Source organism: Podarcis pityusensis (genome assembly GCF_964106645.2).
Source record: "Podarcis pityusensis genome assembly, chromosome: 7".
NCBI lineage: Eukaryota > Metazoa > Chordata > Lepidosauria > Squamata > Lacertidae > Podarcis > Podarcis pityusensis.
In genome coordinates, this window is record NC_138031.1 from 87,458,466 (window position 1) to 87,602,644 (window position 144,179).

The 144,179-nt window shown below is 44.6% G+C and overlaps 1 protein-coding gene, 2 long non-coding RNA genes and 1 pseudogene across 10 annotated transcripts; 1 reads left to right on the forward strand and 3 right to left on the reverse strand.

Annotated features, from left to right (window-relative positions):
• Positions 1 to 12,480: 12,480 nt before the first annotated feature.
• CXXC5 (CXXC finger protein 5) lies at positions 12,481 to 78,652 on the reverse strand. Of its 5 annotated transcripts, none has more exons than XM_081015230.1 (5): positions 78,536 to 78,652; positions 41,781 to 41,879; positions 28,251 to 28,380; positions 22,546 to 23,509; positions 12,481 to 13,424 (listed from the first exon to the last, which is right to left on the reverse strand). In XM_081015230.1, the coding sequence occupies exons 4-5, from the start codon at positions 23,323 to 23,325 to the stop codon at positions 13,380 to 13,382; spliced, it is 825 nt and encodes a 274-aa protein (XP_080871356.1). In that variant the 5' UTR covers positions 23,326 to 23,509; positions 28,251 to 28,380; positions 41,781 to 41,879; positions 78,536 to 78,652; the 3' UTR covers positions 12,481 to 13,379. The 5 variants fall into 5 exon arrangements, with proteins under 5 accessions (XP_080871356.1, XP_080871354.1, XP_080871355.1 ...); XM_081015228.1 differs by lacking the exon at positions 78,536 to 78,652 and adding an exon at positions 77,166 to 77,942; XM_081015229.1 differs by lacking the exon at positions 78,536 to 78,652 and adding an exon at positions 76,661 to 76,709.
• A 3,225-nt stretch (positions 78,653 to 81,877) lies between these two features.
• Positions 81,878 to 117,983, reverse strand: LOC308482269. 2 transcript variants are annotated; one of them, XR_013989172.1, is made up of 4 exons: positions 117,040 to 117,983; positions 115,144 to 115,252; positions 104,670 to 104,825; positions 81,878 to 84,494 (listed from the first exon to the last, which is right to left on the reverse strand). It is a non-coding gene; the product is annotated as an uncharacterized lncRNA (long non-coding RNA). The 2 variants fall into 2 exon arrangements; XR_013989173.1 differs by lacking the exons at positions 115,144 to 115,252; positions 117,040 to 117,983 and adding an exon at positions 113,334 to 113,388.
• LOC308482255 (small ribosomal subunit protein uS12 pseudogene) lies at positions 95,135 to 95,627 on the forward strand (annotated as a pseudogene). The gene has a single exon. The product of its transcript is annotated as a small ribosomal subunit protein uS12 pseudogene (transcript).
• A 7,054-nt stretch (positions 117,984 to 125,037) lies between the features above and the next one.
• Positions 125,038 to 142,760, reverse strand: LOC308482267. 2 transcript variants are annotated; one of them, XR_013989169.1, is made up of 4 exons: positions 141,827 to 142,760; positions 135,696 to 135,844; positions 127,337 to 127,503; positions 125,038 to 125,338 (listed from the first exon to the last, which is right to left on the reverse strand). It is a non-coding gene; the product is annotated as an uncharacterized lncRNA (long non-coding RNA). The 2 variants fall into 2 exon arrangements; XR_013989170.1 differs by lacking the exon at positions 141,827 to 142,760 and having other exon boundaries at positions 135,696 to 135,922.
• Between the last annotated feature and the right edge of the window lie 1,419 nt (positions 142,761 to 144,179).

Consider the following 144,179-nt stretch of genomic DNA (forward strand, 5'->3'; position numbering starts at 1 on the left):
TCTCGGCCCTTTTGCATCTTTTAATTCACAATGCTTGGGAGTTGAATCTGGGACGCAAAGCATGTACAGTATTCTACTGCTTGCAATCATGTCTAAAGTGCAAGCATACATTAATTCATCTCTTGCTCCCCTCTTCACATGCAGATTACATATGAATCAGTTTGTCATGCTACTCTGGCAAATATCCTTTGACAACCTCAATTATGGACTCTCAAAGCAAATGTAAAGCAGTTTGTTGGTTTTTTTACAAAGTCAATGCCACAAAGTGCATATTAGGCCCAGCAACAGAAAAGAGACCAATATTATTGATCACAAATATAAGGAAGGGGTTGGAATGAACAACCCCTAACAGGAGTTGTGGGCATAGGAGGCCTTTAATATATGGATATCACAAACCATTATAAATCCTTACTTTCACCCGCTGCCCTTTTCCGGAGAGAGCCGTTTTTCCTGACTGTGCAGAAGGCTTCCTTTGATGAGTTTGGGACTTGAGTTGGCAATTTATGTATATGCTACATTCTACCTCTGACACTTGGATAACTGCAGGGTGCATGTTGAAGAATCAAGGTTTTCGTGCATCCCACGTAATCAGAATATTAATGAGGAGAGGGGAAATGGCTTCTTCCTAGAAGCCACTGGGCTTATCAGGAATTTGTGCCAGTCACACTTTTTCTCTCCGCATGATGATAAAGGAAGAGTCTGGGAGCAAAGCAGGAGCCCTGAGGATGCCGGAGCATCTGCTGCAGCAGCCCTGGTGAGCAGATGAGAAGCCAGAGGGAAGTGGGCAGGCAAAGGGGGGGGGAGGGACACGGCAGCCCTTATCCTGCATGACAATAGCAGTTCCTGAGAAACACTTGGCTCCTCTGTGAAAGTGATGGGTAGTGTTATCTTGAGCAGGAATTATCTTGAGGAATTGTTTCTCTTTCCCCTTCATGTTATTCAGGCACTGGCTCCGATGGGCTGCCCCCTACAAAACAGCAGCAAAAGCAACAATAATCCAGAAATACTTAACACTCTGGAAAGCTAAACAGAAGTCATACAGAGCCTCAATCAAAGGAAACTCAACCAGACTCAAAGCGTAAGTTAGCCTGGTTTGGAATTTGCCATTTGGGGCTGCAAGATCAGGCAAGGGGAGCCACCCCTCAAACAGCTGACCGCCTATTCTGTTTTAACACTTAGAAGATTCAGGTCATAGTTAGAAAATCCAGGGGAAATGGGCATAGGCATTTCTAAGTAAACTGATGGGAAAAACCATAAGTAAAGTCACTGTAAAAGAAAATTAAATATGAAACTGCAAACTGGGCTGAGTAGTGGTCCAGATATTATAGGGAGGAAAATGGCTCCTTTTTACCAGCCATTTGAAGTCACATCATGGATGCAGCTTGATCTGTATCATTTTCCGTCAGAGACTCGTCACTGAGCAACTTTGCATGAGCTCTTATTATGTGTCAGAGATTTAGCGTGTTGGGGAAGCAAGATGGCACCTGCTGACCAGGCCTGCCACGTGTGCCTGTCCCAGGCTGTCAGGTGTCCATGTGGTGGATGTAACATTTGCAAAGATCATGCGTATGGAAAGCCCAATGCAGCAGGGAGATCTGCAGACAGGAGGGGAAGTAATTAAATCCATGTTAATTAGAATGAATCCTCTTGCTGCTTGTTGAACTGAGTAAGCTGGAGCCTTAGTGCCTTTCTCTAAGCAGACAGGACAACATTTAATTTTTATGATTGTAGGGAAGACTCCTTTGCATACAAGAAAAAACCAGGTATCGTCATGTCACAGGTTTGCTGCTCATTGGGAACATTTCCTTGCCCCTTTAACCAGTGCCTAGTGCCTTTACTTCTTCTCTGAGTGGTGGAAGCAGCCATGAGATTATGATTATGATTCATTTCATTTGTATACCACTTTATATTTTTAAGGAAAAAATCTCAAAGCGGTTTACAACCTACATTAAAACATCAAATAAAAACCATCCAGAATGGTCTGTTTCCTTTGGAGGAGATGGCAGTGGCAGTTTTTGATAGCTGCTAATCTGTTTCTTTTTTAAATTATGGTGTTGGAGGAGACTCTTGAGAGTCCCATGGACTGCAAGAAGATCAAACCTCTCCATTCTGAAGGAAATCAGCCCTGAGTGCTCACTGGAAGGACAGATCCTGAAGCTGAGGCTCCAATACTTTGGCCACCTCATGAGAAGAGAAAACTCCCTGGAAAAGACCCTGATATTGGGAAAGATGGAGGGCACAAGTAGAAGGGGGCGACAGAGGACGAGATGGTTGGTCAGTGTTCTTGAAGCTACCAGCATGAGTTTGACTAAACTGCGGGAGGCAGTGGAAGACAGGAGTGCCTGGCGTGCTCTGGTCCAGGGGGTCACGGAGAGTCGAACACGACTAAACGACTAAACAACAACAAGCTCCTCTTGTTGCCCTGCCTCATGTTCAACTAGCATGGGGCAGCTGCACAAACGGCTTGGTAACAAGGAAGGTAACAACTTTTGTTCATCTGAAGAAACATTGTCCATACTGTCCATACTGCCCTTCCCTTTTGTCTTAACAACCTCTCTCATGAGATAGGACGAGAGGACCACTTTTCTTTTGCCCCAGAGTGCAACTAGAGGCAAGAAGAAGACTTGGAGCAAATGAATTGCTGCAAAAATACATATAAATGGAGTGGCAATGTTGATGCCATTTGAAGTTAAAAAATTGTGGACCAGATTCAACTAAGTCTGAGTTGCTAATCTACAGCACTTTCATGTTGTCTTTTCTGATCATTATTTCTCATCCAGCTATCAAAAACCTTCTGATTAAGGTATAAAGACCCCAAACTACTGCTACCAGCTAAGTGTGATATGAAAGTCTTGTGGCATACTAAAGACAAACTGGTTTATTGTGAAATGAGCTTTTATGAATAGATGAGTGCACTCTTTGTCACTGAAGTTTTAGGACATAGTCTCCACTCCACAAAAACATACATTGCAATAAATCAGTTATTCATTAAGGGGGCTACAGAACTTCTTATTTTTGTTGCAATAGGCTAACATGGCTGTTCCTCATGGAAATAAAAGTCAGAATTATAGTTGTACTGAGTTCTATATATCTTCTTATAGAACTTGTAGTATTTTCATCTTGCCTTTGTTTTGCCAGACCAAGTTCAGATAAGGACCCTGATGAGTTTTATTCACGCGTTGGTAAAATGACATATTTAATATTATATATTATATAGGGTTGCCCCTGAATATAGTTCAGAAGCTTCCACTGGCCAAAATGCAGCCACTCAGGTATGTGTTGCAGGAAACCTGTTACACCTCTCCACAGGCTTTTTCTTTGCATCCAGTTACAATTCAATTGGTTCATGATGCTGGTGATGACCTATGAAACCCTAAATGTACTGGATCAATGTGCCTTCCTTTGTATCAGTCTTCACTGCCCATAGTTTTCCAGTCTCTTCTCTTCTCTTCCATGTAATTATGAAGACAAATTGCTTTACTATGTCAAATAATAATCAAAAAAGAAACAAGTAGTATCCTAAGAGCCACAGGTCCAGATGTTGTGGGTGCCACCTTAAATCATCGTCAGCCAACATGGGCAATGGTCAGGAATGATGGAAGCTGTAGTTTATAACATCTGGGGGTGGACATCAAAGGACATCTGCCGCAGCGACTGTGTTGAGGTCACTCCGCTTTTAAAGACAATAATTAGGGAAGAGAGAGTGTGGGAGGGTCTAAGGCAGGGGGTTAAGAAAGTAGAGTTCATTTTAATTTCTCCCTGTCAGAAACAAGCACAAAGGGGGCTGTTTGGGAAGGAATAACCTTCTGATTCAAGGGATGTTGCCGATGCAGCTTCCCAAGCCCAAAGTGCTGGACGCAGCTCTTCCTTTATTGCACGGCTTGGAAGTCTTCACAGTGATTTGTGGCTTTGCGCTCATCTGTCCCCATTGCACTTATTTTTGCAAAGGCTATCATTTTCACTTGCAGCTGCCTCTGGGACCCAAAGGTAGGAGTGCTTGAAATCAACATGGCTACAACTACATCTGGACAAGATGCTTGCAGCTGTATGGCCTACTACATGCTCTCTCAACCCATCTCACCCTGGCTGGTTTGTGCCCGCAGTGGAAGGTTGACTGGGTGAATCCAGGGTGTAGTGAATGGCAGTGGTGTAGCCACTTCTGAAGAAAACACCCTGGAACCAAAGTCTATGCCAGGTACTGCATGCTCACAATACACCTTTTTTTCTTCTTTTTTTTTAGTAAGGTGACTGAGAGTTTGGTGGCAATTCAGCTGCATACACTCTTCAATGAAATTGATGATCTTGACCCATTTCAGTTTGGGGACAGAAACAACCTTTACTGTCCTGATGGATGATCTTCAGGGAGAGGGACAGGGAGAATGTGACCCTGTTGATTCTTCTGGATTGCTCAGTGGTATCATATATTGTTGGCCGTGGTATCCTCCATGACGGTCTCCACCAGCTGTAGATTGATGGCACCATTTTATAGTGGTTTCACTCCTACTTAAGGGGAATGTTCCAGAAAGTAGCATTGGGTTACGGTGCCTTCACCCCCTGACAGTTGATCTGTGGAGTGCCACAGGGCATGATTTTGTCTGAAATAATATTGTATCTATATGAAGCTACTGGGGGCAGGCATTAGCAGATCTGGGGCAAGGTGTCGCCACTACGCTGATGATATCCAGTTTCATCTCTTTGTCATATCTGAAGCAGGACAGGGTGCGCATGTCCTAAACTGGTGTCTGGATGCAGTCATAAACTGGATGAGGGCTAACGAACTGGGATTGGATCTTGAAAATCCTGAAAGGGCAGAGACCCTGTGGATAGGTGGTTCTAATGTCTGGAGATTGGGTTGTGTACCAGCTCAGAAGGAGCAAGTAAGTACTTTGAGGTGCTTCAGGTCCATTGCTGTCACAATAAACCAAAATGATCTCAGCAGTTCAAAATGCCCATTACCCATTTCTGTACAGAGAGAGCCTTGCCATGCTTTGATCACCTACAGTATGCTGTATGTGGGGCTGCCTTTGCACCCATCTCGGAAGCTGCAGATAGTGCAAAAATACAGTTGCTAGGGGGCTGAGTGTATGTCTGAGATTAGATATGCACCCACATCTTGAGGTCACATACGGAGACTATGACTTGGAAAGCTGCCATTTCAGTTGAACTTCCACAAAGCCACTATGCTTAGATAGGCTCTCTAAGAGTCTGCTGTTCAATATTTTCCAGCATTCCACTATTGGCTTGTTAAAAATATTAATATACCACCCTGCTAGATTTCAAGGCAATCTACAAAATAAATATTGAGGCATGGGAAACGGCTTAGTTTAAATTGGATCACCGGAATGTTTGTGTTTGTGTGTGTTGTTGTTGTTTAGTCGCGTCCAACTCTTCGTGACACCATGGACCAGAGCACACCAGGCACCCCTGTCTTCCACTGCCCCCCGTGTTTGGTCAAACTCATGTCAGTAGCTTCGAGAACACTGTCCAACCATCTCGTCCTCTGTCGTCCCCTTCTCCTTGTGCCCTCCATCTTTCCCAACATCAGGGTCTTTTCCAGGGAGTCTTCTCTTCTCATGAGGTGGCCAAAGTATTGGAGCCTAAGCTTTAGGATCTGTCCTTCCAGTGAGCACTCAGGGCTGATTTCCTCCAGAATGGAGAGGTTTGAGCTTCTTGCAGTCCATGGGACTCTCAAGAGTCTCCTCCAGCACCAGAATTCAAAAGCATCAATTATTCGGCGATCAGCCTTCTTGATGGTCCAGCTCTCACTTCCATACATCACTACTGGGAAAACCATAGCTTTAACTATATGGACCTTTGTCGGCAAGGTGATGTCTCTGCTGTTTAAGATGCTGTCTAGGTTTGTCATCACTTTTCTCCCAAGAAGCAGTAGTCTTTTAATTTTGTGACTGTTGTTACCATCTGCAGTGATCATGGAGCCCAAGAAAGTAAAATCTCTCACTGCCTCCATTTCTTCCCCTTCTATTTGCCAGGAGGTGATGGGACCAGTAGCTATGATCTTTGTTTTTTTGATGTTGAGCTTCAGACCATATTTTGCGCTCTCCTCTTTCGCCCTCATTAAGAGGTTCTTTAATTTCTCCTCACTTTCTGCCATCAAAGTTGTGTCATCTGCATATCCGAGGTTGTTGATATTTCTTCCGGCAATCTTAATTCCTGCTTGGGATTCATCCAGGCCAGCCTTTCGCATGATGAATTCTGCATATAAGTTAAATAAGCAGGGAGACAATATACAGCCTTGTCGTACTCCTTTCCCAATTTTGAACCAATCAGTTATTCCATATCCAGTTTTAACTGTAGCTTATTGTCCCACATAGAGATTTCTCAGGAGACAGATGAGGTGATCAGGCACTCCCATTTCTTTAAGAACTTGCCATAGTTTGCTGTGGTCGACACAGTCAAAGGCTTTTGCATAGTCAATGAAGCAGGAGTAGATGTCTTTCTGGAACTCTCTAGCTTTCTCCATAATCCAGTGCATGTTTGCAATTTGGTCTCTGGTTCCTCTGCCCCTTCGAAATCCAGCTTGCACTTCTGCGAGTTCTCGGTCCACATACTGCTTAAGCCAAACTTGATAGCACCTTACAGCATCATCTTTTAAAATTTTAAGTAGTTCAGCTGGAATGTCATCACTTCCACTGGCCTTGTTATTAGGAATAGCACAACCCACCAGTTGTAGCAACTGTGCATGTAGATTTCATTCCTCTCACCCCACTCTTTCCCAAAGCTGCAGAATGAAATAAGGCACTTTATTTTGCCATTAAACTAGTAGTAATACATTCATGATGCTGGGTACTCAAGAGTGTGCTGGCTGGTTGTGAGGAGCAGAAGTGGATAGCCCCTGCGAGGAGAAATCCCTTCCCCAATATGGCAATTTTTTACTCTCTTGGCTAGGCCAGTTTGAGCTGTTTGAGAAAGATAAGAGCACCCATGAAAATCGGCTTGGCTTTGGAATGTCACCTCTGGAATTGTCAACACTTGAGCACATATTGCATTTCATCCCTGAATTGCTGAGAGTACATTACACTTTCATGGACTATGGGGAAATAGCCACTGCTCCCATCATGGCAAGCCACTAGTAGGGACATGGCATATTTTTTATTTTGTTACAGTAGAAGATACTGTCTGATTTCCATGGATTATGCAACAAGAGATTCACTCTGCACCTTCCATACAAATGCCACCACTTGTGCCATCTTTATGATTCCTTGTCTCCATGAGTTTATTGCTCTGTGTAGCACAGCAAAACTGGCCCTGGGACTTGCTTGCAGAATCCCATAGCCAACCTCTCTTTCAAGCAGGAACTGAACACTTTGTTGCAGGGATTCCTCAAGTGCTTGAGTCAAGTAAAGTCCCTAAGTAAGCGTCATAGCCATATAACACCAAATACATTTGTGATTTTAGGGGGCTTGTATGGATGTCTTGTCATTTCAGAATCCCAGCTGCCAGAGGGCTTGCTGGACAGACTGCGTAGGCATTAAGTTACATTAATCAATGAATTAACTAAATGGCAGCCATGCCTGTCAATCATTCCAGAGCCTACGTAAATACTAACAAAGCAGCAACAGCAATAAGCACCCAGTTGAACACCCAGCCCTGCTCTTGGTTCTCCCAAGATGAAAGGGAGAAGCATCAAGCGCCACATTTTTTTGCCAGGGATGTTAACTCTCCATTAACATGCATCCAGGTTTTGAGTAGTGACTAGAGGCTGCAGCTGAATATTACAGCTGCTGCTTTTCATCCAGAAAGTCCTAGGTTCATTCTTCTAGGGCAGAGGTTCCCAAACTTATTTGGCCCCTTTTCCAATTTTTTTTTTTAACTTTGTACCCCCTGGAAATCTACCTTCTTTAAGTGAACAAACAGAAAGATGCTGTGACAAATTTGTATCTCTGTTTCTACCTACATCCTACAACAGAATAAAGAAAATGTTGTTGTAAATATGACACCTTGAAGCTTGGAATTTTAAACTTATTTATTAAAAGCAACCATAGTAACATTTGCATTACACACAGGGTTCACCCAAGCCCAGGAAAACCCCTCGCCTCCAGCAGGACCATCGGATCCAGGGGAGGCCTTGTCGCCGTCCTGTAGCAGCGCCCAACCTGCCAGTCGACGTCATTATACAACAGAGGAATGTGTGTAGGAACGGTTCTTCAAAAATTTCTTTTCTTTTCTTTTCTTCTTTATGCTTCCCCCGCCCCCTTATTTTTATTCAACGCCCCCCAACTAAACCTGAGGCTCCTGCTGCCCCTCTAGATCATTCCAGAGCCCCTCGGGGGGGGGGGCAGTGGCGCCCACTTTGGGAAACACTGATCTAAGGTTACCAGTTAAAAGATTCCGGTAGCCTGTGTCATGAGAGGCCTCTGCCTGAATCCCTGGAGCAATTAGATGAGCAAATAGTCTGAACTGGTGCAAAGCAGGTTTCCAGTGGGGTAAGCATCGGACAAAAATTTAAACACAAATTTAAATGATGATGATAGTAAATTGAAATGTGCTCTTGGGCCGAATTTGCATTAGTTGAGTGTGTAGGCCTAGCACAGGAAGGAAGTGGTGGTATAAACTGTGTCAGCACTGACTTCTGAGTAGGAAACATTTCCCACATAATTGTTTAGCAGAGAACACCATGAGCATTGCCAGCAAATATATTTTGTAAAGATTTATACACTACTCTTCATTACAGATTCCATGGAATATTGCTGAGAAGTCAGCAATTTCTATCTACGACAAATGCTCAATGCAATTTGGAATTCCTTTCCAGCATCATTTTGCATAGTTTTTAAGGGGAGGATTCCTTTTCAGGATGGTGTGGGTATAGAATTGGTAACTGAATTTTAGTCTGCTTTGGAAACCCAAAACGTTGCATCACAAGCATTCTAAACAAGCTGTGGCAACGTCTGTGAAGGCATCACAGAAACGCAACTGTTCTCTCTGTGGCATGAAAAGCTGCTCACACCACTATAGTTTATCTTTTTTTTAAGAATAATTTTTTATTAACTGACCAATCACATCAAATCAAACCAAATTACATAAATTCCAAATTACACAGCCGAATTTTAAATTTTTGTTGGGGGTACCCATATTTCAAGTTCCAAAGGGATCCAATCAACTTCTTGCTTCTTACTGCTGTTTTAATGTCCACAAATCTAACCTTATGATGTTCACAGTACTATCTAGTCCTTTCTTATTATATTTCTACATCTCTTGTTGTTATTTTCATATATTTTTCCTTTCTCTTTGTGACCTCTGATAGTCTCCGCAAGCTGGTTAGAACAGTTTGTAATCCTGCGTGGATATTAATTTTTTTATCCAGTAGCCATATCCAGACGTTTTCCATATAACATCACTTCCATACATCAAAACAGTCTTAGCGTCATTAATCTTCACCAATCTGCCTCCTTTCTCAAAACCTCTGAGGAGATTCACTAGGAATGCAGTCTGAAAACAAATCCGTTCTTCCTCCCGGCTATAAATCCTTTGGCAAGATGGCGACTCCGAATTAATTGCTGCGCCATTCCCAAAAGCTCTTATTGCTTCTCGGTCTCCATAAAGCATACTTTTGGTTAAAGTTTATTTCCACACAGACCTTAATCATCCTGCTTGGGTCAGTTCAACCGACGGTTCTAATGAGGAGGAGTTCTTGGTAAATCACATAGAAGGAAAGTAAAAAAGGTCCCGTCCCCCCCATTCAGCCCCGTTGTCAACATACCCAGCCTTTGGTGTATCTTCATCGTAAAATATTCCTGTTTCTCCAGCCCGTCGTCTTCTTTCGCAGAGGTCACTTAAATTAGCAGACTTCACTCCCCTTCTTCACTTGAAATATGTGCATTTGCTTCTTTTGTAATTATTCCAAATTGCTGCAACTAGTGCGCGATCAGAGACAGCGTCCAGGAGAGCCGATGTCCACACGGGGGCATTCTGCCTAGGGCCCTCACCCCTTTCTTTCAAATTAGGGGGTGTTTTATGGGCACAGCAGGCAAGGGCAGTGTTCCCCATTTCCTTGGGGCAACAAGGGAGGCTGCCTACTCCCATAAGAGCCTCTTAATTACCCCGTGTGGGTTGGAGAGATGGTATTGTCGGCCATATTCCAATGCGCCCCCTAGTGGCCCCCCCCCACACCACTATAGTTTATCTGCTATTAAAACAGAAATCTGTGGGTAGAGGTTTGGCCACCCAGCTGCCTCTGTAATGCCAACAGCCACATTCTACCATCACTCAGAGGCCGCAGTGTTATCTTGCCTATTCTAAGCAGTTGCAGGTCTAGGATTACAGAGATGTCTGCTTGCCCATTGTGTCTGAAAGCTGTGTGCTGTGGTTTTCCCGATTATAGAACATCTCCCTCATCTGCAGCATTCCAGGATGTCCATTGTGTGATCAGAAACGGTGCTTATTTTCTATGACATTGCAAGACCTCTAAAAGAGTACCTATTCCTTTAAAGTATGTGATCCTGATCAACTCTGTACCTAACAGAGCTGTGTGCATTTCTGTGGTAAAAAAATACAAACTACATGCACTAAAAATACGTGCACTTAAGGCACTACAAATTCCGTGTCAAGAAAATGAGAATTCTGAAAGCTGCATGCCTTTGCTACGTAACATATTCTGTCTTTGCTAATCCTAGCACCAGCAGACCCCAGGAAGCAACAGACTTCCAAAAATTCACCACATATTCCTGCTGCCCTCCTCCCCCAATCTCCAGCCAATCTTCATGGCTTTAAGTCCACATTTTATTTTTGAGGTACAGTACTTCCACAGGATGGTGGGATGCCCAGTTGAGTCAAACCAAGTGGTTTGTGGCAAGCAGGGTTGGGAGGAACCTAGTCCATGCTCACCTGGAATTCGGTTTTCCTTGTATTTGCTTATTTTGTGTTGCTAGTAGTAAATTACAACTTGTTTCTCTAAGACCGTGAAGCAAGAGGGAAGTGCAAGTGGTGCTATAGCTCAAAAGTATGGTGTATTCTTGGTGGTCCTGGGATACAGAATTTGCCTTCTTCCATCCTTGTTTCCAAATCAATTTATACTTTTGATTTCCTTGAATTGCATGAATTCACAATATATTTGCAGCGACTGAATGGCAATATCGGAACAAGTTTGCTTCCTTGGTGTAGTCACTTAAGAAATAAAATAAACCCTCTCTTAAGCATTCACCTAATATTTTTATTGACAAAAGTGTTTTTACTGTTTTATGTTAATGAGATTGTCTTGCCTTATGCAAAACAGAGGTAAGCCCAAGATATCAAGGAACTCGGTGACAGCAGCTGTGTGAGAAAGACTATTTCCAAATCCTGCTCCTTGTTTGCAGTAACTGACAGCCCTAAATAAACCAATATTTAATTTCTTCTGGGCTGCATCCAGTTGTGTGTCTTTGTTGACAAAAAACATTTTTGTCCTCTGCACACCCCTTCCCATCTTCTCTGGAGAGGTGGGGGGGCGTGAAAGAGAGAGACACTTTGGAAAAGCATGGGAGGTGGCCTAGGGAGCTGTGGGAGAAAGGGGAATTCAGTGAAAATGCATGGAAGCCTCCAAAGGATCAGTGAGCTTTCCATATATGGAGGGAAACAATTGTGTATAACCCCCTGAAGCTGGGGTAGCCAACACGGTGCACTTCAGATGTTGTAGTACTATAGTTCCCATCAGTTTCTTGACCACTGGCCAAGGTGGCTGGAGCTGATGGGATTGTAGTCCAACACCATCTGACGGGTGCAGTGTTGGCTACCTCTGCTCTAGAGCCACTTGCAGCTCATTTGCTTAAGGCAAAAACAATTCGGTGGCCTAAGACAGATAATATCCCTACAAATTTGGAAACGTGAATGCTATGTTAATTTCTAATCTTTCTGAAAATTGATGACCTTTCAACTTATCAGATGTTTGTTTGGGTTGATAAATAAATCCAGATCCCATACCCATATATTTGTGGAACATGTTCAGCTAGCTAGTAACACAATGCTGCTTGCAAAGGGAAAGGTCTCATTGTTTCATTTCTTTGGGGGGGGGAGTTATTTAAAAAGAAAACATGAACAAACAAGAACCCTTGGTGTGATCTCTAATGTCAGTACTCCTCAGAGAACACCCAATAAAATCAATGGGTCTGCTCTCCATAGGACTTGGGAGATCATACTATCATGTCTGCCTGGAAGCAAATCCTACTGCATTCAATGGAGTTTACTCCCAGCAAGATGAGCGCCGCAACCCCAGAGTCGGTCACGACTGGACCTAATGGTCAGGGGTCCCTTTACCTTTAAAGTAAGGTTAGAGTTGCAGCCTTAAAAATAACCAGCTGCCTTAATTTAAACCACCTGAATGGCAAACACTGGAAAATACTGTGTGTGTGGAGGAAACCCAACATACCTAAAAGAGGCCATTTTTGTTTTGCCTTAGTATTGCCCCCCCCCCCATGGCAATCAAAACATAAACAAACAAAGCCCCCCTGCATGCAACCAAAACAGACAGAATAATGGAAATGTAAACCATGACACAAAACATGCTTTCATTTTTATTCACAAAACAGCCTGAATTGCTAGAACATTACAAACAGCCTTTCAGTTAGTGATGGTCAGAAAGCAGGGAAACAAGGGCTTTGAACAGAAGAAAAAGACTCATATATGTTTCCAACACGGGTTCTGCAATAGCTTTATATCTGAATTCCAGTAATGTTTTTCTAAAAGAGAATAATTGCAGTTAATTCCAGGTTTATTCTAGTGTGCAGTTCTTCTTGGTCTAAACTTAATTATTATTTTGCTTTGCTTTAAAAACTTGCCAGTTTTGCAGTACATTTCCACTTTTTCATACCAAACATTTTGCTGATTAAACCTTAATCTTATGTGTATGTTAGGGAAAGGGAAACTACCTTATTTTAAACATATTCTCATTTATAAACATGAAGTTGAGCGATTCTAGAAACTAGCCACACTATTTTTCTTTAATGATGGAAATTAATCAAACAAAAATATGAATGAATAAACAGCTGTGCTAATTACAGTAGTGCTTATTAGTAACTAGATTTAAAAGGTTACTGTAAATTTACATTCTCTACACAAAAACTGCATCTTCCACACATAAACAACATCAACACCAAAACACAGGAAAATAAATTGATTGTCCATACTCTATAATGTCTTGTTACTTTATGGATTCTTTTAAAAAAATTATTTGAAAAGCAGTTAATGTTTGTTTTTTACTAGTACTCGAAGATGTTAAACAAATGCCAAAAAAATTATAAAAACAGGAATGAAATCTGCGAGAAAATTTTTTTGGTTCTAAAGGAGACACAGGCGCATCCATTCATTTCCGCCCAAAAAAGGCCTTGCCTGAGACAACACAAGCAAGCAGTGACATTGCACTGGATGACAGAGCTTTGGGATTCTTGTTCCTACTGAAACCACCGGAATGCAGCGCCTGTAGGAAGCATCACTTTCTGCAGAGACAGAAGAGAACACAACAGGGACACATGATGAGCAGGGAGGAGAAGAACAAGCCCCGGGCAGAGTCAGCAGCTTTGCGCCTTTTAAGGAAAGTCCAGAACATTACACCACACACAATGCCCTGCCATTCAGCTTCAGCGTGGCTGCTCTTCAATGCTAACCTTACACCATTACATATTTGTAATTCCAATTACGGTGTCCTCCCCTCCCAAACCTATTTTTCCAACTTTCTGGTCCTGCAAAATACATATTTACAACTTCACATCTTCTCCATTAGCAATTCTTCATGGTACCCAGTAGCCTCTTGTGAAACCTTTTGGCCCTTTGGCCGAATGCTTTTGCTGTATACAGCCTAAAGAAGCGGCAAACTGCTCTTTTCATACTTTCAAATGGTACTTTTTGGCAGGGAGTGGGGAGAAAGTGGTCTGAAGTCTCTTTATATGAACACAGAAATAAGTCCTCACTGATCACCGGCCTCATGTCATGCAGAGTCCACTAAGAATAAACTTCGATTCCCTACTGACCATTCCAATAGGACAGCAAATGCATATTGCGATGAAGGGACTCGTGGCTGGCAGTTACACGCTCAGGAGATACTTGTACCTGTTTATTGTGCTTGTTACTTTGTCAGTCCCATGCATACATATCCTTACCCCTATAAGAGAGAGCTTCAGGGATGCACATTAATCTCCCCCAAGGTGGGGCAATAAAGAGTTGCAACTTCACAATCTGGAAGGAAGAGTGGTAGGACAGGACTACCTATCTTTTAAAATTGACTTCACCATGCTGTGGTGTGCAACCTTTCCTGCTACTGTAAACAAGCCAGGAGAGAGAGAGAGAGAGAGAGAGAGAGAGAGAGAGAGAGAGAGAGAAAGAAAGAAAGAAAGAAAGAAAGAAAGAAAGAAAGAAAGAAAGAAAGATCAGAATTTCTTGAACAAAGCTAACAGGAGAATGGGGTCTGCTGAAATGAAAAACTTTGCTCATTTAATTATCAAAGCCTCCAGGAATGTGCTTGGTTGCTGTTGTTGAGGTTTGGTTTCATTGGTTGCTCAGGACGCATCTCAAAGATGGGGCAGGGAGGGAGGGAGGAGGCATTATCTGTGGCTGTTTCACAATGGTATACCGTATTTTTCGCTCTATAACACGCACCCGACCATAGTTTTTAGAGGAGGAAAATCCGTAGGCATGCCACCCATAGGCATTCCCTCCATAACACGCACAGACATTTCCCCTTACTTTCTAGGAGGAAAAAAGTGAGTGTTATGGTGCAAAAAATACGGTAATTCCTTCTCTCTGGCCAAAGCATGAGCATCTTCCAAGGAGCACTGTAATATTTTCTGTTATTAAGATATTTACCTTCCAGCCATTTGGCATGTTAATTTGAAGTGTCCATTTTATGTCTCTGGGTATAAAACTATGGAGGCTAGAGCTATACAGAAACTTTGATAGGCTAGGAATGGCATTGTGTGGAAAGAAGCTCTCCTTCCCAATCCAAGGCTGGCAACACAATTTAGTATTTTATTGGCTCGCTTGTTTTTCAGACACAAAGGAGGTGAAAGCCGAGGAAATTGCCACCAACCTGTCCAGCCATGTGATGGTTTTTAACAGCCTGAGAACTTTAAAAAGCCATAATATAAAGGGACTCATTGTTGACTTTTTAAACACAGCACCATTTCATCCATGACTGATGGCGAAGGGAAGGATTTATCCATCCCTCCTTAAGGCTTCATATTGCTGCTTCAGGTCTTCTTAATATTGCTGGGTGGAAGATTAGGTAGTCCTTCAGTGTCCTCTGACTAAAAAGGTCGTATAGACTAGGCAGTAGAACTCAGAATATGTCTTAGTCCAGAGCGACTTGCAATAAAATAACTTATCATACAAAAATGCTAAAGAAAATACCAACTGGGCTTCCCTTCCCTTTTAATCATCGCCATCTTGCTTTTCTACTTTATAAAAAACACTATCTTTTGAAATAATAAAGACAGAGGAATGAATAAAATACCACTTCCAAAACCGATACACAGTTTTGGAAGTGGCATTTTATTCATTCCTCTGTCTTTATTATTTCAAAAGATAGCAACTGTTTTAGTAACACCTTTAAAATATGTGTTTTATGAATGTTCTTGAAGTGGTAAAACATACCACTTGCACATGCCATTAATGGAGTTTCCGGGAATTGCCGCTTGGAGCAGTGGGCACTGCCTTTATGTGCCATTTCAAAGAATAAAAAATGATGGCGGCAGGCAGTGCAAGTGTAGTGGAAATGGTCTGAACAAGCTTCTGCTGTCCTGAAAAGAAGTGTAGCAAATGTGCCATTGAAAACATTTCTGGCACACATTATGTTTGTCTCTGTCCTGAAAGACTGCCAAAGCAACAGGGAATCAATCATTGATCCATGCAATCAAACATGCAGATATTTCATAACAGCTAGCTTGGGCCTGATAAACTTGTGGCCTGGTCTTATGCATCTGTACTTGGAAGTCATTTCTACTGAATTCATCTGGGACCAAACTCCTAAGTAAACATGTTCTAGATCACAGCCTAAACCTAATATCTATAGCGGAACATTCCTCTTAGGAAACCAATTGTCCCAAAGCCAACATTTTGGTTGCACTTAGTAAAGGTGCCCCTCATCAGAGAAAGACAAGTGATATTTATGAATGATTCAGATTATGAATCAACAGCTTTGCCCCACAATGGTTGCTACTCGAATCCTGCAAGTTGTTGGCATTTACCAGCTGATGAAGGGACAGAAAAGGATGCTTATTTCTCACTAAGATGAGCCATTATGAGTTGTTCAGGAGCAATTCCTGCTGTGAGGAGCTCTTAGGTTCAGTTTGCTGTTTGACAGTGAGCCAGGTTTCCCGTGCCTGCAGGGTTACCCTGACCTGTCACTGAAACACACACACACACACACACACACACACACACACAGACAGTGTGTGTACTGGGAAATAATCACTTTTTAACCTTCACAGGCTTGCCTCACAAATTTGGAGAGTCCATGAGAAAACAGCAAAGCGGGTCTTGGAGAAGGCAATTTCTGAAAGGATATTTAAAATGATCTGGAGCAGGTCCTCTGCCATTGTTCTGTTTGTCCTCTCAGTGTTCCAGATGCAGCACATCTGACTCCCCTGCTCCTTCCGCTGTTCCAGATGTCAGATGCGAATGGGCTGGGCAGCTGTTCCCATGTCTACTGGCAGAGCAGGGCTGATTTCCTTCTTGCTGCCCATGAGCCTGCCCCTAAACCACCCTTGTATATTAATATGGGGGGGGGGCGCCTCAGCTGGAGAGCTGTGGAAATCGGAACAATCACCAAAGCCCACGTCTCCAGGATTAGAAAAGGAGGCAGGAGGAACAGGTGGGGGGGGTACCGGCTAGGCTTCTTCAGCATGGATACAGATGCAAATGCCAAATTTAACTCATAGGGCAGCACACTTTTAATCTTTTTGCATCGTGCTAACTAAACCACAAAGCCTAGGGCTTGCCGATCGGAAGATCGACGGTTTGAATCCCCGCGATTCGAATCCCTGCAACGGGGTGAGCTCCTGTTGCTCGGTCCCTGCTCCTGCCAACCTAGCAGTTCGAAAGCACATCAAAAAAGTGCAAGTAGATAAATAGGTACCGCTCCAGCAGGAAGGTAAACGGTGTTTCCACGTGCTGCTCTGGTTTCGCCAGAAGCGGCTTAGTCATGCTGGCCACATGACCCGGAAAAACTCTCCGTGGACAAACATTGGCTCCCTCGGCCAGTAAAGCGAGATGAGCGTTGCAACCCCAGAGTTGTCTGCAGCTGGACTTAACGGTCAGGGGTCCCTTTACCTTTTAGTCATACTAACACCAATGATCTGTACAGAAACATGCAACATCCCTGCAAGCTGGCTTTTGAAACAGAATATTTACTTGGAAAATGGCTAATAGCCATCCATGAATAGGCATAAATCATAGCCTCCACATACAACTGCAGTGTATCTCTAAGTTAACAGATGTTTTGAGTACCTTTGATGCCCTGCTTGTGGTATTTCAAAGGCATTGGCCTGCATCTTATTCAAAACACTGTTGGGTTCGATGGACCTTGGTCTGATCTAGCAGGGAGGGCGTGTGTTTTGGGGACTGGGAAGCAGGAATTGGAGACATTACATAATTTTAGTTATTTAATTTCTATCCCTTCCTTCCACCCAAAGGAGCCGAGGATTGCAGAAAACCAATCAATTATTGCTCCAGGGCTAATTGTTTAGCAGTGGGGAATTTCACCAGCTCGAGTGGGAGAAGAATATTTTTGCTGCCTGTAGGATAACAAGTTGTGTGGGACTCAGGAAGTCTGCTAAGGTGACAACGACTGAAAGATGGTGAGACATCAGAATGTGTTTGTCACTCATGTTAAGTAAGCAGGGTGGAAATCCTGCAGTGGGCTGCGTGTGAGTGCAGATTACATAATCCTGCACAGATGATATTATTACTACTGAAAGAAGTCTAGACACAATTCTACTATGCCTTTGTTCACAGACCTGTGGACTATTATAGAAAGGGGAAGAGGGCTGTGCAAGGCATTTTAGATAGAACAAACTTTCCAGTTAAATTGGTCTGGCTAAAACAAATGTTGCTTGTTAGTGATCCAGGATTTGTGTGGCAAATGCAGCTCTCGGTGTTGAGTGAGACAGCTAGCGAGATCAGGCTGCAACTGTGTACAGGTCGCTTTCTACCACACAGCCTAAACTACATCACAGGCTTGCTGAGAGGATAAGGGGGGGAGGAGAGACCACCTGCACCAAGATGAGCTCCTCAAGGGAAGTGCAAGAGACAGAAGGGATAAGCGACCCTAGCAAGGCTCAGCTGGTAGAGCATGTGACTCTAAATCTCAGGGTCCTGGGTTTGAGTCCCACATTGGGCAAAAGAGCCCTGCATTGCAGAGGATTGGACTAGATGACCCTCAAGTTCCCTTCCAATGCTAGAATTTTATGAATCAATGAAGTACAGAGATGATCAACAATACCTTTGAAGAAGTTTACAAAACTATGTTGCAGGAGATCCTTAAATGTAAGCCTGCTTTGCCACCTATCTGTATGGTATCTTTCTCAGCATCCAACTGGCCTACGCACCATGTTCCATTATCAAACAGGACAACTGAAATTATTGCGGGACACCCCCCCCTTTCTTTCTTTTTCTTTTCTTTTTTTTTTAAGGATTCTGACAAAATTAACTTCAAATGAAAGTCAAACATTTTATTTCCTATTCACACTAACCATTAATATATATATAAAGCAGTTTCTATCTACTTATGCAGCCTCTTATCTCCTATGCATGCTCTCTCCAACGTCAGTCCCACTGTGTTCACTGGGGCTTGCTCCCAGGAAAGTGTACACAGGATTGCAGCATTAGAGATATCAAAGACTGAGCAGGTTTCTCCTTACATTATTTTCATTTATCTGATATAAACCAGTAGCAATTAATTTTAGCTCAGAATACGCCTGCCACTGCTTGGGAAATGCTAGTCCTAACTCTCCCAAAATTAGAGTAGACTTGCTGTAAATGGAGCAAGTCCCATCATATAATTTGAAAGCGGTTTCATTTATTCCCATTTCCCAGTCAGCAAGAGAACAAAAAAAAGAAAAAACCAATCTATAAAGCCTTCCACAGGTTCGCTGTGTCATTTAACTTCCCCATAACGCAAAGAGAATGAGGGAAAACATAGCAGCCTAATATGCACTGTGGAATCCGTTTTCCCACTTTGGGTCTCTTTAGGAGAGATGGACTTTCCCCTTTCCCCTTTTCCAGATCACTGACTCAGCAAATTAGAACAGGAATATAATTTAGCAATATGGCAGTTTGGGAAAGATACCAGCCCCTCATATCACCACCCCCAGACTGGTCCCCCCACCCACCCTAAGTGATGCTAATTGAAAAACGTTGAATGTGGCTAATAAGAAAGCAAGTTATTACATTCTCTGTGCAATGTACTGCTGTCTTCATTGACAGTGTGATGCCTACAGCCTTCACTAACTTCAGAGAAAATAACTTAAGCAGCATAACCAGGAAAAAAAACTCATTGCCCCACTGCCCAATATCTACATTAAATGGAATTGAAGAGGGTAGGTTCCCCCACCCCAGAAATTGAAGCTTTTCAAAAAATTAGCCAGCTGCCTAACAAGAAAGGGTTGCAACCTGGAGAAGGGGCCTGTACAAAGACCAGCAGCAAAGAGCTGTACAAACATGGATGCCACATGCCTTCTCTCTCCCCCTTCACCACCAAATAAGGAACAAGGGGGAGGTCAAATAGACACAATACTTTGCTTCCCTCCATTCAATAAAGCTAGCTAGCTTAGGCCCAAATGTCAGCAGTGCATATTTTCTGTTTGTGCTTGCAATCATATGGGGCTCAAACCAAGTGGGTCAATCTCTTCAGCTTCCTCCGTTCTTCTTGAGCACTGCTTGGTGATGGGGAGATCAGCTCTGCATCAGCCACAGAACCTAATTTTCAAAGCTACAGGATCCTTCTTTCAGTTGTGACCTGACACCTTTGCAACTCAGGAATAGCAAGGAGTGTCAATAGAATTGATCCATCACCTAAAGCAATTCTCAATCGAGACTGCATTGTTTATATGAAAGAGAATGGCAGAGCTACATGTTACATATGAATAATGATGGCTGCTGCTTTTATCAAAAAGCATTTTGGAAGGGAGCAATTTTGAGCAGAGATGCTTAACCCTTTCCTATGCATGCTACATTTCTCTAGCAATTCCTCTCCCCAGCTATGCTGCTTTTTCTCCCATCAGGTTCCAAATATGTCTTTACATTTTGCAAACAGGCACCAGGAACCCCACAGAAGTGGGCAAGCACTCATGGAAGAGGTGATGAGTGTTTCAGAAGAAAAACAACAAGTATCAGAAAGGTTAAGCATCTCTTCCCACTGCTTCTCCATTCTGGATTACCAGTATCAAGCTTCTCAACAGCACCTGCTTTCCCCCCCTATTGAAGCAGCAAACATCGTGGTTTGGTGCACACATTTGCATGTAACATGTAGTTCGGCCCAAAGGCTACTGCTTCACTACCTTGCCTGGCTTGTATTCAGCACTGAATGTTATCCACACATAATGTCATAAGTCAAGTGGGCAACCTGGCCCACTTGTCAATGTGGCTTGCAGAGAGTTGGCAGCTTTGGGATTTGTGGTCCTTGCCTCAAATCCCCAGTCCCCCAACCTGCTCTAGTGTGAGTAATGAACAGCCCCAAACCTTTCCACATCTGGGAAACTGACCGATTAGCAAAGTAAAATTTATTCTGCATCTTAAGATGCGCTAAACTTTCCTAAGATAATTTTGTTTACTGACAGGGTTGCATCCTTACCTTGATCTGCTTGCATTTCATATGCATCTGATTACTCGTCCTGTTCTTTCATTTGCCATCTTCCATAGCATGCTTGTCATGTTACTTCACTGTGTTTTGCTTTGTTTTCACCAAGAACCCCCTTTCAACTTACAAGGAAGACTGAGAGCTGCTAGGCAGAGGTCTGTAATCTTTACTAAGTCACATCCCGTTGACAAGAAGTGTTTGCACCAACAAAGGCATTGAGTTTTCAAGAATCACAGCTGCTAGGCTAAGTCAAGACAGCCCAACGTCTGTGACAAGACACACTTCACCCCTCCCAAAGGGACTTCCAGGAAATAAAAACCCACTCAACTTGGCATTTTGCAGTTGGTAGTTGGGCTGGGAAAGAAATATGCCCAAGACTTAGAAAGTGACCAATAGTCAAAGTAGGAGGATCTGTACTCAGAAGCTTCATATATTAAACCTATAAAGTCAGAGTTTGTAATTGGCCAGTAGAGGTTTTGGAGAGGCCACAATGTCTTGACTTCACTCAGAGTATTAGCTTAGAAATGTAATTAGAACATTTTGAAATGAAGTTCACCTGCTAGAAGAAACTGCTGTAAATTGGTGATTGGCCAACGGTTAAGAAGAGGAGACATGTTCTCTCCCTATGGTATAAAAGACTTTGGCATTAAGGCCTAGCTCTCACAAACAGCAGCTGAAGTGATAAATCTTTGTCCAAACTGTACCACTTCTGATGTCTATGCTTCCTTACTGAAGTGGGGCAGAGGAACACCCATTTGTACAAAATGAGAACTAATGCTGTGTTGTGGTGAAGGAGCCAGAGCTACAAATCAGGAAGTCCCTGTTACTCAGCCAAGCTACCACCAAGGCAAGCCACTACATATTTCTGAATCAGCCTCCCATTTGAAATATGGAGCCAATAATGCTCATCTACTTATAGTTGTAAGAATTGTGAGACGCAGTGCTTTTTTCGGTCAGTGTACCACCACCTCTACCCCCCCCCAACTATCTCACCGCTGCTGCTCCCCCCCCCCCGCTACTTCCTGTGAAGGTGTCTGACGATTGTAAAAAGGGCATGCCAGAGAAGAGGCACTTTGGCGCAACCCTTATGATCACCTTCCCAGAAGGCGCTTTGTCGATCATAAGGGGTCGCGCCAAAGCATCTCCAGGAGGAAGCAGCAGCAATGGAGGAGCAGGAAGAAGGGGCAAAGGTGGGGGAGCGAGCGGGGGTGGGGTGGGGTGGGGTGGGCATGGTGCATACCGGCACCTATTTTCTTAAGGAAAAAACACTGGTGAGAAGATAACAGAAATGGAAACACTTTGAACAATCGAAAGCATTATGTACATTATTATAATTACATGTAAAGCACCATGTCAACCCCCACACTGTCATGCTAGTTTCAATGTCGGGGATTATTATTATTATTATTATTATTCCCCTGTGGAGGAGTGTTTTAAGTCCTGTGAGATCTCAGATGCAGTCTGAGATAATAGAATCCAGAAACAGATTGAACACACCATCAGCTATTTGTAAGGAGTCTACAGAAGGCCCCAGAGAGCCACTCATATCATCACAGGAATGAGGGCGAATCTGAGAGTTTCTTTCCCAATTACTAATAATAATGGTCTGCATGTGAGAAGACTGAAGCCAAGTGGAATATAAAAGGTAAGAACTGCTAAGAGATTCAAACCCCTGACATTTCCACATCCAGTCCACATAAATTGGCCTTGTGGTTCCACACAGAGCAGCTGAGGGGGAACTATTAAGCTGCCTGACCAAACCCAATTACCTCCAGTGCAGCAGAAGGCTTCTTTTTAAGTTCCTCACATTTTCGGAATTTGCAAATCTGGTGCCCAGTTTTACGGTTCCTACAACTGCTGCACTGCTCGCAATTTATCCGTCTTCTGCAAGGAGGACACATGCCACACCGTTTCCGTTTCTTTTTCCCTGAATTGATGGCAGATGCCAATTCGTTCTGCATTGGGTACTCTGCTAAGCCAGCCATATGGAGTGCGCTCTCTGCCAGAAATACGCCAGCAGGGGTCATAATGAAAAGGCCAGGGTTGATAGGAAAAGCCCCCAGGTAAGGAAAATCAGATGGGCTGTTCATTGTCTCTGCAGCCGAGACGGCTTCCATGTCTGAGATGCCCGTCCCGTGGTCATTAGGCAGGGGAATGTGCTCTTGGACTACTCTTTTGAGCAGCTCTGTCGACTGAGCAAACTGTTGCAAGATGCTCTGTCCTTCTGCAGAAATATCTGATTTGCTCAGCATGTCGGAGATGCTTTTGTGCTTTGAGGTAGAATTGCTTTTATCCATAGTTGCTTCATTGCCGTTGGCTACGGGGGCACCTTTCTCAGAATGTTCACTTAATGAGCTGGTGCTACCAAAAGTGGAGTAGTGGGAGAGTGGTCGAGACTTCTTAAGACTTTTGTTCAAAGGTTCGCTTATTATCCCACTTTTGTTCCTCCTTTCTGAATTGACTGACGGCTGAGAGTCATCTGGGTTCTTGTTTTTTTCCAATAGGCCTGGCTTGGAACTGGCGTCTTGATGAGAGCCAGTTTCGGACATCTTTTTTCTTAACAAAGAGGAGACCAGATAAAGCAGCAAGCCCACTCACGGTGGAAAACAACGCACCGCCACAATACTAACAGTACCAATCACAAATGATGGCGGGGAGGGGGCAAGGTCCGTCTTCAGTGCACTTCCAAGGCCATTACAACACGTCCTGCAGTTTCATATACAACAGGTGCCTCTGAAAGTTAAAAAGGGAAGAGTGAATTAGCGAAGAGTTAGGTGTCTGCTGAAACAATTGCACCGTGTTGTTTTTCACTCAGGCCCTCCCCTCGTGATAAAGTCAGCTCTGTCCTCATCACGCCCATGAACACAACCATATGGAAGACTACAACCACTGCCAAACCACTGGACCTGAAGGTATCCTGGATGGGAATGTGCCACTTCTACAGGTAGCTTACGGATACCTTCCTATGCATGGTATACAACAACATTTTACTCAAATGACTCACTGAAATTAATGGACCTAATTTATTTAATATATTTATATCTCATCTTTCTCCTAAGCTATCCCAGATGGCTTACAACATTTAAAAAAACCCACAGTATAAAATATAAACTAAAAAAATCCAAAGGGGAAAGGTTCAGTCAAAGAGCACATGATTTGCACCAAAAGGACCCCAATATTAATTCTTGGCAGCTCCAGACAGGGCTGGGAAAGAGATGCTACTAGTCAGTGTAGTCCAGGTTTGGCTCATCTGATGTTCTTGGACTCCAGCTCCCACAGCTCCAGAGTCAGCGATAATGGGAGTTGTAGTCTACCAACACCTGGAGGGTCAAAGGTTAGCCAGACTTCATGCAGCTAATACTGAGCTAGCTGGACCTATGGCCTGACCCAGTATAAAGCAGCTGTGTGTTTGCAATACACCCCACTTAGAAAGGCAAAACAAACAGAAGTGTGATCCAAAAAAGCATAAAACAGTACTCTTGCACTGACGGGTACAAGCTCATTGCATACAAAACAGCAGTCCAAATATGGAGCTACAAATATCTGGGTGTTTCCACTCTTGAAACAAAAGCATCAGTCATAAAAGTAGGTTTGAGAGTAGTACTGGATCCATTGGGGGGGGGGGAGGCTGTGCAACCCTTATTCAGACTTGCATTAATTTCTTCTCCTGCCTGGACTTTGAATTGGGAGCCAGATGTGCAATTAGTGGCGCTGTGGGTTAAACCACAGAGCCTAGGACTTGCCGATCAGAAGGTCGGCGGTTCGAATCCCCGTGATGGGGTGAGCTCCCGTTGCTCAGTCCGGGCTCCTGCCAACCTAGCAGTTCGAAAGCACATCAAAGTGCAAGTAGATAAATAGGTACCGCTTCGGCGGGAAGGTAAATGGTGTTTCCGTGTGCTGCTCTGGTTTGCCAGAAGTGGCTTAGTCATGCAACATGACCCGGAAGCTGTACGCTGGCTCCCTTGGCCAGTAAAGATAGGTGAGCGCCGCAACCCCAGAGTCGGTCACGACTGGACCTAATGGTCAGGGGTCCCTTTACCTTTACCTTACATGCCCATGACAACAGTGGTTCAGTCCTAGCTGCTCTCAGGACAGCAGGGAGCCTTTCATGGGCTCTATCTTAAGTAGGAATACACTGAGCAAAAGCTGCATGTGACATACCTTTTGATGCAAGGGACCCACTCCTAGATGCTCAGGCTTGTTACCGATTTAATTATGCAAGCACATCCTATTTAAGTCTATTTGCAGAAACTCTCTTAACATTTTATCTCTCTAGCCACTTGGAGAACTGGTGTCCAAAGGCAGAGTGGCTACCGAGATAATGAAAATTAAAATGGCCACTTCATAGATTTCATTTGCCCTGTGGACAAATGACAGGCGTATGTCTCCTCCCACCCACACTGTTCCTTCTACCCATCAGACACTCAGAAGGCCATAAAACAGGTTGTGAGGCGGGAGAGGGAGGATTTGAGCAAACCTCTGAGGCTGCTTGGCACCTGTGTGGGTCCTGTGATCATGCAGATAATGGTGACTTGGCAAGCTGGCTTCTACAGATGCTTCCTCCATGCAGCTAACTCGCCCACCGCTTGTCTATGCCAATTGCTGGTGCTGCTGGCGCCCTCTGCTCTTGCTCTTAACAAATGACTGATGGCTGAGGTTTGTTTGGATTTTTCCTCTATTTTTCTAACTGAAGAGTGAACCAGAGCTGCTCTCTTAAAGCTGATCTCACAGCCAAGACACAGCGACAGCTACTGATGGTCAGTGGTTTTTTTGTGTTTAGCTTGGAGCTTTCTTCTACCTTCCTGATGAGTATTACTAGCACTCCTCTGTGCCCCTCTCCATGTCCTAGAGTTACAACTAGGAACAGCTATTAGCCTGGCTAGTTGTAACAGCGACAGCTTTTATGGTGAAGGCACAGGGATAAGTCAACACTTCTCAGCATTTTTCTAGTCCACAGATCATGGGTCAGATTGAAACCTACAGATATCAGGAGAGGCCTTCAGAATGGCAACAATGGATAGGGAACAAGCCCAGAACAGGGTGTCTACAGTGTCCTGTTGGGAACTGACTTGACTGAAATCATCCCTTTTCTCTCTTCTGCCTTCTCTCCCCCATCTTCTCAAGACAGTCCAAGACAGCCAGTGGTTCCAGCACAGAGATGCTGCCAAGCCAGATGCTACCAGTATGATCTGAGATACTCAGTAGGATATTACACCGGGAGAATTAATTAAGGAGCAGCATAATTTATTTAAATGTGCACCTATACTTACAAAGTAGCCTATGCAAATGTTACACATATCTGTGTGTATGGGCCTGCGCCCTGGATCTTTTAAGTCCTTAGCAACACCTCTAACAACAACCAACAACAAAACGATGACCAGTGTCCCACACAGGCAGCTCCTTGCCGATCAAGTATTGCTCTGCATTTAGAGAAGGATTAAAACACACCCACATATCATGGCGAGAGAAACACACATTTGGTCACAGAAGACTTGAGAGGGGCTGCCTGAGGGTGTGCTTGGCTTGGAGTCCTCATGACAACATGCTAGGCCATGAGCTGGAATTCAAGGGAAAAGGAAGCACGGGGAGAACAGCTGAAGCCGGGAGAAAATCCATCCGTTATCAGAGCTACCAGAAAAATGGAATCCAGCCACTTCTGTTGGCATAAGACAATTTTTGAGAGTTCCCTCTATGAGCTCAATATATCATTGCACAAACTGGCCAGAGGAAGGGATTCTTATTAAGCTTCCCAAGTTCCATTCACACCTCAGGCAAAAAAACTAAAGTTTAAAAAAACATTTGCCTATACTTTAAAAATTCTGAAGGCCCAACCCTCAAATTTTGCAGCTGGATTGTACAAAGTCTGTAGTTATCATAAAAATTACCTGCAATATTTTGGATAACTTTTGGAGATTTTTGTTCTCCCTCCTTCCCACAGAAACCTCTCTCCAAATCTTCTATGTTGTTAGCAATTTGGAGGGTGAAGAATGAAATGAAGAGGGAAATAATTTTTCAGATTTTTCTCCACAGTCATATGGATTAAGTGGCACCTTCTTCCCGCAGCCCAGAGATTGAGTTTGTCATGATTTTTATCCAAATGGCATTAGAAGTGATGGTGACCATGCCAGGTGGAGCAACTGTTGCAGCTGGATTCTGTGTGTGCCTACACAAAAATAATTCCCACCGAATTTCAACACGACTTACCTTAAGTTAGTGAACATTGCAGCCTTACAAAGCAATCATTGGTGTGTTTATTTTGTATGCATGCACGCACGCACGCGCGCGCGCACACACACACACACACACACACACACACACACACACGTAAGTATGCATTGGGCTGTACCTGTAGTCAATTAATGCTACACACATAATACTCTGTATTAATTCAGTATAGCCACCACAACCTGATTCTGTGCTCTCCATCATTAATTCACTCAAAGAATGCTGACTCCACATGGCCTTGCTAACTGCCTTCGACTATTTACAGGATGCAGCCCAGTCCCCCTTCATTCACTGCTTGTGTGAATGGAGCATCATGCAATACTAAGGAGCAGGGTGGCACTCCTGGCCCTGGTAGCAAGCCTGCTGCCTCGCCCTTGTTTAAACATATGCATGTTCATGTGGTCATCTGCAAAGAAGAAGCCTACACATGGAATAGCTGTTTGTGGACAGGATTTTTCTTTGCAGACCACCATGCTGACATCTAGGGGCAGGGTTGGTTAGCGCTTGTGTGTTATCCCCTTCATGTGACTGGGAGCAGCCGCCGGAACCATATAACACCAGTCCTAAAGGATCTTCATTGACAACCAGTGCGTTTCTGAGCACAATTCAAAGTGTTGGTGCTGACCTTTAAAGCCCTAAAAGGCCTCAGCCCAGTATACCTGAAGAACCATCTCCACCCCCACCGCTCCAGCCTAGACACTAAGGTCCTCCTCCAAGGGTCTTCTGGTGGTTCCCTCACTGCAAAAACCAAGATTACAAGGAACCTCCCATCAGATGGCAAGGAAATAAACAACTACCTGACTTTTAAAAGACATCAAAAGGCAGCCCTGTATCGGGAAGTTTTTAATGTTTGATGTTTTAGTGTGTTCTGGTGTATGCTGTGAGCCGCCCAGAGTGGTAAAATTAATAATAGTAATATTGATGATGGTGATGGTGATAATGTAAAGAGTATTGCATACCCTGTGGGGCTCATCAGAGGCCCCAACACTGCATATTAAAGACAAAACTTCTGCTATACGATCACAGATCTCTCTCAGAATAAGCTTTTCCAAGCTGTTGGATCTTTCTGCATCCACCAGCCTCTGTTTCTGCCCACTGGATGTGTGAATCCACACAAGCCAAGGGGTTTTGATCACAGAATAATCAGTGGTGTAAACTTGTGAAGTGAAAGCTGTCCTCCAGTAGACCACACGTCTGAAATTAGTCCAGTGCCTTATTTAATGAGTCTTTGATCATAGTAATAATCTACCTTAGGATTTCAGCTTGAACAGAAAAGCAGCAGAAAGGTGGATGGTCTGTTCTTCTACGGACCACAGCAGATCGCCACAGGCTAAATTATAATCCACGTGAAAGTCATCAACAAATCCATGGATCTGTCCCTGGAAATTGGAACACAGAAGAAAATGATAATTATGGCAGCAATCATGGAAGGGGGAGGAAATGCTTGTATGAAGCATTTGCTACTTATCTGCAGTGTGCAAAGGGCCAATTCCCTGTTTTTATTATTCACAGGGGCCTCACTCTCAAGGGTTGCCAACTTTTGAAGCATGCAAGTCCTGTAGTTGTCTGTTTCACAGCAGCTTGGTATCCAGACGTTAGTAGGTGATAATGTTTACTGCCATGCTATGAAAAGCTTTACCTGATGACTTCTGCAAATCAAACCTTTGTTTAAATACCCAGGAGCAAACCAGGCTATCTCCTCACCATGATATTTTTTTTGGGGGGGAGTAAGATTGTGTGTTCTTTTTTTCAAATCAGTATCATAATCTCAAACTCAAGAGGAGGAGCATCACTCAATATTCCATGTTAAGGCAGCTACTGCGCCCCCCAAATAAGGCAGAGATCCCACAGTAAAGCAGGCAAATTTTTGATTTGTCCCACAAATAGTGCTGCAGAACCAAATCAAAGACACTGGAACTTGAATGAAGGACAAAATATAGGTTAAACAAAGGTTACTGGTTACCTTTCCATCCAAGAGTGTTTTGCCTCAAAGGAAGCTGGAGACAGCGGAAAGGAGCTGAATGATGGCTGTGGTGGATGGGATGGGGTACAAAAGAGGCCATATGGAGAGTTGAGTGCATAAAGGAAGGGTGGACAGAGAGAAGCAGAGGGAAGGAGTCTGATGAGAGTCACCAGTAAGCTGAAGGTCAGTCTACTGTTCATCACAGAATGACTGCTCAAAACATGGCCTGTTTCCTGGCTCCTCATCACATGAAATGTCTCACACCTCACACCAAGTGATATTAAACTATATACAGCAGCCCTGTGTCCCTCAGTAGACCCTACCTGGACTGCTAGGATGTCACAGTTTAGAGAAAAAACTTAGAGAGGGCCTAGATGCGGAAAGTTTATTTATACAAATTTCTGCAGCTCCCCCCCCCATTTTTCTTCCCTCACAACAATTGTAGGTTTCATCTTAAATTACTAGAAGAAGAAGAAGAAGAAGAGTTTGGATTTGATATGCCGCCTTTCACTCCCTTTAAGGAGTCTCCAAGCGGCTCACAAGCTCCTTTCCCTTCCTCCCCCACAACAAACACTCTGTGAGGTGAGTGGGGCTGAGAGACTTCAAGAAGTGTGACCGGCCCAAGGTCACCCAGCAGCTGCATGTGGAGGAGCGGAGACGCGAACCCGGTTCCCCAGATTACGAGTCCACCGCTCTTAACCACTACACCACACTGGCTCTCAAAGGGGTTGTTGCAAATACCAGACTCCAGAAGCTGAATGATTTTAAAAATATACTAAAAAAAGGAAAGAAGTAAAGTAATAGTTCCTCCCCCCGCTTTAAGAATACACCTAGAGAGCAGAACTGCAGCAATCTTACAGTGCTGATTCCATGCATGTTTACTCAGAAGCAAGTCCACATGGCGCTTGCTCCCAGGACTGCACCCTTGAGATTCTTTGTAGATGCTTTTGCACACAAATTTGGCAACTGGGGTCTAGTTGACTAGGGTTGCAACTGGGCTGCACTTCATTATCGAGTTTGGTAGAAAGCGCAGGTGATGTTGGGGATGAGAGTCATTCATTCCCAGAAACAAGGGTTTCCAAAAGCCGCTTGAAGCTGGTTTGTTTACAACAGGTGCAAGGTCACTCTAAAGAATGTTCCTACATATCTGTTTGAGTGCTGGACACAGAGAGATGTTTAGTCTGAACGCTGCTCTTGTGGTGTGAAGATGTGAGAGCGGGTCTGGCAGCTTTAGGGCTAGATGGAACAGTTTAAACTAAACCTCTATCAGGGAGGATAGATGGTTGTATCCTGTTGTAACTGTTATGCTTAAAGAACAACAGTAAAGAATTCTGTCTGTATTTGAATGTTTCCTGCAATTTATTTCTACGCTCCATGCTAGACCTGGAACTCCTACACGCTTGGAAGCTGCGTGATACTCTGAAGGGGCCTGGTACTTGGAAGTGTACTGGACCCACAGATAAGGAGTCCCAAGAGGTTATGGTTAACCCCATAATTCCAACAAAACACAAGTTTCTATGTATGTCACCCACTCCTTTGAGTGGAGTTGATATGATGGGTGATGCCATATTTCCACACCTACATACTCCAACACGGTTGTGTCACAGCTGGTGTTAGTGGGACTCAAGTCTCTGAGCATAAAAATGAGTCAGTTTCCGCCGTTCTTGCTGCCAGATAGACTGTCTCTGCTACTCTACCATGAGTCAGCTCAGAAGCTGTTGTGCAAAAAAGTTATAGATAGCCACACACCTCACTCACACTTTTCCCTCCACTGCTGTCTGTATTCAGTGAATGACTGCTGTGTTTGTCTGGAGGTTTGAGGCCAAACTAACATATTTCACCATGTAATGGTCACCACCGCATAATAGTCGCATCCCCTCTTTTTTGGACCCTAAAATCAGTCCCCAGAGCGTTCACCACATGATAGTCGCTGGGGTGTAAATGCCTTGCCAGTGGGACATTTTGTTTTGCTCTGGAGTGTTTTGTTGTGCTCAACAGCTTTCCCCCGCTTTTGTACATGAAATGGTTCTGGTGCAGCCATTTCCCAGGCCTGCCTGTGGGACATGCCTCTTGGCAGAGCCGGCCCTCAGCCCATGGAGGATGAGGCAGCCCTGCGCGGGAAGCAAAGGTGGCAGCGGCTGAGGAGGCCTTGCCAGACAGCTGGCGATGGAGGAGAAATGCAGCAGCAGCAAGGTCTTGCCCGGAGGTGGGCAGCTGGGGCTCATGGATGTGCCCAGCGCCCAGTAACTGCCTGCGCAGGGAGTGAGCGGCAGAGGGGCGCATGCCTGAGGCAGGGCCTGTGCAGCAAGCCCCATTTTTCCGAGTGGGGCTCACGGGGCAGGGTTAGAGACCTAGGCTAAACTATGCATTTACTGCATAATAGTTGCACCCCCCTTTTTTTGAAAAGAAAAATCAGCATTAAAAATGCAACCATTACGTGGTGAAATACGGTATTTGGAACAGAGCAGCTACGTTTATATTATCCGCATGCCTGTCATATTCACATATAAAGCAGAGGATGCAATGAAGACAAGAGGAGTCTGCTGGATCAAGTCAACGGCTCCTCTAGCCAGCATCCTGTTCTCACAGTGGCCAACCAGGCGCTCCAGTGGGAAACCCAAAAGCAGGACCTGAAAGCAAGAGGCCTCTCCAGCCCCCCGGGCTTCCAGCAACTGATGCTCTGCAGCACTGCTGCCTCGGACTGTGGAGGCAGAGCTGCACATGGTAAAGAGTGATGCAAAAGCCTCTCCCCCTGCATCTTACCTCACAGCCCTTTATTGTTTCTCAGAGTTTTCTCACAGCCTAGCTCAGCGTTGCTACTGGAGCAGGGCTGAGGGAGAGCACAGGGAGCCAAGGCACAAAGGGCCTTTACCTTCTCTTTCCTCAAATGTTGCTTCCCATTTAAAGAACAGCTCCCACCTCTCCTTTCCCTGTATACGAAGAGGCACATATATGAATGCCCCTTCATGTTGTGGCTGACCGACAAAGTCAAGGAGAAGCCACAGCGCTGCCTCAGTAGGCCTGGGCACACCATCCAGAGCCCCCACGTCCTGTCAACGCAAGGAGGGGAGGAGGGCTGAGGCTGCCTGTCCCGCCACTGACCTCCACATGTTGCCAGGAATGCAAGAAAGAGTTCTCCATGAGGAGATTAGGGCATAGCCTTGTGATGCTGCTCCCCTCCATGTCCTGGCTGAATGCATGAGCTGGCATGTGAGAAGAAGGTTTATAAGCCTATGAGCAAGGCTCTGATAACTGGCTTTTTTCTTTAATCTATCACCTTAAAAACATGTTGAATTATGTCAAACTGGGAACAGAAAAAAAAATCATTTTATTTTATCAGCTTTTGAAAAAAACGAAGGTTATTGTTGCTTTCAGCAACCAGCCATAATGATTCAATTAAAAACAACTAGCCCATATACAGTAAAATCTCCTGTACTATCAACAGCAAAAGACAGACAACCAATTATCTTTATATGCCTATTTCACACACACGTGCTTGGGATGCGTGTCCTTTTTTGCCCCACCCTGGTTAGACTATTAATGCACATTTGCCTTCTTCTTTTGACAATCTCCTGTGGTATCTTCTTTCTCCACTTCCCTTTCTGTCCAGGTTGTTGTTGTTAATTAAATATATATACTGCCCTATACCTGATGACTCGGAAGACGCGGCGGCAGAAGTATCTCCCACAGGATACATTGGGATCGGAAAAGCCAGAAGACTTCTGAGCTAGCCTGATCAAAATGGGCCCATGGGGTTCCACCACCAGGTTTTATCCTGCCTAAGTCATGGTCTTCTGGGATGCCAGGCTCTGCCCAGTTAGGCTTTCCCTAGTCTATCCTAACGCCATCTCCAGGCCCACAATTACCCAACATCCAAGGACATATACTTTTTAAAATCAAAAGTTGTCTCTGCCCTTTAAGACTGATTTCTGCAAGAGAAGGAAGCAGAGGACATAAAGCATGTGTGACAACCCTAGAAAGGCCCATATCGCCAGCTCTAGCTAATACATACATACTTGCTATAGCTACTACTACTACTACTACTACTACTACTACCACCCCACCTTTTTCCCTGACAGGACTCAAGGCAGCTTTTATACAGATAAAACTAGAACCGCTAAAATCATAGGGGAAAAAATCATTGGAAACAATTAAACATGAATAGAATTTAAACTATATGCTTATATAAAATCTGTTTAGAACATTGCAATAAGAACAGGAAAGAACCATCCCTTTCATTAAAAACCGTCAGTTCCCCAAACCCTGTTGGAACAAGGAGGTCTTCAGCTGCCGGCAGAAGGACAAGGAGGGAGCCAGTCTAACTTCTCCAGCGAGAGACTTCCAAATTCTGGGAGTAGCCACTGAGAAGGTCTCCTCCTGTGCCCCTACCAAGCGTGCCTGTGGGGGTGGTGGGACCGAGAGAAAGCCTCGAGGTTCTCAAAACCCAGGCAGGTCCCTATGAGGGGATACAATCTTTCAGATAGCTTCGACCTAAGCCATGTAGGGCTTTATGGGTTATAACCAGCACTTTGGATCACGTCTGATGACCAGCCCCAGCCAGCAATCTGGCCGCAGCAATCAAGCCATTAGGGTGTTTTCTCTCACCATTAACACTCCATTATGTCAGAGCAGTTCCAACCAATGGCAGCAGGGGGTGGGGAATCTGGAGTGGCAGACCTTTTTTAGTACAGTGGTACCTCAGGCTATGCACTTAATTCGATCTGGAGGTCTATTCTTAACCCGAAACTGTTCTTAACCTGAGGCGCGCTTTTGCTAATGGGATCTCCCGCTGTCGCCGTGCAGCCGCGCGATTTCCGTTCTCATCCTGCGGCAAAGTTCTCAAACCGAGGTACTACTTCCGCGTTAGCGGAGTTTGTAACCCAAAGCATTTGTAACCCGAGGTACCACTGTATATTAAATAGATGTAGCTATAGCAAGTATGTATAATTTCTTCCACAAATCCTTGGAACCTCTTCAGCTGTTTTTTCAGAAGTAGAATAGGAAGCAGCCAAGATTTCTATTGCATATTGCATGGAAAAAATTCTTGGGAATATTCTGAGCAGAAATAAAACCACACATAAGCTACATTAGTTTGCCTTTGGACATACCATACCAGAAGGAGCTGACAGAGCTGTTACAGTCTACCGGACCGATAATCCACAAACTAAGATGGATTCATTGTACATGGCAGATTGTAACAGCTCCAAAGAAACCATCACTACCTGCTGCATTTATTCACTTGCTCTTTAAGGGGCCCAAAACATGGGATTTCAAAGATAAGGTGCACTAGTTGTTCTGATCTGCTGCACACATAAACCCTGCCAGGAACGGGGGGGGGGGGGGGGGGACACAGCAATCTCAAGACAAAAATAAGCACTATTACATTTTCAGTGTTCTGCTTCAAGGACTGAAGTTACTATGGATGACCAGAGATGGTGGATGCACCTCTGCTAACTGCAAGGATTTACAGATCCATTTCCGCTGTGATATTACCACACAAAACACATGGGAAGATAAAAAATAATAATTCTACTGATATGGCCAAGTATTTCCACAACTACGGCACAGGCTTCAGTTTGTTCCATCTGGGAAAAAGAAGCATGCTTATTTACTTAAATCAAAAGAATTTGAAACTGGTCTGTTCCATCCAGCACCTTCAAAGTTAGTTTCATCATAGGTCTAAACTCCATTCAGGGTTGTCATCCACCAAAATTAGGTCAAAGGGTTTATTTTGAACACATACCATGCTTTTAAATGTTTATCTTGTTTGTAAAGCTGTCAGGCTCGGGGCAAGCAGCTGCTACAGGTAAAGGATCTTTTAAGGCTGGAACTAGAACAATTGCACAGCCTGCTCATGTCATCTGAAGGTTACAAACTGCCCTAAACCTGGTGAAAATCCACCCTTATAAAGATGTAACATTTATTCTGAATGTAACAAAACATTTATAATGTTTGAATTTAAGGAAACCTCTATGTGGTTTACTGAACTATTTAAAAAAATTAAATTATTGATAAAACTTGTTAGAAATAGGTATTTTAAAATATTCAAAAATGGATTAAAATCAACAGCAGCTAAAATGAAACAGAAGACATGTAGCTTCTGCATGTGTGGATAGACTTGTCAAAACAAAAATGTTTTAAGCAGCTTCTGAAAAGAGCCTAGCGAAGGCTCCTGCCTACTGTCCCTAGATAGCGAGTTCCAACGTGTAGATGCTGAAAGAGTGGTTTCTTACAAGTGCAGAATCAGTATTCTGTGGTACCTGCAAAACTGCCGGTTCCACATGGTCCCTTAGGTAAGCCAGAACCACTCTAGCACACTGCCGCAATTCTCATGCCACAGAGCTGCCGCAGGTTCATGTGAGGTGTTTTCAAGGGAGGCACTCTTAGAACACACCTAAGACAACTCAGAAATAATTCCCACTGCGCTCCATGAGGCTTAAGGTAAAGGCAAAGGTAAAGGCAAAGGACAGTTAAGTCCAGTCACAAACAACTCTGGGGTTGCGGCGCTCATCTCGCTTTACTGGCTGAGGGAGCCGGCGTTTGTCCGCAGACAGTTTTTCCAGGTCATGTGGCCAGCATGACTAAGCAGATTCTGGCGAACCAGAGCAAACGCCATTTACCTTCTCACCAGAGCGGTACCTATTTATCTACTTGCACTTTGACGTGCTTTCGAACTGCTAGGTTGGCAGGAGCAGGGACAGAGCAATGGGAGCTCACCCCGTTGCAGGGATTTGAACTGCCAACCTTCCGATTGGCAAGCCCTAGGCTCTGTGGTTTAGACCACAACGCCAACTGCATCCCTCCATGAGGCTTACTCCCAGGTAAATGCATATAGGATTGCAGTTTTGATTGAAGCCAGTTTGAAAGAAGATTCTTCAGGCTACAGAGGATAAAAACCAGGAAGTACTCTTGGAGGTGGTAAGGTTTGTTGAAAGAACTTATTCCCACAACTGCCAAAGTTTTGCACAGCTCCCTGCGCCAAAGTACATAATTGGGAGTATGTCCTCCAGCTGTAAAGAAGAAGGAACAGCTACTAGGTGAATTAGAATGCCCACTTTCCAATGTGAATATCTCCCAGGAAGGGACCTATTGGAATGCCCCATGAAACAGGATAACCACCACCAGAATAGAATAGGGCATCCTATGCAAGATGTCCATAGGACTTCTGGCCCTGTACACTGTATGCAGATTGGTCCCTCCAACCCACTGAAAGTAAGAGAGCATATATTTGCATTAAATTTGCATATGATTTGCGTCATATGTAGATACATGTCCAAAAGTATCTAACAGACAGAATGTGAACCTGCAAAGCTTCCGTACTCCTAACAAAGGCATGCAAACTCTACAAGCTTAAATGATCACATTTTAGCAATATACTTCCCTGTATCGTAACCCTAACAGAGAGGCCACAGCTCAGTGGTTGAACACATGCCCTGAATGCAGACAGTCCCTGGTTCAACTCAGTATCCCCTGTTGAAGGTTCTCAGGTGTCAGAGCTGGGGAAGACACCTCAGCCTGAGGCCCTGCTGTCAAAGATGGCAGCACTGGGCTAGCTGGACTAACAGCATGATTAAGTAGAAGGCAGCTCTATAGCGTAGCTATTTAATCAAGATGCCACTTGTGCAACGTTACAGAAATTTGTTGGCTATACACAGCAGACTACAAGCCAAAACAAGATACTTATAGGCTAAAAAGAAGATCTCCGCAGTCTTAACCAAACGTTCACCACAGGTGAACAAGCAGCAACAGTGACTGTCACGGCCTGCACACCTGCTGGCTCTCTTGAGTGAACTGCGGCCATGACGATGGAAGCGAAGAGGAGAAGCACCTGCCTGCTCCCTCTGGACCGGTGAGGAGGAGCTATCAAGGAGGGCCCTCAACTTGGCATCAGCTCTGGAGAAGCAGGGAGAGCATGCTGTGCCCCAGCTCTTGCTCTTTGCGCTATCCTGAATGTACAGTGGCTTGTCAGATTTGGGGATGGCAAGCAGAGAGCAACAGGAACTGAATGCCGTTGGTAGACCGGCAAGCTGGTGATGAGCTGCCAGTCAGCATTATGTCTCTTTGGGAAGAGTGTGGGGGCTAAAACGAGTGCCAACAGACTTCATGAATGTGCAGGAAACACAGCTGCCTCTTACTCCACAAACCATTTACTGGCCCTAACCCGTCAATTGTATCAACTTCCCTTACCCTCAGGATCCTGTGGGATATGATCCGATTGCACCCGAAGTGCAGGCATAGTGGACTGTGCCTGAGGGGAAGGGGGAAATAACTGAAAATCTGATCTACCAGACAGGAAGACAACATCTTCTGTGATCTGTTCAGTTGTAATGGGAACAACCTTCAGAGTGGAAAGCCACCTAATGAGGCATCTCAGGGAGTCATGAGAAACACACTTTGGCCTGGTTCACATGTAACGCAAAGCCAAACCATGGCTTTCCATGAACTACTGCGGCCACAGCACACCTCTCGCAACCCTGCTGCTGACCTAGGGTGAAGTGACTGCTGGGTTCAGCTGAAGTACAAACCCAGGCTTGTGATTTGTCTCACACCAGACAAACCATGAGCCTGGGTTCAAAAAACACACTATGCCAAACCATTACTTACTCCCAAGGAGTGCAGTGGCCACGATCTTCACCCTAGGAGCCAAAACCTTTGCACTGAACCATGATTTGGCTCACCATTACATGTGAATACACCTGCAACGTTCGGAAGCCGAAACAACAGATGAGGCAAATTGTTTGTTGGAGGGGGCAGGCTCCCCACCCTTCCTTTTCAGTGCCAGGAGACAGCAGTGGATGTGGGGGTGTCACAGCTAGCACTGCGTAAGTGTGCTGTTGTTGAGTCACCCCAGCTGATTCCAGCGTTTGCCCTCTACAACCATCTATTCAGCAACACGCTGGCTGAGATACTCCCATCTGCAGCCCCGTCTCCCATTGCCAAGAGATGCAAACAGGAAGGACCTTCTCTCCCCCCTCCCCCTCCCCACAGCAGCTGCCTCATCAGTCACAGTTTTCACCTTCTCCTCCTGCCTGCTCTTTTAGCCATTCCTAGGCCATGAAGGTATTTCTCTGCATTTTCAGGCCCTTTAACTAAAGATGCTCCACTCGGACTTTCTGAATCTTTACTCACCCTTCCCCGTTATCGTTAACACCAACACTCCTCTTAGATCTTCCTCCAACAGCCTGCCTTTTCTGACCAAAACACCCAGCCACCCAATATCTAGCCTGTGACTCATTTAAGTCTCCAGGTCCTTGATTTGGCTCTCATCCTAATCTAAATACACTGCAGACAGCGCTCTGTTGTGCTCTCCTCTCCTGAAATGCTAAGATGTGACAATTGACATTCCTGAGTGATGTTTCATTCCATGATCAGGCAAGTGGATAAGACAGCGTTCCTTGGAGCAAACATGTCACAACTGGTAGGAGGATGGAGGTGTGTTGGATAAAGCACATGTGATGCATGCAGAGGTGCCTGTTTCCCCACACCATACATGGTGTGCCCCCATTACCAGCCAGGGCTTCCTACTACATGCCAAGCCATTTCATGGTCCACATGGAAGAGACATCTATTTAGGAAAACTGCCCTTGTCTGAAGCAGCCCCCAAATAGTGACACTTTCTTTTTTCTGACTTTGCCTTTCCAGCAGCTTATTCTGCATTTATACTTTTCAATAACAAATGGAGACAGGACAAAGTTCCAAAGGATAATGCTGATGCCTCGCTCTCCCCTTGTCCTGCTGATACAGAATGTTTTGCCAGCTCTCCTAATGCACTGCAGAGACTCTCGGCTCAGCTGAATAAAGAGACGAGATTCAGCTACAGCAGGAGGTGGGAAGAGGAGGGAGAGAAGGCCCTGCCTCATGAATATTCAACTGAAGCTCCAGGCCCCCCAGCTAATCCTTAAAAATTTTCACTCCAGAGGGATCACAAGAGTTCAAAATAGAAAAGGCCGTATATTGCGGATTAGTAGACAGAACCCATCCCTTCTGCTCGGACAGACAAGGGGCCTCAAGGTGTGGCTTGCTTCTTTATTTTGTTACTCAAATGCTACCATTTGACATCTCTCGCTTCTTCAATATTCTCTATGGACTCAAGTATCCTATTACTGCATATTTTAATTATGGGTGTTTATCTTTTAAAAGTTTTAAACAATTCTATTAATTGTGCACCCTAATTATAGTTGTTTATATTTTAATGCTTGTGTGACATTGGTTTTGACACTTGTAAACTGCTTAGAAGGCTATTTTGGCGTTAAGCAGTATAAATAATAATTCTTACCTATTATTTTTAAGTCTGTTGGTTCACCCACTGAGTGTCATGTAAGTTTGGACTTACAATCATAGTCATACTGGGGCCCAATATCAAATACTGAGTATAATATACAACTTTACTCATGGGAAAAGTTGTGGAAGGAGGATTAAAAATTTACGGATTGTTGTACATTGAAAGAGAACTATATGAAAATGATGTATCGTTGGTATTTGACTCCAGTAAGATTAGCAAAAATGTATAAAAACACTTCCAACTTACATTGGAAGTGTAAGGAAAAAGAAGGCACATTGTACCACATGTGGTGGACATGCAAAATAACAAAATAATTCTGGGAAATGATATATAATGAATTGAAAAAATGTTTAAGATAACCTTTGTCAAAAAGCCAGAAGTTTTCTTATTAGGAACAACAGGTGATGAAATACCAAAGGATTTGAAAAGACTGTTTATGCATGCATCAACAGCCGCAAGAATGCTTTTTTCCCAGAGATGGAAGGAAAAGAAAGTCCCAATCATAGAAGAATGGATAACCTGGATGATGCACTATGCCGAAACAGCAAAAATGACCATGAAGATCAGACACCAAGATGAGAAGAAAATTAGTAAAGAATGGAGGGAAATTATAGAGTACCTTAAAGATCACTGTAGATATTTAAAAACATTAGCAGGATTGTTATAACATTTATAATGTTATAAGGTTAAAGATAAAAAGTGGATATAAAATGAATTTGGAAAATGTAATTAGATGCAGTAGAAAGAATAAACAAATATTTGAAACCGGGGGGGGGGGGGCAGGGAGAAGTCCGAAGATTCAAGTAATCTCAGATGTGTGAAATTTCAAAATGATTTAAATATAAATAATGCTGTTAGAAATGAAAATTTTATTTAAAAAAAACAACCCACCAATCATTTTACTTTGTAAAAATGAGAGCTGAAACTAGGTGTGTTGCTGAAACTAGGTGCGTTGCATTTTTGACAGTTGTCAAAATAAATCCAACTTGGATATTCCTGATTATTTGGGAGCAAGGTCAACCAAACACATGCAATATCCAAAAGTGAGCTTAAATTGGCAAGAACATAAAAAGAGGCTGTTGGATCAGACCACTGGCCCGTCCAGGCCAGCATCCCGGACTAAATGGGACGTACCCATGGGAAATCCGCAGGAGGGACCCAAGTGCAAGGGCACTCTGCCCTACCTCCTGCCGCGTGGTTTCCAGCAACTGGTGTTCAGAAGCATTACTGCCCCTGACAGTGGAAGCAGAGCATGCATATCTTGGCTAGTACCAATTGATGTCCTTAAGGTAAAGGTAAAGGGTCCCCGACCATTAGGTCCAGTCGTAGCCGACTCTGGGGTTGGGGCGCTCATCTCGCTTTATTGGCCGAGGGAGCCGGCGTACAGCTTCCGGGTCATGTGGCCAGCATGACTAAGCCGCTTCTGGCGAACCAGAGCAGCGCACGGAAACGCCATTTACCTTCCCGCCAGAGTTGACGTGCTTTGGAACTGCCAGGTTGGCAGGAATTGATGCCCTTATCCTTCATCAATTTGTCCAATCCTTTTTTAAAGCCATCCAATCTGGCCGAAGCCCACACACATGCACAAAGTTGTGTGCTGGTTTGGGGATGACGCATGAGAACATTTAAATCAGCAGTTCTCAACCTGTGGGTCCCCAGATGTTGTTGGACTACAACTCCCATCATCCCTGAGCTCTGGCCTTGCTAGCTAGGGGTGATGAGACCCACAGGGGACCCACAGGTTGAGAAAGGCTGGTTTAAATGGTTACATGCATTTTAAATAGTGCTTTTGCCGGGTTGGAAGTGAAACTCCATTTTGCAGATTTGACGTTCAGATCGGAGTCTTCACATTTTACATTAAGTGATAATATTCACTGTTAACTTATGATGGCATCTATTTTGTCTAAGTATCAACCATTAAGATGACGTGTTAAACCTTTCCAGTAGGATCTCTGCCAGGAGGCAGTTCTTCATTTTTGGTGGCAAAAATCATTCATGCTGGTTCAGTGCAAAGCGAAACATCAGCATTTAAAACCCAAACAAAACCTTCTAGGATACCCCAAGTGTTAAGGCACAGCGGAAATGCACACGTTGTAGCTTATTTTGGAAGGAATAAACAAAGAGCCATGGAAAAACCGAGTTACAGAAATGAGAACTAACAAGGTAGAAGTTTGGAGTGCAAATTCTGGCCCCTTCTGGAGCCTCAGCCCAGGCCCCTCCTTGCACATCATCTGCCAGCCTGGGTCACTTAGAATGGTGGGCGGCTGCTGTGTGATTCCTAGACCAAGTAATCAGATGGAGCGAAGCTGTTTTGCTAAGCTCCATTATTGATGGGCTGGCAGATGGTAATCAGATTTCCTGACCAAGTGTTCCTTAGTTAGGCTAAAAAGAATTTGAGAGCTCACCTCCCTCCTGTTGAAAGTAGAGGCAAGGATTCCACTGGCTTGAAGCAGAGCCTCACAGAGACCAGTAGGTCCATTCTGCTAATTTGTAACCCACATTACAACAACCAAGACTTAAAAAAAGTTGCCTACCACACTTTGGTCGACTGTTCTTTCTTAACTGAAGATCCTCTTATGCAAGCAATCTGTCTTTGTCTCCTCTCTGTAGTTGCTTACTTGTACAGTGCAGAGCTGAAACAAGGTAACAGATTAGAAATTTAATACATTTCAGATTAAAAATTCTTTAAATTCTGAAATTATGGCTTTGAGGTATATCTTTTTTTTTTTAAGTACAGTGGTACCTTGGTTTAAGAACAGCTTAGTCTATGAACAACTTGGATTAAGAACGCTGCAAACCCGGAAGTAGGTGTTTGTGAACTTTGTCTTAGAATAAGAACATATTTCGCTTCCTGTTGAGTGTGTTCCATTTGGAAATTGAGTCCTCCGCTGCTATGGGAAAGCACACCTTGGTTTAAGAACACTTTGGTTTAAGAACGGACTTCTGGACAGGATTAAGTTCGTAAACCAAGGTACCACTGTAATGTGTTTTAAAATAATGTTTTAAGTATCAACTTGCTGGCTCCTTGCTTCTTCCTAAAATATTCTAGCCCCACAGCATGCTTAACTGCTGATGTTGGGGTAGAAATCAAATTACGAGAATATGCATTTGAATTTCTGCAAGCAAATTAAGAGTTAGGAGATTTTGCTTGAATATCTCCCATGAAAAACTCATTACCACTCTAATGTAAAGTAAACATCATCTCCTTCCAAGGAACTATAATGGCTTCTTCCTGTCTACCACAGAGAAGGCAAGGGCCTTTTCAAGAACAGTCCCCCTGTTTGCTACATTATGCTGTTATGTAATCAGCACTAGCAGCACCACCTACTGCCAGTTTATAAGTATCACAAACATTATGCTACTATAGCAGGCGGGTGTTGGGGCAAGACGCCTTTGTGGAGTTAGACATTTAAAGAAGTCTGCACCCTGGGGCCAGGTAGCCAGGCACAGAAAATTCAATGATAATTTGCCCCTAGTTGCATCACATCACCAAAAGTATTCATGGAATGGATAACTATGCCCAAAAGATCAAGCCTTTAAGGAACAACATGAAGGTGATCAGTTCAGGCAGGTAGGCTGGTGCAAAACAGGCTGGTACTGTGGATAAGATTATTATTGCTTACTCAATGTTATTTCCTGCCCTTCTCCGTTAGATCCCAGGATCCGTTTACCAACTAATTAAAATTCAATATTAAAAACAGTTCAAAACTGTAAGTCACAGGGTTCCTGAAAACACACATTCAGTTGTCAAAGACCAAGGTGAGAGGAATAGGAAGGACACACTAAGAACGGTGCCAGACGCGCTTAGTGATGTGAGACTATTCTCGTGAATGAGAATATTTTTGTGAATGAGAATATTCGAGAATATTTTGTCCTAGAAAGTTCTCCAGAAAATATTCTCCAAACTGTAAATTCTAAGGAAATAACTAGTTTTACAACACACACTTAAAAAATCTAGTAAATAATAAGTCAAGCTGTGATATTGCCAGTGTAAGTAATGAATAATGGGGTTTTTTATCCAGTTACATTACTGGGCATTGTGTCATTCACCATTGGCAGTTCTGAAATGTGAGCTACAGGAAAAAAATTTTTTAGTTTTATACATGCTATTCATTTAATTTGATGAACATTTGAATTCCTATGTATGTCAACCATATGTAATAGCCTTTTTTCTATTTTGGTGTGACCTTATTCTTAGCAATTCTATACCCTTGGCCATACAGTGTGGGGTGTTTTTTTTTCCTTTTCAGAAAGTAGCTTTAATGCATTATACCAGGCATAGGCAAACTCCAGCCCTCCAGATGTTTGGGACTACAATTCCCATCATCCCATCATTAGCTAGGGATGATGGGAATTGTAGTCCCAAACATCTGGAGGGCCTATACAGTACCTGCTTTATACATTTAAAGTACCTAGGCCTATGAAATTATGTGTAACAGCATGTGAGGTGGCCTTGATTTAAAAGGTTGACATTTCTGTATGTAGATATGCTTATTAAAGAACGTACTCATGTAGCGGACCTGAGATTTTTTTATACTGTATTCCTTTTACTTTAAAAGTCATACACACACAACATAATTAGAATTCAAGTCGATGGTAAATATATGGTAAATGGCAGGCTTAGTGATTAACGTGAGTCATTCGTGTTGAATTTTCAATTTCAAGTTTGGTGCAAAAAATCAAAGAATGGAATTCCCGGCATTGCCCCATCGAATAAACATATCTTTACAGTTTTTTGTTTCCATCTGAAAAAGTTCACCCATGAATAAACATGTATATTAACTAATTATATCATTTTCAATGCATTAAAATGAATATTCTCCTATTTTAACTGAAAATTCTCTAATATTCTCATTAATTGAGAATATTCTTGAGAATTTAACATCACTAGACGCACTTCTGTGGGGAGAGAATTGCACAACCCAGGAGCTGGCATGGAGACTGCCCTCTCCCAAACTGCCCAAGGGCACCTCAGAGGATCTGATCCCCCAGGGAGAATGTGGGGAAGGAGGCCATCTTTCAGGTATCTAGCGCCCAGGTCATTTAGGGCTTTAAATACTCGTATGAGCACCTGCTTGCCAGTTCTCTTCTTTTTTTAATTTAATTTTTATTACAGATTTTCTTGTATAGCAAAGGTACATTTAGCATCTCTGTTTTCAATTCATAGTCTTTTTTCACAGTTCAGTTCCATTCTGTGTGAGACACTGCTGTTGCAGACATCATATGCGACCGGGGGGGGGGGGGGAGAGGCAGGGAGAGAGAGCAAGGGAGAAAGAAGGGGAGATACTGATCTTTCATTCTATTGCATAGTGTTTGTGCAGGGTTTCTGTGTCAGGGTCATGTGAGCAGGTCCTTTATTTATTTATTTATTTATTTATTTATTCATTCATTCATTCATTCATTCTTGTTGGCAGTGCAAGAGATTAGAGGGTTGGTACATGGTTGGTACATTCAGTTGGTTGCAGTCTGGTTTGTTTGTATGTGTGAAACGGTGGGGTGGGGTGGGGGATTGGGTCAGATTAGCCATATTGATTTGTACGCTGTTGGAGGGGTCAGGTCATTGTCCTGTTGAGCTGTATATGTGATAAAGGGGAGCCACACTGGTGTGAAGGCATCCTCCTTTGCTTGTGCCTGTGCTAATTTAATTTTGCTGGTTAACTTTTCTAGCAGGGCGGTTTCCCACACAATTTGGTACCAGCCATGCCCACCAGGCAGAGAAAAATACAAAGCAATGCCAGGCTGAATGTATGTATCTGGGGTTGAAGACCAAAGGCAGACTGGCTGGCCTAGCGTTGTTAAAGACGAGGTTGCCAACTGATCAAAAAGAAACTTGCCCGGCCTGCTCTGTAACTCACTTAGGAGGTGGATCTTTGGACGGAGTGAATTTGAGCACTATCATTTGTCAGTGTTTACAGGTGAAGCTTATGTTAAAAACAGAACAACCCTGGCAGGAGTTTGAACTCTGCTACTAAATTTGATTTTATACGTAATTCTATTGTGCTTCTCTCTGATCTTACATTTCTTTCTGAACAAATAATGTTTCTGACTGGTAGCTAAAAATCTTACCCATGATGTTCTGTGACTCTAGCTTAAAGTTATCGGTGAAAAAATAAAATAAAAGCTTTGTCCTTTGCCAGAACACGCTATCACCTTAGACACCTGTATCTTCCTAAGAGTTAAACATTGGTGCTATGAGACTACAACAGTTTAAGTGATGTTTTGGGCCTCATGGAAAAACTGTATCTGTTATCATCTAACAGTGATGGCAGCAGATGGTGAGGTTAAGGAGATTAGGAGTAGGAAGTCTAAAGTACATCACATCCAGCTCTCGGCCTGTCAGACCTCCATTTTGGGAGACAGAGCTAATGGTCATTGAACACTTCCAGGCATTCAAAGATAAACCATCCTGTTTTACTCAACCAGTTTCAACTAAGATGAAAGGGTCATGCCCAGCTCCATATCCCCGACTAGAGGGTCAGATACACAGGTTGTGGAAGGACACACTTTTCAGATGTGACCTCTATATTATGGGATGTGCTCCCTGACCATATGGTCCAGCAGCACATCTCCTACCCAGCATACAGAAAAGCATCCTAGAGACGCCCCGATTTTCTCTTAACAGTAGTGGTCCTTGTGGCTAACATTACAACAACAACAACATCATCATCAGAACTACATCAGAAATAGGAAACCAGCCAAGGAGACTGTTGTAGCACCAGATGACAAATAAGTAAAATAACTACAGAAAGAAAATAGGGAGATTGCAAAGAAACTGGACGAATTATTGGCATTAGTCTTCACAGCAAAAGATACTGATGACATACCGACACATGGATTGCTCTTTCCTGCTAGGACATTGGAAGAATTATACATAGAATAAAAGAAGTAACAAGATGAAGTTCTACAGATAATTTAGAAAAAAGAAAAAAAAAACAGGTATGGATGATATACTCCTGAGAATTTTGAAAGAATTCAGATGTAACATTGTTGATTATCTAACAAAAAATATGCAACCTGTCCGTGGCTTTCATACCATAAGATTGGAAAGTAGCCCATTTCACACCAATATTGAAACAGTGTTCTGGGGAAAGCCAGGAAATCACAGATCCATGCACCTGATGTGCTTCGCAAGTAAATTGGTAGAAAGCACTACTAAAGTTTTTTTTAAAAAAAAAAAAAAACAGTGTTTGAAGAGAAATCAACAGGACTTCTACTATGGGATGTATGGTCCAACCAACATTTTTTAATTGTCTGAAGGGGTTCTCAAGCATGTCCATCAGCTCACCTCTATCTATATAGTCTTGAACTTCTCTAATGTTTTTGATGAGGTTCCTCACCAGAACTTGCTGAATAAACAGGATGACTTATCTTATTGACTGACACTTGATCAAAGAAACAGGAAACAGAGGGTGGAAATAAATGGACAGTTCTTGCAACATAAGCTTTGCAGTCCCCTAGAGTTATACTGGAATTACAGTGGTACCTCGAGTTACAAACGCCTCAGGTTACAAACGCTTCAGGTTACAAACTCTGCTAACCTGGAAGAGTTACCTTGAGTTGAGAACTTTGCCCCAGGATGAGAACGGAAATCGTGTGCCGGCAGCGCAGCGGCAGCAAGAGGCCCCATTAGTGAAAGCACGCCTCTTATTAAGAACAGTTTCAGGTTAAGAACGGACCTCCGGAACGAATTAAGTTTGTAACTAGAGGTACCACTGTACTACACATGTTCTATCAGCTCTGTGAGTTGCCATCATGGAAGGCCTTTGACACTCAAGAGATATATATTTCAGGCAGAGCGAGCCAGGACAATGCAGCTTGTTTGCTCTGCTCAGCTGGGGGTTGGGAAGGCGCCTGCCTCCCAGCTGAGCCTTAAACTGCGCTGGGGATCACTCATCTGGGGGGCAGGAGCAGTTTAAAGAAGCCGAGGGAGGAACAAGCTGTATTGGCCCCGCATTCCAGCCTGCTCCTCCATATGCAGATCACAGGTGAAAGCACTGCTGCTCCAGGGTCCTTCCAGGTTGAAAGCAGGCTTGGCAAACAACTAAATGGCACCATGAGCAAAACCCTAGAGAGGGAGAGAAATTCTGTGTTAGTGAGGATTGGGCCGGAAACTGTCAACAGCTCAGGAATGCAAATACTGTATTAATGGTTTCAGAAATCCATCAAAGCAATGCAGAATCTGTAGACAAAAGTCAAAATACTTTCTTTTCACCAAACCCGTTAATAAGAACAACTGCAGTCAAAGAAAATGAGTTTTGCCTGTGCCTCACATCTTCTACATTGAAAATGACTATTCGTGGTAATCTTAAATGAATTATCACATCGGCAACTTTAAAAGTACTCAGTGCTTTCAAGTAAAATGAAGGGGACATTTTTGTTTATTGTTGACAGATGCCAGATTAACTACCTTTTAACATATTTTAACCACCCCTTTTGTTTTGCAGACAAGGGGGCTGAAGAAGAGAAACAGTGCAGACATTTCCCAATCTTCCAAGGAAAAAACTGCCTAAGAATAAGTTTGCTCTAGAATTTATTTTTTGAGAACACACCAGGTTAAGTACAGGTACCTCGGATTAAGAACTTAATTCGTTCCAGAGGTCTGTTCTTAACCTGAAACTGTTCTTAACCTGAAGCACCACTTTAGCTAATGGGGCCTCCCCCTGCTGCTTCTGCTGCCACACCGCCGCTGTGCGATTTCTGTTCATGTCCTGAAGCAAAGTTCTTAACCTGAGATACTATTTCTTGGTTAGTGGAGTTGGTAACCTGAAGCGTCTGTAACCCGAGGTACCACTGTACTGTCAAACCAAAGACCAGATTCAATAGAATAGAAAGGAGTGAGCAAAATTTCCGCAACCAAGAGTGGGGATATTACTTCAGCCCCTTAACCAGAACTACAGGAAAGCCAGCGACCACTCTTCTAAAGCTGTTTGACACTTGGGGGGGGGGGATAAGCTTTGGGCCAAAATGCAGCGTATAAATGCAGCGCATGACATAACAAAGAATGAGGCAAGGATGATGATAATGAAGCAGGAGCCAGAATTATCTGTGTGGGTTTCTGGCACAGCACTGCGTCCCTCTTCACACTAGGCTGCCATGACTGCCTCTCTAATCCTGAACATTGAGAGGTGGCCGAAAAGGAAAGTCCCCTCCCCTCATTCCACCTGTATCATGCCAGATACAGCAAACTTTTTCAGCAGGGGGCCGGTCCACTGTCCCTCAGACCTTGTGGTGGGGCCGGACTATATGGAGGTGGTGAACGAATTTCCATGCCCACAAATAACCCAGAGATGCATTTTAAATAAAAGCACACATTCTACTCATTCTACTCATGTAAAAACACGCTGATTCCCAGACCGTCCCGGGGCCGGACTGAGAAGGCGAGTGGGCCACATCCGGCCCCCGGCCTACCCATGTGCCAGACCTTAGGCAGCTCTGCCTGAGGGTATCAGGAACTGCAGCAATGCTTTGAGCAAGAAAATGAAAGCCCAATAATATGCAATACCAACAAAACTGATTGTGCACTCGAGTACCTTGAAGAAACGCTGGCATTGGGGAGCCACACACGTGCCACCAGGGTTATGCCAATGTAACCCTGGCAAACCTGGCAAACCTCCATTAGCAGAGGAGCCAGACTTGGGCAGAGCTGGGAAAGGAGGAGGTTGGTAACCTCAACTCCCTCACATAACAGTCCTGTCTCCAGGGACAGCATAACATGACTCCAGCAAGGAAGAGTCACATAAATTATTTCCCTTCAGAGCCCAAAATAACGTCCCCATCGCTTCCCACGCAGCCACGACTGAACTTAAGATTTCATCAAATTATTATTATTATTATATATTTATTTATATCCCACATTTTCCCCAGGTTGGGACTCAAAGAGGCTCACACAAATGAGTGAGAAGCAGTGATAAAATACAAAAAGCTAAAAGCATATAAAAGATAATTGCCAAAAAGTAATTCAACTCTTAATAGAATTAAAACAACATTAAACACAAATCTAGTAAAATACAGATAATAATAAAAACAGCACTAGTAAAGCCCTTTCCTTAATGCAAACTCTGTAGTTGGTCACAGCTCAGCCTGCAATATATAAACCCCAGACAGGTAAACCATATCGCATGTAATCAGTAAATAAACATGTTAAAAAATAGCAAGTGAGACTGTGTTGGGCTACATCACTGGCCTCATGCCTAGAGCGCACAAAGGGGAACTCTGGTGAAAAGGGACTTTGTACAAACAGCCTGGCTTGAGATCAATGTGCTCTTCCAACACTTGTGAACACTGATTTTTCTAAAGCCTGTAAGGCAGGATGGAGAAGCTCCATCCTGTAGACCCAATGACGACCTACATGGGTTGCAATTTGTCCTAAGAAGCTGCTTTCGCCAAACCACACCCACCTGCGCCACACCCAGAGCCCGCCCAATGCAGTTTGGCACCTGAGGCAAAGCACAAAATGGCGTCCTCCTCTCTGCCAGGGAAGGGGTGAGTGAAGATCTACAAGTACGGAATAAAGATCCACACTGGGGTCTGCTGTACCTGTGGTCCTGCCGCATGAGGCAGTTGCCTCACCTTGCCTCATGGGTAGCCAGCCCTGCCCACACCTGCTGATATCCGCTATGAGGCAGGCAAGAACATGGCTTCATAATGGGGCTTGCTAACAAAGCTGTCTGGAGTCAACTGTGAGCTCCACTGAAACTGGCTGCACATCAAGAACTTTCTAGTGCAGCTGAGGAGACAGCACAGCTCTTTCAAGCACCAACATCACCCAGTTGTGAGCAACTGTGCTTTCCAAATACTCTGGAAGCACCTGCAAGGGTTTTAAAAGTACCAACGATCAGCTGATCACCAGTGGTTGCAAAGGGTTGTGCATTTGCCATAAACCATGAGGTTAAAGGAAAATGAGTTGCCTGACGTCATTGTACTGTCAAGTGATTGACAGGTTGATGGTGCTGTCGATCTGTCAAAGTTGGCCCATGGGTGGAGGAGTATACCATCCCCGCTGCAAGGCTTACAGATCTTGAAGTCCTGAGACACAAAACAGTGAACAGGAATGTCCCCAGGACTCCTGCAAACTGGGTGGAAGGACTAGCATTCCACACAGGTAAGGAAGCAGGGAGCATTCAATATGCATAATACACAGGACAGTGACTCAATACTGTACAGTGGTATCATTCTTTAAGAACAGCTTAGTTTATGAACAACTTGGATTAAGTACACTGCAAACCCAGAAGTACAGTGGTACTTCGGGTTAAGAACTTAATTCATTCCAGAGGTCTGTTCTTAACCTGAAACTGTTCTTAACCTGAAACACCACTTTAGCTAATGGGGCCTCCTGCTGCCACCGCACTGCCGAAGCATGATTTCTGTTCTCATCCTGAAGCAAAGTTCTTAACCCGAGGTAATATTTCTGGCTTAGCGGAGTCTGTAACCTGAAGCGTATGTAACCCGAGGTACCACTGTAGGTGTTTTGGTTTGTGAACTTTGCCTTGGAAGCATAACATGTTCCACTTCCTTTTGAGTGTGTTCCATTTGGAAATTGAGTCCCCCGTTGCTATGGGAAAGCACACCTTGGTTTAAGAACGCTTTGGTTTAAGAACGGACTTCCAGAACAGATTAAGCTTGTAAACCAAGGTACTACTGGATACAGAAAAGTGGGAAGGGAGCTGTTGGGCATAAAATATATAACATGCAAGAAAACGACAGACTAGTCACTGAACAGTCATAGAGAACAGCTCATATACACTCCAGTAACTGCAGGGACCATGATCTTTTGAAAACAATGAGCATGTTCAATGTCAACATTCCTGAGAAGCCCAGGGCTGCATTACAGTTACTTGGGCTTAGCCTGAAGTAAAAGAGACGGTCTCCTCTTCAGCGCTCTCCAAGATGGTTCAGGACACTCTCTTTAGAGCACTTAGCTCTCCATTCCATCCATACAGACATCCACATTACAAAGCCACACAAAATTGCATTATTGGTCCAAAGTTGAAGATACCAGCAAGATACCTTTCTGATATTAGTGGACGCAGAATTATCAATGTTATTATTAGCTTTCTCCATTTGCTGCCGATGTGGCAGAATGGGAAGGGTGCAGCTATTTTCATATGGTGGAATTCAATGCCAGTCCTACTCAGAGTACACCCATTGATGGGCATTACTAATTAGGCTCATTAATTTCAACCTCTGTGTAGTAGCTCTTGGCTGAATAAAAACCATCCTGGTAGATTCTGAAGACCTTTCCATTCATGGCACTTTTTATGAACAAATTATTGGATTTTAAGGATGGCTGGCAAGCTGTGAAAGAGCCCAGGGTATGTACATCCTTCTGCCAAACTAGAATCTGTAGTAAATGAAGACAGCAAAAAGTTGGACTACAATGACCAACACTGCAGCAGCATCCCACTGAGAGCTCATACACACCTAAATTTCCAATTCAGAGCTGGCCAGTTGTCATTTTTTTTAAAAAATACTAATATGAGCAGTCTATCATGAAAAGGTTCTTATGAGGATCTGCTGGTGGCGATGCCCAACTTCTGGATAAATTGTTTGTCTGTGGCAGGTCAGAGAGTTTTGTGAAAAGGCTGGCTAGACTGGCCACAGTGTGTGTTAAGTGGTGTCTGCATGTCAAAAGGAGCTCAGGAAGACTGCTTACAGGTCAGAAGCGGCAACTACAGAGAGTCTTCAACAAAATCTTAAGCTCTTCTAAACAGGACTTTGTGCACCCTCCACTCTTCCTTTAATCTTCATCAATGATATGTCTTAGACTATGCCATTGTCCCTGGTGCACTTGTGGGCTATGATGAAAGCAACAAAGGAAAAATAGACTTGCTGCTTTTAGAATAATTTAAACTGAAAAGCAACTTGTCTCTTCAGCAGTGCAAGTGGCTCAAGTGAGAACCTCAAACACCAGAGGAATGGCAAATGCATGGGACCAAAATGGAAAGCTGCTGGGGAACGGTTCAAGTTGTTTCCCCGCTATACGGGTATAGGGTAAGACAATGTGTGGTTCTATTTAAAGATAATTATGAAAAATGCTGGTCTGAAGTGAAAAAAGATTTAGAAACTTGGTCAAATTTGAAGCTTTCACTGCTGGGCCGTATTGCTGCGATAAAAATGAATGTATTGCCTAGAATGTTGTTTTTGTTCCAAACTTTGCAGATTGTGGACAAAATGGATTGTTTCAAGAGGTGGCAGAAAGATATTTCTAAATTTGTCTGGCAGGGCAAGAAGCCCAGAATAAAATTTAAAATTTTAACGGATGCAAAGGAAAGAGGTGGATTTGCCCTGCCAGACCTGAAACTTTACTATGAATCAGCAGCTTTTTGCTGGTTGAAAGAATGGCTACTTCTTGAAAACACTGACATTTTGGACTTGGAAGGTTTCAATAATGTATTTGGATGGCATGCATATTTATGGTATGATAAGGTCAAAGCACATAAAGCGTTTAGAAACCACATTGTCAGGAAAGCGCTATTTAATGTTTGGTTAAGATATAAGGATCTGTTAGAAAACAAAACCCCAAGGTGGCTGTCACCAATGGAAGCGAAAGCCTTGAAAAAGGTCAATATGGAGGTCAAATGGCCGAAATATTGGGAAATTTTGGAACAAGACGGAGATAGACTGAAATTGCAGAGTTTTGAAAAACTAAAAAACAAAGTGCGAGACTGGCTTCATTATTATCAGATAATGGAGGTATTTAAATTGGACAGGAAAATTGGCTTCCAGGTGGAAAGATCAAAATTAGAAACAGAACTGTTAGAACCCAAAACTAAGAATTTGTCAAGAATGTATAACTTGCTGCTGAAATGGAATACTCAGGATGAAACGGTAAAATCGGCTATGATTAAATGGGCACAGGACATTGGACATAATATCATGTTTGCTGACTGGGAACAGTTGTGGACCACAGGTATGAAATTTACGGCATGTAATGCCTTAAGAGAGAATATTATGAAAATGATATACAGGTGGTACATAACCCCAGTCAAGCTTGCAAAAATCTACCATTTGCCCGATAACAAATGTTGGAAATGTAAAGAAACCAAAGGTACATTCTTTCACCTTTGGTGGATGTGCCCAAAGATTAAGGCTTTCTGGGAAATGATATATAATGAATTAAAAAAGGTATTTAAGTATACCTTCCCTAAGAAACCAGAGGCCTTCCTCCTGGGCATAGTCGGCCAAATGGTGGTAAAAAAGGATAGAACTTTCTTTATGTATGCAACAACAGCAGCAAGAATACTTATCGCAAAGTATTGGAAGACACAAGAACTTCCCACGCTGGAGGAATGGCAGATGAAACTTATGGACTATATGGAATTGGCGGAAATGACTGGTAGAATCCGTGACCAGGGAGAAGAGTCAATGGAGGAAGACTGGAAGAAATTCAAAGACTATCTTCAGAAACACTGCAAAATTAAGGAATGTTAGAGCGATGTTGGACTGAAAATAAGTGGTTTCCAGCTGCACAGGTTAAAGTTAATGATAGACTAAGATTAAAGATCAAGATTAAAGATGTTTAGAAATGGAAATTTGATATTAAAAGGGAAAATTTTAACATTATATGATACTAAGATCAAGGATTAGGTTTAAAGAAGTTGAAGTTATATATTTTAATATTTTATTAAATTAAAGATTGGGATTAAAAAAGTGGAAAAGAAACTGCTGGACAAATAATTTGGATTGGAATACAAAAGAGGGAGGTATGAGGAAGTCCAGAAAATAAGTAATCTAAAAATGGAAATGGAAAAGAGAGTTTGTTTTTAATTGTTACGTTTTTTGTTTTTTATTGTTGAGTTTTGTATTGCTTTTTGTGTGTGTTGTTTCTTTGTTGTTTAAAACTTTAATAAAAATTATTTTTTTTAAAAAAAAAAAAGACAATGTGTGGTTCTAAACAACAAAGAAGCCAAAGCAGTGGTTCTCAATGGAAGAAACTTTATAAGCAGTGGTCTACAACCAGATGCCCATACCATCTCTTTTCTTTAAGTTTGGTTGTGTTCATGTGGTTTCCTCCCAAACAAGAATATCCAGATTTGTCTCCCCAGTGATAATCAGAAATAAGACTTGTACAGAAGCAGTGATTGCATTAATTGACTGCTGAGAGGGCACACATTTCTAACAAATCAGAAAGATGTTTTCCAAACGGCATCAGAGCTTCATCAATGGGAATTGCACGTTCCAGAGAAGTATTTTGATGCAGAAAGTCAGTAAGGCTACAACCCTATCCACACTAACCTAAAAGTATTCCCCACTGAAGACATTGGGACTTGCTTCCAAGTAAATGATGGTCAGAAATGTCTTTGCATGCATGGTTATTCAGAGTGTACCCAAATCCTAAGAGCCATCTGAGAGCTAATTGTTTAGAGAGGAGGCAGATGAAGACCAAAATGCAAAGTGTATGTACAGATTGTGTTTACTAAGGACATAGATGTAAGGAACATGATCATTCCTAAGTAGTACAGCAAAAAAATGAGCCAGTGAGCATGTTTATTCTTAATTCAATAAGGAGACGAAAAAGTTGGCACAAGGGTCAGCAACCTTTCTCAGCCGTGGGCCAATCCACTGTCCCTCAGACCACAGGGTGGGCCGGACTCTATTTTTGGGGGGAAATGAATCAATTCCTATGCCCCACAAATAACCCAAAGATGCATTTTAAATAAAAGAACACATTCTACTCATGTAAAAACACGCTGATTCCTGGACTGTCCACAGGCCAGATTGAGAAGGCGATTGGGCCGCATCCGCCCCCAGGCCTTAGGCTGCCTACCCCTGAGTTAGAGCAACTAGCACACAAGGCAATGGAAGCCAACAGACTTTCAAACTATTCAGAGTCTGTAGATAGCCAAAATGTGAAGGAGGATGAAGAGAGCAGAATGGAACAGATGGAGTTATAAAATATAGCACTGATGATTCTCGACACTTAAATCCAGTAAAAACCAAACACTTCTCAATGCTGAATGCCTCTTCTGTATAATGGGTCCAAATATGTTTGTGTTGCTTGGCTGATCTGCAGAACTTCCACTCACTCTACATACTACCATCGTCCTAGTTGACCAGGATACTGAGATGCAACTCATAAGAACATATGCTGGATCAGGCCAATGACGCATCCTGTTCTGAGAGCAGCCAGCCAAAAACCTGTGCGAAACCTGCAAGCAGGACGCAAACTCCAGAGCCCTCTGAACACACAAGGCTCCACCTCTGAGTTTTTTATTTGTGCCTTCAAAATAAGTTCACAAAGGTTACTGGTCTGTCACATTGTTTTACACATAGGCATAAACCCATTAGTCATTTGTGGTCTTTGAAAAACTAGAAAGCAGCTTTTGTGAAAGTAAAAACAAAAACAAAAATGCAACTGGCTACAAAACCACTATTTTTTCACTCCTGGTTTAGAGATCACTGTGAAAGTTGGCTGCTGTTTTTTTTTCTAAATGTGCAGCTCTATAATGTTGCAATGCCTGACATAAAAAATGCTTCAGGGCACATGTTTTGCCTGATTTGCACACCAAGTCACTGAATGCGCACTTTAAAAAGGCAAGACTAATGTAAGACACAACTCATTTTGCAATTGTAACAGAGAGAGAAACAAGTACTGTATAAATAGCAATAGGGAAGAAAACCTTTCCTGAGGAGTCAAACCGTGAGCCTGTATTCGGAATGCTTTGCATACTTTTGGTTATCAGATTACAGCTGAAGAAAGTACAGCAATGACACCCATGGCCGGCAGTTGCAGTCATTCACTGAAGCCACATTTACTAGGTCAAAGGTTTCCAAAAAGAACAGGCACAACAGCGACAGGATGACCACACTCCTAAAAGAAACCCCACCATTCCAGTTCTACAATACTGTGTGGATTCAGCGTAATAGATGGAGTCTGGAACACAACCCTCTCAATCCTGCTGTGTCAATTCAAGGAACAAGCAGCGGATCCTTAGCTGGAATCTACTTGGACCTCCACAGGTGAAAGGCAACAATGACTGAGAGAAGAACAAAAAAGTACTTTCCTACCGTTAGGATGAGAAGCCAAACTAACAAGTTATCCACCTTTGGCTAAACACACTATCTGGGAGAATCCATGTAATTATTAGCAACTTAAGTCAACAGACTACTGATTCAATGGAATTAAGCTAAGTCTGCCTTTTCAATTCTGCAAACACTCATGAAACTTTTGAGTTCAAATTTTTGTTGCTTTGTCAAGCTCCATTCACACTACTGCTTCGGTCCAGGGGAGCTTGCAGCCCTGCTTGACACACAGATCACATGAAGCCTTGAGCATAAACTCATCAGCTTGGGGCAGCTGTGGCTTTTAATTAGCCAATGTTGACTTTTGGCCATGCTTTCATGGGCTGAGGCAGTCATGCAACCACCAACAGGCACACAGAGAATCCTGTTTTGATGTTTAAACACAAGCATTCCAGAAAGGCCATAGCAAATGTCACAACCCAGTCCACATTAACACTGACTGACAGTCATACAGTCGTTGGAGCCTGTGACAGCACAGCAGTAAGGGAAGGCGGGCCGATTAAAACCCATGGCCCACAAATTGCACCATGTGACTGCCTAGCAGAACCAGCCAAAGGCATCCACCATTTTTACTGCCCTCATTCTTCAACAACTGCTCAGGGAAATTTTCCTTTTCTGAAGCTTGTTCTGATCTTTCTCTCTGGAAAGATTCAGGCCAGAGGCATAATTTAAAGTTGACTATCTAAACTGTAAACAATATACCCACCTTCAGCAGGAAACAAAAGTCTACCAATATCCCATCAGAAGTCTGCTCAAAAGAAATGAAATCATACTTTACAGTTGCTGTATCTAGGCCTACCAAATTTGGGAAGCACAAGTTGTCTGATATGCAGTGTTAAAGGTAAAGGGACCCCTGACCATTAGGTCCAGTCATGACTGACTCTGGTTTACACATAGGCACACAAACCCATTTCGCTTTATTGGCCGAGGGAGCCGGCCTTTGTCTGTAGACAGCTTCCGGGTCATGTGGCCAGCATGACTAAGCCGCTTCTGGTGAACCAGAGCAGCGCATGGAAACGCCGTTTACCTTCCCGCCGGAGTGGTACCTATTTATCTACTTGCCCTCTGACGTGCTTTCGAAATGCTAGGTTGGCAGGAGCAAGGACCGAGCAACGGGAGGTCACCCCGCCACGGGCATTCGAACCGCCAACCTTCTGCTCGGCAAGTCCTAGGCTCTGTGGTTTAACCCACAGCGCCACCCGCGTCCAGATATGCAATGTTATGGATATGCAAATTGTGGATTTATGAAGCAGACATCTGGGCAGAGCAATCCTAACCCCTACTCTGTGGTGTAGGGATAGGATGCTGCGGAATGTCCCCTCTAGGGCAGGAATGGCCAAACTTGGCCCTCCAGCTGTTTTGGGACTACAACTCCCATCATCACTAGCTAACATGACCAGTGGTCAGAGATGATGGGAATTGTAGTCCTAAAACAGCTGGAGGGCCAAGTTTGGCCATGCCTGCTCTAGGGGCTCCGCTGGTGGTGTGGACCTTCACTCACTGAAAAGTCTAGTTAACCTAAAGCCCCAAAGAAGAGCATTACACTGCCTAGAATTGGTGTGCTACACACACACATACGCACACACTCCCCTAAAATGCTGGAATAGATTATAGGGCTGCTGTGGAAAATCTGCTATTCCACATCACCCCAGCCCCAGTTAGGATTGCTTCCTTAATTATTAGCATGATGAACTTCCAGTATTTCCAACAGGTGCTTTACCTGTGCAGCAAAAAGAATCAGGACTGCCACCTTCAACAAATACGTCAGAGTGAGCCAGCCAGTCAGCCATTGAACACTCCAGTTTTCGTCCTAAGGGACCGCCAAGGCAGCTTTTTTAAAAATGAAAATACTATACAACCATTTTAAAGGGATTCCTTGCTCCACCCATTAATTTCCTTTGGGAATCTGTTGGGGGAATGAAAGGAGGGAGCTCTTGAGCTTGTCTAAACACACTCACCCCTTGTCTGCTAAGAGATTAGCACTGCGGCAGTGCAGCAGGCATCCCTATTGAATCCCAAGAGACCCGCACTGTGACAGATGCTGGCCGCTGTCACAGAATTAATGTGTCAGAAGATGCTGGGGACCTTAAATGACTCAAATTTATGGGCTTTTCCATCGGCTGGCCATTTTTCTGGGTTGGAAAAGTCAACTAGATCCTGAAACGAACCCCAACATCCTTCTCCAATAGGGCTGCAATGCATGCCATAAAGGAGCTGAACTCTACGCCCCTTGCTACTTGAAGTCCAATTTACTTCAATGTGGAAGTAAGCACATCTTTAATTTTTTTCGTCCCCTTAATTAAAAGTGATTTGGTGAGATCCAGTATTCAACACAGAGAGAAATTCTGCTGAAATCATTGGACCTCTGAATATGACTTAGTACAGTATCACCCATAAATAGTGGCCCATGTATTTTTAAAAAACTGGAATAATACTCTGTCTATACTTCTACACTTCCTTATTTTTTTTACTCTTCAACATTTCTGGAAATTTTACATTTCTAATTATATCCCAAGTGTCAGACTAGTCCTGATGAACAATCCCAAGTCCCTATTTTGCAAGCAGAAATTACTTCAATGTTCTTAGAAGCATTTAAAATAGTCACCCTATTCCCATAATTGCTCTAACAGCAAAATCTGGGAATTCTGGTTACAAACTTGAGGGTCGGGATGAGCAGAGGGATGGAATGAGCAGTGCACTGCCATTTTCAGAGACACAAAGTGAGGGCATGTTTTAAACTTATATTGGTGAAACATGTGCAAGCTTTCACTGTATATGGAACCCTTCAAAGGCAGAACAAACCACCGATTCTCAGCAATACAGAAAACCAACTTTCTTGCATACTTGTTGAAGACAGACAGTCAGCAGTTCACAAAATTTTTACTGTAGCATCAAACTGGCATGGAGGGCAGTAGACACATCTCTAGCAAGAGGGAAAGGACCAAGTTGTCAAAAACTAGTTGTGGCCTCTTAGCAGGGGTTGTGACATGGCAATGGCTGCTAGGGACTTTGCACTGCTGAAAATCAGACCCACAGCAACTTAGCCCTGCCTTGCCTATGAACGCCTAGGCAGATGCTCTTGGTTGGAAAAGTTTATATATCGATAGAGTTGGCATGCCTGTCAATTGACCAGTCAAATACTGTCAAGGGGCATCGATTATAAAATGCAATCAAATATTGTCAAACAGTCAATCTAGTTGCCAGGCTGGAAGCTTCATGCAGAGAGTTCTATGCCACTGCAGGAGCAAGTCTTCCTAACTACTAAGCAATGGGAAAAGTGGATGGACCCAGACTCAGAATATTGACTTGGGGTTTGTTTGCTTGCTTGCTTGCTTAACTTTTTCCATGGATTCACATGGATTGTTTCTGATTTTATTATTTATTTATTTATTGCTCTCTGGATTCATTAAGTAGCTCAACTGAGCTAAAGGGGTTGTGTGAAATATTTGGGGGGGGTGGATGAGGTGGAAATGAGACTTAATGAACCATGTGACACAGAAAATCCGTTTTGCAAGCAAACAAGCCAGGACTTCTCAAGTTGTTGTTTCAGAAATAGAGATGACTCATGTGACTTATAGCCCCCTCCTTACAGTGTAAGTACCACAGAATATGTTCCAAACAAGTTTTCTTAAAATCATGCAATCAGAAGCGTCCCTCCGTTCTGCTGCAGATAAGATCTGGTTTCAGGTATTTGGTTGTGATGTATCAGTCAATGTTTGTTCACTCTTTCATGGCAGAGGTACTATGACATTGTAACATCCACGACAGCCACAAATTCAGGAGATTTGACTTTCCCTATCTGCACGTTGGGAAAAGGCAGTTTCACTTCTGCCTGTTCTGCAGCTGTGAAAGGCACAGGCCCTTTGACAACAAATACAGTAGAAACTCTGGCTGAAATTCCATTCTCAGTATACCTGTGACTTTTATGTGAGTACCCACTTATGCAGCTATTCCCATATTGCCATTTTAAACAAGGGAATGGCTTGTATAACAGGGAAATTGGTCCCCAAGGAATAACCTGAAAGATGACAATTCCACACTGTGGATCAAACTCAATCCTCTGTTAAGTTTCTCTTCAGATCATTGTCGCAAGCCAGCTAACTCTGTTAATACCAGCTACTCCAAACATTTCCATGAAATGCTAGTGTTTGCCATGGCACCAGGCTTCTGGCCTCAAAATCCTTTTATTTGCATAACAACTGTCCACATGCATGGGAGAAAAAGAGCCATTTCCAGCAAGTATCAGGTGGGGGAAGGGGAGCATTCAGAAGATAATTCTTCGGTTGCAAAAGGCAACTATTGTGCTTTTAAATGAAGTTCCACTCTCAAAATGAAAGTGTTTTTAAAAAGAGCAGGAAGATGAATTCACTGCTGAGGCATAGGCAGAAACAGTACGAACCCTTTCTGGAAGCTCTCTTAACCTGTTGTTGTTGTTGTTGTTGTTGTTGCGGTTCAAGATGTAAAACTCAACTTCTCCCCAGACCTCCAACAAAACAAACTATCAACAGAACTGCAACTCTTCTGACTCACCTAGTCTTAACCACAAAACCACATTTTCAGCATAGCCCAGAAAACATTTGGAGGACACAAAGTTGGAAAAGCCTGATCTATTAGAACAAAAACTTGCAGGAGGGATAAAACAATGGGAAATTCCTTAGCAATAAGGCACTAGCAGGAGGCTGCTGTTTGTGGACAAGCCCAGATATCTTAAAAGTTTGTAAGAACCAGGAGGTGGGGGAAGAGAATGAAAGACATGAATGCATACCTTGTGGCAAGTCTCTCCCATTGCAAGGATGCTGCTGCCATGTGCTCAGACTAATTCTACACACACACACACACACACACCACAAAATTTCTTCATTTTCCACACTTCTTGGAAGGCACCAAGTCTTTGCCAGGCTATTTTGTAATCTTTTTTAATCTTTGTAAGTGAACCCCTGTAAGTGCTATATCCTCAATAATGTAAAATTCCCGTATCTTTGTCTGTGGGTCAGCCTATTTCAATGCCCTCTTCCCTCAGGAACAGGAAAATCCAGTTCAGCATTGCAGAGAACCAGTTGGGGCAGAGTGTGGGGAAAGGGTGACAAGTGACTGGGAATGTCCCTTCCCCAGAGCACACAAGTGAAAATAGCTGAACTGGTATGTGTTGCTTCCTGATCACCTAGCCTTCAACCCCAGGAGGCACAACACAGAAAAGGCATTCAGTAGGTACTCCATTCCCAGTTTTCCCACTCTAAATTGTCAAAGAGGGCCAGATTTGAGGAAGTGAACACGTGTGAAGACCGACCAAAGTTGACCTTTTTTTAGGATTGAAGTTGTTTTTTCGATTTTACCCCAAAGTTGTTGAGCTTTCTTTAGGATTTTGCCCCAGAAAATAAACTGCCACAGGGCCCAGATTATACCGACCGGCAGGCCGGATTAAATCCCTGAAACAGACTGGATATGCCTCCTCTAGTGGCTTCCCCCCTTTCTAAACCTATGCTTGTGATATAAAACACGCATTTGAACCCCCACCTTGGAGAGGAAGGGGTGGGTGGGTGAAGAAGAGTTTGGATTTGATATCTCGCTTTATCACTACCCGAAGGAGTCTCAAAGCGGCTCACATTCTCCTTTCCCTTCCTCCCCCACAATAAACACTCTGTAAGGTGAGTGAGACTGAGAGACTTCAGAGAAGTGTGACTGGCCCAAGGTCACCCAGCGGAGGAGGAGCAGAGACGCGAACCCGGTTCCCCAGGTTACGAGTCCACCGCTCTTAACCACTACACCACACTGGGTGTTAATTCTGCATGTCTCAGTGCATTGGATGCCGAAGCGAATAGGGTGGTCTTAGGCCAGCCACACACTCTCCGCTAACCTGCCTCATAAACTTATTGTAAGGCTAAAATGAGATAATAACCATGGGGGGGGGGATGCTGTGCTAATTCTGCTCAGAATACACCCACTGAAATTAATAAACATGACTCATTTCAGCGCATCTTGAGAGGGCTTTGTGGAAGACAACCATATGCGACACTGTGAGTTCCTTGAAGGAAGGGAAATCAATGTAGTGGACACTTGTATATGTAACTTGTGTGCAAAGCATGAGAAAGTTAAGCATGCCCTTCATTTTGACTGGATCCTGTTCACTGATGGGCTGTCAGAAGTGGTCTGCTTCTGAATACCAGGCGCTGGGAATCACAAGTGTTGCACTCAGGCGCTCTTTGCAGGCTCCCCATGGGCATATGGTGGAGAGCAGGAACCTCTGGAGTGATCAAACAGGCAGGCCGTTTTTATGTTCGTATAATAGCAACAAAGCAGCAGGTTCTGCCACTGTTGATTTTCCATGGGCACTGGGGCCAGAAACGAGGAGGAGCAGGGGAGATCCCCCCCCCTCGAAAAGGGGGGGGGGAAATCCACAATCAAACTTCTGTCAGCCCTGGAGCTGGTATACTTAATTATATCCCCCTTTAGTGTCAATGGGAGGGTTTGGAGCGGAAACCATGTTCCCCACCCCATCCTTCCACCCAGCAGAGCTTAGAAAGTGGTGGCTCCTTCACCCCAGAATCCTATCATCACCAGGATTATTTTGCTTGTGAAGTTGGTATGTGGCTGGCATATCAGACAGTATGATGCCCAGCTTTGCCATGGAATGTCTCCATCCTTGTTATCGCCCAGCCCTCTCGATCTGGCAATCAAGGACAGCTGGGGGGGGGGAGGGTTCTGAAATATTATTGTTACTGTTTATAGGTGATGTCCCACATGTTGTTGTTTTTATTAAAATACAATTGTCCCGTTTCCCCATCACTTTTTCAGAATATATGACCGCACACATATTTATTTTGGTTACATCAAAGAAATAAAAAGAAAGAGGGCATCATTTCTCTCCCAAGCTGTGTAGCATGTTCCTTTTCAGGATGGGAGAAAAAATTTTTACTTGACAGGGAGATGTTTACAAGCTTGAATGATGCAGAGATTTCAGTTCATGCTGTATTCCTATAGGGTTCCAAAATCCACCCCAAATGAAAAAGGGTTTACAGAACAGAGACAAATTAGATGTGACTGTATGGTAGGCCCTGATCTAGTTCTCTGTCTGCAACGCCTAATGAAATTGGCCTTACATTATGACATCAAATGGTTTCCCACTCCAGATGATTGGCTGGCAGGGAAGAACAGAGCGTAGTGATGTCATAACATGAAGTCACATATCGACCTCCACCAAAAGACTTTTTTTTATTCCTTGCAGTGCGGGGGTTGGGTGGAGGGGGCTTCAACTCTTCCGTCATGATACTTGTATTTGTGAATCCACCCATCGGTGCACTATTCCTACAAGCATATAACACCTGTAGTGCTACTGTGCTTTTGTGTGGACACAAAACATTGTGATGCAAAGAACCTGGAAGCTGTGAGAGGAAAGAGTTTCATTTGGCTGAGAAAGATATTAACTTTCCACCCACATAATAAAGAATTGCGTTTTTCAGGGAGAAATAATGTGAAGACAGATCTAAAGGGGAAGAGCGCCAGAAGCACCCAACCATCTGAGCCACTTTCCAGGAGTTAAGTCCCCCACAAAAAAACACCTCAGAAGTTGCAGCAGAGGCAGGGGGAGAGAAAGCCTTCAGCATTATATTCTAGTTGAGCAGCAGAGCATGAGTAACTAATGGAGGCTTTTCGTGGTCTGGTGAGTTTAAGCTATGAGCTGAAAGTTTAACTATTAATGAACTTAGGGTGTGTGTGTGTGTACATACGTACATCAAAAGAAAACTCAGCCACGTTTTTCCACTCATGGGATAAGGCTGGTTTACTCCCACCACTGCTATGTTTTAGATAGATCCATATCTAACACAAATTCCAACATTGACTGGTGACCAATTCCTCACCCTTCCTCCTCAGTACTGCAGATAGGCTATTTGGTGTTGTTGGTGTTGTTTTTTAAAACATTGATACAGCTAAAAAACTGTTCAAAAAAATCCCAATCCACTGGACAAAAACTATAACACTGTCTGAAGTTTGTGGCATTTGTGGCATCACAGTCCTCATCCGATGAGCACAGTGCGCAGCCAATGGCTGGAGGGATGAGGCCAATCAGTTTCCCCTGAACTCAGTTCTGAATAGAAATAGGAACAACTTGCCTGGAGGTGGGGGCGCTTTGTGGGGGGTGCATTTCCAGAGCAGATTGTGGTCTTTGCGCGCGTGTGTGTGTGTGTGTGTGTGCGCGCGCGCGCTCAAACCTGGAACTGCTTCTGATTCAAAGGTTTGTAAAAGCAAGCCGTCCATTAGCAAAGGAAAAGGAGCGGAAGCAGGCAGACCAGACCAGGTCACTATAGCTGCCAAGGAACAAAGGAGATCAACTGACCACAGCAGCCTCCGAAGGAGGTGGCTGGCCTGGGAGTTAGGAGGAGGCTGGCTCCAGCTTACTCAGTGTAAGCCTGGATGTGGCGATTAAAGCATGTGATGAAGTGGCAGCCAGACAAAGCGTGGAAACCTACTGCTGACAGGAAATTCAGATTCTTCTCAGCACAGAAGGCATTTGAATAGCAATCGTAGGAGAAAGCTGGAGAGAATCCATTCTAGAGGCCAAAAAAGCAAAAACACAGGGCAATCTTTAAGTCCCAAGTGTGGCTGTCAAGAAGGAGACCGCAGGTCCTCCTGAATAAAGGCAATTTAAGATGCAAATTACTTTTGGTTCTCAAGCACCAGAGTTTGCACCAAAGCAAAGTTATATCCAGGATCATTTATCTTCCTACAAAGTTTGGGTTTTTTGTTTTTTAAAAAAAGGTTAACGGGGGAAACTTGATTAATCTGCACCAAAATTATGCATATCTTCTAACTTTGCAAGAGCTTGCGTAACAGGCATGCTGAGCTGAAATCTAAACTGTCCTCCACTCCACCCTCAGGTCAGACCTGACCTGGGAGCAGAGCTGCAGTGAAGCTCCGGTCGGGTGCAAGGAAGCTGCCTTGGCAACTCCCTTGTGCACGCAGCCCAGGGGTGACTCTCCACTCTGCTCCCCACAAAGCTGAAGCTGGGGGGGAGGAAGCCACTGAGGGCCCTACCCAGGGGTCAGCAAACTTTTTCAGCAGGGGGCCGGTCCACTGTCCCTCAGACCTTGTGGGGGGGCCAGATGAACGAATTCCTATGTCCCACAAATAACCCAGAGATGCATTTTAAATAAAAGCACACATTCTACTCATGTAAAAACATGATGATTCCCGGACCATCCACGGGCCGGATTTAGAAGGTGATTGGGCCGGATCCGGTCCCCGGGCCTTAGGTTGCCTATTCATGGCCTTATCCTTCATGAATTGGTCTCATCCCCTTGGAAAGCCATCCAACTGGTGGCCATCACTGCATCTTGCACTAGCAACTTCCACAGTTTAAATGCCTCCCTATTCACGGTCCAGAATCTTCCAACATTAAACTTTATTGGATGAGCCTGGATTCTAGCACTGTGAAAGGAGAAAAGGCTCACTTTATTTACTTTCTCCCCAACATGCATAATTTTATACATTTCTGTCACGTCTCCTCTTATTCAAAAAGCTGCATGCATTGTAACCTTCCCTCAAAGGGGAGTTGCTCCAGCCCCTCGATCATCTCGCTTGCTCCTTTTCTGCCCACTTTCCAGCTCAGCAATGCCTTTTTTTGTTAGGCGAGGCCACTAGAACCGTGCAGAGTGTTCCATGTTGCACCATAGATGTGCATGGAGGAATGATGATATTGGCAGCTTTATTCTTGGTCCCCTTCCTAACGACTCATTGCATGGAATTCCACCCCCCCACCCCCCAAAAAAATCTTTTGGATTGGCACACTATTTTACACTATGCTTACATTTTCACGGAGCCATTCACTATGATGCCAAGGTCCTTTTGCTGGTCAGGCAACAGCAAGACAGAGGTGCCCATGGGGAAAGGACAAAAACTGGAGCTGTTTGCAGATAATGGCAGAGACCCAGATGAATCAACAGCACAAGAGACGCGGGATTCACCACTTTCCCTGCAGGGACTCCTACCACTGAACCACAAACTTACTTTCTTTTTTTAATACTCTCAAGTTTCAAAAGCAGTTGGACAGTTCAGCACCGCGAGATTTTCCTGCAAAACTAATAGAAAACGGAGCGGCTGTGTATGGATTCCAGGACAGCTAGCATTTTTCAAACACAGTTCTGTTACAACGTGGAATAGAAAGGAGGGCTACAGAAACTGGAACAGAAGTGAACTCACTGTTGACAGGCAAATACAAGATTTACCATCCTCCCTGTGTTCTCAAAGCAAAAAGTGAGGACAAGGAGGGGGCATCTGCAAGGGGGCTTAATCCTCCCCCTGCTGCTTTTCCTGACTGGCAAATCTGATCTCAGGACCAGGCTGCAGACAAAAACCAACCAGGAAGGAGCAGCTCAGTGGCATGAAGGCTAAACAGCCAAAGTGCCCTTCACTTGTAATGCTGGAAGCAAGCGTAGAATTCCCAATCCCAGGTTTGATGCCAAACAACTAGTTCTGTCCTGTGATGACCAGCAAGGGTCCAAAACTTCTGACAGCCAAGCAAAGAATTCTGGTCAAGAGGACCTTGTCCCTGCCTGGCTGCTCATCTTCTGCTGCACTTTTGCATGTTCAGTCCTGGAAAGGGTGCCAATATGTTTGCTGGGCAGCCAAGGGACCCAGAGTACTTTGGCAATGCAAAAACCAAACAACCGCCCGTCTTCTTCCCACTCCCAACCGTGGAGATGAGGAAGACTGCTGGAGTTTGTCATATCTGCCAGAAGGAGAAAGCACACTGTGCATGGCGAGATGAGCGTAAATGCCAGACTGCATGTACAATTTCACACAGAGAAAGGAAATGAAGATTTGCCATCACTGGCCAGCCCTCCAGCCTTGCAAGGTAGCTCACCGACAAATGAGTACAGAGGTCATAGGCTGACAATGTACCCCAGAATCACCTGTGGTGCCACAGAGAACTCTGGCATGTAGTCAGTTCCTGCTTGGTTGTCAGCCACATCAGAACCAATGCATGAGTCATGTGATGACCTTTGTGATGACCTTTGGTTTTAAGCAAATAATGAATCATGGCTCTCACACCACTTCCAGCCTGGCTGCTGCCCATTGCAAGCTTAAAAGTGGCTCCAAGCGTGCTCCCATGAATTCTCCTTCATGTCACTGAATAATCTGGAGCACCCTTTCGGTTCATGTCAGGTGCTGGCTATTCAGCAGCAGCACGCAAGACAGGCCTTCTGGCCTACATAGCATCCTGTGAAATATGACTGTACACCTAAAAACATTTCCCCAGAGATTCCTGTAACATCACCAGTTTTTCTTTGGCCTCCTGCTAAGGCTCTGAAACAATTTTACAAGCAATATGCATGAAGACCAAATAAAGCCGTCCATGTATGCTGAACGTATTGACAGAAAAGCAACATCCCTTCTTTTTTGAGGTTCTGTGGATTTCAAGTCTCATAATTCTTTTTTTACAATCCCTGTTACACACTGAAAGCTTCTGCTACCTAGGAATGACTCCCAAAATTGTTCCCAACTCTTTTATTTTACAAAGCTTGTCTGAAATTTTGCAAATGTCTATGTTCACATGTGAAAGCTGAGAATGCTTTAGCTCAAAAATAATCTTTCTCCCGCTTTTTGAACATACACAGAACAGCAAGAGCTTGCCTATATATGGTTGCAGACATTCACAGGACATTCCTGTGACACCAAATTTCAGAATTTGTAGAGCAAATTTATTTATTGTGCAAATTTCACTTCAAAATAATCCCCAAACTAATAATTTCCTATAGTACCAGAAATAGTATGTACATGTGGTGCTAGAAGCAAAGCAAGATATACTGCCTTTTCCAGTATCCTCTCCTGCAAAGAACATAAATTCTAATGATTAAGTCTAATATTTCCCCCCTAACGTGGCAGCTTTTAAGAGAGCTGCCCATCATTACCACCTCAGAAATACTGCACATGCTTTCAGCTATGCTGTAATAACTCTTTGGTCAGAGTTAGTGATGAAGTAAATGCATGAGGGGCATTAAGGAAACACAAACATCCCCCCCGCCCGCTGTGTGCAGCAGGGGGTCTCCTATACTCATGGAGGTTCCCCACATGGTTAAAAACCCTAAAGTGCAACTGAATCAATCTCAGGCTACTGAACGGTTTGGGAGACAAAAGTAGCCAAATGAAACTGACAACGTAACTCGTCAATGTAAAATCTTTTTTTACAATGCCACAACACTGCAACATACCATGAACCACATCCAAGAGTGCCTTTTGCAGACAGGCCCCTGCTAAATGCCTTTTTGTGGGCTTAACTGGGTGAGGAGCAGAGCTCAGTTGCAGGTGTGGAGCTGATGGTCCTCTGGAGCTCTACCTGCCAGGTACATGGGGTTTTTACTCCCAAGCCCTGGAGGGCATCTCCTCTTTACCAACCGTAGCGACAGTGATGGTTAGGAAAGATGCTTGAGAGTGGGCTGAACTTATCATTGAGAATACAATCCCTCCACCCATTCACAAGTGTGTTCCAATATACAGTGCCACACACGCACACACACACACCCTCACACCTCAGGCACATCACAACCATACTGACCACAGCAGCCCCAGAAGGCAAACCACACACATAGTATCACACCTGCCCAAGCCCACCTTGCCAAAACATCACAAAAATTGACATCCTATATCCTTTTAAACATGTTTATGGGAGGGGGGTTATTAGTTTTTCTTCTTGTTTGTATTATGTAGTTTGTGTCTTTATATTGCATTTTTATGCTGTAAACGGTAAACCTCCTGGAGATCTTCAGATGAAGGGCAGTATACCATTTTAACAATAAATAAATAAAATGCATTAATTAGACATCATTATCACAAGACACACCCTTTAAGAAGTACTGCAAAAAAAACCATCCATATGAACCACCAGTCTTAACTTTGCCACAGCCAAAATTCCATGCCTATCATGCTGTCTAAATAAAACTGACTCCTATAAACATCCCTAGAGATACTATGATGTCATCTGCATTTCCTAACAATCTACTTCAATTTTCCCAACGAAATAGGACTAAATGGCTAAACCTACAAGTAACATTTCCCGTATCTCAAACGCTGAAAGTTTCTGTGGACTTTTAAAATATAGAATATTTTGCGAAAGCAATCTAGTATCCTAAAATTTACACACGGAGATATTACAAACTACAATCCAAATCTCTCCAAGTCAACTTTCAGATATTCCACAAACTCCCCCCATTTTCAAACAAGGGAGCTCTGAAAATCCTTTCAAAATGAAAAGGCATCAGTTCCTCTTGTCTATTACACCACAAAAATAGTATAGGGCATCATCCATACTGTGGCTTGGAGGAACCACAAACCAGCACTTTGTGTCAGTATCTTAAGTGCCCCACTAAGGCTGCATTCCTAAATAAAATAGGGAGCAAGTTCAGGTGAACGCCAATGGGACTTACTTCTCAGCAAACATGGTGAAAAAGATCACCCTGGAGAAGACAAAGCCTTTGGCCGGTGAATGGCCTTAGAGATAAAATCCTGATATTTAAAGATTTTTACAGGATTTTATATAATATTTGGAGCCCAAAGATCTTCATACTGAAGACTCTAGGGACTGCACTGAATTCTGATTTTCACTAGTGACTAAAGTTTGCTGTAACTGAGTATTTTTAGGACCACAACAATAATAAAAAATAAATACATTACAAAGACCACCCTCGGGTGAACTAGAACAATCCAGAACAGATTACCACAAACCTGAAAACATCTGCATAAGCCTTGGGTCCTTCAGAATACAGAAAGCCGCTTTCCCAGGATACACAAGGTAACTTATTCTGATTCAGGACAGATGACAAAAAGAAAAAAGGCATCCATGCTTTTGGTATTTCCACCACTGTTCCCCTGCCATAGCCAAAACAACCATATCTGTTGACCAAGGCTGAAAGCAGATTCTTGGAAGCAAACATCTCCCGATGCTCCTCAGCCTGCTAATTTCACAAGTCTGCTTGCCAAGCCGCTGCTGCTACAGCTGGACCAGTCCTGGGGCTTCAGTCACTGTCGGGCTGCAGCAGTTTCTTGCTAGCCAAATTCTGGAATGAGCATATGCAGGCCCAATTGCACCTGGATCAACAAAGCTTATCGTGCCGAGTGCCAAGCTAGCTTAGCGACCGCTCTAGCGCCACGGCCTCAGCACTAATTCCACATTTCGCAACACTGCATCACTCCTCCTCTGCCACAATCGTTCATCGTTTTGTTTTGTCCAGGTTTATCTCCCATTTTCCTTCGCTGCTCCTCTTCACGACTTCCTGCCCAGCTGTGCTCACTCTCCTCTCTGGACAGTGGGCTGATCTCTTTTTCAATAATCATAACAATAATAATGTAGGCTATGCAGACAGACAGCTGTGCCCCCATATACACAGACACCCATAACTGCTGGAGTGTGCAAAAAAACACGGGAGGGGGACAGCTAGGGAAGCCCAAGGTCAGAAACACAGCTGGTGCCACCACCAGAGCCACGCAAAGCTCAGGGGGTGGGGATGAACAAAGAATTACATCTCAGCTGCTAGGCATCAGTATGCAATCAGATGCATTTTTCTGGGGGGAAATCTAAAACATTGTCACAGGAAAGAAGCCACAGTGCAATGAGGGACATTCGCAATGCTTGTTGCAGACATCATGAAGAGGGCTAACATGGGAAAGTTGATCATCAAGAGCAGGACTCCAAATAAGTTGTTGTGTACCTTAGCAGTGCATGTTAGCATGAAGGGAGGGAGCCATAGTTCAATGGTAAAGCGCATGCTATGCATGCAGAAATCACAACATGGCCAGCGAAGAGGACAGGGGGCCTGGAAAAAACCTACTGTCCAAAGCCTTAGGAATCATTTCCAGTTAGATGAGAAGCACTGGAGTAGACAGACAATTGGTTTGACCCAGTACATAACTTCCTATGCTCATAAACTGGTACATATAAATGGAGTTCAGCCATTGTGTTAAACCATGGTTTATCATGATGGGAATGAGCCACAGTGATCCTCATACTTGTGCGCTCCCGCCTCCTCCTCTGGTGTAGCTGTGAGGAGGAGAGCAGGGACTTTGCTTCCATTTTAATGGCAGACACACCTTGTCATGTTATCTGTACCTAGACAAACAATGGTTAATCTTAACCATGGTTTATTTGAAAACAAGCAAACTTCAAACCATTCGTTATGGAAGCTCGTTTGTTTCAATGAATCATAGTTGAAGTTTAACCGCAATTCAATTCTTAAGTAAAGGAGACTGCACTTAATTGAAAAAACAAGCAAACACTTCCAGTCTTCTCATGGCTGCACTGGAAGAGGAGGAGGAGGAGGAGGAGGAAGGGGGAGAGGGGGTGCCCACATAAGCCAGAGGCACATTCCCATCATGATAGTTTGTCTTAATGTCCAAACAAGCTCACTGACAATCCACCCAAGCAGCAGTAATCTCCAAGTACCAAGGCAGGGGTGTCTTCTTTTTAAATTCATTGGTGGAAGGGGAACACACACATAAAATATTCTGTCTAGTGAAGGTCTTTTTGCTATCAGTACTATTTGCAATCATAAAATGTGTATTTTGGCTCAATGGAAACAAAACGTTACCATCTGACCGATCCACATTTAGAGACTTCAATTTTGTAATGTGTGCTTTGCATTTACAGCACATCAACAACACTCCCAGACAAGTTCATTCATTCAAAGAGCAGTTTTCATTCACATAACTAGAAGCTACATTTAAATCATTCTTCCCATTTACTACATTGATTTCATTCATCCAGTACTTTGAACTGTCATTTTCTCATAACGTACAGTGCTAGCTTTAATGTACAGAAGAAGCAGATTGCCTAGAACCTGAAATATATGGAGAGTAGAGTTCAGCCGTAGTTTTCCCTGACAAAAGGATAATAGGCAGGTTTCCCTGCAGTTTTACTTGCAGAATAATAGGCCACTGAGTTAAGCTATCAATCTTCCTAGAATAGAGGTGGGAAAACTTTTTGGCTCCACAGGCCAGATCCTTATCTGGTACCACCAACTCTGAGCCAACTCTGCCGAGTAGGACAGACCCCGCCTGTCAATCACACATCATTATGACACCACAGGATTGACACCCACACAGCAGCCAGCTGACTTGGAAAACCCTGAGCAAAAGGGCAGGCTGTGGCTCCCCCACCCACTCAGCTGGTGGGACGTAGGGCCAAAACCTCCTTTCCCTAGCCAATGCACAAGAAGAAACACACCTTAAGGCTCACGATTGTGCATTGGCAGCTGCGTCTCTGCCTGCCCCATCACTTATGACATCAAGTGTGGGGAAGGTGGGCATCGTTCCCTTGAAATTGTCATGAGATCTTATTTAATCCTAGAGAAATTTGATGTCCCATGAGATCAAAATTTGTTCACGTTTCTTAATTTTCATGGAACACCAGCAGTCTTTTATTATTATTGATTATTCTCGTTTAATAAATATCCCTTTTAAAAGTACTTGTAGTGAAGGGCAAGAGGCTACATGTGGCCCATATTTATATTTTTATGAAGAGAATTATTTCCTCTAACAGGGGAAAGGTTACTGGGAGATTGCTTCCCGTGGTCCTGGTGAAGGTTGTTCACCATTCAATAAACAGGTGCAGATGATTTCTTATGATTCCCTTTCATGTTTGGTAGGTTTTGATAGTTCAAAGCAAAAATTAAAAAATAAGTGTCTAATGTCTGAAGACTTCTCAAAGCACAAAAGGAAAGAACAGCAGGAATTGCACTTTCAACTCCAATTTTCTTGGCTTGGGTGACTTTACACAGGCTTTACACAATTATTTTCAGCCATATTTTGCTCCCAAAACCATCCACGAGGCATGTTTCTGGGAGCAAAAGGTATTCAAGCAGAAGCAAACTGAGGAAACAACAGCCAACTGCTCTCCTTCCATATTTGTAGTTAACTGAGAGATGAATCACTTTGTAGTGGGAAATGATATTTTGTGTGTGTACAAGCAAGCAAACATATATTGCCATAAATATATGTTGAAGGGAAATACCATAACTTATTCACACGTACAACTTTCATAACTAATATATTGCATACAAATTTTCTATTTTAGAAATAATATAAGTAATTGTTTCTGCTGGGACATCATCACAACCACTGTAGGAAGGCAGGTCAGCTCCAAACAGTAATGCCGTTACCAGGGCTATGGCACCTGTCTGCAAGTCCATCTGGATTTACTTTTTTGCTCCACCAAGTATCACGCTTGTCTATCAAAACCTCTGAGACTGCCGGAACACTGGTGTCCCTCAGATCTCTTACCTAAAATCTCTGACAGAATCATTTCAGAACTACTAAATTCCAGAGACTACAGCAGAAGACACCACCGCTCCCCAATCTCCCAAGACCTGGCAAGCTTAGATATCTGCAGGCCAGCCAGACAAATGATATCATGCTATTCTACTTTGTTTAAAAGGGCAGCCACTGAGTCGTGGCAATGTCACCTTGACTGAGACCAAGAAGCCTAGAGAATTCATCTCATGCCTGTTAAAGGCCAGGCTGCAGCAGCAGGTCATTTCAGACTTCTTCCTGATGCCACAAGACTGAGCAGGAACAACACCTTAAAGAAATCTGATCATAGTAGCCTTTTCTTAGCAACAGGTGTCTAAGAAGATTCACTTTGGCGAAGGAGAGCCCAGACCAGGGGTCAGCAACCTTTTTCAGCCATGGGCTGGTCCACCGTCCCTCAGACCATGTGGTGGACCGGACTATATTGGGGGGGGGGGGATGAACGAATTCCTATGCCCCACAAATAACCTAGAGATGCATTTTAAATAAAAGTACACATTCTACTCATGTAAAAACACGCTGATTCCTGGACCATCCGCAGGCCAGATTGAGAAGGCAACTGGGCCGCATCCGGCCCACAGGCCTTAGGTTGTCTACCCCTGGCCCAGACCCTCCATCACTGACAGCTGGTTCCCAAACATTCTGAATCTTACAGTTCTTTGCTCCCACAATTAGGCTGATTCCTGGGAACTCCAACCATCACTTGTAAAAGATCTTTGGAGTGGTCTGAGAAAGCAGAGCCTTGAACACATTGGACTTCTGATCACAATCTCTCTTTCTGTACAATTTTGTTGGTGGTTATGGTCCATAGTATGAGCCACACTTTAAAGAACTGATCACCTGAGCAAAGGAAAAATGTATTAAGAAGCCAAATAAACCAGAAAAAGTGGGAAAGTTATCTCCAGGGCAGTCTTAAAGGGACTGTGACTGGATAAACCACTATGTCTGGCAAGGATTGAAGATGGCATATTGTCTGTCCCAAAAATTCCATCACACCAAGTGATGAAGAAACAGAGTGAATGCAGATGAATATGGATTCCCAAAGGTTGAGATCACCGGGGACATGCCCTAATATTGTCTCCTTTACTCTCGTAAGAGTGGATAAAGCCATTCAGTTCTGTGGGAGAATATAAGATGCTGCACTGGGGGACACTAGCGATGAGGTCAAAGCATGTCCTCTACTGCTGACACCAATGGCCTAGTCCTCACTGGTTGCTAGAAGTATCCGTGTGCACAGTATGTAGAGATCTACTGCCCTTTCCCCACCCACCAAGTTCCCTCCCCAAAGCCAACCATCACATGCTGTAGTGGTGGCTAATGATTTCGAGGGCTCTGAAAAGAGGATTAGACAAATCCCGAGGCTAAGGCCATCAGTGGCTCTCAGTCATTATGGTTGTGTTCTGCCTCCACCCTTGGAGGCAGAATGTCTCTGAGCACTGGCTGCTGGGAACTGCAAGGGGGGAGAGCACAGCTGCACTCAGGGTCTGCTTGTGGCCCTCCCATGAACGTCCACTTGGCCCCTGAGAGAACAGGATGCTAGACTAGATGGGCCAGGGGCCGTATCCGGCAGGGCTCTGCCCGTGTTATGAAGGGGCACTTTGCTTGTGTACAGTATTTGTCACACTCAAATCATGACTACCTACTATTACTTCCTGCCTTCTAAACAGCAGCATGGTTACATTTAAGATGCTCAGTGGTTCTGGATTTCCAATGCAGTGTCCATCAACGGAAGAAGGTTGTAGTCTACCACCCCTGAGGTTTCTTGGGCACATATTTGGCATTTGCCATCCATCACAGTAAGCAGTGGAACACAAAAACAACCAAATCACATTTCGTGAAACCACAGGTAAAATGGGTCAAGACCCCTCCCCCCATCAAGAAGGCCCTGACTTGGGAGGTGAAGAGGCGGTCAGTTTAGGGGTTGTGAAAGTGCTCTCGACATCCCCAACTTCACTCACTTCAGACTCTTGCGCTGGTTGAGGAGAAGCACCAAGCTGCCCCTGGGCAGGCAGTGACACAGATTTCTGTGTCTCATGACCAGGCCCCCAGTGCCATCTTGGAAGGAGTCTCCAGAGAAGGGCTGGGGGAGGGGTGTCAGATGAGGCTCCCAGGCAGGAAAGGCCCAGGCAGGGGATGCCCCCCCCCCAATCAGGCACTGGGAAAGGGTTGACCCTGGGGGAGGAGAAAGCCACTTTGCCAGAAAGGCGCGGCTTGCCCCATAGGAGTCCCTCGCAGGCACCAGCACACACAAACACAACTCTGCGGAATGGCATACGACCAGAAAGTCTGGAAACAAACTGGAAAGGGGGAAGTGCCGCCGCCACATGGGCGAAAGGCAACAGGCAAGCAGAAGAACCGACGCAAGCGGTTCTGCCAGTTTGCAAAATAGTCTCAAAGTGCAGGGAAGCGCCGGGGGTCGCGAGCTCCTCTGCTTTGCAGCCCCAAAGTAGTCCGGAGCCAGGGGGTAAAGCTGAAACGCAACCCTTTCCCATGGAAAAAAATAACTAGAAAAGGAAGGGGGTTCCCTCGCCTTTCCCTCGGCCTCCACGTTCTTCGGCTCAGATCAGTGGCGGGGCAGCAATCCCGGCCTCCCCCCCCCCGCCCCGTCCCGACGGCCAGCAGGCGAGGAAGCGCCCCCGGGCTCGCCCCGGCTCGGCGGCCCCTGGCGGGGAAGGCAGCGTCGAGGCGGCTGACAGCCCCGCAGTGGCGCTCCGGGCGGGCCGGGCGCCGCGCTAATCCGCCGAGCGAGAGCCGGCGCGACGTGGAGGGTCAGCCAGACCCAGCCGCCGCCTCCAACGCCTGGCTGGCTGCAGACACCGCGGCTGTAACCTGGGAAACGAAGCACCGATTAGGCGGCCCGGGGGGCGGGCGGGGGGGCGCAGGGACCGGAGAGGCGGGAGGGAAGGCGGGCGCGCAATAAATCCTGCGCCCCAGAACCTGGCATCTCTCCACCTCCAGATAAGGATGCGGAGAGACGGGCGGGCGGGCGGGGGGGGAGATTGAAGCTCGCCAACAAAACTTTGCTCCGCAGCGCGCGCTCCCCGCGCCCCCCGAAACGGCACCCGAGACCCCGCGGAGCGGCCGAGGGGGCGCCACTTACGAGAGACGAAAGAGCCCGCAGCCGGCGGCCTCGTCCGGAAAGAAGGCGCTCAGGTCTCTGCCCCGGCTTGGCTTGGGCGGGGGGGGGGGGACCCGACTTCGCGGGGGGGGGAGCCCGCCCGCTTCGACGGCGGGGGGGGGGACACACACACCTCCTGTGCCGCCGGCGCTGCTGAGACCCGCGCGCGGCCCCCACCCGAAATCCCCGCTCGCTTTTTGTCTGGAGCCACTGATCTGAGACCGGCGTGGCGGCGGCTGCTGCAGGAGCCGCGGCGGCGGCGGCAACACCTCCCCGGAAGGCAGGCAGGCAGGGAGAGAGGGAGGGAGGCGACGGCGAAGGGGGCCGGGGGCCAGAGGACCTGCGCCGCCCCGCCGGCAGCCCCCGCCGGGAAAGGCCGGCATTTCCCCGCCGCAAACTTTTCCGCGGTACTTTCCTGCCTCCGCCCCGCATTCGCGGGCGCAGCCAAAGAGAGGAGGAGGAGGGGGCCCTGGACTCTTGCACCTACCCGAAGCCGAGCGAGCCGGAGCCGAAACAGGAGCAGCGGGAGCCAGGAAAGAGGAGGAAGCGGAGCAGCCGCCGCCGCCGCCGCCGCTCCGGGCAGTCCGGGTGTGCGCGTTGCGCGCGCGCTGCCGCCCGCCCGCCCGCCCGCCGGATTACAGGTCCCGATCCGGAGCGCGCGCCGCCCCGGTGAGGTGGCGGGTCTTCTCGGCACCTGCCCCGAGGTGGCCCAGCCGCGTCCGCCTGGCGCCTCAGCCGGGGGGGCTGCCCAGCCCGACGCATGCAAGGCAGAGCAGGTCGGGGGGGCGGGCAAGTGGCGCAAGGCGGGCGGCCGCGGGCGGAGGCAGCCCTCGATCGCTCGCTCGCTCGCTCGCTCTCGGCCGGAGCCGCTTCTCGGCCAAGCCACCTCTACAGCCTCGCTCGGCGAGCACCGGCGCGGGCGGACGACCACATTGCAAAGGGCGGCCGCTTGCTCTTGCTGCTGCTGCTGCTGCTGCCGCCGCCGCTCTCGCCGCTTTCCGGGGCTGGAGGCAAAACCCGGACCGGACTTCAGGCGCAGCGCCCTGGCAGCTGGCCGCTCTGCTGCGCCTCGCCGCCGTCCTCCGCTCTTCCTCCAGGTCGCGCTCTTGCCGGCCTGGTCTCGGGGGCTTCCATGGCGGGCTTCCCTCTGCCTCCCCGAAGCCCCAGGCCCGGGTCAACTCGGCCGGAGACGCTCGCCTCGGCCCCCGGGTCTCCCCCCGTCTCTGCTCGGCGCGGACGAGTCGCAGTGGCCGCGCCGCCAGGTCCAGCCCGCTCCTGCCCCCTGCTCACCGCTTCGCCTTGGGCCGCGCGCGCGCGCGCTCCTCGCCCGCCCCCTCGGGGGCTCCTCTCCCCCTCCCGCGCGCGGAGGGCAGGCCGGCAAGCATGTTGTCTAGTGCAGGGGCTTCCCCTTTAAGCACACGCGCACACATATGCACACACACAAATACGCGCGCGCGCACACACACAAACAAGCCAAAGTAGGATGCAAAACTTTGAAGCGCTGCTAGTTGCAGGAGCGAGCGGAGCCTGCGCCGCGCCTCCAAATGTACTTCGAGAATCGTGCAAACGCAGCCTGCGGGGGGCGTCCAGCTGCGGGCGGGAAAACTGGACTTGGGCTCCGAGCAGGACGGGGCGCCGCGGGGGAAGCTGGGGGTGTCAACACCCCCCGCCCAAAATGCAGCGCAAGAGCGCGCCGTAGCCACTGACTCTGGTGCATGCTGTCAGGAAAGTAGCTTTGGATAACTGCAGGGCTATCTTTAATGCTATATTTATTACACACACTAGCACGGGTTTAGCTCGTTTAAAAAAAAAAAAACACGCACAAAAATCCAGAGATGGAAGCCACCGGGGACGCACCAGGCGAAGACCGAGGGCCAGCTATTTATTGCTGGGACTCCCCTCAGCTGCCATCTTCCCCTGAGATCGGCAAGGTCAGATCCCTGCATCCACCCTGATCTTTCTCGATTCCAAGACCCAAGAGGAAAGCGACGCGTCGCGCCAGTGGAGAGGGGCCTCCATTTTCTCCATTTTCCTCCGCGGCGAAGAGTTGCGCCGCGTCCTTCCTGCTGCGCCCGGGGGCCGGGAAGCGGCCAAAGCGCAGCTCCTCCCTCGGCGCGGGGAGCGGGTGGGTGGGCTCCCGGGAACCAGACCCCTCGCCCACCCGAGAGGGACTGAAAGCCGAGAGCGGAATCCTTCCGGTCTGGCCGGCTCTTCAGTACTTGCCCGAGGGCCTGGCGGGGAGCAGAGGGGGCAACGGCAGGATCCAGTCTGAGCCTTGTGCATAAGTGGGTGACATGCCCGGAAGACGCTGCTAAGCTCTGGCTGAGGCACAGAGTGACAGTCACGCAAAAGCCCAAGTTAGGCAGGTTTCAGTCCCATTGTTTGCAGGTCGAGAAACTGAAGCATGTGCTTGCTTTTGACTGGATCTTGCTCAGCAAAATAGTACCAGCTATAAAGTCTTAAATGTTATAGCCATTTTAAGGGTCTCAATATCTGGTACGATAGATGTATGCGGTGCTATTATTTTTCAGGGGTACTCAATGGTATGCAGTACCGACACCTCTTTTTTGTTGTTAAAAAGTGTGGAACCTACTGTAACAACTTCATGGTGAGTTTTCTAGAAACAGCACCTAGTTTCCTAGAAAAAGTGATGAGAGCCAGTGTGGTGTAGTGGTAAAGAGCAGTGGATTCGTAATCTGGTGAACCGGGTTCGCGTCTCCGCTCCTCCACCGGCAGCTGCTGGGTGACCTTGGGCCAGTCACACTTCTCTGAAGTCTCTCAGCCCCACTCACCTCCCAGAGGGTTTGTTGTGGGGGAGGAAGGGAAAGGAGATTGTGAGCCGCTTGGAGACTCCTTCAGGTAGTGATAAAGCGGGATATCAAATCCAAACTCTTCTTCTTTATGTATGTATAAATAGGTAAATACTGATTTTTGAATCTAGGTGCTGTACAAAACATTTAAAAAGACAAGATCTGCCAACAAGTAGATTTAATTTAATGATGTATAATCTAGTTTAGTAGAACGATGGTGGTTATTGGGTGGGCATATCAGGCTGTATGATGGGTGTCTTTGTTGATGAATCCTTCCGGCAACTGCCTGAGAACACCCACCCTCACCTCACATTAGCATATAAAACAATAATCAAGGAAAAGTCAATAAAAACAACATATAGCAGGAGAGGCAATAAGAGCAAACACATTGGCAACAGAAGGATGAGCAGTTGACCATTACCTGAGTGAAAACTGACTGGAATACAATCTAAGAGCAAACAATTGAAGGGCAACTAGTTCCAAATCCTGGGAGCCACCACTGAAAATGCTCTCTCACTTGTACCCATCTAGCTTACTTCAAATAGTGGCAGGCCTTAAAGAAAGGCCTCCCCCAAGGATTTCAACCTGCAGGTGCATTTGTGGTCCCTCTGTTTCCTTGGTCCCAAAGCAACTAGGGATTTAAAGGTTAAAAACAAAACAAAAACAGCACTTTGAATTAGGCTTGGAAACAAAACAGAGAGCCAACGAAGATGGCATAAAATTAGTGTAAATGTGCTCTTGGATGAGCTCTCAACTGTCGTTGCACACCAAGCACATTGCAGTAGTTTCATCTCGATGTGTCACAATGGCCTAGTCTGCCTTGTCTGGGAAGGAGTGCAGCAGCTGGCATACCAACTGAACCTGTCCTCTCCTCCGAACCCAACGATATTTGAAACTATGGCATGGAAGCTAAGCCCCAGAAAAGAATGAAAAGCTCGGCATGGCATCATTTAACGTAATAATGGGAGAACAACCCTGCTGGATCAAACCGGGGGGAGTTTTGTCCACCTTCCCATTTCCAGTATTTCAAAGTGCACTTCTTCTGAACATGGAGGCTTCATTGAGCTATCCCGAGGAGTCTCCAACAGCTATTGACAGGCCTATCCTTCATTAATTAATTTATCTATTATTTATTTAAAAGCATCTACAAAGTCCTTAATATTTCAAAAATCTCTAAAAGTCCTTTAAAAAGCAACCTAAATTTATGTCAAGGGCTTGCATAAGCTAATGTTGTGCAAAGCCCTTTCTCTTGTCTGCTCTGACCCTTCCATCAGCTAAATTCATTGGGTGATCCTGAGTTCTAGCGTTTTGGCTGTTTCACTCAGTCTCACGATCCTTCGGTGCTGTTTGCATTTTAGTCTCCGTCCTCTAGTTTTAGGGTCAAAAGGTCATGTGACCTCCTCCAAGCAAACGTGAGGCCAGTCGATAATTGCTGGTGCCAGAAGTTATTGACTTGGGTAAAAAAAACAACTGGGTGAAATTCTTTTCAGGACATATGAGCCGCTCCCTCTCATAGTTGTCTCTTATGGGAGCAACAGAATGTCTTCTTTAGTAGACAATGAGAGGAGCTCATTCATGAGTCCATGTAGGGGAGAGATAGATAGATAGATAGATAGATAGATAGATAGATAGATAGATAGATATAGATAGATGATAGATAGTTGTGTGTGTGTGTGTGTGTGTGTGTGTGTGTACACAATGCATTTGAAAATGCACACCTTTGTGTTCCCCATGGCAAAAAGTCTTATCCAAATGAGAAGCATAAATTCTAGCAAGCCAATCATAAATAAGTCTGGAATGAATTTTACAAGCTAAAAAGATATAAAATCCAGCGCTTTTTTTCTAAAACAAAACGTTTAGGGGTACTCTCATTTTGACTCAAGAAATTCACCATTTTATAGTTCAAATCGGGAAAAATAAATACAGCAAATGGACAAAAGTACAAAGATTCACAAAATGTTTAGGTGTACGCATACCCCTGCGTCCCCCTAGAAAAAAGCACTGATAAAATCTAATACAGAATGTGCATGAAAAGCTGGAAGGCAGGTACAGCCCATTAGATGACACCTGTAAAGAAGAAGAAAATGTTGAAGGAAAAGATGGAAATTGCTGGTGAACATGCTGGATCGATACCCATGCCTGAACTAGGTTCTAGGTTTTGTTTTCTGGAATAAAACTAAAGTCCTGTGTCAGTAAAAGCTGGCAATAGAAGTCATTTCAGAAGTAACTGACAAAACAAAGTGAAGAACTTCAATGTGAAGCTGTTGGTTTTCAATTCAGATATCTAACATTACTGAGAACTGCAGAGATTTTATTTCTTTCTTTATTCACTTATTCACTTGTTAATTTACATTCTACTGCCCCAAAGGATAAAATATAAAATATTTAATATTTTGAATATCCTTGTTGCTGTAATTTATGTGGCAATTTATATTATATGTTTGTATAGTATTCGGCCCTGTGCCATTTCAATATGATTAGTTTAAAGGAATTCACATACATCTTTTTCAGGTGCCTCAATACTTTCTCAGAGCAAAGCAGGGCCAGCCCAGCCACCAGGCAGTGGAAGCCCCCCATAGCAGTGCCCCCGCAGGCACCCTGTTTGCTTCTCCACCAGTGGCCGAGAAGCGGGGCTGGCATCGCCACCAGTTCTGGGCAAGATCTCACCAGTTTTGATGCTGGAGCTGCTTCTCTTCCAGCAGTGGATGTGGCAGGGCGAGTGGTGCAGACGACAGGTCTGGTGGCGCTGGTGAGGGGTCAGGGCAGGGGAGCGCTTCTTGTTTTGCCTCAAGCAGCCAAACAGGATGTGCTGCCCCTGGACCCAAGGCATTCTCGTTGCCCATTAGCTCATCGCCTTCACCTTCTACACCAGAGCAGGCTTTAGCACTGCTGGGATTTGGGTTTTCTTTATTAGCTAGAAGTGGTATTAAAAAGGAGATTCCGCGCAACACTTAATAGAACACCATACAACAACAACAATTTATTATTTATACCTCACCCATCTGGTTTCCCCAGCCACTCTGGGCAGCTTCCAACAAAAGATTAAAAATACATTAAAACATCAGTCATTAAAAACTTCCCTAAACAGGGCTGCCTTCAGATGTCTTCTAAACATCAGATAGTTGTTTGTTTCTTTGACATCTGGTGGGAGGGCGTTCCACAGGGAGGGCGCCACTACTGAGAAGGCCCTCTGCCTGGTTCCCTGTAACTTGGCTTCTCGCAGAGAGGGAACTGCCAGAAGGCCCTCTGAGCTGGACCTCAGTGTCCAGGCTGAACGATGGGGATGGAGACACTCCTTCAGGTATCCTATTCAGTGATGCCCTTCCCTGCGACCAAGATTCTTCTCTACTGTTTCCTCCAGAAGCAAGTCTCAGCAAGCAGTGGCCCCTTACATCATTAAAAGTTAATTAAACGTTTCCAGCTTGTTGGGACAGCCTTGTCTAGTTCCATTTGAAAAACAGAAATATCCAGACCTGTGACCATTTACCAATATGATGAATTTAGGAGTAATGAAAGAGCTTTAAAGATACATAGTACAAAAGCTCCTGAGCACTCTTGCTATTTGGCAGGTTTCTTACCCAAGGGTATCTCTCACGTATTGCATTTTACAGACCAATTGCCCCTCCAAAGAGAAAATTAAGTGATTGTTTCCTTTTTTTAAAGTGCCCACAGTATCAGCTACACTTGTGGGAGCTTACTGCAGTTATCCACCTGAAATTTGGCAGGATTCATGCTCCCCAAGAAGCAGTTACAGTTGAGGATCCTTTGCAACTTTTAAAAAGGAAGGAGTCCGTGCACCTGGAAGTATGCCTGCCTTTTCTGTGTGATGCTTGGCCACTTAAAAGGTCTCTGCAATTACACTTCATCAGTATTCTTTTCTTCTCACCTTTATTTTCCTGGCCTCAGCTTTGCATCACCAATTCTATGACTATATGAAGATGAGGGTAACTATTTGGCTTTGTTCTGAAAACCTTCACGAAAACGACAGTTAAAACTTTGGCACAGAGCCACTACCTGCCTAAGGATATTCTTGGCTCCCCTGACTATTTGACAATATCTGACTGGTCAAATAATCAGCAGGCAACGGGCATTCTTTGAGTGGCCAATTAACTAGTCTCCAACCCTAGTATTTAGTTGGTATAGCTGTTCACTTTTGATGAGTATCTGCCAATTCACAGTGCTAGTGGAGTCACCCTGCTACATCTTCACCACTTTACTAGATCTTCAGATAAAAAAGGCCTTACAAATCAGCAACACACAATTAAGTTTTCAGATTCAAATCAGTTGTTGCACCCCTATAATGTTTAAGGTGACCTTGAGCAAACTTTCAAATGTCCTTAACCTCAGGAGTGATTAAAACAGCACACTCTGTGATGGATAGATATGAAATGCTTGCACTTGACATGTGCCGCTAAGTAAAGGTTCAGAATTAAGTGTTATACTGCCTTTTTATTCTTTGATAGAAGATGGCATTCTTGCTGCACTTTAGCCATAGTGAGTAGTGCTAGTATTGTTGACACCATTGCAGAGAACTCAACACACAAACACCCTGTATTTGGAGACTGCTGTTAAAATCTATTCTCTCCGCCATTAGGCCCACCATTGCTATTTAGTGGTTGTGTGTAACGTAGCCGTGTGATTGTCATAAGCACCTCTTTAAGAAACCCTTAGGCTCTGATGTTTTGGAGTATTTTAAACACTTTCATTTTGAAATGTTATTTTGTGCTGGTGTGGTGAGGTAAAGTGAGAAAACTGCCTCAGGCGGCAGATCCACAGAGGCGGCAGATCCCCATGTAAATCTTTATTCCCTGCTTTGTTCTTGATAATGGATCTTCACTCACCCCTTCTTTCCTGGTGGGGATGGGAGAGCCATTTGGTGGTTCGCCTCAGGTGCCAAAATGTATTGGGCTGTCCCTGGGTGTGGCGGTGATGCTATGGAGGCAATTGCTTCCTTTGGTCTTTAAAACAGTCATATTTGTGGAAATCTTCCCATCACGTACATGTATCTGCAATGAAACAAATATGCGAGTGACCACCGTGCTGGATCAACACACAGTTTTGACACTGAAAAAGCATTGTGTGTGAAGCAGGCCTCAGGTGCCTGGGAAGACGATGAGCCCGGGCATGCTTCACTTCTCATTCCTTTCCACACCACTTGGTCTTTGAGCTGTTTTACATAGTGCTGTACAGTACAAATGCTAAAGTGCATGGAATAACCAGCGTGTGAGTTTCCTTATACAAATTATAATGGGCAAGCAGAGGTATCAATACTGAAATGAATCAAATGTATGTTCTTCATTTCCCAGCTTTTGAACTATGCCCTGCTCAGAGCTCACACTGGAACATGTCTAGAACATGTTTACAAAATCAGTTCAGGATGGAGACCATTAGAGGCAAGCAAGAGTTGGTGGTTTGGAGTCATATGTGAGGCAAACATGTTAACAACTGTGCACCGTACAGAAACGTGTTCTGTATGTGCATTAATGAAACCAGGGTGCCAACTTGAATAAAATACTGTGGGGGCCCAGGTAAGCCCACATCATCGATCACATGATGCAGTGCACACACACTATTTGAATGGGAATGCCCATCAACTTTGTGGAGGCCCCTCAAATATTTTATTGTGGGGGCTGAAGCCCCCGCAGCCCCTAGGAATTGGCCCCAATGAAAACTAAAGATAAAGCTATCTTCATCACCTTAGAGTTAATATAAAAGAAAAATTGATTTACTATTGGTGGTATATTTTCAGTAAAGGTTTTGTTTTTGGGAGTTACTTTTTGTTTAATCAGTAAGGAGTGCATATTTATGCACCAAATATTAATCGCTCCATTATAAAATTAAATAATTAAGACATTTGACTTTTTTTTACAGGAAAAAATAGTAAGTGATGGCGATTGGAATTTAGAGATTAATCCAATGTGAGATAACAGATCTGTCTCTTTGCCCACAAAAATGTGTGCAAAATTTCAAAAGTATTTTTAAAAGAATGAATCTTTTATTTGGAAAATATATGTGCTATTATGTGATAACAGTATTATGGCAATTGCTTTAAATGTTTTAAACCTCAGATCAATCAGTTTTATTGTTTATGTAGAGAATTATGCAGAAATTCTGGTTTAAATATGTTGGTTGTTTGCCGTAATAAACATTGATTGATTGATAAAATGTTTTAAAGTAATGGCAGTTTTTGTTTTCTCACACCAATATGTTAAAGGGCACAAAATTAGGTTAAGGGAAACCTAATTTCTTATAAATAATTCACCATGTTTACACAAGGAACTTATTTAGTAAAAACTGGAGGTTGAGAAGTTAAGACAAAAAACATAAGCAAACAAACAAACAAACAAACAAAAAACCTAAAGGAAATATCAGCAAAACAAAAATAGTGTATTAAAAGCACACTTTTTTATGCCTTTGTCCTCCTCTACAATGTGTCCGTGTCTCGGATTGTGAATATGTATGTCTCTTAACAACCAAGCAGCATGGCCATTTATGTTCTAACTCACAGAGTTGCACTATTTTCCTTCTGGGAAGTTCTGGATACTTGCAACTGCCTGATATTATGCATATTTATTTGTATGCCCCACTTCTTGAGTGGGACTCATTGGCCTTAGCTTTGAAAAAAGTGATCTTGCATAGTAACTGTATGTGCAGAGAGAAAGCAAAACAGAAATCTGTGTCGTGTCTCTGAGCAGATACAATTATGCAGTGCAAAAGGCGTGTGGGCTGCAGGACCAAGGATTCTGGGCTCTATTAAAGGCTCTATTTAGTTGCAAGCCAGTCTGTTTTAATTGTTGCAGCAACCAGTTAGTTGCATGGTTATTTGGGAAATACATGGATTTCAAAATGAGTAAGCTGATTTAAATAAGTGAATCACATCAATCTCTTTTTCTGAATGATTTAGATGAATGAAATAATTGTCAAGCTTTAAATCAATCCAATTTTTGAAAATAAGTTCTGAAAACCGCTACCAACATTACAGGCTACTGCCTGGAAATAGATCCTCAGGTGATGGTGGTAGAAAGTGGTTTAAAAGAAAAAGATCTAAAGGTAAAGGTAAAGGGACCCCTGACCATTAGGTCCCATCGCAGTCAACTCTGCGGTTGCAGCGCTCATCTCGCTTTATTGGCCGAGGGAGCCAGTGTACAGCTTCCGGGTCATGTGGCCAGCATGACTAAGCCGCTTCTGGCGAACCAGAGCAGCACATGGAAACGCCGTTTACCTTCCCGCCGGAGCGGTACCTATTTATCTACTTGCACTTTGACGTGCTTTCGAACTGCTAGGTTGGCAGGAGCAGGGACCAAGCAACGGGAGCTCACCCCATTGCAGGGATTCGAACCGCCAACCTTCTGATCGGCAAGTCCTAGGCTCAGTGGTTTAACCCACAGCACCACCTGTGTCCCTTTTAGATCTAAAGATAGATTATGTGTAATGTCCAGACCAGCTGTGGGGCCATACTATGGCAAGATCCACCTGGATGAGCAGTTTAGGATCCTGCAAATCTTGGCAGATAAACCAGTGGAACATGCTCATCGCAGCTCAGCTGAAGCTTCTGAAGGCCTCTGGAAATCCCAAGACAGGGGCCTTCCAGTGACAGGACCAGAGCCAGGAGACTTAGACCCATTCACCTCAGCATAGGACCCTATTTTGAAGGCTTGTTTTCCCTCTGCCAGGCTTAGACGGAGCAGCAGCAGCCATGCTGCTGAACATGGTCGATCAGTTTACACCAGCTTAATTTACACCAACTTGCTTTATGTCAGCTTGTGCATAGGATTGCTCCCTGTGGAAGCTGAATCTTGAAGCCTACCTACCCATACAGTGGCACCTTGGTTTAAGAACAGCTTAGTTTATGAACAACTTGGATTAAGAATGCTGCAAACCCAGAAGTAGGTATTTTGGTTTGTGAACTTTGCCTTGGAAGCAGAACATGTTCCGCTTCCTGTTGAGTGTGTTCCGTTTGTAAATTGAGTCCCTCACTGCTATGGGAAAGCACGCCTTGATTTAAGAACACTTTGGTTTAAGAACGGACTTCCGGAACGGATTAAGTTCGTAAACCAAGGTACCACTGTATATGGCATATAGCAAAAGAGCAGGAGTTGTTTTTCCTGTGGAAAAGCAAGTTCCTCGAACAAAATACTTCCAAATGCATATTTGCCTCTCCAAATGTGTTTGGAATTTGGGAGGGAAGGAAGGCCATTTACCTTTCAGTGTGGAAAGGCATCAAGGAGGGAAAGGATTAAGCAACCACCTCTTTCTACTGTGTCAGACCAACATGGCTACCTACCTGAATCTAGAACCATGGAAGGCACCACATTGAGCCGCAGGAAATGGAAGTCCATCAACCTCACAAAGAAACTTGCAATAGCAAGAACAAACTTACTTGGTCTCTAAGGTGCTACTGGACAATTTTTTTATTTTTTTAAATACATTTCTACTGCGTCAGACCAACATGGCTACCTACCTGAATCTGTCCTAGGGGGTTGTTACATAATGTTATATCTCTTCAACCTTTTCATTTTTGATTAAATGATGCTTTCGTGCAGCCATTTGCTTTTTTATATTTAGAGTAGGAAAGTATATAGGAAGATGGGTAAGCAGCTGAATGAGGCTAACGTGAAACAAAAACTTGCTTTTAACCTTATGAGCTTTATGTAGCTTTATGAGTTTTCAACTTACTCCAGTGTAATGCAACCTGGTAGCTGGTCCCAACTAAGCCAGCTTCACTTAATTGCACCGATACTCTTTCACATGGGAAGGATTGCACTGAAAGATTATAAATCTGGACTGACTCATCCCGTTTTTAATATATATTAAAACAATGCCAACAACATTAAGGACATGGTGCTGAAGTAACATTCCCATACGGTCCAAAGTTCACATCAGAATCTGGCCCAAATTCTAAATATGTATATCCTTCAACATAGTTCCATCCTGCAAGAAATGTGCATAAGACGTTGTTAATTTTTAACCCCAGCTGTCTGTCCCCAACTTAGAGAGGAGAAACTGCTGCAGCGCATTCTGGCTAGACTGACTGGGTACACACAGAGGTCAAATAGCAGCTTCCCCTGAAACCAGCTCTCCTTTCCTGTAAATCATTGAGAGGGTGGAGGAATACAGCTGTGACTCGGCGCTCCAATAAATTCATCCTTCTTGCAGGACTACAACATATTTATATGCTGAGGATACCATGGGCTGAACGCTCAATCATGCACACCTGAGAGGCGACTACGCTCAGTCTCCCTTTTGCACAGCATGGACTGCGCAGGAAATTATTATTATTTTACTTTTATGCTGTCTTTTCATCCAGAAGGACCCCAGAACCCTGATATATTAATTGGAATAAAGCATAATTGAGGCTGTTCCCATTCACTCTTACGTTATGAGCTCCTCCTCCCATTGGGTCTGTCCCCACCCCCTTCCCACCCCATCTGGCTAGCTCTCCATTGCTTGCAGTTGGCTGGTCAGTTGCTTGATGGCCCTGCCTGCTCTTTTCTGCTCAGCACGACAGGCCTTTGCACTTACTGAGGGCAAAAAGGGAAGAGTCAGGGGCGACGGCTGTGTCTCAGGTGAGATGCTGAGCAATAGCTGCTGAGTGGCCAGTTCCTGGCCAGTCAGGTTCCCCCTCATTTCCCCCTCCACAGCCTGCTGACACCTGTCAGAACTAGGGATGCTGTGTAATTTCTTGTCTCACTGACTTCACCTTGAGATATAAGCTCAGGTTCTTCAACATTATATTTACTCCAGGGTCCTGCTAAGAAGATAGAGAGTTAGGATAGTGGGATTGATCCTAGAACTTTATTCATCCTCCCCAGTTGTTTAACTTCATGTCAAGCTCCCAGTAAATAATAGGGTTACTCTTTCCCCTTTGCCTCAACATAAGGAAAACTGGCTCTCACTCCAATACCAGTGTCAGACTGGTCACTGGTCCCTTATTGTGTTACTAGTTAACCAGTGATTGGCTTATGAAGATTCCCTAAATATTCTAATGAATAATGAAATGAACAAATGGCAACATGAATGAAAAGCTCAATGCCCAATGACCAAAATACCAAAACACCAATATATCTTGCACTTTTTGTAATGGAGTAGTTAATTTTAGAAAGCAACATTGTCAAAGACAGAATTGGCTGGGTTTTCCCAGACCTGATCAAACGAGCCTGCAACCCATCAATTATTTTGCATGGAGAGTGCAACATGGGAGTACAACTTGGAAGGCCATGAGCAGCCTTTGAAGGATCAAATTGCAAATGTAAGTTGTACTTGGGAAGGTAATGGTGTAAATCAGGTACTCAGCCAAGCACCAAGCCAAAGATTCCAATGACAATGTGAATGACAGCTTGAAATAATTATACTCACACATGTTCAATTGGACAGCAAAAACTGAGATGGAAAGACTTGAGATAATAATAATAATAATAATAATAATAATAATAATAATAATGCTTTTATTATTTATATGCCTGGGTTGCCCGTTGCCAGATCAGGAACCCACAATATAAGTGACAGGTGCAGTGATCAAATCCTGGAGCAAGTACCAACATAACAAAACTGATGTTGACAAGAATCCAGATTTGAAGAATGGAGGTTGAACTAGATGAACCAAGGCTCCTTCTGAAAATGGTACACCCATGGCTTTTTTGTAACAGCTAGTAAGATTCACTACGTAATGTGAATTGCCCTCCTGAGTTTCCCAACCCACATTCCAAACCACTGTTGAAGTGAGAAAATTCACACGGCACAATTACATATTGTGATAGCTGCATCAGAAGAGACAGGGCACTGTGTGTGTGTGTGTGTGTGTGTGTGTGTGTGTGTGTGTGTGTTACTGTTTATATGGTTGCTTGCCAAAGATGTGGCTTTGAACCTCTGAGCACGAACATCAACATTAATTTTGAGAGGAGCATGTTAACCCACTCCCGATGATAGATAATAAACTATAATACGGCAATAGGGGACATACTAGACACCAGGTAAGCTGCAAAAAAGGTACCTACTGAGAGCTCAGTAAGCAGACAATTGCATTGTTAGGGGTGAAGGTCAGCTTGGCAGAGACAATTTTCTACTTACAACCTCCACTGATTTTGGAATGTCTGATTCTGTCAATGGAACTCAAGAGAGAATGTTGGGGGAGGGGAGGGGTTAAAGAGGAAGTCAGAAGAGGAAAAACAAGCTTCCTGCCAATTTCCACTATCATCACAATTGGCTCTCCACCTCAAAAATCGTCAAGCAACTCAGATGGATGTCTACTGCGGCAACCCCTGGCTCCACCCCCCCCAGCATATTTTAGAAACCAACTTAGAAAGAAGAAAGAGTATCAGTGAAATGGTGCAAGAACAGTCAGATGGCTACTTCAGAGCACCAATGAAGTTCACAGCATTAAAAACACAAAAAAAAGGAACTATCAACCCACTTTATTTAAACAGCCACATTTCTACATCTTGTAATTGAAATTAAAATATGCCATTAAGCATATTCATCATGATCTTCTTGGGTTTCTTCAAATTCCCGAGCAGCGCCAGGCATTCCCCACTAGTTGTGAACAATGTTGCTTCTTATCTGCATATCATCAGCAGTAAGCAATAAGACCTGCAGCGGCAGCTGGTATTTCCAGGAGGCTGGAGAAGAGGCTTACTATCCTTGACCTCTCCAACATTTGCCTGTTGCTGCTGTCAGCCTCCTCTGGAGGAGAGGTGTAGAAGCCAGCTGTATGTCACCTAGCCCTATCCTCTGAAATATATTTAAGCCAGGCTCCTTGGAGTGCAGCAAGGCCAATACCAGAAATTTCAATGTGGAAAGGTGGCATATAAGTAAATTCAGTCCATCGGTCAAATCAGTCAACCTAGATTGAGTGTCTTGGTCTCTTGGTTATGCTAACATGAGACACTAGAGTGTGATGAAATGCTGGGAACTGGTTTTCATATATATGTTGATTTAATTTAAGGAATTAATAGTAGAAAAATGGATCTGATGTGGACCAGGAATCCATCTATAAGCGTCCTCCATGTCAGAGTTCTTCATACTTAGTCAACTTCCTATAACACATACCTGAGAGACATTGAGTTGGTTGAGACCAATAGTAACTATTGGTACAGTAACTATCACACACATCCAAATTACAAGGAGCTGAATCAGCTGTGCTGGGGATCAATGTTATTGGAATGGCTGATAGATCTAATCTTGCCAGCACAGAAAACTGTCTGCCCACCCCCACCGCCATTATCCGAGGACAATCCATCACCTAAGTCAATGCTGCTTCTGCAGCCTGAAGTGGATTGGAATGTTCTAGTGAGTTTTGTGATCTTCAAATATCTCCAGAGCTGCTCTGTTACCACAATTTCTCAGAAGGGAAGTTTGAAACTAAGGAATGAAACAAAGTCGGCAGTACGAAGGACTAATGTCTTAAATACTTAAGCAAAACCACCAAACACCTCTTCCATCACTGCAAAGAAGGGTTCAATAGTAGCATGGGCATAATTTAACCATATATGGTTTCCAAAACCAAAGTGTAGGAAGATCTCATTGGTATTTCTCAGGAAGAAAGAGCTTAGCGCAGAAAGAGTGGTTGATGCCAAGATTTGGCCTTCAGAATCTCTTCCCGCTGCCTCCCTCACGTGTGTTAACACATGTCAGTTTTATGAGGGGTGATGAACCTGACAACCCTTGCCACTCTAGGTCCTTCTTACAGAATGGAAAATGATATTTGGCCAGGAGAGTTCATATCCATCTCATTTTTAAAAATGATTGCAAGAATCATTTTAAAATTATCATCATCATTACAACAGTTCTAAAATCTGAACACTTTGCATCAAATAAAAGGAAGTACAGTTCATCTCTGCTCCCTCACAATCTAATTTTAAAAAGAAAGAAAGACAAATCAGAGAAGGGGAAGAGGAGGGCAGTGGAAGAGGAGCTAATCAGGATAGAATGACGCAAGTATAAACTAGAGCTGGAATTGGCAAATGCCCTCTACTGCAACTTTTTCTAGGCCCAGAAGCACAATGCTACCTTTTTTCACCTTGGCCTGCTGAATCTATATTGTAGGTGGAAATCCAATGTCATCATATTAGTGATGACATCAGATTGCGATTTATACCACAGGGCATCCCTGAGCAAATATAAAGCAAGGCTGGTAGAGGTGATTTCATATGGAGAAGGGGGGTGGATATTGAGCGTGTCCGCCCTCCCCACTCCCCACCCACAACTGGTTCTCTTCTGTTAAAGCTCTGAAACTCCAGCAGGGGAGAAAAGGTGAAGGAGCTAGGATTGGGCTGCAGGAGCAGGAAGATCTCAGCCTCCCTACATGTCCTTCCCTGCTTTACACTGGTTCAGTTGGGAGAAGGTTCTCTGTTTTGGAAATGAAAACGACACAAGTATGACATCATAACTGTGTGGAGCCCCTCTTCATTTTTGTGGGTGATCCCTTTGCAGAGGGAGCAGTCACCAAACCTGGCACTACACAATCAGCTTAGCTTAGCTTAGCTTAGTTTTTCCTAATCATTACATAAAGTAGACACTGGACATCTGCTCCATTCCTTGTTTGGGCGCTTGTCAGCTTTTCCCTTCTAATCATGATCTATCAGCCTGAATGTCCTTTTGGCTGAGATCCTATCCTCTGTCAAGGACTGCCTGAGCTAGAGAGCACTGGGCTGGTGGCCTTTATTATTAATAAACAATAATGTTTTTGTTTTTGTTTTATTATGTATTTTTATGTTCTCAACTGCCTTGCAATCTTCAGATGAAAGGCGGCATGCAAATCAAACAAACAAAATCTGTGCACAGAGCTAGAGATTAACAGAGCCCAAGGCCTTTCTGGGCCATAAACAGGCAGAGAAGGAGCAGTGAACAGGGTCAAAGTTATTCTCCATCCTGTCCCCTATTTCAGAATCAGAGCACATGAGAAGCTGCCTTATATTGGGTCAAGCTTATTTGCCTATCTAGTCCCGTACGGTCAACTCAGACTGGCAGTGGTTGTGCAGGATCTCACACTGAGGTCTTTACATCATCTGCTGACTAGAAATGCCAGTTTGAACCCTGGATCATCTGCATATACTGTACCACTGAGCTATGGACCCTTCCTGAACCACAGCTCAGTAATACAATATGACAAGATTCCCTAACAGAAATTTTGAGAAGGTGTCAGATCCCATTCATAAAGAGCTCGGCTTCACTGGGACTGGCATGCAATCTGAATGGAGGCTCCTCATATACCTACTGTAAAAAGGGGCTGTAACTCTGAGCCTCAACAATATCAGCATTGTATAAAATGGAGAGGTTGGTGCCACAAGGTTTTATCCATGTTGGAAGGGCGACATGTGCAGCCTCTACAGGATGAGAGAACATGTTGTAAGGTCAACATTCTGAATGCCATCGTTCACTAGAAAGTATGTTTGTAAGAGACACAGTCATGTCTGCCTGCCCAGCAGTGGCGTAGTGTGGGGGGGGGACCATGGGGGCTGTGGCCCCAGGTGCACAATCTGGGGGACGCGAACCAGGTCAGTCCTGAGCTGAGGAAGGAGCGTGGCTGCAGTGTGTACAGCCATGGCTTCTCCGTCCCCCGGTCAAACCTGACCTGGGGTAGTAGAGAGGCTGTGGCGTGCAAGAAAGCTCCTGCTTCCTCACAGTTGGCCGGCAGCTCCAGCAGAGAGAGGAGAGTGGGTGGCAATGCTGCCGCCCACTCTCCTGGACTGGGGCACATGAGTGCGCCCTTGCGCCGGTGCCGCAGCAGACTCCATCTGTGCCCTGCAAGCCCGACCCAGACGCTATTTAGATACGCTCCATCACTGCTTCACTGACTAAATATTTATTTCACGTGGAAAGCCAAAAGTTGCAAAAATCTGAAAGAGATGAAGGCTGCATATCACCTTCACTTGTAGCAAAGAAAGGAGGCAGTCCCAATTCATTTTCTGGCTCCTGCCTTGTCGTTGCAGTGTGGGGACACTGGGATTGCAATGCGCCCTAATAATAATAATAATTTTATTATTTATACTCTGCTCCTGTTGCTGGGTTGCTTCCAACACATATACAGTGGTACCTCAGGTTACATATGCTTCAGGTTACATACGCTTCAGGTTACAGACTCCATTAACCCAGAAATACTGCTTCGGGTTAAGAACTTTGCTTCAGGATGAGAACAGAAATTGTGCTCTGGCGGCGCGGGGGAGGCCCCTTTAGCTAAAGTGGTGCTTCAGGTTAAGAACGCTTTCAGGTTAAGAACGGACCTCCGGAACAAATTAAGTACTTAACCCGAGGTACCACTGTAAAAACATAATAAAATATCAAACATTAAAAACCTCCCGATACAGGGCTTCCTTCAGGTGTCTTCTAAAAGTTTTGTAGTTCTTTATCTCCTTAACATCTGCTGGGAGGACATTCCGCTGCCAAGAAGGCCCTCTGCCTGGTTCCCTGTAATTTCACTTCTCACAGTGAGGGAACTGTGTTATGGGCCACATAAGATTAGGTAGTGGGACAGAAGTAGGTTGGCAACTCCTGGTGTGGAGAGAGTTTTGTCCCCTCCCACTCGAACTTGGGTCACCCGTTGACACTGATTGGCAGCAGATTCTGGACAGACAAAAAAAAAAGAGCATAACTAAGTATGGAATTCACTGCCACAAGATGTGATAATGATCAATAGATCAGAAGAGGATTAGACATTCTTTCCTCCCCGGGATCCTCGTACAGCACAATGGGCAAGTGTAGCGAGCTTCATACTACCAGGACGTTGCACAGTCACCCACGTGATCAGAAGTGGCATGACAAACAATACAAGAACTCCCACCTTGGTGCTGCTTTGAAAGCCAACCCTTTTGGGAGAGCTTCCCACGCCAAAGCAATTGTCCTGGGAAAAGTTGGCATGGAGGCTAAGCAGCCAAATTCTGCCATCAGGAAGAATGTCCGAGTTCAGCTGACCAAGAATGGCAAAACAGCATTTGTTCCTATTGATGGTTTTTTGAACTTCATCGAGGAGAACAATGAAGTTCTGGTTGCTGGCTTTGGTTGGAAAGGTCATGCTGTTGGTTACATTCCAGGAGTTCATTTCAAGGCTGTCAAAGTAGCAAATGTTTCTCTGTCAGTCTTGTACAAAGGCAAAAAAGAGAGACCCTGGTCGTAAAGTTACGTTGTTATTAAGATGATCAAGAAAGTTTTCTTCTACAAAAAGAAAGAGAGAATTAGACATATCCATAGGGGATGGTGTATCAGTAGCTATAACTCACGATGCCAGATTACCACTAGAAGACAAAAAGGAGATGTAGATGTTGACGTGTTTTAATTTCTTTTACTGTAAATTCTAATTATCTTTAAATGCTTTTTATTGTCTTTTATTTTTATTGTCTTTACCTCTTTCTTATTTATAATGTTCTTATTTCTTATAAACTGCTTAGAGGTTTTACCAAAATCAAGTGGTATGTAAAATTTGTTGAACAATTTAAAAAAGAGAGCAAGCCATGGCAATTTATTGCCTTCTTCTCTTGATGAAGGACCTACAGAAGCATCTGGCTGGCCCTGTGAAAAAGAGGATTCTAGGCTGGCCTAGACAGACCTTTTCTTCCAAAATCCCTCTACTGTGAGGGAGTTTTGTGCCTCAACCCTTGCTTTGTTATAATGCCAGTGCTAATTGTGACCATTTTTCAAATTCGGTTCTGTCTACATTGGGCAAGGTACTAGCTATATTACTTTGTGGTTGTGCTTTTTAAGGTCAAGGTACAAAGACACAGCTGGAACTTTTGTTGGGTGAAATCTCATCAAATCTTGCCATCAGTTCCCCGTTTCCTAAATATGTTAAAAATAAAATCTCTTAGGTGGAAATAATGAAAACATTTGATTTTTTTGTTGTTCTTTTCTTTTCTTTTACTTCCACACAATATCCCTTTTGTGTGATTATTGTTAAACCCTGAAAAACCATATTTAAGTCAATTTCCCTATTAAAAATTAATAGAAGAGAGGTCAACAGAGAGACAGAAGGACTCACAAACTATTCCAGATTACTCCATCCAGCTAACATTACTATGGCAATAGGTCATCATTTAAATCAGATGATACCAATTTATACAATTGTAGAACCAGGATAAGAGTTCAATTGACAGCACATTCTAATAGTTTTCAGGAGAAAAAAATCCTTAATTATATTAGTTTATAGCAACTAAGAGATTATTTTAAAATGTGTGCTATAATATAGAGAGGAATTGAAAGGAGCAGGAATGGCTCATCTAGTGGGGTAAGGCATCTGTTCAGGTTTCTGACAATTTATCTCAATGGTCTAATGGTGTGTTTATGAAATGTTGGTCTCTTAGAGTTCAAAAAATTACCTCCAAAATTAAGCATTGCAAGTATAAAATAGAAATTTCTATTCTATGTAATCAAGTGCATTTTGGGCATCTAAAAACATTAAAGCTGACTCATTTATTATTTTTATTGTACTTATTGATTATAGCAAGCACCTTCTGGTATTAGCTGACCACCACCACACCACCCCCGGTCAAGAAAGCTAGCCCCATCATAATGGCTATTTTCCTAGTCTCACTAACTATAGGGAATTGTAGTGAAAGTGTTATAATCTTGATTGGTACAATACTATAACCGAGTTGGTAAACTGCTAAGTCTCCCTTCTTTCTCACCTCATTCATATAAATTTTGAAACAACTTTAATTTTTTTTAAAGCATTTTATCCTGCTCTTTAGCTGAAAAGACTCTCAGATCATTTTACAAAAATCAGTAGTAGGCAAGTCCCTGCTCTCTGCAGAGGTGCCAAGTTCCACCCAACATGTGTGTGTGATGTCACATGTATTGTGACGCGCATTGTGAGGCCCGGCTCCTCAGGTTTGGGGGTGCTTAGCCCCACTGCAACAGACTGGGGTGGGGGGCTGAAGACACACCAGCCCTATAGAGTTGGTGCCTATGGCTCTCAGGCTTATAATGCAAAAGAGATGACACACAAGGAAAAGGGGAATGGAGAGAGAAAGGAACGAGGAAAGCAAGCTCTGCTGGCACCATTTTTAAAGTTGCATTTCTTAGAATGATCCACAAAGATTGAAATTGTTCAGCTATTCTGTTTAAAAGGTTGTTTTGTGCCATGTTTTCATGCCTTTACCAGCACCCCCTCAAGCTTGGAGGGGGGCCAAAGGAAAAGGAGACATCACTCGGGGAGTCAGCGTTGTCCGCTCCAGGACCTTCTGTCCTGTCCTGGTTTCAGCTTGAAGAGCCCACAGCACAAAGACAGTTGTTCACAGTAGCAGCACTGATGGGTTGCAGCCTGGAATCACTTGAGGCTTAACTGAATGATCAGTCTAACCCCAGAATGCTTAGAGTTAGACAGCAACCACACACTTGAGAGACCTCACAAAGAAAGAATATTTGTGACTGCCCGACTCTTGTTGCAGGGTTGCAGGTCCACAGAGAACTTTTTCAGAGCAGTTCCACAGCCACCTCCTTTCAGGACAGTTTCATCTTGTTGAGACATTCACTGTCTCCTGGACCTAGGTGGTCAATCACTCCTGCTTGATGTTGTGAGCCACAAGGGTCAAAGGTCAAGCATATGGGTGATGGGGTACACCTCACATTATACTTTGCCCACAACCATCTGAAAATATTCTCAAAGGGTTCTCACAAAACCCCCTGATTAGCTTCTATCAAGTTCGCCATCTCTGCTTCACACCATCAACCTAAACCTCCAAAGGAAGTGATCTGAGCAAGACAAGGGAGTCAAGAAAACATCCCCTACAACCAGACCTCTGAATCAGCTCACCATGACCATCTTGGGACCTTACGCTCTGCTTATGAGCTTCAAGAGGCACTCGGCAGCGCCACTGATGGAACGCTGGGCTACATGAACCTATAGCAAGGCAAGACACAGCAATCTCTCATCATTTAATTTATTAGTTAAGAAAAACTTATCTTGTCCTTCCACAGTAGTTACTATGCTCAAGCTGATTGACCACAATTTCAAAACAATTTCTCTGCCCATTTGCACTGTGTGTAGTTGATTTTTAATGGTTTTTAATTTCTGGATTGTATTTGTATGTGTGTATGTTTAAGTAAGTTTGTGGATGGCCCAAGGGCTTAGTAAATGGTTGATGGGTAGTACAGTAATGTAAGAAATAAATAAAAACTACAAATAACTAATAAAAATTAACAATGCAATGAAACTGAGCCAGATACAGCAGGTAAGCAATTGAAAAGCTATAGGTCAGTGAATTAAAACACTTCAGTCCCAGAGATCAGATTCCTGGCAGAATAAAAATGTCTTTATCAAACAGCAGATGGCAGAGAGAGAGGTGTGGCCCAATGAGCTTTCCAAAGGAAGGGGTTCTAGAGTTCATCCTGTAGTCATTGTCACCTTATCTGTCTACCACTTTCTGTAAGCATTGCATTCAAAGTGGTTCACAGCCAGGCTAGCCAGGCTTCCTGCTGAGATGCAGAGTGGAGACCACCCCCCAGCAGATTATTTACCGTATGTCTTATTATTATTTATTAAATTTAGATACCACCCAAAGACCACAGAGCAGTTTACAACATAAACATACGAAATAACACACACATAGATACGTTAACACAATGACGCCTGACGAGTAAGTCCTAATGGAACAATGAAAGGGGTGCATAGTTACAAAAACATTTATATATTTTAACAGCTTTGAAAAATAGCACAGCATAAAGATGACTTGTTTTCAAGTTTTTCAGATATTTTCTAATTTGGAATAAAATCTTGTAAAAAACCACACACATCTTCGCAGTTAATCGCATGAGCTGTGAACTAGGGAGTTCTCAGTTTAGCCATGAACTCACTAGCTTTATTCCCATTTCATGGTAAGTCATGGCTAATGGTTTACCATGAATGCTCAGACTGCTTCTACTATGGGGCGGACTCCTCACTAGCAAGGGGGGAGGCAATAAACAGCAAATGTTGGCTTAGTGTTGCATCTGAATTGAGGGTCATGGTTTGTTTTGCTAAAACAAATCATAGGATCTGAAGCCAAGGTTTGTTCTTGGCTTACCAACTATCAGTTTTACTTGTTGTTTCTAATTTTGGAGCCAAAGCAAGGTTCTTGTAAAGGCTATTCCAAGTATATGAATACCATGAACAATTAGGGAAAATGCTGTAAAACTCACACCCACTCCTCCCAAAATGTATTCTCATTTGTCTTCTTGCCTTTTCCCTCTCATAATACCGGAATCCCCATTATAGCTCTAACAATCACGCTCTCTCTCAGCTCAACCCATAAAAGCATGAAAAGCAACCTTGACTGGATCATCTTGGCTTGTGCTGTGATTCCCCCCTATTTTCCTGCTAAAATGTTGAGCTCCTTGCTCAGAAAGGTGTAACATGAACCTCCCAGGAGGCCAGACACTTTGCAGTCCAATTAGGTTAGCCTGTTCCCCTTTCAAGCCTGCTGCTCTTTGTTTGAAGACCACTTGGCTGTTCACTTGCAATGTGCCATCAGCAGTACCATCCGTTTCTATGAATACAGAGAGCTGCTTTGCACTGAGTCAGACAGTTGATCCACACAGCCCAGTATTTGTCTATCCTGACATTCAGCGGCAGGCCTCTACCTGAGTTTTTAAAGGGGTGATGCTCTGGCTTGAACCTGGCCAGCATCTTTTCTGCTGCTTCCCAAGTGGGATAAATTCCTTCAGCCTGGAGCTCAGTTGTCATCTGTATGTTGTTGCAATTTCAAATAGCTGCACCCAAAGAAGACTTCAACTAATTAGATGGTGAGGCTTCTGATATGTTAAACATTAGTTTGCTCAAATAAGAGTGATCTGTTGACTTGTGCTATGCTTTGAAAAATGTACCAAGTTGGTGGACTGCAAGTGGTTCTGGCTAAGATGGGTCTGTGCCCTGACTGCCCACAGTGTCTTCACACATTCATCAAAAAATGGTCACAGTGGTTTTACATAGCAGGGGAGCCAGTTGAATTCTCTTCAGACAAAGGGCAGCTGGCTTGAAAGGGGAGTGAGCTAACATAATTGGATTGCAAACTGTCTGGCCTTGTGGGAGGGATCAGGTGAGATACTACAGTCAGGGTAGCCCCTGGAGGGCTGGGGTGATGCTTTGCACAGAGTCAACAGGTCATTGTGTGACACAAACCAATTATAGATAGCCGATATATTTATCAGAGTCCAAAGCTCTGAGAAAGGGAGATACCAGTTTGCCTCTGGAATCACGCCAATAAATTCTGTGGGAATTCAGGTTGCACTTGTTTCTGTGTGCCTGACATGCCATGAAAATCTTGTGGGCAAGTAGTAGGCTGCTGGAACAATGGCCTTTTATAGTCTTCCCACAGAAGGGCTGCAGTTCTGTGGTAGATCCCAGGTTTACTCCTTGGCAACTCCAGGTAGGGAATGTCCTCTGTCTGAAACCCTGGAGAGATGGGGCCAGCCAGCAGAGCAAACACAGAGGCAGATGCTCAGTATACGGCAGCTTCTTCTGTTCCTACAAAGACCCATGTAGAGAAGGCAGCTCCCATACATTCAGCGAACGGGAGTAGCTGCTGCCTTCAAAACAATCACTGCCAAGGCCTCCATACAAACTGAACTGGCTGTACAGCCTTGTGCTGTCTCTACCGCAGTCTCTCAAGGCCCTTGCAAGGAGGCCCTCTCACATGGTCAAGGGCATGAATTTGTTCAGGGACATCTAACATCTTGTCAAGAGAGGTCACTTTCAGAAATATCACCTACGCTCACATTCTGCAAAAACCACCTCTAACTCTGGGAAGCATGCAAACAGTGGCATAGCGTGGGGGGTGCAGGGGGGGCCGGCCGCACCGGGCGCAACATCGGGGGGGGCGCGCTCGCACTCGCAGCTCTCTGCCCCTATCTGGCTCACTCACTCTCTCTCACTGCAGTGCTGGCTGTGCGAATCCGATCCAAGCCGCGGGGTCGCCGCCCACTGTGGAGGGGGTGGGTGCCAGGCGTGCGGTGCGGAGAGAGAGCGAGGGACTATCTGGGGGAGGGACAGTGCAGCGGCCGCCCAGCGCAGCACTGAGCGCGGGAGAGAACCACACCAGACCAGACCAGGCAGCAGCAAGAAGAAGCTGACAGCGGCGGCAGGTTAGGGGTTAGGGGGCGCAAATTACTTGCCTTGCCCCGGGTGCTGACAACCCACGCTACGCCGCTGCATGCAAATAACAATGAGAGGTTTTTCTGGCTTCCTCTGCTACAGAACATAGTGTTTCCTCTGTTCCACAATCACCTCTGACTGAGCAGGTTTTGGGGAATTTTGAAGTAACACCCCCCCCCCCTTGTTTCTCAGAGGCAAGAGTGGGATGGGTGTGCACACTGACCCCTGCAGGTCAGCTCTAGCCTTTATTTACTAATTTTGCATTTAACAAAATCTGCCCTTCTTATTGGGAATAAAACCTCTATATTGTCAATGTCCAGCCTAATGCAGCAGCGTGCTGTGTGCAATTTTCTCCTCGTGCCCCCCCCCGAAGAGGAGCCGCCCCAGGGCAACTCCTCGCCGACTTCTGCTGCTTCTTTCTCATGTCCCCCCCCCCCGCGAATCCGGATCCCCGGCTCAGGAGAGTTCGGTCCGGCTCTTGGCTGCAGCCTAGCACCTGGCAGCCTGCCAGCTGAAGTGTGTGGAAACGACACCGCCAGGGCGGCAGAGATTTTCCTTAATTTCTCTCTTTCCCGAATGCAGACAGGCTGACATTGGCTGGAAAGTGGAGCAGCTCGTCAGGGACAATCAATGAGAATCGATCGAGCTGCTCAGACGAGGCTCAGGGCTGGGGAAATAACGCAGCAACACCAGCAAGCAGTCACACACACGCACATGGAGAGATTTTAATCTAATCTCCTCCTGTTTCAGTCTTTCCCCCGCATCCCTTCCTCTCCTCGCGCTCGGCTTCTTGGAAATAATACTTCAGCCGCCCCCGGACGCTGCGGGAAGCCGAGAAAAGTTCGAGGGCGGCGAGGAGGGGGCGCAGAGACGGCCCTCCCCTTCCTTGCTCCGGGCTGCTCTCACAATGGAGAGCTTAAAACACGCGGAAACCCGAGTGGACTTTGCAGCTGTGGCGCACTCACACGTGCACGCTGCCCGCCCCTTCGCTTCCGACGGGCGGTGCCGAGGGGGCTGGGTTGTACTTTTGGTTCACGTTCTCCAAAGCGCGTGCACCGAGAGGCGGCGCGTCTGAGGCCACCACCCGACCCCCCAAGAGCCGCGGGGCGCAGCGTGGGCGCAGCCGGAGGCGCTCTCTGCAGCCGTCGAGGGGCGCCGCCTTCGCGGTCCAGCGCCCCAGTGCGTGCGAAGGAGCTGCTCTCGCTGGCCAGGAAGGTCGGGGAGGGCCGGGCTGGAGAGCGGGCGGGCGGAACTCCACCCGACGGGGAAGGAGGTCACCGGGATGGAAAGCAGGAAGGCGGCTGGGAGGCTCGGACTGAGGGGCTACTGAAACTGGAGGGGGTGGGGGGAGAATATCAGGACAAGCAGCCCGGGATGCCTTTCCTCGGGAATAAGGGGCGACGCTTCTGAAGGCATCGGCCTCCGGCTGTGCCTGGGGCGGCAGCTGCGCTCTCGACGGCTCTGCTCGGCTTTCCTCGCGCCGAAGGAGGCGATGAGCCCAGCAGGGCGTCGGCGCACCGGGCGAGCAGAAGCTGCCGCTGGCTGAAACGCAGAGAGGGGCTTACTTTCGAGTAAAGCGGCTCTCAGCAGCGCACGGTGGTATTAGAGGATAGCCGGGCGGGGGCGGCTTCCTTGAGAGTAAACACCGTTAGGAAGATCGAGCTGCACACTTTGGTTGCAGCTCGTGCTGCGATCCTGAACATGCGAACTGGCCCCCTTTGCTTCCGAGGAAATGCCTTGCTCAGCCCTTGGCGCTTTTCTCTCTTTTGCGACCGTCGGCTGGCCTGCCCTTTGCAAGAGACGCGATGCTCTAGGGTCGCTTTTGGGCCCCCTAAACCCCCCGAGCCATTCGCGACGGCGCCTTGGCTGCCGCAGCCTGGCAGGGACGCGCTGTCGGGGCGGCTTCGGGCCGGTTGATTGACACTGCCGCGCTTGTTGTTGTGGCAGGAGCGGCAAGCCGCCGCTCGCTTTATTAGTGGGGCTCTGCCATAATCCTTGCCTGATTGCTCCTTAATTCTGCGCCTGCTTCGCAGGATGCTTCGCCGCCAGGGCCGGTCAGCTGAGCCGCCTCGCTTACCGATTGCCAAAGAGGAAGGCAGATAAAAGGCCGCAAAGGAAAAGGCCGCCTCCGCCTCCCCCCCCCCGAAGAGGCCCCCGGAGAGGTGGCGGGTGCAAACGACGCCAAAACATTTTCCTCTAAATGCCACGGAAACCACCTCGGCATTCCACACCCAAGGACCGATTATCATGCATTTTAAGTGTAAAAAAGAAAAAGAGGGAGTGAAAATACAAGCCAGGGAGGTTCTTTGGTTTTAATCCCTTTCTTTTTTCTCCACCCCGCCCCCCAGCACATTTCCGCCTCTGGCTTCCACTGGGCGCAAACAGGTACCAAAGCGGCCGCTGCTTGTCTCCTCGAAAGGGCAAGTGTCAAATCACCTTACATTAAAAAAGGAAAGAAACAGCCTCCAAAGGCTTTGATTTAGAGCGAGTGCTAAACCTCTTTCAGTCTCCATTCAGAGCCTCCCCTTTTCCCTTGGTGATCTAAGTGCACATTTGCCAGTCCCACAAGGAAAAACGCAGCTGTGGGATTTTAAGGCGGGGGGGGGGAGAGACACCCAACCCCAGCCAGTATGGAAAAGGCCAAGCGCCCTTCCCACACCACAGCTCAAAATTGCAGCACACTAAGGCTGCTTTTAATTTTTTTCAAATTGGGGTGTTTCATGCGACACGTGGTTTGCTGGGGGCACAAGACCAAAAAAGAATAGAAAAGAAAACAGGACCCCACACCACATCCCACCAGTTACTTGGATTTAAGTATTTATGCACAACTTCTGGGAGAAGTTCCCAACCTCAACATAGCCCCCATTATTTTATTATTTTTATTTATAATTTATTAAATTTGTATACCACGCTATACCCGTAGATTTCAGGGCAGTTCACAACATAAAATTACAATATGAGAAAAACAAAACACATAATGGAAACAAAGACAACCCAATAACCCCCACCCCTTCCACAACACATTTTAAAAGGGCATCGGATGTCAGTCAATCAAAGGCCTGGTTAAAGAGGAACGTTTATTATTATGTACTTGGTGTAGTTTTCCAGGAAACCAGCAAGTACTTACAATCCTTTTGTTGCATGGAAATCACCATTTCCTGGCACTTTAAACTGCAAGCTGTGGTTGCTGGAGAAGCAGCCCTGCCTTCTGCTCCTGAGGTCCTGGGCCTTTGACTCTTGGGATGAATGCCACCCCCATGTCAGCTCAGTTTTGTTCCTGATTCTGAAAGACATGTTTCGCTTACACTATTTTAAGTTTTGTAAAGTGGCAAACCTCTATGAGAAGGGTTATTTATACTATTTCTAGCTCACCTTTCCGCAGAAAGAGCCCAGGGAGAATAAAAACCATGAAAAGTAAAAAATAAAACAAGTTCAATTACAAGAAAGTGAAAAACAGCAGAGTTAGAACATAGCAGTCAGCACTAAAAGCACCCATTGAAAGCAATTGCACTTTCTTCAGGGTTAAAGACTATTTGAGACCCAAAAGCCTTCATGAAGCTCGTTGGGCGGCCTTAGGGCTGTCCGTGTTTCTCACAGGGTGGTTGTTGCGAAGTTAATAAGGGGAGGAAAAGAACCATGTGTGCTGCTTTGAGCTCCTTGGAGGAAAGGTGGAAGAGAAATGTAATAAATAAAACTAAAGGAAAGCCATCCTTTAGGCACAGCCATCCAAAATGCCATCTCACGCCAGACGTACTTCAGGGGGCGCTGGGTTTGCAGCAGGGCCTCTGTGGGTGCCTTGGATCAGTTGCTCCAGTTAGCCATCTGGCCACATCATTTTTATTGTATTTATTTCATAAAAATTATTCACTGCTTGATTGTAAACCGATTTCAGGTTTTTTATGAAGAGATGAAACAATAAAATTGAGGGGAAAGTCACAACCCTTCCTTAAAACATACAAAAATTAAAATACTAAAACAGATTAAAGTTACCAGCTTTGAGGTGATGGACTATATGGAATTGGCGGAAATGGCAGAATCCGTGAACAGGGAGAAGAGTCGGTGGAAGAAGATTGGAAGAAATTTAAAGACTATTTGCAGAAATACTGTAAAATTAATGAATGTTAAAATGATGTTGGAATGGAAATAAGTGGTTTTGGTAATAAGGTTAATAAGAATATGCAAATATAGATTGTTATATGGATGAAAATATATAGTTATAATAGGTTAAGATATAGAGTAAAGATAAATGAAAGAGGGTAAGGATTTGCTGAAAGGATTTTGTAAACGGGAATACAAAAAGGGGAGGTGTGAGGAGGTCAAGGAAATAAGTAAATGAGCCTAAAGATATTGAAAAATGGATTTTTTTCTTTTTTAATTTTTTCCCCCTCTCTTTTTCTTTTTTAGCCATCTGTTTTTTGTATTTTGTATTTTCCCTTTTCTCTTTTAGGTCCTTGTTTTGTTTTTGGTATTATTCTTGTTATCTTTTTTCTTTTTCTGTTTATGTGTAATCTTCGGTTTAATTTTCTTAATTTTTTAAACCTATGTTTATTGTAAAATCCTAATAAATATTTTATAAAAAATAATAATAATAAAGTTACCAGCTTTGTAAGCATCTGGATAAGCTTGTCGAAACAGGAATGTTTTTAGCAAACACGGAAAAGAGTACAGTGAAGGTTGATCTCAATAGGCAGGGAGTTCCCAAGTGCGGGTGCTGCAGCACTAAACCATTAGTTCTAACAAATGTGGAACAGGTATTACGTGGCCCCTGTAGCAGTGCCAGTTCCACTGATCAAAGCAGTTGAGTTGACGTGTGTGGTAAGGCAATCTCGCAGGTTTAACAAAATTTATATACTGCTTGATTGTAAGAAAAACCTCTAAGCAGTTTACACATTATGGATCAATTGACATTTCTGGACACATTTCAGAGGCAGCTAGCCCCACGCAGAACACATTGTAGCAGGCTAGTTACTGTGACCAGATCTTCCAGTCTCGAGGATCAGAAACAGCTGGCACATCAGTCTAAGCTGGGCAAGGGTACCACTGGTGATAGCCAAGCCACCAGAGTTAAATCTGTCTGTCCATCCGCCTCAGTGCAGCTGCACCATTATGTTTATAAATATGCCAATGCTGCAAGGGTTTGGCTGGTGTGATTTTTGAACTATGCATGAGGCTGCTTCCATTGCACCAACGAAACAACTGCCAGTGCAAGCGTGCTGACATATTGTCAAGACTACCAAGATGACAAATGGGATACTCTCTATTGAGAGGCACACAGAGGGAGAGAGAGAAATGGGGGGGGGGGGCTTGTCCACACTTCCGATTATTCTGTGCCTAGAAAGCACAGGTCCAAGGGTCCCCATGCTCTGCTCCCAGGGAAACCCACTCTTTAGTGCTAAATCATAGCAAATATCAACCCGGAGAAAACCCAAATTGCTGTTTGCTCCAACTGACTTTTTAATTGAATATTCATCTTGATTGTGCCAACCTTGCACGGAGGTTAGACGAGGTCACTATTTATTAAGCACTCGTCTGATTTGTTTACAGAGAGGTTATACAACACTGAGTCAAGCACTGCTTATCCCACACTTCCCAGTGCATTCCCCCTTGATTTTCTATTTTGTTTTATTTTGCGGGGAAGCAAGTTTGCTGTGGAAGAACGCCAAATCAGTGCTCACTGTGCAACCTGAATTAGCCAGTATGTGATTGAATCCCACCCCAAAGTAGCAGGAATCTGAAAGTGCCCCTAAGTCTTTAGGGGGCTGGGGAACAACTTTTTTCTGAATTGAAACTGGAGCTGTGTTTCACTTACGCTCAAGTACGACCGGTGGTATTAAGAGTAAGCCCAATGAAATTAACAAGCATTTTTAAGCAAGGTCCATTAGTTTCAGTGGGTCTACTATTGGTAAAACTCTGCTGAATACCATCCATTCTTTGTTGTTGGTGATGAACTTCAAAAACAGTGAGCAAGCTTCTTTTTTGCATCTATAAGAATCTGCGTATTAACATTACCCCCAGGCAACCTGCCCTTCCTTTTGCCCAGGCAGCCAGGGTTGGGGGACAGAATGGGACTTCTAGATTCATTTGTACCTCCCAGCTGTAACACGGACGGCCTCAAGGAATTGTGGTATGACCCTCTTCCTTGCATCTATCACTTCACTGCCTGTATATTGGCAGAAGTGGGGGGTCAATTTCACACAGGGCCTCCTTGTGTGGGGCCTGATGCACCCAATGCAGCGGCTTAATTTTTCACACCTTCCCTCTCTTGCAGCACACAATTTGGTAACCACCGAACTAAATGTAGCTTACACTTACTGAAAAGAATGCAACATTCACAGGCAGACGGCAGGTCTTTCTGCACAAGGAATGGATATTCGTTCATTACACAGTGGGTTGGGGTATTGACATCTTTCCTCTCGCTCATGAAATGGTGGTGGGATGAGCTAAATGCCTTCTTCCCCTAGCTAACATTTCAGCTGTAAGGAAAACAGTTTCTCACCACTCAAACTGCTGGGTCATCCACAAGCACACTCTCCTCACCCACTGATACATCTGTTCCCATTGTCAGTATTGTGGTTCTGTGAATGCCATCGATGCTTTTTGGTTTGTGCTTGTGACTCTTGCTTGCATAATTTTGAAACTTAAAAACTAAATCTCCCCTGACCATTCAATGCTGACCATTTTCCACTGTCCAGGTGGTGGTGTTTTTTTAATGAAATAAACATTCAAGTATCAGCAAGGCTACCATCTCCCCATCAACATCACCTGCCATATTGTGAGCCTTTCAAAATATGTTTCTAGTTTGTACACTCCCTTTCTCCTGTAAGAGAAAGCATATACAGTTACACAATTGTTGTTTTTAATGGGAGGAAAGATGGAACCGGTGATTCTTTCACAGGATAGATACCCACACTCACATTCATTCTTGGGGTTATAGGGCACAAACACAAAATTGTTACTGCTACCCTACATTAGGCCATCACTACTTTAGTGCAAGCAGATCCTATTTATCACTTATTTAAGTAGTATATTTGCTGATCTCCCATGCTCAAAGGCACTTCCATATTGTGACATAATGGTTGGAGTGTTAGACTATGACCTGGGAGACCAGGGTTTGAATCGCTATTCAGTTGTGAAGCTCACTGAGTGACCTTGGGCCAGTCGCTGCCTTTCAGCCTAAACTCCCTCACAGGATTGTTGTGAGGATGAAATGGGAAGGAGGAGAACCATGTACACCACACTGAGCTCTTTGTGGTGTAGTGGTTAAGAGCGGTAGTCTCATAATCTGGTGAACCGGGTTCGCTTCCCTGCTCCTCCACCTGCAGCTGCTGGGTGACCTTGGGCCAGTCACACTTCTCTGAAGTCTCTCAGCCCCACTCACCTCACAGAGTGTTTGTTGTGGGGGAGGAAGGGAAAGGAGAATGTTAGCCGCTTTGAGACTCCTGAAGGGGAGTGAAAGGCAGGATATCAAATCCAAACTCTTCTTTGTGGGAAAAGGTGGTATACAAATGATAGACAGACAGACAGATGATTAGATAGATAGATAGATAGATAGATAGATAGATAGATAGATAGATAATCGGTAGATAGATAGATAGAACAGGGCACATGAAGAATTAAGCAGCAACAACTAGTCTTGATACACGAGCTGCCAAAGTTTTACACCCCTTTCTTATCTGGAAAGGCCATGCAATGCCTTAGCCAAACTAAATAGAAAAGACTGAGACAGATTCCCACCAAATAAGAATAAGTGAATATAAATTGCTATCAGGAGTGCAGAGGCCCAAGGCGCAGTATCCAAACACAAAATGGAGTCCCATGGCATGGAACATGCATTCAGTATGTGATTTCATTTAAAAAGTAAAACAAATCAGGGAGATAATGTGGTCACCCCAAAAGTATGCTTAACAAGCTGAAGTGGCCAAATATTGACATTGGACGCATGAGAAAGTTGTCATATTGCTGACTGATTCATAGTGTGTCACCCCCAAAATGGTAGTTGCCAGGAAAAGATGTCCTGACTCCCAGTGCTGGGGAAAATTTCTTCCTCACCTGTGAAACTCCTCTCCTGATGATACCGGTGAAAGCAGGCCTGCCTGGAGGTCAGGCTCACCTGTCTGTTTAGGGAAAGGTTATGTGTCAGTGGCAGAACCCACACTCTGCCCGTGGAAGGTTCCGGGTTCAATCTCTCCCTCCCAGGGCCAGCAGGGCCAGGGGGGACTTCTGCCAGAGGCCTGTGGGCAGACAGGGCTAGACCAGGTGGGCCTCCAGTTTGACTTGGTATAAGGCAGCTTTATAATGTCACAGCTGCTGACAGACCATCTTTTTCTATAAAGCTGAGATCTCCTCACTGCTCAAACACGTGGAGCACCCTTGGCAGCAGGAAGGTATTGAAAGAGAAAGGGAAGCCATAAGCAGAAAGAGGGATGAAGGAGGGAACCTGGAGATAAATGGCACTTTTCATCTTTCTCCTTCTCCACTCATCCCTCTCTTGAGGGCCTCTCCTTTCTCTTCCTCCCTCTTTCAGCCTTGGCTTCTCTTCCCTGATGCACAGAGCACTTGAGTTCAAGTGGAGATTGTTCTAAAGTCAACTTCAAGAGCCACATTTCATTCCTGAGCTTCAGGAAGTGAAGCTGTTAGTAAAGGCAACTTTGCTGAGTCAACAAACAATGAGACTTTGCCACGTTCAGAAATTGCACAGCTTATCCCCCTCCTGCCTTCCCCTGCTTTTCTGCAGCACCCCAGCTCTGGCACTTCTAGTTTCACTTGTAAGTTATTCATTTGTAAGGAACACATTGTTTTCTAACTCATAAACTTCCTTCTTTCTCCATGGCTACTGTCCATTAGATGGATACTTCTTAAGGCACAAGGGTTGAAAAGCTTCAGTTTCTGAACTTCAGGCAACACTTGAAGTTCCAGCTTTGTTTTTCTGACTCTACTTCAAGCTCCACTGTTCTGGCAGCCAAGGATACACCAGTGTTCTTATGCAAAGGAGAGTTCCTGGGATCCTCACATCACACCAAGCTACAATAGTGATGGTCTACACCAGCCTTTCCCAACCTAGTGCCATCCAGATAGGAGGGAGTGGGTGGCGCTGTGGTCTAAACCACCAAGCCTCTTGGACTTGCCAGTCAGAAGGTCGGTGGTTCGAATCTGCACAACAGGGTCAGCTCCCGTTGCTTTGTCCCAGCTCCTGCCAACCTTGTAGTTTGAAAGCATACCAGCACAAGTAGGTAAATAGGTACCGCTGTGGCGGGAAGGTAAACGGTGTTTCTGTGTGCTCTGGCTTCCATCATGATGTTCTGTAGCACCTGAAGCGATTTAGTCATGCTGGCCACATGACCCAGAAAAGCTGTCTGTGGACAAACCCTCAGCCTGAAGTGAAATGAGTGCCACACCCCATAGTCGCCTTTGACCGGACAAGGGTCCTTTACCTTTTCCTTGCCATCCAGATATTTTGGACTGCAACTCCCATCATACCTGACTATTGTTCATGTTGGTCATGTTGGCCAGACCAAACTATTTGGCTACACCCGGTAGAGTTACATGGTCAGAAGGGAGAGCAAGAACCAGTATTCTCACGTTTACCACTTCTGATGCTTTGAATAACAGTTTTCCTGTTCCTGGTAACAGGGGCCTTGGCCTGCTGAATGGTGGGGCCATTCTGCCTAAGGCTGTGACAAGGCAGAGAAGAGTCTTTGCAATGAACCCTGCCCAAGAGAGAAAGAAGCAGAGATGGGGAATCGAAGGCAGATGGGGAAGTGGGGAACAGAACCCCCCTCCCCATTTCAAAATGTAATCAAGTACTCTGTAAAAACAACCCTCCTTGGAATAGACTGCACTGAGCTTCCTTCAGTGTGCTTGTGTATACACCATACATTTAAAGTGCATGGCTTCTCCCCAAAGGATCTTGGGAACTGCAGTTTACCCCTTAGAGAGCTACAGTTCCCAGCACCCTTAATAAACTACTGGCCTGTCAATTATCAAGCTTGCCCAGCTTCACACTCTTTAAAGCCAGCTTTTCTCCTCCTGCTTTCTTTGCATCTTGGCCCAAGCGTATAACAGCTTCTGTCAGGGGAAGAGATGGTTTCGTCGTTTTAGAGAGCAGTGTTCAGCTCCTGGAAGCACCAGAATGTGTTTTCCCAGTGGAAGGAAACCAGCTCCAAACTCACAGAGACATCAAGAGGGAGAGAGCGGGGGCAAAGCAGGGTGTTCTTCCTTGCTTCAGAAGCCATCGTCTCTTTTGCCCAGGCGAAGGGAGTACAGGCTGACTCCCAAGAGCACAGCTGCTGTGTGCACCAGCACAACAGGGGCAGCAAGCATAAAGCTGTGGGGGGATGCCAAGAAGAAAGAGGAGGAAGAAGAAAGTGGGAAATTGTTTTGAAATTGCCTTTTCCTATTGCTGGGGGGAAAGAGAAAAGAGAAGTCTGAGAAGCAACTCTTCTCTATGCAGAAGGTGCATGCCATGTAAAAATGGTTTAGTGTGCATTTGTCATGGAGATCACTGACTCCCTCCTTCCAGAAGGAATATGACATGTAAGGGGAATAACAGTCAGACACAAAGGCCTGGTGCAGAGAGGGTCCCTTCACACATAACATTTTGTGGCTAAACATAACATAACATAACATGCCTAAAAATGCAGCGGTGTGGATGTGACAAGCACATACTACAGGAGTGAGAAAACGTACAAACAATGGCAAGCCTGGATTTTCTCCCAAGTAATGTATGGAAATGATCATTGTGAGGGAGGTTAGACTGAGAGCCAGTGGCTGACCCAAGGTCACCTATTGCTGCAGTAGGACTTGAATTAGGATCATCCCATTTCAAGTCTTGACACCGGCCACTACTCTTATATAATGCATAGGAGTAGTGAGAGCAAAAGGATCAGGAACTGCTTGCATGTGTTTTGAAGTGTCAAAACACCAAAGGCAAACATGTCAACACACCTTGCTTTTATCCAATGCTAAAAACTCCTGCTTGGAAGCCAAGGATACAGGTCAGATGGGGAGAAATTCATCCGTTCCTTTCCTGGTTCCCATCAGATCCCAGTAGTGACCTACCAGACTCCCCAATGTTGGTACTGTCCCTGCATCTCAGCTGGCCAGCTTGCTCTGTGTGCCAGCACCAGAAATGGGGCAGAAGACCAGACCGAGGGCCGGGACTGCCGGGCTGTCTAGGAGGCAGAGTAAGGCAGCCACCTCAGGCACTGAAATTCAAGGAGGGCCTGTCCAGCCCCAGGAGAAGTATGGAGGAGCAGCTGTGGCAGCTTCCAGCGAGATCTTACAAGAACCCCACTAAATCAGGGGGGCTCTCATGACTTCTCCTAGTGCTTGAGAGATCTCACAGGAACCCAGAAGCCACAGCTGCACAACCCCACTGAGTGAGGCTTTGGTGGGGGAGGCAAGGGGGTGCATGGCACATGGTGCACAGTGCACATGCTGGGCAGCACCTTCCTATTTCACCTCAGGTGGCAAAATGGGATGGGCCACCCCTGACCGGACTGGATGGGCTTTTGGTCTCAACTATGAATGCAAGCTTTGTGTTCTTAATTGCAATCCGGAGAGGTTTATGGTTCCTGGTATGAAAAAGCAAAAAACAGCACCTGAAAGTCCGACCTTTGATTCCTGTTTGTTATCCGAGAATCAGAATCAATTCTGACTCTTTCCCCTCCCCGATGCTTAAAACTATCTGGAGGTGGACCAGCCAAGTAATTGTGAAAGCTGCATTTAAGTTTTTAAAAACCCCATATGATAATATGCCTCCATTAGTCACACACAGCCTTTGATTTCTTACCTCCTAATCGTATTTCTCCTTCGCTAATCAGCACACCTGGATCCCTGAGTTTCTCTTCCTCGCTCTCCGCCCCCTGACACCCCACCCCCTCCCTGGTTCCCACACACAGTGACTGCCTTCCTTTTTTTTACACTCCAAACTGACCACACTCTCCTTGTACTCGCACAGCTTGTCAGCATTCTCCGATTTTTTACGTGTTGACCTCAACAACCTCTCTTCATGGAGAATTGCAGCATTCTTCCTGTTTTAAACATATTCCATCTGCAGCCTCCCTATAGAATTCCTAAATCTGATAACCAGGGGGTGTGCTTTTGCTTTGAACAGAGAACGGGTTGACCTTTGCTGGTGGAACGGAGGCTGCACCAGAGGGGGAGAAATGGCTTCAGTGAGAACCACTGTTGTTTTACAAACCCTGTGCAAAGGCAGGAAGGGTTGCTGCCGCAAAAACACAAGCTTCTTTGCTCTGTTTTCTCCAAGTCTGTCTTGCTATCACAATCTTCTCATGTAGGAAAGTGCCATGACAGAGAGAGAGAGAGAGAGAGAGAGAGAGAGAGACTGACTTTGAATTATTTAGTAATGATAGGATGGCTCTAACTGTTCACAGCCACCAGCTTCTCTGGCTCACGTCTGGCGACTCCAGTCTGAAAGGGCAAGCGAACACTATTTGTCTTTCGAGTGTACTTCAAGTCTGCTCAAATCTCCCAGTGGCCACAGAAAAGGTGCAAATGAATTTGGACATCCAAGACCACATTCTCAACCAAGCTGATTTGTTCCCCTCTTAAAGCTGAATGTCTCTTCATAGAACATAATTATCTGTCCTGTATTTTAGTACATCTTGGTTCTCTAGTGTACAATTGGACAAACACTAATTCTGAGCAGTTCATTAATTGTTCATTTAAAAAAAGGACTATGTCTATTTATTTATTTTTATTGTAGCCAGATTCATCTTGTGAAAGGTACATTACAGTCACGCAACAAATGATTTCATGAGTGGGACCTGCAAAAAAAATGTTGCAATATATCCCATCTAAATGGAAGGCTCATGTTCTGGATTCCAGACAGCCATTTTGTCCAAACAAGGCATTTCATTCCCCCTCGCCCAGGGTTCCATTTTTCTTTTCCGACTATCACTCTATATCCTGGGGCTACTGAGCCTGCTCATTTGTAAGCCTGCTCCTTACCTGAGGACTGGGAAGTGGCCAAAGTAACAGCAGTGTTTAAAGTGAGGCCCAGGGGGACATCCAGGAAATTATAGGCTGCTCCACCTAATGTACTTTCTGGGTAAACCGGTAAAAAGCATACTTAAATATAATATTATCAAGAACAAGTCTTGCTGAATAAGAATCAGCATGGCTTCTGCAGAGGCAAGCCTTGTCTGACTAATATTTTAGAATGATTTGAGAGCACAGGCACCAAGTTGCACCCAACATGGGGGGGGGGCTGATGTCATGTGCAAAATGCACATGCACATGATGCCCTGTTCATCACACATTGCATGTGTGACAACTGTCACATCAGGAGAGGCCAATCAGTCCTCCTCCTAATGTGACAATCGCCCACCAGGCCATTCTGGTCCATGCAGCACCTCCCAGCGTTGCATAGCCCAAGGCAACTTCCTGCCAGACCTCTTCTGCCCCCTCAAGATTGGGGGGGGGGCTGAGCCCTGTCCCAGCAGACATGGTGGGAGCCATAAAGGCCTCAGCCCCATGGAGTTGGTGTGTGTGCTTGAGAGTATCAATATGCATGTGGAGAGGGGTATCCAGTTTCCTCACCAAAAACACCTAAGTACGCTTAGCAATCATGGGATTACCTTATGTTATGTACTGAGTTGAATAGGATCCAAAATGCAGCAGTCTGATTGGTCCGCAGGAGCCACCCAATCCAGCTCCAGGTGGAAGTGAATCCACAACCTGATTGGCCTACAGGAGAATCCCGGAATTAGCCAATCACATGCATTGTGTATATAAACACACATTTATATACATTGTGTAAATAATGTATATAAAATAGATATTGTGGGGGAACTTCCATTCCTCCTCACCACTATGAGCTGAATAAAGAGCATGAAATCCACTCTCGACTCCGAGTATATTTCACCTTAGCTGGGTGAATTTGGGATTTTAAGTGGCTCAATTCTGCCACAATTCAATTTCATACCCTCCAATATTTTGTAAGTAAATTCGGGGCTCCCCACCACCACCACCCATCGCCATCACTCTCCCCCTCCCTACCACTGATCCTTCCCTTGCCCACCCAATTGTCCCCTCCTTCCCTTCACTGTCTTTGGCCTCCTGCTCAGTCGCCTAGAGTGCCCTTGGGAGGGTCCCTCCTGGAGCAGCCTGGGTAAAACTGGGCATCCTGGATTGGGATTTGAAGCCAGGGTAGCTTCTGTAAATTCGGGATGTCCCAAATTAAATCAGGACACTTGAGGGGTCTGCAATTTGGGTATTCCATTCGGGCCAAAACAGCAAATTCCTTGCCTATCATTTGCAGAGTACCATTCTAAGATGTCCTTTGGGAATCCTCTTCAACCTCTCTTGGCACGTTTCCTTTGGAATTGCTGTCTTCTGTTGCTTGAACATTCTGCCATTTCCTATGAATAAGTCACTGCTACCATTCTAATGGTACGAGATGGTTGGACAGTGTTCTCGAAGCTACAAACATGAGTCTGACCAAACTGCGGGAGGCAGTGGAAGACAGGAGTGCCTGGCGTGCTCTGGTCCATGGGGTCACGAAGAGTCGGACATGACTAAAGGACTAAACAACAACAAACCATTCTAATAGTACATGATTGCCTCAGAGCTGCTGTTTGTGGGCATGGGCCATCGTGTCTTTGTGGTTTCTCATAGGAGAAATAATACATCAACACAATCTTTCTTTTTTGCTCTTTTCACTGGCTTGATCTTGCAGGTAAGTGCTGAGGAACCGAGGGCACCAGGGCTGGTCCATTTGATTTGGGTGGGGGTGGGCATTCTGAGGCCAACTCCAAAGCAGATGCAAATAACAGGGTGGTTAGGAAACATCTGTGTCTTTTCTGGGGGAAGAGGCTTACCTTTCCCCGACTTTCTTTTAGAACTCCTTACACCTTTCCGCCTTCCTTTTAAACCTTTAAATAGCCAGCATCTTCTTTTTTAAAGTTATAAAAATGAAAATGGTGGAAAAGGAAAAGGGGAAAGGTAAGAAGTTCATCCACCTCCCTGCCCTCCCTCTCTTAGGGGTCAAATTACATCTCCCAAAATGTCACTGAAATGGCACCTCTAATTTCTCAGTGAGATGGTGAATTGGGAGCAGCTATTTAGATTCACTCCAAAATGGTGAACTTGTTCTCCTCCTGGTTTAGCGTCTCGTCTCTCTACGGGTTACAGGACAGGAAAGCATCTCTCGTCAGTTGTATCTTTGCAGTTTCAGAGTAATCTCTTGAAGTGCTGGACTGCATACACATTACCTGCTTAAAACACAATGATTTGTACACAGATTTGTAGAAAACACTGTGTGTACAATTCAGTGTACAAATCATTGTGTGTACACAACTTCCCAAACCAGCAGTGGGAGCATACTGGGTGCAGAATAAGTGTGTCCACTTCTGCTGCAACAGTCATGGGCATCCTGGTGAAATCTCTGGTGTCCTGCCACAATGGAAAAACAGCGCCTTCTCTTTCTGGGCATAGTCTTACTGAGTTAGCATAAATGTTCTTAAGATACATACTGCTGAAGCTGCTTCTTGCAACAGGGTTCTTTGTCACTGTGTGTGAGCTTTGTTTCCGGGCTGATGGCATCCTTTTTATTTTGCCCAGGATTCCTGCCTTTCTTTAGGACTTTCTTTCTTTCTTTCTTTCTTTCTTTCTTTCTTTTCCTTCCTTCCTTCCTTCCTTCCTTCCTTCCTTCCATTCATTCTTCATAAGATCTCAGGGTGGTTCACAGAATAAAATACAGGATAAAAACAAGTAAGTAAATAAAACCGAACAGCAAAACAGAAACTCCTGCCTTCCCATAGATACATTTATAATAATAATAATTTATTATTTATACCCCGCCCATCTGGCTGGGTTTCCCCAGCCACTCTAGGTGGCTTCCAACAGAATATTAAAATACAATAGTCTATTAAACATTGAAAGCTTCCCTAAGCAGGGCTGCCTTCAGATGTCTTCTAAAAGTCTGGTAGTTGTTATTCTCTTTGACATCTGGTGGGAGGGTATTCCACAGGGCTGGTGCCACCACCGAGAAGGCCCTCTGCCTGGTTCCCTGTAACTTGGCTTCTCGCAGTGAGGGCACTGCCAGAAGGCCCTCGGCACTGGACCTCAATGTCCAGGCAGAATGATGGGGGTGGAGACACTCCTTCAGGTATACTGGACTGAAGCCATTTAGGGCTTTCAAGGTCAGCACCAACACTTTGAATTGTGCTCGGAAACATACTGGGAGCCAATGTAGGTCTTTCAAGACCGGTGTTATATGGTCTCGGCTGCCGCTCCCAGTCACCAGTCTAGCTGCCGCATTCTGGATTAGTTGTAGTTTCCGGGTCACCTTCAAAGGTAGCCCCACGTAGAGCACATTGCAGTAGTCCAAGCGAGAGATGACTAGAGCATGCACCACTCTGGTGAGACAATCCACTGTAGAATATTAATCAACTAAAGGTCTGGTTGAAGAGGAATGCTTTTGCCTGGCACCTAAAAATAAATAACGAGGACGCCTGGCGAACCTCCCTGGAGAGGACATTCCACAAACAGGGAGTTACTACAGAGATGGCCCGTTCATTCTGCCATTCTGCCTCAGGCCTCTGGACATAAACGTCCAAGAGAATCCCCCAATCCACTCCCAAGTATGATTCTTCATCAAGTGACTATATTTGCCAATGTGCGAGATATCCCCTTTGCAAAGTAATTCTTCACCAGTTGTGCACATCAAAAGCAACAGGTCACCTCAAACAGAAGGTACTCCTGTCTCATTTACTGCCTCCATAATATGTAAGTCCAAACTTTTCCTCAGTAAAAGACACAATGATTAAGAATCCAGAGAACTTGCTTGTTTGTGCGTAAGGTACCCACCTGAGTCACTGTCTGAACTAATCTCTTCTTTTTGGGTGGAAACAGCAGCAGATTTGGGGGTAAGTGATGGCATAGCCACAGGTCCTTTAGTTACTGTTTTCTTCTTGAGTTTCTGAAAAAGTAGGCTGACCTGAAAGCCAGTTCATATGGTCAGGGGCATCTGCAACATCTCTCCCATCACAATCTGGCCAGCAGTTCCAGAGAAGCGATTTCCTAAGTAGTGTGATGTGTTTTGTCTGACTGGTCCCAGCTCTACCAGCTGCAATTCAGGATGAACTGAAGCTTCAGAGTCGTCTTCAAAGATAACGCCGCCCTCAGTGTGTTCACAATCTAGTCTGTTCTTGAGATATGAATGTCAGTGGCCAAGTTCTCTCTGACCAGGAATGGTCACAGCTGGTGCACCAGCCATAGGTTGGTGGGAGGTGCTTCATGCTGCTGACATCATTTGGGCCTCCAAAATTAGGGCTGAATCTGACAGAACCCAAAGCAGTGAACTTGATTCCATCAAATATAATCCCATCCAGAACATGATGAACAGGGCCGGCCCAAGACATTATGGCACCTAAGGCGAACCACAAAATGGCATCCTCCCTGCCAGGGAAGAAGGGGCGAGTGAAGACCTACCTCAGGAACAAGTGAGGAATAAAGATCTACCTCAGGAACAAGAGGTGTAAATCAAATCAACATTACACAAAAGTGAGAATCAAAGGCTGTCATGTTGGGGGGGGGGACTCTGAATCATGCCAAGCAGGGTCAGGGTCCAGGAGACCCCCAGAGGGCAGCCCCTGCCATTTCCTCCCTGGGGGTGAGAGACCAGCAGTGCTTCCTATTTGCCAAGAGGCTTCAGTAGAGGCTGCTGAGGTGGAGGCAGATGTGTCCTCCAGGGAGCCCACCACAGCCGTAGCTGCCACTGCAGAAGCAGACAGTGCATTCCTTGGAGGCTGGATCTGCTGCTCCTGTGGATTCTGCCACCTGAGGGGATCGCTTCACCTTGCCTCACGAGTAGGCTGACCCTGACACTTGCTCTCAGATCAGATGAATCACCTACTATCCATATCTCTGTCTTGCCTGAATAGAGTTTTGGTTTATTAGTGCTTATCTAGTCACAGCCACTGTCCTCTCAGCTACTGCAGTGAGTCACTGGGAGGATCAAAGGGGTGACATCATGTGCTTCATCTCCAGCTCTTGGGAGGAAGGGCAAAATCTACTGCTATTGCTACTACTATTATTATTAATAGAGGACGGGTGGTATACAAATTTAATTAATAATAACAATATCATGCCCATTGGCCTCAGTCTCAAGCCTTGGAATGTAATAATAACAACAACAACAACAACAACAACAATTTATGTCTACCCCACCCATCTGGCTGGGTTTCCCCAGCCACTCTGGGCAGCTCCCAACAAAATTAAAAACACAATAAAAGGTCAAACATTTAAAACTTCCCTAAACAGGGCTGCCTTCAGATCTCTTCTAAAAGTCGGATAGTTGTTTATTTCCTTGACATCTAGTGGAAGGGCGTTCCACAGGGCGGGCGCCACTACCAAGAAGGCCCTCTGCCTGGTTCCCTATAACCTCACTTCTCGCAGTTTATTTATTATTATTATTGAGAACAATCAATGGATAACCACAGAAAGCCCTTTGATCTCTACAGGACTTTTCTGTCCAGCCCAGGACTATTTTGATTTTTACTTGACGTGTGCTACTTCTTCATAAATTTTACAGATTCATATTTTGGGAACTTTGTCCATATTAAGTTTTTTTTAATGATGTAATCTGAGTTTGTCAAGAAAGAAACCTATTCAGAAATGTATGGTTGACCAAAAAAAAAAAAAAACCCCACCCCCAAAACCAAACCTGAAACAAAAAATAATCGTTTTGTAGAAAGATCATGTATATTGCTCTTTTCCATGTTTTGATACCGACACTGAAAGCTGAATTTTCTGTGGGAGATAATTAAGGCTTATAATGATCATTGGGTATTTCTAACCATATCAAATATTGTTTCACTGAAGCCATTTAAATGGCTTGATTAGATACCAATGGCAATGCCACTATTGTAAGCCTTGGTGTCCAACTCATTTTGCTCCATTTACATTTGAGTTTGAAAATTGACAGAATGAATCAATGGACTATCTAGGCTTAAAGGTAGCTACTCTACAAGTCCAGATTGTTGAGGCAATGTCCTGGCTCTCCCAGTTGGGCGCAGTACTTGGACTGGAAAGAATACATATTGTAGCAGTGATGCGAGATTCCAGGAGTTCCAGGCACGTTTACACAGGGTCCATGTTTCCTTTTGGGAGTGAAGCACAGCTGAGACTGTGGCAACTTTATGACATATGGTTTATTTTCACATATATACAACCTGAGCTTACGACTGAGGGGTTCACAGCATAATCACCCCAAGAAAGTCTTGCTTCCCGTAGACACGGGATTCAAAGCAAATATCAGCCATTGTGTTCTGCCCCTCTCTCCAACTTGCTTTCCTTCCTGCCCCCCTCTAGATTACACCGCACAAATTCAACTCTAAGACTCTACTTCAAACTCTGCCTTTGCCTGCTAACTAACTCTGAGCTGAGGGAGAGGTCCCTCCCATTTGTGGTCTGGTTAGAGCATAGTGCTGATAATGCCAAGGATGCAGGTTAAATCCCTGTATGGGACGGCTGCATATTCCTGTATTCCATGGGGTTGAACTAGATGATCTTCAGAATCCCTTCCAACTCTACAATTCTATAATTCTTTGGCTTTCCTAATGGCTCATTACCTTCCCTTTGTTCTCTAAATGGCTCAACTCCTAGGTGATTACCTGATCAGGAAACTGAGTGGGCTTATATTTTTACATTTGCCTTGATTAAATTCTAACCCCTACTGGACCCAGACATTTAGGGGAGTCTGGTACCCTCAAACTTATAACACTATTCTTTGAAAAAGTGTCTTCACTTTTGAAAGTTTATTTCAATTCCAGTGAGACCTAGAATTTTGATAGCACATCATACTTGGGAATCTCTAGAGGCTTCATGAGGTTATTCAGAATCCACAGCATGGTCATAGCTATGCAATAAAGTATTCTAACCAATGTTTTTAGGTGTATCTATAAAATATAGAAATTGACTTTTTATTAAATGAAAGTTGACTATCTAGGTCTGTTGATCTACTTTCCTGGTGTTTGCTGGAGATCTGGGACATTTGCCTGGGATCTGAGACATTCATTGATTTCATTTGGGCCAGAAAACTTTCCAAACATCTGCCTTTTATCCTCCCAGTCTGTTTTGGACTACTCTCCATGTAAACTAATGAGCAACTTTAAACTTGCCTGCAGATAAGCAAATTAAGAGAGCATGCATACATGACAAATAACTGTTTTGTATAGCACCCTCTGTGAGAAATGCCAGTCTCTTAGTGACTGCACAAGCTTTTCAGACTGCCATCAGACTAAGAAGGCATTAGAAGTCAAAGCTACAACAAGTTTGTAATCCAATAACATTTTCCTGAGAGCAAGCTTCATTGAAAATAATGAGACCTACTTCTAAGGAGTCACATGTAGGCTGACATTATTGCTATCACTCTGATTGCTTGCACTCCATTGCAGGATCAAACCACAGTATTGCTCTCTAGCCTTTTATTCTTTTTTTTAAAAAAAAAGTTTTGTGAAATAGGCTGAATGGCCAGAACCATCCCAATGCCACCTCCATGCTATGGAGATGATAAAACTGTGAAGAATATACTTTACCCAATAATCCAGAAATCAGAACATCTATCAATATACACATGGACTATTGTCGGGCGAAAGCATTTGGTTTTTCAATACAATACAATTTGAGGCAGAACAATACCTTGCTTCCTGCACTCGGAATGGTCTTGTCATGCTAAGGCTGATATGGTAAAGCAAAGGTAACAGAAGAAGCAGCTATGAAGAATATTTATACCGCAAACTGTACATGGATGGAGTGGAGAAGAGAGAGGTCGAAATAAACTATAGGACTTAGTGCACTTCCTTCACTAGACTTCTTAGACCCTACAGATCTTGTGGTGATTGTCTGCCATTGTTTCTCTATTCACACGGCTCTCCCATTGCTCCCCCCAATTCATTGCTTGCTTGCTCACTACCTCTTCCCTTTCCAGTTTCTCTATAGAGTGACCTGTGACCAGTTTAGGGCGCAATCCTTGCTTGATCTCTTGCTTCCTATCATCAGTTTAGCTCTTTGTTTCCCAGCCTTGGATCCACTGGACAACTGGGAGGTGGCAACAGGACCACCAAAACCTAGGCTTGCATGTCCTAAACAGACAAGCTATTGGATTCTCAGAAATGAGTCATGGACTCATGGACATATGATGATGGAAAAAGAGAGAAATCAACCTCCTCAGTGAGTGTTGGATACCAACCTTCTTATACTATCTGATCTCAGCTGGCTAGTTGCATACAGTCATATCCGTGCGCACACACCAACTTGCACTGTCCCAAGCAACTGTTCATCTTCATCCCATAGCTCCACTCCAAATGCAAGTGACTATTTCCCCAAACATCTCCCAATGCTGTTTCACCACAACAAATACACACACATCAAAGCCACATGCATCCCATGGTTCTGATCAGGACTGCTCTCGCAAAGAGGCATAATTGTAGGGGGTGGGGCACAATTAGCAACATGCCCCTCTTCTCCTTCCTTGTCAGCCTTTATCCCCATCCTTTCTGCTTCACTGGGCACGTCTCACATCAGTGGCACTGGGGATTTAATTGGTTTTGCAAACTAGTGTCAAGTATATGGGGAGACCCGTGGGAGGGAGACTGGGCTATTGTTCCAGAATCCTTGATGGCCTGTTGCAATTTATGGATTGGTTTCTGCTTTTCTGTTTTTGGCTTTCTTCCTGCTGAAACACAGTGTGGGGGTGGGGAAAGAAGTGTGTGAAGATGGATAAGAAAGGAAACAGTTTCTCAGATGACTTTCATATACAATGTTCAAGATAACTTGGGAGATTTGACCAAAGGAAGCTTCTGCTAGCACTCTTGTGCTCATAATAAACTATTCAAAGCAAGGTGCCTGGTGTAATAGACCCCAATGGCACAGATGGGATGTCTGTAGGATTTAAAAGTTGTTCTCAGGGACCAGCACAGTGGAGGGCCGATATTATCAAAAGCAAGTGTCACTACATTCCAGTAACAAGAAATACCATTTGCCCTGAAAATGTTGTGGAATGTGTAGCAATCAATTATCACTGCTAACATATTCCTGAAAATCAGCTCAAGATGCTTATGTGAACAGCCCATCTTCCACTTCAGGGGACAAGGCTGCTAGCATCTACATCCAACTGCTGGACTGGCATTTAAGCTTGTTTTTTACCCCTGAAACGGCATCAGGAAATGCTAACTTCCATTTTCAAAAATCTAGAAGCCCTGTGATCCCTTTTAAAATTATAAAGCAAAAGTGTGTGCTCAGGATCTTGTAACACTTAATGAGTCTAATTTCTGTGATCCTGAGAATGCACTTTTGGTTATTCTTTGCAAGAAGAATCCCAGGAACCAGCAGGCATTCAGTGATCCACCAAAAACTGGTCACTGATCCACCAGTGGATTACAGTTTACCTTCTGACCACCCTTTGTCTAGAAATCACTCTCCTTTGCCACAGTATGTAGAACTCTGTGATGGGCTTGTACATAACTTTCTCAACTGGTCTGGGAAAACAATTTGACTTCTTTCTCTATCATTGCAGAATGGAGATAGGTAGAAATGCTGTATATGTTGCCACCCAAACACAATAGACAGCAATTTAACTGTACTATGTCAACCATTTTATTGCAAGTCATCCTGAAGGGTAGGATATTAATACTCTAAATAAACACATACCACATCGTTTGGGAGAATGGAGGAAGAGAGTCTGCCAGAGTGCTTTAACAATCCATTCTTCTTCACAGGAAACTCTGGGAATTGTACTTCTGTGAGGAAAATGGGGTCTCCTGCTGCCCTGCCCTCCTCTCTACAATGTGTCACCCACCACACCTGCTTCAGCACTGATTTTCAGCAAGATCTCACCAGAAATCAGAGGTGGAGGCAGCAGAGCGCCCATGGGGCACTCTGCCTTGGGGACGTCCACTGCCCAAGGTGGCTGCTTCACCCCACCTCATGGGTGGGCCAGGCCTGGTCTGTAACTCTCAGCACCCTTCACAAGTTACACTTCCCATGATTCTTTGGGGGAAGCAATGGCTGCTTTAAATGTTCAGGACAGATGGGACCTCCTTTCTGCTTCACACATGTGAAGCATGACTACTCTTGCTTTGCCTTGGCTGCCTCCTGTTCCAGGGCCAATAAGTCCAAGACTGCAGTCTCAGTTGTGCCTACTCAGAAGTAAGCCCCATTACTCCAAAGTAGGGCTGGAGGAGCAGTTCAATTCAGTTTGTCTTTAGAGATGAACCTACCCTATTTGCACTTTTTGACACAACAAGCAAACAGAAACTCGGCCATCTTTCAAAATCCTCATTTCTTCAGATTTTGCAATGCAGGTCTGCAGCCAAGTAACATGTCCCCAAATGCATATACTAGGGCAGGGTGTGGACAAAAACGCAGATTGTTATACGCCACCCACAATCTCTGCCAAGAGGTAGAAAGATTCCAGGGGGTTCCAGTGTTCACCCAAAGTTGTGTTTCCATTGGAAAATCAAGGCATATGGAAGAAATATGGTTTATTTTATGCATATTTACAGCTAAGCCTTCAGTGGAAGGATGCAGAACATTACACCCTAAGAGGGTCTCCTCTCATAGCTTCAGCAAGCTTGGGTCCAAAGCAGCAGCCAGTCGTGACCCCTGGTTTCTGAGTGCAGCCTTCTCCATTGAGGGTCGCAAGGAGCTCTGCTTTCTTTCACCTTCTTCTTCCCAGCAGCCTTTGCAGAAAACAACTCCTCCCCTTCCACTTCCAGAACCTTTTCCTGTGGTGACACCATGCCCCCTGCAACCCTTTCTTGTCTAATGCTGAATGTCTCACCTTTTGTTTTGTTTTTTAAAAATTTTTTTATTGATTTTACAGAAAAGTTTTAAACAATACAAACAAATAAAAAGACATACAAACACGTATAATTTCATAACCTTTTTTTTCATATCCCTCACTTCTCGGACTCCCCCAGACCTCCCCTTCCTACATCCCAATTTCCAAAATTATTTCAGCAAATTCTAAATAATTTTATCAAATATATTTTTTCTTATTTTTTTCTTCATCTTAATCTTATGTCGCTGTAATCTCCTTTTCTTTCTCCAAACCTCGACATTTTAACATTCATCAATTTTATAATAGTTCTTAAGATAAATTTTAAATTTCTTCCAATCTTCTTCCGCCGTCTCTTTCCCCTGCTCACGGATTCTGCCAGTCATCTCAGCCAATGTCATATAGTCCATTACCTTCATCTGCCACTCTTCCAAGGTGGGTAGTTCTTCTGTCTTCCAATACTTTGCGATGAGTATTCTTGCTGCTGTCGTAGCATACATAAAAAAGGTTCTATCTTTCTTTAACACCAATTGGCCGACAATGCCCAAGAGAAAGGCTTCTGGTTTCTTCGGGAAAGTACATTTAAGTACCTTTTTCATTTCATTATATATCATTTCCCAGAAAGCCTTAATCTTCGGGCACGTCCACCAAAGGTGATAGAAAATACCTTCAGTTTCTTTACACTTCCAACACTTATTATCAGGCAAATGATAAATTTTTGCTAGCTTGACTGGGGTCATGTACCACCTATAGATCATTTTCATAATATTTTCCTTTAAGGCATTACATGCCGTAAATTTTATACCGGTGTTCCACAACCATTCCCAGTCAGCAAACATAATGTTATGACCAATGTCCTGTGCCCACTTAATCATAGCTGATTTAACTGTTTCATCTTGTGTATTCCATTTCAGCAGCAGATTATACATTCTTGACAAATTCTTAGTATTGGGTTCTAACAGTTCAGTTTCTAATTTTGATTTCTCCACCTGGAAGCCAATTTTCCTGTCTTGTTTATGCACCTCCATTATTTGATAATAATGGAGCCAATCTCGAACTTTGGGTTTCAATTTCTCATAACTCTGTAACTTCAACTTATCTCCATCTTGTTCCAAAATTTCCCAATACTTTAGCCATTCGGCTTCCATATTAAGCTTTTTCAACGCCGTAGCCTCCAAAGGTGACAACCATCTAGGGGTTTTACTTTCCAACAAATCTTTATATCTTATCCAAACATTATATAATGCTTTTCTGACAATATGATTTTTGAAGGCCTTATGCACCTTAATTTTATCATACCATAAATATGCATGCCAACCAAATGTATTATTAAAACCTTCTAAGTCCAAGATATCTGTATTCTCGAGGAGCATCCATTCTTTCAGCCAGCAAAACGCTGCTGCTTCATAATACAGTTTTAAGTCCGGCAGGGCAAACCCCCCTCTTTCTTTTGCATCCGTCAGTATTTTAAATTTTATTCTGGGCTTTTTGCCCTGCCAGACGAATTTCGAAATATCCTTCTGCCACCTCTTGAAACAGTCTATCTTGTCAAGAATTTGTAATGTTTGGAACAAAAATAGCATTCTGGGCAATACATTCATCTTAATAACTGCAATTCGGCCTAACATTGACAATTTCAAATTTGACCATATTTCTAAATCTTTTTTAATTTCCGACCAACATTTTTCATAATTGTCTTTATACAAGTTCAAATTCTTAGATGTCAAATAAACCCCTAGGTATTTCACCTTCTTTACCACTGTCAGACCTGTTTCATTCTGGAACTTCTCCCTCTCCATGACTGTTAAATTTTTTTCCAAAACTTTAGTCTTTTGTTTATTCAATTTAAATCCGGCCACCTGACCAAATTCTTGAATTAGCTCCAACACCCTTTTTGTACTAGTGTCTGGCTCTTGTAAAGTAAGTACTAAGTCATCTGCAAAGGCCCTTAACTTGTAATGTTTGGCTCCGACCTGTACACCTTTAACCTGAATGTCTCACCTTTTGACTCCGCTATCACGTGTCTTTGTTCTTGGATGGCAGACTGTAAGCCTAGCTCCTGAGGCACTTGGCTTGACCCCACATTTCCAGTTTCAGAAATTATGAGTAGAACCTGGCACCCAGGAATTTTGGGGGATCCTTGCCATCTGCAAATCTGTAACAAGATATTAGTAAAAATGAACAAACATTAAAATGCATTCTATTTGGGGAAACTGCTTTGCAAAAATATGTATATTAGGAGACACTCCCTCTTAAATGCATATGGATTTTCATGAGGGCATATAATTATGGCCGCAAATAAAATAATCCGCACTGAAGAATGATTGGAGTGGTTACACATCACAAGGTAAAGAGGTCTCAAGAGGCAGCAATGAGGCTTCGGGGGACATTGGGATAACTTGCGCACAGTTGTTTAGATTCAGGCAAATTTAAGTCTTGTGCAAAACTGTCAGCAAGGTTTTTTAAAAACTGGGAAGTACCCTCCCACCCACTTGTTTGTCCATTGTGAAGCATTTACTTTTGTGATCTTGCATATTTCTAGGGACTTTTTTCTTCTTCAAAAAGACAATGTACAGAAATACCTGCATATGAGCCCAGAATGTAAAAAGGGAGTGGAGGAGGAACTGAAGGGAGGAACAAATCAGGACTCTTTTCCAACAGGCTTCACCCACTAAAGTGGACAGTAAGTGATGGAGCAGCAAGGTCAATGGTGAATGAGAAATGGGGGGGGGGGCGTGTTTGCAAGCAAATTGCGAATGCAAAAAATCAAACTGAACATCCTGCTTGCAAAATAATGCTTGTGTGTGGACACAGTTTCTATTGTTCATCTAGGAACCACGACTGCAGTATGAGTGCCTGTCTTGTGCTATTTTCAACCATGTCACAGATTTTATCCCCATTTTCTTCCTGCTCACTGCTGGTGATCCCAGGCTCCCATGGGAACAATGGAAGTCGTATTTCTCTTTCAGTAATTATGTACTAGCGATAGCAATTAATGTCTTCTCTCCAGAACAGAGAAGGCTCTGCTTACACATTGCTTTGGCCCTGAAGGCTGCAAGACGCAGCCCGCAACAATGCAGTCATATGGGTCCTGGATGAAGATTTTAATTCCATGTTGAGTGATGTATCAGAACATCGTAAATTAAATTCTCATATAATCATACCCCAGGAGTCTTTTGACCAATGTAGAGCTCAGCTGCATGACTTGAGTGGAACTTGTATACTTCTTTGTGCAGATGAGATGACAGAGGATCAAATTGCAATTAAGACAAATAATCCCAAAATCCATGAGAAGTTCCTCATGGAAAAGGGTCTGAGTCTTGAAAAAACAACTGAAATTGCTCGGGAGGTGAAAAGTGCTCTTCGCTGTTCTAAATAGTTATTTGCTAGATTGTTATCTCCAGATATTTAGTACAGCATTAGACTATTAGCAAGAAAATTTCTGCCCCTTTGTAATCGCAAACTGGCTGATCAGTATTACTGGTGTGGAACTCCTAAACACAGATGTTTACATGTGTCCTGGCAAAATCTACAACATGCAAGAAATACAATTTTAAAAGAACATTTTGCTAAATCATGTAAGCCCCCCGTTCATAATGTATCAGAATTTCCATGGTGTTGAACAACTCTGCCGGTGTCCTCAATATTACTGAAATCCATTCTTTTCTCATTGCTGATTGTGAGTTAAGTGACAATGCGTTGTGGATGCTAGTAGATTCCAGCTCACCAAACACCATGATTCCTCATCATCTGCACTCTGTGAGATTTGCTGCTACTTCTCCTTCTCTACATCCTTCAAACATACATCTCAGAGGGTATTGTTAGTCTCCCATCATTATAATTTTTATTGTGAGTCCAGAACACCAAACTGGGAGGGGTGGCTAACACCCCAGAGGACAGGATCACACTTCAAAACGACCTTGACAGATTAGAGAACTGGGCCAAAACAAACAAGATGAATTTTAACAGGGAGAAATGTAAAGTATTGCACTTGGGCAAAAAAAATGAGAGGCACAAATACAAGATGGGTGACACCTGGCTTGAGAGCAGTACATGTGAAAAGGATCTAGGAGTCTTGGTTGACCACAAACTTGACATGAGCCAACAGTGTGACGCGGCAGCTAAAAAAGCCAATGCAATTCTGGGCTGCATCAATAGGAGTATAGCATCTAGATCAAGGGAAGTAATAGTGCCACTGTATTCTGCTCTGGTCAGACCTCACCTGGAGTACTGTGTCCAGTTCTGGGCACCACAGTTCAAGAAGGACACTGACAAACTGGAACGTGTCCAGAGGAGGGCAACCAAAATGGTCAAAGGCCTGGAAACGATGCCTTGTGAGGAACGGCTAAGGGAACTGGGCATGTTTAGCCTGGAGAAGAGGAGGTTAAGGGGTGATATGATAGCCATGTTCAAATATATAAAAGGATGTCACATAGAGGAGGGAGAAAGGTTGTTTTCTGCTGCTCCAGAGAAGCGGACACGGAGCAATGGATCCAAACTACAAGAAAGAAGATTCCACCTAAACATTAGGAAGAACTTCCTGACAGTAAGAGCTGTTCGACAGTGGAATTTGCTGCCAAGGAGTGTGGTGGAGTCTCCTTCTTTGGAGGTCTTTAAGCAGAGGCTTGACAACCATATGTCAGGAGTGCTCTGATGGTGTTTCCTGCTTGGCAGGGGGTTGGACTCGATGGCCCTTGTGGTCTCTGCCAACTCTATGATTCTATGATTCTATTACATACCTCCATGACAGTATCCTAGCATACGGCAAGAATTAATCTGAAGATGGCATTATCCTGAAACATGTCCCCCAAAAAATTCAGCAATGTGGACTGCTACTCAATAAGAAATATCAATTCAAACAATTCACTGGTGCTCCTACGGTGCACTCAGAGAGGGTTAGTAAAAATCTGTGTAGTAAAAAGGAGTCATGAAGCTCCAGAGCCAGACCATGAAGACAACTGTTGGTCTTTCCTTGGATTTTCCAAACACTGCTCAAAGTCTGTAAGGCAACATGCTGCACAAACAGCCCCCTTTGTGCTATCTCTGTGAGAAGGGTGTAAAAATTGAGTGGGAAATTCTAAAACATTTCACAAAAATTTAGCATTCCACTGCTGCTCCCAAACACTGACTGAGGGCCCACCCACAGATTTCAAGTCACAGGTCCAAGAGGTGGGGGGGGGGGTTTGTCCTGCCACTTTCCCTGAGAAAACCCGCTCTTTGCTGCTGAATCAGAACAAACGTCAACCCGCAGAAAACCCAATTAATGTTTGTTCCGATTCAGCAGTAAACAGCAGGTTTTCCTGGGGAAAGCGGCAGGACAAATAAAAACCCCTCTTGGACCCATGAGTTGAAATCATGGCAGAAACAGAAGTGTGTATGGGCCCCGAGTCCGATGTGACTGAGGTGGGAGACATTTCAGGACGTGGGGCTTATCCACACTAACCTTTTGCCCCACTCTTTTCAGGCTTACTACTACTACTACTACTACCACCATCACCACTACTACTAATTAAATTTGTATACTGCCCTTCATACCTCCCTTCATCTGAGATCTCAGGGCGGTTCACGGCTGAAACAAATGGCAATTCGTTTTTTTGCAGACTGCTGTTAGCTCTGATTCTGCTTTAATGAGCAGTTTTTCACAGGGAAAGCTCTGGGACAAAAAAAAAAAAAAGCACTTGGACCTTTAAAGTACAGAACATACCTGGAAAGTGCAGAGGAAAGGTAAATGTAGATAAGCAATTACTTATAGGATATAAAATTTATTCTCAGATCTGACCATAAAGGTCTGTCAGTTCTCTTTACCGCAAGAGGTTCTAATAAGACCACCCCAAAAATTGCTAAATGAACTGTGAAGCTGATGGACTTTGATTTTGAAACTGTCTGTCTTCCTGGAGCCACAAATGTGACTGCTGATTGCTTATCTCGCTTGCCTGTACCCCATCTAGACTAGAGGATGAAGTGAAATCTAATGATGAGGGAGAAGTTATCATTACCCAGACACGCAAGGGATGGTTTCAGTTTCAGGATGAGCAGCACCCAGAAGGAAAGACCAAGTAGTGAAGGCCCATTTAGTTAAAAGAAGGCCTTCCAAGACGAAGAAACTGGAAAACTGACAGATAGTCAACATGCTTTGCAGGACTTCTACGTAGTAAGTGAATAATTATAATTTTGTTGTTTTAACAAACTTACAGGGTGGTGTTGGCTCTTGTTTTGTTTATCATTATGTTATGTATTTTTTTGTGTTTTTATACTGTAAACTACTTTGTGATCCACAGATGAAGGGTGGTATATATGTTTAGTAAATAAATAAAATATTTGATTTTTTTTTATTTGGGAATGATTCTAACTAAACAGCTACTTTGACAAGACTGTGGTGGCCAGATGGAGACAAGCTGAGGTAATCACAAACCATATGTCATAGACAAGTCACAGAGGGCAAAATCATATCAATGGGTGTAATGAGACTTGCTCTTTCTCTCCTTCCCCCTTCAGATTTCTGCCACTGCCACCCCCCTGGTCCCCACTCCCATGTGCCCCAGAGAAGCTCTCAATTTCCAGAGCAAATTTTTGGGGGAGTATGAGGGTGCTGCGGGGGGGGGGGGGGAGGAAGAGGAGCACCCAAGCATAGTTTGGTAATTTGGGGGATGCATACATTTTTGAAAAATCTGTGATCTTTGTTCTTTGGCTGTGAAATATGTGCCTAACCCTAACCTTTAAAATATTTTAAATAAAATTAAAATGACCTGAAGTGACATTTGTTGCAAAAATTGGAACATAGAATCAAAGAATTGTAGACTTGGAAGGGAGCCCAAGAGCCATCTAGTCCAACCCCCTGCAATGCAGGAATCTCACCTAGATCATCCATGACAGATGGTTATCCAACCTCTGCCCAAAAACCTCCACCACCTCTCATAGGAGTCTGTTCCACTGTTGAACAGCTCTTACCATCAGAAAGTTATTCCTGATGTTTAGTTGGAATCTCCTTTCTTGTAACTTGAATCCTTCTTAAATTGTGGTGCCCAGAATTGGACACGGGACTCCAAGAGCAGTACTATTACTACTCTTGGTGTAGCCTAGAATAGCATTTGCTGTGTGTTTCAGTTAACTTACAGAAATACCTCCAGAGTAATGGCATAATGTTTATGACAATTTCCTTGTACCATCCAAGACCTAAAAGCCTGGTGAACAGAAGGACCATGTTAAAAAAAGAGAACCTATAGTTTATTAATTGGCACTTGGCACCATGAACACTTTACATGAGTTGCTTTGACCTGTTAAGAGGACATAAAGCCTTTACAAGACTATACCTGTCCCAAACACTCTGGAGTAAAGACCTTTTGATGCAGCACTTCATCCACAAGTTAAGGACAAACTAAATAAATGTAAACATTATGTGTAGACTGTAAAAAAGGAACCACAACTCACAAATTTGAAACCAGAGACTTCTTTAAAGGGAAACTACCCTACAGAATCAGAAAGGGACATTTCAGGTTTTTATGGCCTTTACAGATTGGAGACTCAACTATTCTTAAAGTTGGAAAGAAAGGAGGAGAAGGAGGGACAAGTCACAGTTCCTGAAGTTATTCTGCCTTCCAGGGCCTCAGATGCCTCTCTGACCCTGAGTAACAGCGCAGGGTAAAAGAGGCAGCTGTTTTTATAGCTACTATTCAGCACAATAAACAATCCATATTGCTGGAGAAGAAGTGCACTTTTATGGAAACCGCTTTGGGAGGTTCTCCAGGAACACAAAGTTCTAACCCTCAAGACCCTTCTTCCATCTTGCTCATGACTGACAACAGCTCTCCAGAGATTCAGACAAGGGCCATTCCCAGCCCCACCTGGGAATTGAACCTGGGAACCTTTGCAAGCAAAAGTACCACTGAGCTACAGCATTTCAGCAGAAAAGCTGTCCACCCATCACAAATAAATAAATAAGATTATAATGCCTAAATACTGCCATGAAGGTTGGGCACCACCTTCAATCTCTGCCGAGTGGTAGCAAGATTCCAGGGGGTTCCAGGCACTCACTCAGGGCTGTTTCCATTGGGAAAATTGAGGCCCAGCAGAGGCTAGTGTTGTTGAGAAACACGGTTTATTTTGCACATATTTACACCTGGAGTCTTTGATGGAGGGGGTGCAGAACATGATTACCCCGAGAGCCTCTCTTGTTGCCCTTCTCCTCATAGCTGCAGGACCTGAGTCCAAAGCAGCAGGGAGTCATGGCTCCCAGTCTCTCAGTACAGCCTCCTCCAGCCAGCACCGCATGGAGTTCTGCCTCCTTCCTCCTTCTTGCTCCCAGAACAACTTTAGATTTCAAAAAGGACACATTTGGCAGCTTCCCAAATCTCCTGTCTCTGTCCACTCCTCAAAGCAGCAGGGAAGGATAGGCATTGCCAACGGCCAGTGCCAGATTTACGTATAAGATAAACAAGCTATAGCTGAGGGCCCCACTCTCCGGGGGGGGGGGGGCCAAAAAAATTTAAAGGGGAAAAAAACACTGGATGTACATTTCCAAAATATAAGATAACAAACAAATAAAATAAAACCTACATACGGCAACAGTGGCAAATGCCTTTAGATGCCTATTAGGTCCATAAATTACCATAGCATATATTCCACACACAAAACAGCGACAATTTGTTGTTGACAAATGGCAGCTGGACATATAAAGGGCCCCATTACCTCCCGCAGCTTAGGGCCTCATCAAACCCAAATCCGGCCCTCAATGGCCCAGGGCTTGGCTCTTCCTTGTTTCTCATAGAATCATAGAATCATAGAGTTGGAAGAGACCACAAGGGCCATCGAGTCCAACCCCCTGCCAAGCAGGAAACACCATCAGAGCACTCCTGACATATGGTTGTCAAGCCTCTGCTTAAAGACCTCCAAAGAAGGAGACTCCATCCCACTCCTTGGCAGCAAATTCCACTGTCGAACAGCTCTTACTGTCAGGAAGTTCTTCCTAATGTTTAGGTGGAATCTTCTTTCTTGTAGTTTGGATCCATTGCTCCGTGTCCGCTTCTCTGGAGCAGCAGAAAACAACCTTTCTCCCTCCTCTATGTGACATCCTTTTATATATTTGAACATGGCTATCATATCACCCCTTAACCTCCTCTTCTCCAGGCTAAACATGCCCAACTCCCTTAGCCGTTCCTCATAAGGCATCGTTTCCAGGCCTTTGACCATTTTGGTTGCCCTCCTCTGGACACGTTCCAGTTTGTCAGTGTCCTTCTTGAACTGTGGTGCCCAGAACTGGACACAGTACTCCAGGTGAGGTCTGACCAGAGCAGAATACAGTGGCACTATTACTTCCCTTGATCTAGATGCTATACTCCTATTGATGCAGCCCAGAATTGCATTGGCTTTTTTAGCTGCCGCGTCACACTGTTGGCTCATGTCAAGTTTGTGGTCAACCAAGACTCCTAGATCCTTTTCACATGTACTGCTCTCAAGCCAGGTGTCCCCCATCTTGTATTTGTGCCTCTCATTTTTTTTGCCCAAGTGCAATACTTTACATTTCTCCCTGTTAAAATTCATCTTGTTTGTTTTGGCCCAGTTCTCTAATCTGTCAAGGTCGTTTTGAAGTGTGATCCTGTCCTCTGGGGTGTTAGCCACCCCTCCCAATTTGGTGTCATCTGCAAATTTGATCAGGATGCCCTTGAGTCCATCATCCAAGTCATTGATAAAGATGTTGAATAAGACCGGGCCCAAGACAGAACCCTGTGGCACCCCACTAGTCACTCTTCTCCAGGATGAAGAGGAACCATTGATGAGCACCCTTTGGGTTCGGTCAGTCAGCCAGTTACAAATCCACTGAGTGGTAGCATAGTCAAGACCGCATTTTACCAGCTTCTTTACAAGAATATCATGAGGCACCTTGTCAAATGCCTTGCTGAAATCAAGGTAGGCTACATCCACTGCGTTCCCTTCATCTACCAGGCTTGTAATTCTGTCAAAAAACGAGATCAGGTTAGTCTGACATGACTTATTTTTCAGAAATCCATGCTGACTATTGGTGATCACAGCATTCCTTTCTAGGTGCTCACAGACTGTTTGCTTAATGATCTGCTCCAGAATCTTCCCTGGTATTGATGTCAGACTGACTGGGTCCTCTCTCTTCCCCTTTTTGAAAATAGGGACAACATTTACCCTCCTCAATGGCTCTGACTTAGCTAGCCTGACCAGACTGGTCTGCATAAGCTAAGCCAGTAATTTCTTGTCTAGCACAGTTCTGCAGCTTGTGTTTTCCCTTCATATCCCAAATATTATCTAAATTTTACCGTTTATTAAGTTCCGCCATTCACTAGCATACTCTGGTACCCTAGATCTATGCCAATACATACATACCTGTGATAAATAAATATTAGAAAGAGGACTAGATTGTGGCCCCTGTTATTTAGCCTTTTGCCATTGTTCTGAATAACCGGGCTGCGCTGTTTCTTCATACCTGCTGTCTCTGCCCAGTTTGTTTTTCAGAAGTCTGTCCATGGAGGGCCCTGGCACAATGAAGGGGAAACAAGGAGGAAGAAGAATTAAAGGAGGGGAAAGATAAAGGAGACAGAAGCTTGTAACAAAAACAGACGAAAGAAGAAAGTTGGTTTTTTCTCACATGCGACGTCCTCCTTCCCAGGATCAAGATGGAAAATATGCCATTTGTTACACAATGCCTTTTAGAAACCTCATTTACTCAAGGCCAGGCACAATATGGGTATTTGTTGGTTAGCAAAGCATCTGGGAGGGCAATTTCAAGCATGCAAAGGAAAGGCCTTTAAAACAAAAAGCACACCTCCCACAGCTGCAGGCCCAATCCAGCGTCTCTGGAATGATGTTGGGGGCATAATTCTGGACATAGGAGCCAACTCCTAGGGGCCAAGGTCCCTTCAGCTCCACCAATAAATATGCAATGCTGATATGCATTGCTATTCATTTTTTTTCTTTTCTTTTAAAAGATATTTATTAAAATTTCAACATATTACAAAAATGAGCGAAAAAAGAAAAAGGAAAGCAGATTAAAAAAAAAGATATAGAAATGAAAAAATACAAAATACAAAATAAAAGCAGTTAAACAAACAGATTAGTCTTTCTATGTCTTATCTTTCATTTACTTGTTTCCCCGACCTCCTCGCGCCTCCCTTTTTTGTATTCCAGTTCACATATTTTGTTCAGCAGTTCCCTCCCCTCTTTTAAATATCCTAATCATTAATCATAAAAATATTGTACTTTTAGATTTTTACATATTACATAATAAACCCTTTTTTCATCTTCCCTTGTAACATTTCAGCTAAGAACCACTTAGTTTTTATCGAACGTCATTCTAACATTCGTTAATTTTACAATATTTCTGTAGATAATCTTTGAATTTCTTCCAATCTTCTTCCACCGACTCTTCTCCCTGGTCTCGGATTCTGCCGGTCATTTCCGCCAGTTCCATATAGTCCATCAGCTTCATCTGCCATTCTTCCAAGGTGGGTAGATCTTGTGTCTTCCAATACTTTGCAATAAGAATTCTTGTTGCTGTTGTGGCATACATAAAGAAAGTTCTGTCCCTCTTTAACACCAATTGGCCGACTATGCCCAGGAGGAAGGCCTCTGGTTTCTTCAAGAAGGTATATTTAAATACCTTTTTCAATTCATTATATATCATTTCCCAGAAAGCCTTAATCTTTGGGCATGTCCACCAAAGGTGAAAGAATGTACCTTCAGTTTCCTTACATTTCCAACATTTATTATCGGGCAAATGATAGATTTTTGCAAGCCTGACTGGGGTTATGTACCACCTGTATATCATTTTCATAATATTCTCTCTTAGGGCATTACATGCCGTAAATTTCATGCCTGTGGTCCACAACTGTTCCCAGTCAGCAAACATGATATTATGTCCTAAATCTTGTGCCCATTTAATCATAGCAGATTTCACAGTTTCATCCTGAGTATTCCATTTCAGCAACAAGTTATACATTCTTGACAAAGTCTTAGTAGTGGGTTCTAACAGTTCTGTTTCCAATTTTGATTTCTCCACCTGGAAGCCAATTTTCTTATCCAAATTATATGCCTCCATTATCTGATAGTAATGGAGCCAGTCTCGCACTTTGTTTTTTAGTTTCTCAAAGCTCTGCAATTTCAATTTGTCTCCTTCCTGTTCCAAAATTTCCCAATATTTCGGCCATTTGGCCTCCATATTGAGCTATGCATTGCTATTCAAATGGTGTGTGCGTGCCATGTCATGTGATCAGTTATGTGGGGCAGGGCTTACCTTCTCCCCACCCCCACTATTTTATGTAGGTTGGCGTCCCTGATTCTGGATTTCAGGTTCAACAGTTCTATGGAGGATAGTGTGGAATATAAATGTTCAGAAGAAATAAATGAACACCAAATTGCTAGTTTGTTGTATTGAGTAATCATAACAGCACCAGTTGTAATATACTCAATGTTTTTTGGGAGATGCATGTGAACGAAAAAGAGTGTTCACCCACAGGCTCACAATCAAGTAGGCACAATGCAAAAAGGAAATGGATTGGGAAGGGAAGAGGAAAACAAGCAAATCGCAAATTCTTCACAAACCAGGCAGAATGGCCACTGATGGAGACAGTGAACTTGTTTCGTGAGGGGGAAGGATGCAAAATATATTGCAGTGCCTTGTCTGCCTTCAGAGGCAGCGGCCTGCTCTGGGATCCTCCCCACTTGCTCCTCTCCCCTGGACTGGTGTTCACTTTGAATCAGGGAGGATCTGCCAGGCTGCTGTTAACAGAACGGGATGAAATCTGTTTCCTTTGCCCCCGTCTCTCACCCTCTCAGGTCTGGGTATTGTAACCCCTCACACGCATTAAGCTGAAAGGGTTTCATTCTGGATGTTTATATAAAAACATAAGCACTGTCTTGTTGCACCAGACCAAAGCGCAGCTCTCCCAGCCTCCACAGTCGCCCTGCCCTCCCACCCAGAGAGGCATGAAGGTCGTGGTCATCTCCTGCTTGGCATTTAACAGCACGCAGCCTCTCGACATGAAAGTTTAATGGCTAATCTTAACGGAGCCTAAAGCAATCAACGCCTTGCCTCCCATGAATACTCTTACACAGCCCCCCAATCTCCACAGCAGCAAGAGATTCCAGGGGTTCCAGGCGCTGACCCAAGATTTGTGTTTCCTTTGAAAATGAGGCACAGCGGAGATGGTGGTGTCTTTATGATATATGGTTTATTTACACCTGTATACAACCAGAGGCTGTGATGGAGAGGCTTCTGGCGTTACACTCTGAGGGTCCTGTTACTCCCAACGTGACCACATTGTTTTCAAACTTCCAACCCACATTGTGTTGTGACTCCCCTTCCACCAGCTTGAAAACTGCTTGAAAACACAGCTATTTTTTCCTTCAGCTTACGTCATCACCAACTGCAATCCTGACACTTCTCCCTCCATACTCTGGTTGGTCTTTCTAGCTAATTCAGAGCTCAGAGTAGGGCCCCAGGCCTCCTTGGTGGTTTTCTTGATGAGTCATCACCTTGTCTTTGTTTTCTGCTGGCAGCCCACCTCTGCAGGAAGCCAGACAGGCTTACAGTTTTACATTTGCTGGGTCCAGGGGTTAAAAGGTCTGCCACCCACAAACGCAGGTGGCACTGTGGGTTGAACCACAGAACTTAGAACTTGCCAATCAGAAGGTCGGCGGTTCGAATCCCCACGACGGGGTGAGCTCCCGTTGCTCGATCCCTGCTCCTGCCAACCTAGCAGTTTGAAAGCATGTCAAAGTGCAAGTAGATAAATAGGTACCGCTCTGGCGGGAAGGTAAACGGCATTTCCGTGCGCTGCTCTGGTTCACCAGAAGCGGCTTAGTCATGCTGGCCACATGACCTGGAAGCTGTACGCCGGCTCCCTCGGCCAATAAAATGAGATGAGCGCCGCAACCTCAGAGTCGGTCACAACTGGACCTTTACCTTTACCTTTACCCACAAACTCTGGTACCCCAGAAACCCATAACAATATCAATCCTAGGCAGAGCAGTCCAAAACGAGCAGAGGAAAGAGCACCCGAGGTGCAGGAATCTCCAAATCCTGAGTCCTGGCAGGCCCATGCATTGCTGGCAGGGCAGAAAATGGAGGCAGCGTGTGTGTCCACTCCCAACCCTGCCTCAACTTCCTTTTTTAAAAATAAGTCCCTCCCATTGCTCCCAATAGGACAGAAAGCGAGTACACCAGGGCCCCTGCTCTGGGTAGGTGTCAGAGAACAGAAGGGCTTTTGGATCCAGCAGATCTGAAGCCTCCCTGATCTACACCCCCCCCCCTTTCCCCTCCTGCTACCATTGTCTTCAGAACTCTTGACAGCAGAGGAAGGCAGAGGTTTCTGCAACTGCAACAAGGAGGCCTCCATGGGCAGACCTTCCCCTCTGCCTCCCGGGAGAGAAAGTTGCACAATTCTATGGGACCTGGGTGCTATTTTTGTAACCCATTTGTCTGTCCTGCGGCTGCATTGCAGGGGGTCGGACTGGATGACCCTTCCAACTGTACAGTGCTATGATTCTATGACTGAGAGAAGTGAACTAAAAAGGAGAGCTTAAAAGTTAACCTGAAACACTTTATTAAGGACTCACACATTTCAAGCTATTCAAGGGGACAAATGAATCAGTTTCAACAAGGGACAGCGAAGACAATCTTGCCAGCTGAAAAAGCTGCTGGGCCTGTCCGTCGGCCCGTCACATTTTGAGACTGCCAAAAACAGCCATCAAAAGACAACCCAGAATAAAACAAGATGCATATCCTCCCGCAGACTTCTTCAGACATGCGCTGACCTTCATTGCCTGAGCCCCCTTTTTGTCCCCAGTCCCACCAGCATCCTTGAAAAGTGATGATTTCATTCTTCCGGCCAATGCAGTATAAAGACAAAAAATAAAACTCCCCCTTCCTTCATGCTTCACAGTACTAGAAACTGCAGCTGATTTATGAGGGACAAGATTCTCCCTGCAGAAAACCACAGCATAATTAGCGAACATAAAATGCTGAACTCCCCACTGAGATTCTATCCCCAAAGGGCAGATTCCCAGCCCCTCGAAGGCCTTCCTTCCTTTCAGGAGGCACTCAGCCCCCTGCAGGATTGGAGCATAGTTAATATTTTAAGAGTGCTGTGGCCATGTGGGGTGTGCGGAGAGGGAGAGGCAGACACAACGGCTCCTCCTATTCCAGCAGGCCTTGCTTTGAATTTGGGGGTGAAGGCACGCTCTCAGCCCAGCCATTCTCTGACATTTTCCTCTTCACTAAACTGTGGCACAATTAGGCAGCTCTTACGGCGGGGCCTGTTCCGGGAGAGAGACAAAACTGGAGAAGCACAGATGTTGCAGCCTGAAATGTTTCAGCAGAGCTGAATGGAAGGGGGGGGAGACGTGCTGGGGATGGGGGGGGAGGGAGAGAGAAGGCGCCATAGCAACTGCCCAAGACTCCCCACATGCCAAGCGCCGTGCTGTCAGGCGGTGGTGGAATCCGCCCAACAGCACAGTGATAGGTCACATCAGGGACGCCGCAATGTGCTGGGCTCCTCTCCAGATCTCTCCTCACCTCCTGGGGTGAGGGAAGCTGTTAGCCAAGCGCAATGTGTGTGTGCCACTCACCACCCACTCATTCCTCACTACTTTTGGAAAGGAGAGAGCGCTGCCGAGGGAAGAGCGGAAAGCACGTCCCCCTTCTCCTGGGTCCCTCTAGATCACCTGTGGCATATGCTCAAAGGCTGCCTGTCACACTCGCGCACACACCAAGCGCACACTGTGTGGGCGTCTCAGCTGTCCTGTCCAGTCGAGCAGGAAGGCATGAATGGCATTCCACAGCCAGCCTGGCCAGCCTGGGGGTAGCAGGTGGGAGGGCAATGCGGGAGAAACAAGCTGACCCACATCAAGCTTCTTTTTGCAGGGGTGGGGGAGGGAAGGAGGGGGAATATGTCGCAATATACATGAGTACATTTTGACCCCGCAGGAAGCTGGTCACATGAATGCATGTGCACATATGAACACACATTGTGTGTGCATGTAAAGCACACACAGAGAACGGACAAGCTTAGAGGTGGCAATCTATCTGAGCTCTGTCCACCTGCGTTTTGACACATCACTTGAGAGTTCAGATGCCCTCATCTGTGTGTGTGTGTGTGTGTGTGTGTGTGTGTGTGTGTGTCACTGTGGTCTATAAAAATAACCCCCCTCTCCAGATTTCCTAATTGGATGAGTCCTGGGTTTAAGCATTTGTATGCAGTATTGAACACTAGGAAGAGAATGGTTATTCTCCTCATGCACCACGCACCTCCCACCACCTAAGAGACTCCCTGCCCAAGTTAACAGAGGCAGCCTTAGGCATAGAATCTTAGAATTATAGAATTGGAAGGGATCCCGAGGGTCATCTAGTCCAGCCCACTGCAATGCAGGAATCTCAACTAGATGGCCACCCAACCTCTGCTTACAAACCTCCAAGGAAGGAGAGTCCACCACCTCTCATGGGAGTCTGTTCCACCTACCATCAGAAAGTTCTTCTTGATGTTCAGTTGGAATCTCTTTTCTTGTAACTTGAATCCATTGGTTTGAGTTCTCTCCTCAGGAGCAGGAGAAAACAAGCTGCTTCTATCTTCCATGTGACAGCCCTTGAGATATGTGAAGATATCTCCTCTTAGTCTCCTCTTTACCAGGCTAAATATACCCAGCTCCCTCAACCATTCCTCCTAAGGCTTGGTTTCCAGACTCTTGACCATCTTGGTCGCCCTTCTCTGCAGATGTTCCAACTTGTTAATATCCTTCTAAAATTGTGGCACCCAAAACTGGACACAGTACATGATACTGAGGATTCCCAAGCTTTTAGTTCTTGGGGGATCTCAGCATCTACGCTGAGGCTGCCTTGACAGGCCTTCCATTACCACCATGACAACCACCTCATTGGGGCAAGTCATCCACAGGACCTGATGCTCTTGGCTGGCCAGAATAATGTATTGGGAATTTTATATCTTTATCATGATCTGGTCACTTTCTGCTGATGTTCAGCTTTTCTGTGACAATTCCCTCTACAAGATGGTAGACCAATTAGGATGACCCACCCCAGAAAGCTGGTGGATCATTTTGGATTCCTGATAATCCCCTGAAACTTTCCAGTTGATGTGGCTGGTGCTTCTGTCAAAGCCCCTGAGACTCTGTGGGATATGGAGATGACTCAGGTGGTTTTCACTACTGCCCGTAGGAACCTTCATTTGCTAAACAGATCCTGTTTGCCTTCTGGTTGACCAGAGACCTGGGGGCAATGAAGCATTTAGGGAGATGACTAGAATCCAAGAGGCTAAAGATCCTCAGGGAATCCTGTGGTGGCCGTGGCATCCAAGGGAAAAAAATACTTCATCATTGCATCCTCAGAGTACTGTCCAGCAGAGCATTTCCAAATGGTTTGGAGTCTTCTCCAGCTAAGACCTCAGGGAGAGTCAAAAGAGCAGTAGTGGTCCACTGTGATCATCTGCAAAATACTTTAAGGGTAAAATCACTTGCATTAGCCTCAGCTGAGATGCTACCAGTAGGACAGTTCAGTCTATGGATGTCTGTCTCTGTTGAATTATTTTCAATTGTTGAGCATGAGAATGTGGACAAGGTGCTTGGTGGTTTGCATCTAGCCACTTGCCCTTTTGACCCTTAACCCTTTTTGGTTTTTAACACCTGCCTAAAGAGGATTGACTGGTTGGGTCCAGGAGACCATCAATGCTTATTTGTAGCAGAGAACAACTCAAGCCAACTTGGAAAGAGATGGTTGTGAGGCTGATCTTAAAGAAGCTCACTTTGGACTCCAAGGATTAAAACAAATGCCGCTTTTTTGGGATGGTGCTCAGTAGTGTGGCTTCCATGCAATTTCAGTCACTTTTGATGCAACTGATTTTCAGGAACCACTCCAGTCTGGTTTGCAGGATTAGTTTTGGCGCGGAAACTGCCTTGGTCCCTCTGAGGGATAAAAACAAAAGGTTATATAACCTGGGGGGAAACTTCTATAAAGCACTGTAATGTGAACACCACCAGAGTCAATAAGTAAGGATTGTGCCACATCACTTCTTTAAATAATAAAACTGAACAGGCTGACACAAACAAACAAATAATGCAAATAAAAGTGTAACTTGTGCAGAATATATAAAGTCTAGCAGAAGCAGCTGTAATACCTGCTTAATATAAGAATGATACTAAGGGGTCTAAAATACAACCACATGGTATACTATAGGCTTTCATAAAGTATATGCAACCTCTAGAATACTGGGAAGCATAATCTTCATAACCCCATAAATCTGAAGGACTTTACTTAGCCCAAGTAAGTAAACTCTTGACTTGACAAGGTTGCCAGTCTGTGCTGTACCATCGATCATGGAGTCACACGGGCACCTTTCTAAATTCTTTGTCCATGTGCTTGGGACATTGTTAAATCACTGTATAAGCCAGAAATCCTCCACTTGATCACACACAACTATATTCTCACTGAAGAGACACCCTGCTCTCCGCCCCCCCCCCCCATAGTTAGGAGACTTGACAGGGGAGGATCTTTGAGTCTCCTAGGATGCCTTCATCTACTCTAAGCCAGACCTAGCAACAGGAGAGTCTGCACCAAGAACCTCTTCCAGATACATTTACTCCTATAAATAGCTGTCCTAAAAAGGGGAACAGGGTTTCTGCCAAAGGAGAAGTAAATATATCCCTAGAAAGTGTTTCGTTACCATGTCAGTTCCACATCTAGAACAAGGAAAGAACCAGCTTCAGTGAAGAATTCCTGCTGGAGTTTGTAGATGACTAGATCTCAAAACCCATTTCAGAAGTCACTGGTGGCTCTAAAACATGGAGGCTACATTATGGTGCATT

What these genes read in the sequence shown, in the direction of transcription:
- CXXC5 (XM_081015230.1), bottom strand. Translation starts at nt 23,325, where the DNA reads ATGTCCGAAACTGGCTCTCATCAAGACGCCAGTTCCAAGCCAGGCCTA. An exon ending in AGCCTTCTGCTGCACTGGAG is followed by an intron (nt 13,425 to 22,545) that starts GTAATTGGGTTT and finishes CTGTCTCTGCAG; the next exon opens with AAAGTGATGCTTCCTACAGG.